Consider the following 144,179-nt stretch of genomic DNA (forward strand, 5'->3'; position numbering starts at 1 on the left):
AAGTAATGAGTTGATTAATTATACCAGTGCCATGTTAATAGAACTTCGATTAATCTCTTGAGAGTATATGACTCCATCACCTACAATGGCTCGTAGCATCTAAGCAGGACTTTTCAGAGCTCAGGCTCCTCCATTAAGACAAAATGTATGTCTTAAGAATCAAAGGGTTGGGTGGAATTTAGCTTACTATTTTCATTACACCTCTGTGTGGGGATCAACTTGTATAAAGCATCAGAAAAATGATGAGGCAAATCAAACAGCGACAGGGAGGAGATTTTAAAATATTTTACTGGTACTCACATAACCGCCACCCTCATACTTAGCCAGACTTGGTCATATTTATGTAACACCCAGGTCTCTAGTATGTGGGTGCATTCAGACTTTCTGAAACAGTGAGTTCAGTGCCTCACTCTCTGACAGTTATGTTGGTGAAAAGAAAACAATGCCACTCTCACAAAATGCAATGCACCTGGACACTCTGGAGACCCAACCCATCCCACGTGTGGAACACTCTAGTTCAGGAGCAGATTACTGGTTGGTCCATATTGCTTGGGCTCACCTAATGACTACTAGGTTATAACCCTGATGCACGTAAGCATCACTTGCAAAACTTTTACTGGCACCATGCCCACCGCAGACAAAATAGATCAGCAGCTCTGGTCTGGGCCCCAGGCATTGTTCTCTATCATTCTAATGTGCAGCCAGGGTTGAGAACCACTGCTGGAGACTAGAGTAGTTGAAGTCATTGTGCCAATTTTCAAAGTATTCATGCAGAGTATATTTTAATTCATAACATAAAGCAGTAATGAACTCTTTAGTTCTCTCAAGATTATTGCCAAGTATGGCAAAATTCCCTATTTCTCCAGTTTTTAGCTTTGGAGGTGACCACGTTGTGTGTGTATGTCTGTGAGACAATCCTGCTATTCTGCTTCCTACGTAGCTTTTGCATCTTTTACTTTGCCTCCCTGCTGCCACATCCTTAGTTCAAATCGTCGTCTCTCTAGTCTTGCTGCTCCCTCCCCACCCCTACCTGCACTGTTCCCATTATTTCTCTCAGACTCCAAACACATCTTTCTTCTTATAACCCTCTTCAATGGCTCCCTGCTGTCCAGACACTCAGTGTCTTCACCTGGGCATCCAAAGCCTCTCGTGAGTAGGCTGGGGGGATCATTACTTGAACCAAAGGGTCCCTCGCAAGTCCTGAATGAGCACTGTTGTCCCCAGCTTCTAAGCCCCTGCCTGGACAGCTTGGACCTCACCCATCCTGCCAGAAGTCCCCATTCAAGGCTCTTCTGAATAAAAGCTTCTCTGATCTTGCCACCTCCCACTCCCAGCTCCTAGGTCTTCACTGCCTATGTCAAAGCAACATCTGATTACGCCTCGTGTCTGGCAGATAGTGGGTGCTCCAAAAAAAAATAGTGAACAAATAAACTCCATTTACCACAGTATCAAAATTGTAAGTTTGTCTTTCCTATTAGATACTGAGCTTTCTCTGAGAACACTGGGTAACGTGGTGTATGTAGTAGAAAAAGCAAAGTCTTTGGAGACGAATTTATGTTGAAAGCTCTGCTCTATCACTTACTAGTGACAGGATCTTGGGCAAATTGAACTGCTTCCTCAGCTGCAAAATGAGGGTGATGACACCTTGAAGGGCTGTAAGGATTAGCCGTGACTTGTATGGTACCAGACACATAGTAGGTGCCCATATATTTCCTCCCCTTGCCTCCAACTGACACAACTTACCAGATACTCTGCAAAATTCATGGACAACACCCTGCTAGAAAGCTTCTGCTTTGTACCTTATGCTTCCAAATGACCAAATGACTCAATTCTATAAAAGTTAAATGTTTGTTAGAAGACCTGAGAACCATCTTCTCTCCCACCCTAGTCATCAGGGGTATATTATACCCATTACCCTATTTAATCCCCAACAGTCCTTTGAATTATTCCTGTTTTACACCTGAGAAAGCTGGAGCAAAGACAAGACAATGGATTCTCCTTTAGGAGCAGGGCTCTATACTTTATGTCATGTTGCTCTCACATTTGGTCTTGTGAATGCATGCTTTTAAGTGCAATCACTCATTATTCTGAAATTAGAACCAATATTCCAATAATGTCTGTTGAATGGGTAAAAGTTAAAGTAGCTATTTTATTATTATTAAAATATTATTATATTTTAAGGAGAGTCCTTTCAGCCCCACACTTTGGGACTGAATAGTGGCTGACTGCCACACCCTCTCAGACGGAGCCTCTTGCAGCCTTGGTTCCTTCATCCCTAACTTGAGAAGAATAATAGTACCTGCCTTATGGGAATACAAGGATTCAATGAGTTAACACATGAGCTTCTAACACACGTGGAGCGGGATGTGGCACATGGCAGGGCTCAGCATCGGCTATTAGCATCATCTCCACAAGGGCCATTTTGCTCAGAATTCTACCAGGTTGTCCTTTAATGTGCTCTATTATAGGAAAGAAGAACAAAAAGAGAACATTCACTCTTGCATAACTGAGAACTCAATTTAAAAAAGGCACTTTAAAGACAAATAAAAAGTAACTTTATTGACTGCTAATCTTACCATGAAATTCCTATAAGAATAATTACAAAATAATGCAGGTTTTTTTTCACACACTTTTGGTATCACCTTGATATGATGATCCTTTCACAGAAAGGATTATTTACAGTTTATGTAGATATAAAGTTCATTGTTGCAAATACAAATGTAGATGTATAGAGGCAATATATACCAAATTGGTATACTGACTAGCAATGGATATTAACAAATGCAGAATAAATAACAGCTTTATACTTCTCCTTTTTTATTTTTAAAACAATTTCCAAATACAAAAATGTAGATATTCAAAATGGATTTTCACATACATATATATAATTCTGCTGCAAACAGTGGATCAAAAAGCAAAAATGTCCTTAGCATGTTTCATTTTTGAAAACCCACAAGACTATTCATAAATGCAATTAGAAAGAGGGTGTGCAAAACCACCAACGATGCTGGAAAAACCCTAAAGACCTGATTCTGTTTGAAGTAGAGAGAAAATAAAGTATAAAGCACTATGTACTTAATTAAATATATTTTTTCTTAATGTTTAAACAAGAAACACTAGGAGCTAAGGAAATGTACCACATTATGAGCTGGGCTCTTTAGAGTCAAACTTCATCAGGATTTGTCTCTTAAGCATCTGTAAGAAATGGTGGATTATTTAATGACATAAGTAAAATAGTCATTAGATGATCCTTTCATACTTTCATCTTTTTATACAAAGACTGAGATACTTTTATACATTCTGATACCTGAAACTTTGGTTCTTTCAAACATTTCATAAAAGCAAAATCATTTCATGACTATAGAGTGTCATAGAGTTTTTTTCCTTTTAAAGTGTCAAGTTAAGCCAATTTGACCAGGCTTGTGTGAACACACTGCCCTGTCACGTCCACGGCGGGGGCACGCTAGGGACAGTACAGGTGGAGTTTGTTCTCGTTCTCCATGTGTTTATAATACTGACTCCCATCCATGGGGAACACTGCAGGTGCTGCCGTACCCTAAGTCTATTTCTTTGTTACCTGAAAACTTAATTTTGTATAAAAATATGACTGTTTCTTTAGAAAATAATATAGTTTTTTTTAATAAAACCTGGTAGATAGAAAAAATGGTATATCAAAATATGGTAAACAAATGTTGTAAAATATGAAATCATTAAAAACATCTCATAGAAAGACATTGTGCTAAAGTACTTTCCTGAAGTGTGAGCAACACTGTTACTGTACATCTAAAGGTTACTAAGTTCAGTCTCCTGACTTGGTTTCATTATATATCCTAACAGCAGTGGCAGTAACTGTCTTAAAAATGGTTCTTTCTCAAACACTAACATTTTCTGTATACTTCAAAATTCATGAAAAAGATATCCTCTGGATCGGTGGTTTTCAATCCTGTTACATACTAGCTCCATCTGGAAACTTTAAAAGAAAAGGCAATTCCACCTGGGTCTCACCACAAGAGACTGATTTAATTCATCCAAGGTGGGACCCAGACATTGTTATTTTTTTAAAGCTCCCCAGATAATTCTATGATGCAACCAGGGTTGAGAACTATGGCAAAAGACACATGAGAAAACAGTCGTTCTTAACTCTGTATCTATCAACTGATTGTCTGTAGGCATCATTCATTTGATGACATATCCTCTGTACCAAACAAGAAAGACCATGTATATGAGATAGTCATGGGAGCCAAAATGAAAAGTTAGTAAGCTTTAAATACATATAAACACACACAGTCTCATATATTTACATATGTATAACATGTACGTATAGTTAGGGTATTTTGGTTAAGCAGAAACCAGCATGACCATACTTTGCTCTTGATTTAAAAATAAAAAAAATCCACCAAGTACAGACATATTTTAAGACATTTCCATAGTTTTAACAGAAACTGGTTTTGGAAACTCCACAAAATTCATTATGGCATGAACACAACTGATCCGTTACTTGGACAAGGGGCTCAGCTGAGTCCTAGAGCTTTCTGGAAGAGCAGGAGTATGACGTGGCACTGACCAGGTGTGAAGGAGTCACAAGGCATCACAGCATGCATGGTCTTTTGGTTATTGCTTGACTCACATCTTCTTGGCCCTCGGCTGCCCTTCTGGTGCAGGCATCTTTGGCGTGCTGGATTTTGACTGCTTCGTTCGTGTTCACTTTGGTACAGCCCCAGTGGGGTGGCAATGGCTCTGAGTAGGTGACGGTCTCTCTACTAAAAAATGAGAGCCTCTTCTCTCTCTCTTCCCTCCAACCACCGGCATTTCATGACGGAGTGGTAAAAAAATGTACAAGCAAACAAAGGAACCCAACAACATCTTTCACATGATAAAAAAAAAAAGTGTTGTTACACGTAACTGAACTGGGAAACAAAACAATGAACAAACACACCACAGTTGGATATTCTGAAGGCTTGGTAACCAGTAAAGCACATTTCCTTCCAAAGGATCAGTGAACTTCTGGGCACTTGTCTTGTGTACATTCTCTGCAGTCCTTTTACTTCTGTGTAATACTTAAAGTGCAACTGTCCCTCAGCTTTTATTTCTGTCGCAAATATTATAAAGAAAGAGCTATGTCTGGGGTGAAGAAAATATGGCACAGTAATAGGTAAAGAAAGAACCCATGGCTTTCACAGCCTCTAGCGAACAGCAGGCTGTCTGTACAGCTGCACATAGACGTCCTTTATACAACAAACTCTGGAACTTCATCGTGGGTGAGATCCAGAGAAAAGTATTTGCTGGTTCTTTTGACTGGAAAAGCATCTTGGATGTTGACACACTGCTGAGCCAAGCAGCTGCTGCAATAGAGGCCTTCCTCATCTAGTTCATGGCCACACCCAAAGGTATAACTCTGAGCAGTGTCCTGACACAGCCCCGCAATGCGCAAAAAGTCTTTCTGATACAGTCTGATGTCATCGAGGCTCAAGCTATGTCGATCGGTGGAGGTCTTTGGCTTTCGACATATAGTCTACAAGACAAGAGAAGGTTGAAACAACTTTAAGAGCATAGACTAAAGTGAAAGTTTAGCACTATTTGCCTTGTACAGAGAGAAGCTGCAAAATCATAAAAGGTTAAGGAATCCTTATATGTTAGGAAGTGGTTTCCAGTCTGTGGTTTGTGGGCCCTGAGGCCCTGTGGAGCAAAACGTCACTACCACCACCACCAAATAATAGCAGCTAGCATTTACTGAGCCCTTATTGTGTGCTAGACCCCAGAATTCATTTAATCTTCCCATCAGTCTGTGAGCCACGTGCTATTATTCTCCCCCCTCTACAGATGAATAACCCAAGGCACAGGGAAGTCAGTGCAATGTGAATCCAACTGTCTCTAGCATCTCAGAAATCAAGCAGTTATCTTAAAATCAGGTTGCAGAGGTAAAGATACTGTTTCTCGGTTTTTCCATGAGGATATGGCAATTCAGCACGGCAACACTCTCATGCTGAGGTCTGTTATTCTTTTAATAAGAAATGGGAAAACAAACCAATTATTACTCAAGAAACACAGTTTAAAAAACTATTTTTTCAAAAGCCACAATTCTTGGGTAGAAAAATAACACGAAGTGCTCTTGGTATAGCAAATGTTGGGAGACGGCCCCAGGATAAAGAGGTGGGCTCCCGAACACTGCAAGAGGTCACACTCTGACAAATGCTCCACACAGCAGGTAGCAGACTTTTAGAACTCATTATCCCAAGAGGTGGTTCCAGCTGAAAATATAAGTAGGTTAAAAAATGGTTCCAATAATTACATGAATGGAAGATCCTTAATGGTTACTTAATGAAAAGAGGCATTATAGTTCTAATCTACTTTTGCGGCTGAAACCACAAAGGCCAGCCTTGTTAGAATAAGATATCATTTTTGCTGGAGGAAAAAGTAACAGGAAGAAAGAACAGAGCCTGAGCTCAACAACATTTTCTTGGAAGGGTCATGTCCGAGAGCCTCCTGAAGATGACGATCCTTGTATTGACGTCTTCTGAGGCTCCACCGAAATTTCACATAGAATTCATCAGGTCATCGCCACAAAGCATCAAGGCAGGCACACGAATGCTCTTCCCATCTGGTAGATGTGGAAGCTGATCCTTCGCTGTGCCCCACAAACGTTCATGTACAGTAAGAGCTAACGCTGACTGGCAGGGCTGGGGTGCAAACCCAGTTAGTTTGACCCTATAGCTTGTAGTCCTAATCATCATGCTACATGTGCTGCAATAAATATCACTCATTGGAGTTTCCAGAAGAATATTTAATAAAATGTCACGTTCACATTATGGTTACTTAAATGGAAAAGAAAAAAAGGACAAATGAGAAAAAAGGGAAGAAAGAGAGAAAAATATAGGAGGCAAAGATTGCCAGAATGCAAGAGAAAGAAAGAAAAGAGGAACACACGTAGAAGGAAAAAAACAAAAGAGACAGAGCACCCAAGTGCTTCCCTGGAGACAGAGGTGAATATCAGCAGTAGATTATATCTAAATGCTGCAATGGTGTATTTTAATTTATCTATATCTTCTGATAGTTTAATAGTTTAACCAGTGATCATGGGTTATCAAATGCTCTAGCTTAGCATAGTTTGATTCAATCTGAATGGAATAATTAGAGTGTGGAAACATTTCTACCGCAACACACCTGACGAGAAAATTACTCTCCCAGTTGTTGAGATCAACACACACACACATACACACACCAGAATTAACCTGAAGCCTGAAGACTAGAGGCTTCCCACCCACATAAAGTATGAAACAAAGTACATAGTTCATCCAAATAAAAACCCAACTCAAAGATAAACAGAACTAGAAAATAAATGGACATAAATTCAGACTAAAACTAGAATGTATGTATCTACTAGGAATCATTTCATTAAGGTTTTAAATTTCTGCTCATTTATGTAATTATAAATGTAAGTTCCTATTTAAAATTTTCTATACCTTCAGCTGCTGATTTAAAATTTCAATCCCTTCCATACCTGTGGGAGAGAATCAGTACTCTGGCCTCGAAGTTTGACCACCGTCTCTGAGGAGCTGGAGGTGGAAGAACCAATTTCTTTCACAATCAACCCTAAAGTGAAATGCAGAGGAAAACGAGTGAAGACTTCAAATTATTCATCCCTCTTGCCACTCATCTGACATATACTGCTACCAAGAAGGAAAGGGCAACTATTAACCACTGTCCACACATCTCACTGTGGCCCTTTGGTGGCAGATGACCAGGGGGGGATCACATTCTCTCCTTGTGCTGCAGTGAATAGGAGGAGTGGGATACATGTGGGGTTAGAGCACAGGACGGAGGTTAGAAACTGCATTTCCTAAAATAAACTTTTAATTAAGCTATTTATGATGCAGTTAGGAATGAACACAAAGGCTGAAGGTGCAAAGCAATCTCTTTACTGTATCTCCTAAAGCTCCCCCCACTCTCCACACAACACTGACTTTGAATTTAACCTGGACACAGCCTCTAGGTCTGGCTCTACTTAGACAAGCAGTGGGTAAGTGCAGGGCTCGGGCCTCCTCTGGAGTCACACAGATCTGGGTGGGAACTGGGTTCAGGTAAGTTAAGGAGCTGTGTGTCCTGGCCAGTGTCTGTGTGTCCTTGTGTCTGTCTACACCTCTTATAAATGGCGCTGAGCCTAGCACCCATCTGACTAAAGAGCAAACGCCCACAAAGGGCTAGGTCCAGGACCAGCATATGGAACACACTGTGTTCCGGAGGCTCCTCTTGGCCAGCGGGAACACCGTGGCACAGGCCTCCTGCAGCAGATGCCACCGGTGAGACACCAAAATGGGAGGCCATGGTGAGAAGTCAGTTCTGGGGCTCTGAGGTCAACAGAGCTCCTCATCACCCCAGTGCTCGGGGAAACTGATAATTCAGAAACAGAAATCCAGGGGCTGACACTTCCCTAAGTGACTGTGGCATGGGAAAAAAGCACCCAGGAAAAATGTTTCAGAAGGTAAAATTGTCAATGCGAACTGGAGATGTAAGTAAAAACCACTCATATTTTTCTTGCAAACAGATGGAGCAAGTGAATAGGTCAGGCCCCAGAGCCCTAAGGCTAAATGGCTTAAGTACATTTCTACCTGATAAAAAAAGAACCTTGAGTAAGTAATGTGATTGTTATTCAGCCACTGCTAGTAACCTACAGAAATGACTTTTTGTATTCTATCTCTTTAGAAGGGTCTCATAATAATTCAGTGTCTAGAATGTATTGTTTGATGATTAGTTCAATTAAAAAATGATATATGTACATTCTTGGTTTACATGTAGACAGTTTAAATTATTCTCAGATGACACTCATGTTTTGGGGGTTGGTACAAAGTGCTTGAGTAGAAGATCGTTCTCTAGAAAGCTCCTTACCTTCTAAAAAGCCTTAAACTTTTGAGTCAATCTTCATAGGAAGAAGATGTGGACTAGTGCACTGGTTGGCACTGGGTATGGTTCCTTTTGAATTTCCTTGTAAATGTGCCCTTTTCTGCCTATAAATAATTTGCTCCAAAACCCAGAACCAGCACTAGAAAACTCAGTATCAAGCCTGGTGCTCAGAACACTGAACAGACTCCTGCCAAACTTCCACAAGAATGAAGGACAGAGCAGTACACTACGTCACTACTCAATCTTAGCTCCATGTTTTTAAAACAATGGGCTCAAATTGTAGAGATTTTGGCAAACTGGGATGATGCAAAGAAGAAAATAAAAACATCCATAACCCCATCATCCAGAGAAAAGGCTATTAATAGTTTATGTATATTTTGTCACATACATGTAAACATTTTTATAATTTGAGATCGTACTATCTAAACAATTTGTACTGTTTTTCTTACCTAGGTTTCTTACATTATTAAGTATCCTCTGAACCCACTAGCTAAGGAGAGGACCTTCCCGAGGGAGCTCACCAGAGTGTCCATTCAGCTTCCGAGACAGGAGCATGTCCTCTGTGATGTAGATGCACATGTCTGGGCTGACTTCCAGGGACTCTTCATTCATCCTCTCCAGGTCCCTGGGGTCGTCAACCAACATCTCTATTTCTGACAAAGAAAGAAAAGACATTTAGTGACCTAAGGGGAAATGGCCACTGTAATTCATAGCCACACCTTGAGGGAGGTTATTTAATTATTCATATTTAAAAATAAATCTGCTAATGAGACTCCACAACAGGAAACTCTAGCGACAACTCTCAACTAGATGCTGCTTCTCTTCTCCACAGGACTGCTGTGTTACCTACAAGTCTGCTAATGCCATGATTTGACTGTCAACAAGGACAGAATGAGTAGTGCATGAAGCTCCCCATCACCCATGGCTGCCTTCTCTCAGAGCATTTAGCAACTTGATTTGATATCCACGTGAATTCTATAGTAAGCACACGTATGTTCTGCAGTTTCCCTTAATGGAATCAGTGTATCTTTTCCCCAAACCTGAATGCTACAGCAATTATTTGAAACAGAAAAATAAAAAAGATGCACACAAGTACTAAGTTTGGCTGATACAGGCTACAGGTCTGATCGTATCTTATGCCTTAACACAGGTTTAAGCAGCCAAATGCTGTTTCTTTCTTCTCTATTACTACATCAATTCTACAGAAACAATAATGCAAAAAAACTGGAAGAGAAAAAGCAGAGCATCCCAGACGACAGGTCAGCACTGTTAGCTCGGAGGGCCTGGGGGGCAGGTTACCATCGTCCTGCAAATCCTCCTCCAGCCGGTCCTTGCCGCCACTCTCCACCCCGGAGGTGTGGGAGCTGCCGTGGCTGGTCATGGAGCTGCAGGTTTTCAGCTTGCGGTGGATGGCGCTGCCGGGGTAGGCATCTTCGGGGCCCGCGTCCCGGACCTTGGTGTCAGCCTCGATGCCCGAGGTGTGAGAGCTGCTGTGGCTGGCGGTGGAGTGACGGGACAGGCGCTTATGCTTCATGCTGTCCGCGCTGCTCCCGCTGGCCCGGGACCGCTTCTCCAGCTGGTCCATGTCGAGGTCCAGGTTGTCGCTGATGTAAGATTCCCGGTACTGCTTCTTCTCTGTGTGGTGAGGAAGACAGCTCGTCATTATATTCAACCAAGGCAGAAGGAACAGCTGATTAGCGGGGGTCAAGCCAAGAACAAGTACAATTTCACATTCAGAAGTGAGTGAGTGGAAAGTGCTCATAATTCTGATAGGAGCTCAATTTAAGAAGACTGCAAAATGAACAAAAACCAGTACCATAGATATGAGGTGAGTATTTAACTACTCAAAGAGTTTTAAAGCTTCAAACACCATAGAAGAATGCTACTCAAAGTGTAAGATGGCAGATCACTTCTTGTCTGCAAACTGTTATTGGTCCACAGTGGAATAAGTTCAGGAATTGAGAATAAACATTTAGAAACTTTTAGAGTGATCTGACATTGCCAGGACATCCACGAATGTGATTTTGAGCTTTGCAAAAGTATCGGTCCACAGTGGATTAGAAGTTTTTAAAAATCTGGTCCTTCCCCACAGATAATTTCAAAAGAACTGCTACAGAAACAGTTCAATAAATCTACTTATGCTAATTGCCTTTCATTTGATTTGTTCATCTGTTCAATTTGGGCCATTGTTAGCTTAGCTCTAGCTGTTGAAGACAATTTAAAATAAAATTATTCTTCTGAGAATTCCTTTCAAAAAATTCTAGATTTTCATGGATGAAGATTGCTTTTCTCCATTTAGGCTGAATCAGTGAGGTTTTACCATCTATTAAGAACACAGAGTAATCACTACTGGTCTGATAATTTATACTCATGTAGCCTCTGATTGATAAAACTGTTCTTTGATTTAACATGTCAGTACACCTCTTTAACGTAGCAAAGACACAATATTGGAAAGTCCCTTTTATCGAATGCTAAACTAACCATTACATAAAGGCACAAAGTTACAACTGAGCTACAGGTGTACAACTGATAGAAACTGTGCTTCAAGTCAGAAATTTAAAACCAAGAAATAGTTAAACTGCCTTGTATCTTTAATACTGATGAGAAATAACACATTAGAACAATGTTAAAAATGGAGAGTGCATTTGGGGAATGTTAAATTGATATTATTTCAGAAACTGCTGACTACTAGACTAATTGGGTTCTCAAGGGCCTGTTAATGGATTTAATTGTATTGTGTCTTGGTTAAGTAAAAATACTTGCACTCTTGATGTTTGAATCCAGCTCTGAAGTATAATCACCACAGGCTTCCCCAGAGAGGGAATGAACATCAGCAGGAAGAGAAAATATGCATTCCAGGATGCAAAATGGAAAAAATGCTTGGAGAAGGCTGTGTGTACATTTCTGGGCTTCAGCCCTTTCATGTCAATTCTAAGGAATCGAGCTGAAACACACAAAGGTGAGTGTGTGTAGCCACACAGAGGCAGACTGGAACCAGACATCAGAGCCTAACACACACATCACTGCAACAAAAGTACATCCATCTAAAGCCCATTTTTTAGGGTTAGACTGGGTTCTAATGATTTCCTATTTTCTGAAGGCAACAGGAGTTAAGATGAAGATGAAGAACTAAAGGGGTTTGCAAAATTCTCATACTTTCTATTCACTGTAGTTTCAATACAATAGCCATGTTGCCCTTGGAAGGGTGGAAAGTGAAGAGAAAAAGTAAAAATAAAAAGTCCTATATGGTGTTCGAGTTCTAAGACAATTGAGAATTGTGGATCTAATAATTTAAAAGCTTTTCTGTCTCTTTACAAATAGCCCTTTTACTCCCAAATTTCTTGTAGATTTGGAATCAACTACAGTTATTCTATACTCATAAGCATAGTCACTAGAAGACAAGCACTTTGCCAACTTGTTTTCTATCTAATAGGAGCCTAGCATGAATTACTTCCTGTCAATGTGTCAGCGCAGCCTTGGTGTTCCATGTGCTGGCTTCTATTCCTGTCATCGTGCTTTATCTCTTAGACCCTCTGCAAACATTTAAGAAGCTTCATACCAATCGGTTACAAAATGAGGGAAACGCTGAAATAATTCTGAAATTTATTCTAAGAGATGCAAAATGCAACCTCTCACCCCCTAGTAATCACTGGTGTCAACAGGGCAAATCATCAATGTGTCAATGTTCTATTTATTCCCTCTACTGTAAAAGCCCACAGACCACCAAGTTTTTCATATGTTACTTTGTAATATAATGCAGTCAATGTGCCCTCTTGACACAGACCTAAGAATAAGCCCTAGCTATTGAATAAAGTTGAGGTGAAAAAAATTTTTAAAGACAGAAAGCATTTTTTATCCATCTGTTCTAAATACCGTAAGATTCTTGTGATCATTTTTACTATAAAATGAGAAAATAGTGTTTCAGACAAGGTGACTCTAGATGAAATTTAATTAAGAAAAATATAGATTCTTTTCATGCTGTGATTTTTGGCTAATGTTAATAGCTTTTTTTGTTTAAAATGATGGAGTCCTTAAGTGTGGGTGAGATAAATGGATTCAGGCCAAGGTAAGTCCAAAGAAACTGTTTCAGGTTTTCTTCAGATCTGGAGGGATTTCTAAGCAGAGAAAACTAAAGATGTAAAGGAAAAAAAGCCATCCCCGCAAAATCTATCTATATGTATCCACGTAAAAGATCCAATCTGCACCTTTATCATTCCCTCACTGCCCCTACTCACATAAGCTCCCAAATGCACTTGGTGCTATGCTTGATAACAGACAAAGCCCTCCCCTCTTAACTTGACATTCTATGTAATTTTGCTTTAGAATCTGTAGGCGACGTCCGTTCATTCTTTCAAGCTCTAAGGGGCTCCCGTTAAGGTCACCTAAACAAGAATTTACTAAAATGCTGCTGGCAGAGAGCTGCAGGAATAAGTGAATTTCACAAGGTGCCAAGTTGGCCATTTAGGAATGAAGCCAACTTGGCAAAATGATGGGCTCTGAACCTAAGTTACCTATTCTCACAAGCTTCCTTGGCGCTTCTGTCCTGTTTAAATTCCTAATCTTCATATCAGCGTCAGAGAGATATATGCATTTATTATACTGATGAGTCATCATGGGAAAGAACTGGCAGTCTAGCAGCAGGGGAAGCCAATACACTTGACAGTGAGACCAATTCTCTCCGAAGACAGATGCAGTTTGGTGGCAGACAGTGGAAAATGATTCACATTCCAACTGCTACTTAAATTACAATGGCTTCTCCAAACTGGGTCTCATTTAAATTGACAGACAGCTTTTGAGAGAAATCAATCAGATGCAAACCTCTATAAGGTTTTTGTTTGTTAAGAGAGAAAATGGTACAGATGAACCTGTCTGCAAGGCACAAAAAGAGACACAGATGTAGAGAAACATATGGACCCCAAGGGGGGTGGGATGAACTGGGAGATTAGGATTGACATATATACACTAATATGTATAAAACAGATAACTAATGAGAACCTGCTGTATAGCACAGGGAACTCTACTCAATGCTCTGTGGTGACCTAAACGGGAAATCCAAAAGAGGGGATATGTGTATACACATAGCTGATTCACTTCGCTGTACAGCAGAAACTAACACAACATTGTTAAGCAACTATACCCCAATTAGGAAAAAAAAGAGGACAGGGACTTGTCTCACTTCTTTAAGAAAAGTGAGGTCTGAGAGGTCGAAATCTGTTTCCGATATGGACCTAAGATATGAATCTGCATCCTAATATTCATGCAAATACCCCAAATAGAATCCAATCGAATTACCAAGAATTACTACAAAATGAGTTTGCAAAAAAGTCGAAGACATTAAAAAACCAAATATGCAAAGTAGCATTTTGGGGGATTAGAAGCTGGAGTGTGCCGAACAGGGTAACCACAGGAGATAAAGAGTTAACCACTAGGTTAATACTGTGAAGTTGAAGTCTGCTGCTAGAAGCCCCCATCCCCGTCTTCCTCTCTTCACCATGACTTGACCCCACTTTCAGGGCCTGGAACTCTGAAGCCCCAAAGGCACTGCTCTATTCTGTGTCTCAGCAAAGCTCCCACAGGACTGGCTGACAAGATCCTCAATTGTAAACTTCTCTCTCCTTTGTTTGTCTTTCTTGCTCAGCCAGACACGGGGCCTCCTAGCAGTCAACAAGAGGCTGGAGACATTCTGTGACCCACCTTTATTGTCACTCTAACCTAAGGAATAATCACACTGGAAGGAATTCCAGATAGCCTGTGGATAACAGCACCAAGGTGGATCAGTGTATAAACAAAGCTCTGAGATGCAGATAAAAGCTGATATGCACAGAAACCCTGGCCTGCACCTTCATGTGGTGGCTTTCTGCAAGAATTCTCAAGCCAAGTGTGGGGAAACCTTACAGAGACTGTTCTCGAAGGTAGCTAAATGGCAGGGATAATCTCGGATATGCTGACTAGCACTGTGGGCCTTCCGGGACAGTGCTGAGATGAAACAGGAATGCTGCTGGGGATCTGGAGACGCCGGTCCCCAGGTCCCACTCTTCACAAGACTAAAGCCCCAGTTCTTGGCAGCTGTAGGGTACGGGGCCCCGGGTGGCAAAAGCACCATCTGCTTCCCACCCGAGACCCTGCAGGACCTTCGTTTTCCTCCAGCTTCCGGATGTGGCGCAGGACAGGCTGCAGGTTCATGTAGAGGCGGTGGCTGTTACTCAGGAGCTGCAGAAGGTGTCTGGAGCGCATGGGGCACCCTGTGTAGTAGATGAGCTTCCTGGCTGAGGGCAAGCCATCTGGCAAAATCTCAAACTTCTTCCCCTGTGGGGGGAAGGCATGAATCAGATCAGGAAGAAAAGTATCCGATGTGCCAAGCTCCCCTTCATTTTCTAGTCAGTAAGGAAAACTACAGACTCAGAAATAAATGTATAAAGCTCCATCCAAAGTTCCCGGAGGATAAATGACTGTTTTCCCTTTGAAAAACGTCACAGGACAGAGGATTACCAAAAATTCAGGGAAGTGCCTAGCCAGGGTCTTCTGGTTCCATCTTTGGTTTCTCTGGCTGGCCAGGCCATTTACATAATGGAGAAGAGAAGGGCCCATCACAAAAGCATCCTTAAATGTAATCCCAACACCCTAACTCAGTAAACAAGACAACAAATTCTAGAAGGGTAATGCATTCAAATATCTGTTGAACACTTACAATGTACCAAACACTTTGCTAGGCCCTGAGAAAATAACAGCGCAGAGGACAAAGTCCCTACCCCTATGTCACTACATTCTGGTGGGAGAGATGGTAAATAAACACATAAAATAATTGCAGCTTATGATAAATTCTGGTAAGGAAATAAACAAGGAGTTATGATAGTGAACAATAAAGGATATCTATTTAGGGTTTAGAAAAAATGAAAAACTCTCTAGTTGGATAAAAGAGGGAGCTGGAAGCCGGAAGGACAGTTAGAGGGATGAGACAGGAAGGAGAAATAAGAGATGGAAGTAGAGTAAGTATCTTTCTGTCAGTAGAGGAATCTCATTCACTAGGTTTGGGATCATTCACATAAAGTTCTAAGTTGAGGGCAAGGGTTTGGAAAAGTTCCTTACAGTTATGAAATGTTACTGACTCCTTTAACTTTCCTGACAATGAATAGGGCAGCAGGACTACAGAAAGGAATATTCCAGGCACAGTGATTCTCAGCTGGAGAGGAGAGATAAAACAAAGAGGGAGGCATATTCTAACTACACACTTAAAGTCAGTGCAAAGCAGTATGGGTTTGTGTAACTCAGACATGGATGGAATTTACCTCTCGACTTCCCATTTTAAAAGGAACCAACATTGGATGTCAGTGCTAGAATGCTTATAACTTACACTTAATGAGCACTAAGCATGTATTAACTCACTTAATCCTCACAAGTCTATGGGGTGGGGGGCGGGGACAGTCAATTATCCCCATTTTGGAATGAAGAAACCAAGGCACAGAGGTGTTAAGTGATTTGCCCAGGGTCACACAACCAGGCAGGGCTGGGCTGGCTGCAAGAAGAATCATCTGGGAAGTTTGCCAAAATAGATTCCTGGTCTCCACCCCAGACCAACTGAATCAAAAACCTCTTAGGTGAGGATGATGAGGCCCAGAAATCTAAATAAGCTCCTCAGATGCGAGTGATGCACAACTAGATTCAGGAACCACTGGGTGCAGGACCCTTAAGGAATTCAATTTCTACAAATGTATTTTATTACTTCTTAATTGGGGACATGAAGGGGGCAAGTGGGGTAATAATTTGCTCATTTATAAATAGCTCCACTCCTTTCCCAAAGAGCTTGAACAGAAAGAGCCAGTGAGTAGGAGGCAGGTCAGGTCCCATTTAATGTATGAGTGAAGTGAAATCAGATTGGATTGTGCCCAATGTAAAGTCAGAAACAGGTCTTTTAACTCCCAGGGCAGTGTGGAGTCAGTGCCCAAATGCTATCTGGCAACAGAGCCCTTTATTTATATAGGCCATCTTCCTGATGGAAAGAAAGAAGCACATGTGTCCTCATCCTTATCTTCCTCCTTTCTTTGTGTATTTTTTCCAATAATTTCTGAACAAAGCGAAATTATGAATTTTAACGACCACTAGAAATGCATATAATTAACTGTAATTCTTTGAACCCTCGCCCAAATGGATACAGCTGACAAAACAGTGAAACAGCTGGGAAAAATCAAGAATTTGCTCCAACAAAAGAAAGTGTATCATTCTCAATAATCTAAAAGTAAAAGTACTTTTCCTGTTAAGAATTGCAGTCCTTTCTTTATAATGATGAGTTTCAACAGACAGATATTAATAGAAACATCTTTTTATATCACTCTTTATTCTTTGCTCAAGAGAAGTTAACTTCCACAAGAAATGGCCAACCCCCATGCTAAGAGTAATTTACCCTCTGATTACAGCTTTCTGTTTTCTAATCCCTCTGCTGTACATTTTTAAAAACAATTCTGTTTGATGAATTCATCTTGAACTTTTCCCCATCACATTTCTTCTGAAACTAGAATAACTTAGGGTAGAGTGGTGGGGACCATATACACAAATTAAAATTAGTAATTTCTTTTGCTATAAGACTCTGTGTTTTAGGTTCACTACTGAAAAGTGGCAAGGATTATAATTATACCACATGCATAAGAATATAAGACAGCTAACTATTTTCATCTTCAATTTTGAGAAAATATCAAGTTTTGTGCCTGAAACAATATTTTGTTTAAAAAAACAAAACAAAAAACAATACAAGTCCACAAAAACAAAAAACTGAGTATTTTAAGTCAGTTATTTTAAACTCACCACAAACACCAACTTTCCAACATTGGTCCAAGGGAAATCATAAAGTAATTGTTTCTCTTCATCTAAATTCTGTGGAAAGAATTATAAGAGTTACTTATAACTCTTACAAGTAATGCACAGAGAGTTACTGAGGAAACTGACAGATATTCTAAAATAGCTCTAACTTCTTTCCCAGAAAACTAAAATACAGTAATTAAAATCTGAAAGAGGTCCCCAACTCTCTTTGGAGATATGCAGACAGTAATTAAAAGAGGAGTGATACAATTCTGTCGCTTTTGGTTCCTGAGTGACTGTGTTAACCTGCCCTTTTAAGGCAATCTTTTCCCTTCTGGCCTATCCCTAAATTTAAATAAAAAGTCCAGAAGACTCAGGCATTCAAGAGATGAGATAAGGCACTCAGACTTTCATAACTGGATATTTTGCCTATATCGAAGATAAGGCATCCTTATATTCTCCCAGGTCTCACAGAGGGAGGCATCTCTCTCCCTTGTTTATGGCTGTAGCATAAAACCATCCCACTTGTAAAAGGATGATGGTAACTACTTACTCAAGGGACAGGTTTTATCAAAAAATTGTAATGGAAATTGAAATGTCTGGTCAGTCACTGTATTAAAAAGTCATTTTTCTTTCCACAGTTATAGATGCACCAGATGATAAAAAAGAATATTAAAAATTAATGACACACAAAGAAAAATGTCTGGATATTTATGATCTGTGAGTGATGAACTGTGGCCAATCTTTGGTTTGTTGTTTTCTGTTCTAGAGGACTTATTAGTGTCAAGGATCAGACTGCTTCACTTCGACTATCCCACCTTATCTACATCTGTGCTAGACAAATAGGAAGTAATGACCAATCAATGGCTGGAAATGGACCAGTGAACCTATCACAGGACCAGGCAGGCACACTGCCAGAGTAAGACATAGTGGATGCCATTTGACACTTTATTTCTCATTAACTAACCTGAAAAATCTGTATTCCCCGCATGGTCAATCCAAGGGTCAGAGAAGCTTCAATTTCCCTTTTATCCTATAGGAATAAAATTGTATGAAAAAGTATATTTTTCTTCTATAATGAACAATTCAGCACCAAAGAAAAGAACCAAAGATAAATTTCAGGATTAGAAAGCTTTTGACTTAAAATAACTTTGCTTGTCTTTCTGCATTCCTTGTTTTCTATAAGATTTAAGAAAATCATGGGCACATATTAAATCAGTAATGGTATTTTCTACTTTCTAAATCCCTGCGATTTCAAAGTTTTAGTGTTTTTACTATATTATATACACTTTCATATCTGACAATATTCTAAATATTTGTGTTACTGAGAACTCCAGTAAGACTATTTTGCTGCTTTTACATCATTTCTTTAATCTTCTCTCTTATGCTTAATCTTTTTTCAGAAGTTAGAATCTTGAATATAAGGTCGTAGTTATATTCTGAGATGTACTAGACTTTATATGTTTAAAACTGGTTAAATCTCCCAACTCTGAAAGCAAAGTCAGAGGCAAGCCTGAATAGTTAATGCCCTTTCATGAAGATAGCTAATAAAGTTATAAAAGCTTTACATTCAGTTAGTCTTGAAAGAAAATACTTATGTTTAAGAAGTTCAATTATCACTTGCCAATATGATATACATTCTACCAGCTAAACCATAAAAAAAAAAAACTACTACAACAAGTATGAGGGAAAAAATTGTACAATTAAGAATGTATTCTGCACTTGGCCACATCTTCTAAGTGCTCATCTGTAACAAGTGGATATAAGGTGTAAAGTTCAAACTAGAAAACAAAATTGCTGAGTAACTAAAATATTTTCATTATGAGATTTCTCAATAAAAACAATAAATGAGTACATGCAGATCTTTATTACATTTACTGCCAGTTTTTGCATGATCATGGAAAGGAATATTTTTAGAAAATGCATCCTTACCTGGCATAGTAAAGAGAAGCCACAGCCTATTTTCACTATTGGGGCTTTTTTTTCCCATTAATACTCTTTACATCAAGAAAGGCACACACAGTACAGGTTTAACAGGAGAAACAAATCCATCACTATGAGCTTAGGCCAATTTCCCTTTCAAGGCTGTTCTGATTGCTTCCTGAAATAAGATTGTGCTCATAAAAATGCTGGTAGTGCGTGTATGAGGTGCATATTACTGGGAAAGAGGCACAGAGGTTTTTGTTGTTGTTCTTGTTGTTTTAAGTTTCCTGTCTTCTGTCTCCATTTTATTAACAGGACTTAAATGAAGCAGTTTTAATGGCGGCCACGTGATTTCTTTAAAGAATGAAAATTCTGCCTATAAGGAAAACATATCTACTTCCCCACCTCATTCAGTTCACTAGTATTAGTTATCTTGTTTTAAGCAGACCAGAATGATTTTCTATGACACATAAAAGTAGTGCACTTTAAGCAAATTGAAAAATTAATTTTTACATGAAAGATAAACTGGAGATATCTACTTCACTAAAGGATTCCTAATAGGAACTTAATAGGATTCTTTAAAATACCAAAGCTTCCCTACAAAATAAAAAGCAACCAATATTTACTGAGCATTCACTAATGTGCCAGGCACTCCATCTGGTTATTTCAGATTCACCATCTTGTTGAATCTTCCCAACCTGTGATATGTATAGGATCATTCCCACTTAACAGATGCCCAGGATTGTAGCAACAGTTGCCTAGGATCCCAGCAAGAGTGAATGCTGATGGAGGGTTTATAAAGCCACAGTCTTTCTGATATATCATTCATACTTCTAATACATTTAAAAATATAAATTTATTGTCAAAAAATGTCATTTATTTGCATTTTCTCATAAATTGAGGTGTCACAATGAACTCCCTTAAAAGAAAAAAAAGAACTCAGTCTTCCAGGAATTTAGCTGAAGAGATCTTGTGGAACTCTATGCCTTTGAAAGATGACAGGGCATTAACAATGCATCTCTTGCGCATGAAAGAGAAAAAATAACATCCTTTGCTCTCTTTTTAAGTCTTCTGAACCAGCCAGGAAAATTACCCAGCAATATATCCAAACTACGGTCTAGTCTCCAATTGTCTAGTTACGTTAATCTTACCACAAAGGATGTAGGAGAGATAACAAACCTAATAATAACAATAATAATGGTAAAGGCAACACGTTTAATTTCATGCCTAACACGTGCTAGGTACTGTTTTTAAACACTTTTCACCCACTAATTCCTTTAGTCTTCAATAAACCTCAGAGTTTATTGGCTTTGTTACCATCCCCATTTATCTATGGGGAAACTAAAGCACAGAGAGGCTAAGTAACATGCCTAAGGTTACACAGTAAGGGGTGAAGCTGGGATTTAATCCCAGAAAGGTAGGCCCAACAGATCACACTCTGAACCACTTCATCCTATTTGGTTGGAGAATAAATATACCTTTGAATACTTAAATGGGAATTCAAGGGTTCTTGCCATGGAAGTGATACTTGTGAAATAGGGAGAGGAGTGGGAAGGAGAAGCAGGAGAGAAGACAGAACATATTGCCAGTGATTCCCTGCAGAGCCCACCCCAGTTATTATTTGGGTCTGTGACCTCTGACCCAGGATGGAAAAATGAGGCTAGAGACACAAGAACACAAAACACAAGGACACAGGAGAAAGGCAGTATCAAACTTTAGAGTGACAGCACAGAGTCAGTGGTTTAAGCACACAGGCTCTTGTCAAGTAGACCTGGGTTGAATCCTGGCTCTTACTAGTTTTGTGATCTTTGGTGTGTATCCTGGTCTGTAAAATGAAGATTACAGTCCTATCTTATAGTTATAAGGATTTTTAAAAGAGGATAAATATAAAGTGGCCCCATAAACACAATACTCCATAAACATTAGCTATTGTGGCGATGTTCTTATTACTAATGGATACATGCAGGTACGGCTTCACTTCAAGGAGTATTAAAAATTACTGATCGAACAAGTTGCAAATGTTACTCCCCAAGGCAGAAATGCGGATTTGGGAAGGAGAAAAATAACTATTTCATAATCGCTGAAAAGCCAGATGCACAATTTACAGCCACTTGTTATCTCAATACTAGGACCATTAAAAAGACTACATTCTGCTCCCAGGACTGAGGAAAAGCATCATTGACTCCAAGACTGACCAATGATGACAAACAGCGGTTGAAATGAAATTATTTTAAAAGCCCATTAAAAAAAATTAAAATGACAACTTTAAATAAAAACGTCTCCTGATCAAGGAGGTATGGCTGCAGACCTACTGCAGTTTTGTACCTTATACAATCTGTAGTAGTGAACAGCAACATCATCCAGTCGGACGGCCTCTTTGATATATTTAAGATGAGCCTCAGAAGCTGTCAGTGCGAACTGATCTTTGTGCATGTTTGGAATATGCTTCAGGATGTAGTCCTTCCCTCTCTTGGAAACAACCTGTTGGAATACAATGGGAGCGCAATGCAACATTTGTTGGAGGGATGCAAATACTACCCTCATCTCCCAAATGATGAGAACCGAAAACAGGCCATGTAAATTGGCTGATTTCCATTAGAAAATTCCCACGCTTATTCTTTTTTGATCATCTGTTATGTGACCTGGCTGAATCAGCTAATACTAGAAGCTACAGAGTCAATTTAGCTGTAGTACTCCATATCTAAGAAGAAAAATCACAAGAAATGGGAAAAATATGTTCTCTTGGCTTTAAAATCACCAACAAAGAAAAACCATGCAAACTTGCACAATTTTGTCCACCTCACTGCTTATACTTGTAGAATTATTGGTACCATGAAATGCAGCCACTGTCAGCACATCTTCAGGGTCCGGATCCTACTTAACTCTTCTAAAATTACAGCCACAGAGTGGGAGGTTCTAAATGTTAATCCGAAGAAAGCAGGGGACTGCGAGGAATTCTCAGAAACATTTCTGGTTTTTGCATAAGAGGCTGATATGAACACTCTACTCAAATGCTTATGAGAAAACAGTTTCACTCAAATATTCATTACAATTCACTGCGACTTCAGTTTTCAACAGACAGTAGTCAAAGCTTTTAGATATCAAAAATATATAGTATCCAGAAGCTGCAGGTTCAAAGAAAGGTGTTGATAAAAGTCTTAGCTGATTTCACGAAGATTATAAAATATGGAAAGAATTATGCAAAGTGAACAAAAAGCATTTTAGTGCTTAAAATGACCAGGATTTGAAAATTAGAGAATTTTTAGTTTTATTATTGTTTTTATAGTTACTGATGTTTTGTTTCTTCCTATGAATATTTTAAGGAGAATTAAACATGATGAGTTATTATTGGCCAATAATCAAGTTTTGCTGAGAACTCAAGTTACAGATTTTTCTTTCTAGGTTCCTTTTACATGGAGATCACCTAAATCAGTACTTGTCAACCTTTTTCAGGTCAAAGAACCCCTAGAAAATAATATCTGTAAGGGCAATGAAGTAGATGATTTTGGTGATCGCAAGGGTTGAGGAAGGTGGTATCTCAGCACCCTGGGTGCCATGGCACACTAATGGGAAGCTCTGCTTTAAAGACCAAGGGTCATTGAGTACCTGATGTTAACTAAGGGAATGTAAATACAGGTTAACTTTGGCCCAACAGACATTGCTATGTAATAGCCTGACATCTTTTGTGGGTTTTCTTGAACAACTGAAGCACTGTCAGCCAGTGAACAAAAGCTTATATTGAGCACCGTGATGTGAAATGCTGAAGGAACAGAAACGGTTAAGTTTATGCCTGTCCTTTAGAATATGCTAAGAAATACTTAGATCACTGGGTGCAAGAGACACACAGAGCATTTGAAAATAAAATACTTATGTTCAGGGTCTTATTGAGCCCAGAGGAGGGGCACTGGGCACCTAGACAGTCTGCCCAGGGAACCACACCTGAGCTGATGAGCAGGAGTAGCCAGGTGAAACAGGGAGGGGGCCTCACCAGCTAAAGGAGCTGCAGACAGAAAGGTCCAATGTGTGAAACACCACAGGAATTGCTGGGTGTTGCTAGAACACAACACACAAGGTACAGGACAACCAGAAAGGAAGCTGGAAAGGCTGGCAGGGACCCATGCTGGGAAGTTCCTAGGTCATGCTTGGGAGCCTGGGCTTCACTCCGAAGATGAAGGTTTAAATCAGAAGCAAAAACAACTCCTCTGCAAGCTGTGAGTAAAGCCTGAAGCAGGGACAACAGGGACAACTGCAGGAGTGCTGATGAGAGCTGAAGCCTGGGAAACATGAAGAACCACTACGGGGAGGACACGTGGTAATGTTTAGGAAGTTAAGAGCAACAAAAATACAAGCGAATCTTATTTCTTTTTTTTTTTTTTTTTTTTTTTGCGGTACACGGGCCTCCCAATGCCGTGGCCTCTCCCGTTGCGGAGCACAGGCTCCGGACGTGCAGGCTCAGTGGCCATGGCTCACGGGCCCAGCCGCTCCGCAGCATGTGGGATCTTCCCGGACTGGGGCACGAACCCGTGTCCCCTGCACCGGCAGGCAGACTCTCAACCACTGCGCCACCAGGGAAGCCCGCGAATCTTATTTCTTAAGCTGGGTGATGCGGAATCAAGGGTTTATGTTAGAGGATGTTCTCGTTGACTGGATGGGGCAGGGAGAAAGAAGGGTGATAAGAAAGAGCCCCGAGTGACTCAAGTTTCTAGGTGATCGGGTGGATGGCAGTGCCACTGGCTGAGGTTAGGAACACAGGGGTAGGAACGCAGAGAATTGAGGTGTGAAGAAGATGAATTTGATTTGGGACACTCTGAGTGTGAGGTGCCTATGGGTAAACAGCTGTCTTACAGACATAGGGGAGAGAAACAGATTCAGGAGGTGCCAGTACATAGGTGGTTGTAAAAAGCATTAATTTGGAGGAGATCTCCTGGGATGTGAGTGACTAAGTGTCAAATGCAGCAGAGAAATTCAGGAAAAGAAGTGAAAAGTGTCCACCGGATTTGGCAATTTAAAGGTCACTGCTGGCTTTAAGGACAGCACCATGAGTGGAGGGGGTGGTGAGGAAAGAAGGCAGATGGATGTGGGTTGAGGATTACACGTCGAAGTAAAGAAGCTAAAAAATCAAATATACATCGTCACGTTTTCAAGCAGCTTTACTGAGAAGGGAAGGCGAGATTGGCAGGTCTTCTTTCCCTCCCTCCTTTCTTCCCTGAGGATGGGGAAGTGTGAAGCAAACAAAGTATGTCCTGACTTAAGAAGAGTTAGTTGGGGTAGAGGCTGAAGATACGGGAGAGAGAGACGTCTGGGCAGAGACCTACAGGAAGAATGGGAAGCGATATCAACAGGGTGGGGATGGAGAAAGGACCTCTGAGACAGTCAGTGCTCAAATAACCTAAGTTTTCTTGTTGAAATAAGGGGGTTGCTCCTCTTTTGAGAGTGAAGGAGATGGTGGTCAGATCAAGCAGTTTACTTATATTTGTTTCCTCAACACAGGAGAAGCTGTGAATGATCTCACCTTTTAAAGAGTAATGTGTTTCTCCCTTCGAAGGGAAAAAAGGCTGCTTGAATTAAGAGGACATAAGACAGTCAAGGCCATGTAAATGCCAAAAGAAGGCTGGCAAATACCAAGTTCCACCATCTTTACGATGGATAGCAATCCTCTTCCTCATAACCCATAAGCAGATTGAGTCCATCGAGAGACTGTAGGTGCCACGCTCTCAAGTATGAAATGTGTATCTGGGCGTCATGGAGGGTGTACTGGCCATCAAACATCTGGGTTCCCAGTTCTTGTAGCAGCATGACTACCCACACAATGAACTAGAAATGTGCTAGAGAAAACACTTCAGAATTTGAAAACAGTGCCTACCCAAGATGGGAAGTAAGCCTCGGGCTCAAAGTATTTTCCATAGTGCTTATTCCTTTTGAAGTTCCCAAGATCAGCCTGCAGAGCGAAGGCTGCCAGCAGGAAGTAGGCCTCCTCTCGGAGCACACACTGGGAATGAAGAACTTGTTTTCTCAGGTGCCAGTAATAATAGTATCTTGCTGCTCTGTCACTAGGAAAATAAAACAGAACTCACATTTTGATGGAACAATCTAAAGGCATGTAAACAACCCCAATCCTGCTATCCATCTGGTGACAAGAGCTCTTCTGTTCCTGCTCCCTCCTCCCCCCTCCCTCCTCACTCACTGAAAAGGGGGAGGTTGTAGCTAATACCGGATTGCTGCCTAATTGCTGCTTCACCAAGGTCGCAGCGTGTCAGGACCCCAAGTCAGACTACCCGGACTGCAAAAATAACACTTCCTATGGCCAATAGCATTTGATTCATTCAGAGAATGGAAAACAGATCTGAATCATTCCACTCCAATGTGGGATATACTACATTGGACAAGTATTAGAAGCCTAGGCATCTGTTGTCTGTATTAAAATAATTTTGCTACAATAATGCTGCACACATGACACAAATAAGGACAAATCTGAGGAGACAATCCTGGCTTGAATGTTATGCTGTCCTTTTTTGTTTTGATTTTCATCTGAGCACATTACAAATACACTAAGGCCCTTTTCAAAATATTTCTGTTTATATGCCCTACTAGAAAAGAATTTGCCTAACTATGAAGAGTCTTTTTTTCCTCCAAGAATGAATAAGCTGAAAACTCTCCTTAAATCTTTTTTTTTTTAATTAAGTGGCTGTTACTTTATGGGTGTGATATTATAGGCACATGTTGTAAGAATCATGATAGTCGTCACAAATGGAAATACGAATAGTGCACTCATTACAATCCATTGAGGTCAGAAATAAATACAGTCCCCATTAAATACACTGAGTAAGAAGTGCTGATTGGGGAAAAATATGGTCAAGCTCCAAAAAATGTCACAGGCAAACAGGACGCCTCTGTGATCAAAGTAAAAATGCAAGAAAAAAAAGTGTGTGTGTGTGTGTGTGTGTGTGTGTGTGTGTATGTATTTAATGAGTATTTGTCTCCCTATTACTTTAGGTTGAATGTTCACCTGAGATTAATAGCTCATTAGTTGATGATAATAAAAACATACGGGTTTACTTTAACCAAGACTGTGTTTAAAAATGAAAAGTTTAAAATTTAAAAATAAAGCATTTATGTAATTTTTTTTCCCTTATGACTTTTCAGAGCACTTCTTTTCATAATGTTGAGTACACAATGATTGGACTAGCTCATCACTGGGGAAAAGGGCAGAAGCATGGAGATCAATTAAACATTCATTAGTCCCAGGGGGCTAATTAGTGGCTAAATAATATATTTTCCTTCTTTCCAGCACATTCCATTCCAATTAAGTAAACTTAGAAAAAGTTTTATATAAACTGAGAATAACTAGAAAAGTTTCTCTGCTTTAAAAACATTCTTTACGGGCTAATATTTTTTACTTTTTAATTTGCATGTGGCAGTAACATAAATATTAAGAGCAAATCTCAGATACAACTCATTAGCCACATGTATCTTTGTCCCTTTTACGTGGGGTTTCTCAAAATTTAAAAATAAATAAGTAAAACACAGAGTTCACATTTCTAGTATTTTCTATCAGACAACAAAATCACCTCTGAAAGTCTTCCAGCACTGAATCCTCCTATACAAATAATAAACTGAGCTTCTAAACTGGGGAATTCTGTATCATGAGCACAGTATTATTCAGGCACCTGCCTCCAGAAAAAGAATCAATTACCTGCCCTTGCCAAACTGCATCTAAGATTCTCACAGGATACCTCCACTGGGCGTAATCTTAGCTTTAAAGCTACTGCCAAGAACAGAAGCAAGACCCCAAAAGTGAAAAGAAAACCAGGCTATATAAACACCCATGCATTTTTATAGGAACGAGTTCCTGCTGCTGTTCCACTCCTCACATCACCACCAGAAAAGAATATAATCCATTAACCAACTGTCCACTTTACACGAGTGCTAGTTCTTTCTTATCTTTTTGGTGACTGATTTGTTATTGAAAATGTGGAGTAGAGAAAATGTGAGCTGATGAGATTGTTAACATTTTCACTGATAGTCTAACATTATCACTTATTCATTCAACAAATGTTTATTGAGTGTCTACTGTACCTCTGTTTTAGGGACTGAAGATACATGCGTGCGTAAAAAAAATATTTTTTTAATCCCTGCTCTTTTATATTCTAGCAGGTGGAGACAAACAATAAACACAAGTACTTTATCTGATATGTTAGAGGATGAGTACTGTAGAAAAATAATGGTTCAGAATTTCTCCCTGTCCTCATACCTGATCAATCGGCCATTTTCCACATAGTACTGCACGCGGAAGTGGATGATCATAGGGGGTCCAAACTGGTCAATACCCTAAACAAAAACATGTGTAAAAATCAGGCTGTTTTTAGTTACTTCAAAAGTGGGTTTCAAAAACAACAAATACCATTATTTACAAGTAACTTTTTAAACACTGAAAGGTTTGATCTACTTCTAATGAGTAGGAGCTTGCAGCGGGTAGACAGTTGTCTCAGTTGTCCCAGATGGATACGAAGTTTATGTGAAAACGGGAAGTTTTATAACTATATCTGATACTCATTCACTGTAATGCCAATGACAACATACGGGAAGATAAAAATAAATGCCAGTGGAAATTTCTAGCTGAGATCCAGCTCCTCTCTCAGCTCTGTCCCCTGTGGTGACCATTTGCTCCTCATTACAATGTTCTGTTCGTCTGACATTCCACATACCAAATGCTAACATGCTGTTTGTTTATTTAGACCTTCACGTTCCTTACTTTGTAGTTGGCTTTGAAGTAGCCTTCCAGTTTACTCCAAGAATTCTTAAATACAAATTGGAGGATTGAGGATTAGACACTGGGGATTATTACTGATTTGCGAGGGGCTGATCTTGAAAACACTAGGTAAATTCCCAGTGAATGCTCCCCTATGCAAATGGAAGGCACTGGTTCAATAAAGTAACAAAATATCAAATGTAAGGATAGTAAAAATGGATTTTAAAATGACTAATAATTTCTAGACCATCAGTTTTGACAACTAACGTGGCCAAAGAACAGGAACAAATACTTTTTCCATGCTTTTCATTTCAAAATATTATCCCAAGATTACTAAAAGGTTATTATCCAATATTATTTTAGCAGATATTCAAAATCTATTGCTACATGCTATACGCTATTAATACTTCACTAATGTGATATTTTAGAACTTATAATTCATTTCGCTTTCCCAATATTTACTGTATAAAGTGTTAAGATATTTTTCTAATGTATAATAATTAAAATAAACCTTTTAAAAAATCAAAAGAATTTTGCTCATAAATGTAATCTCACCCAAGTGACTTCGTATTGTCGTACCTTGCTGGCCTCTTTCTTCCATTCTTTTGGACAATACTTATAAAGCTTTTGTGACAACTCCATATACACATGTTCATTATCTGCACATTAAAAAAAAAAGGAGACAAGGTGATAAAGGATAGATTTTTTCAAAAGAAAAGAAATGGGTTTTTCAAAAAAGCCTCCAGATTTGTGAATGTACTCTGAATTCACATATTACCAAGAAAACTCAACAGGATATTAAAAGATAAAAGGTTCTGTGGGATAGACAGTAATGACAAGCTTTATGAATTATTTTGCTTTTGCAATACAGAACATGTCTCGTTAAAAATATATTAACATTTAGAAGAAATATTAGATTCCAACTCTTACTTAGTTTCTGGGGTCGTTATAACTTACAGTTTAACTTCCAACACTGTGGGTGTTACTCGGTTTTAGAAAAACATGCTCTTGTTCACAGAGGACTCATCTCATAAGTGCAAAGTAATGAAACAGGGCAGAAACACCGCCTTAATTGTTACGTAAGAAATTAGAAAACACTGATGAGAACCAACCCATTTCCAAGTGAGGAGCCTGACCCATGTGTTTTGTGAAGAATGGTCTTTAAGACCCATGTGCTTTGTGAAGAGAAGTCTTTTAGACTATTCCTTCTCTGTCTCCTCCACATAAAACAGCATGAAGAAATGATAAAGCATTACTCGCACTGCCTTTGGGATTGACCTTGTGGGAAGAGGAGAAGAATCTTATGCAAAACAAGAATGAATGCCAAAATATTTCTTCAAGGGAATGATGTTCTTAAGATGAACACAAAATAAGACTGCTAAAAAACCCATATAAAAATGATCTAAACATGTGAAAACAAGCTGGTAAAAAATGTAAAAATTTTCTGATTTCCCAAATGGACTCTTTTAAAGAGAGAGATATTTCATATGAAAAGCCTTCCTATCTTGTACAGTTTTCAATCTTTTTAAAAAAAGCTCCTTCTTTTTCCTCTAACCATCACTATGGGGGCATGCTCTTGGAAAGCCCTGGATACAAATGTACTCATTCTGGAAGAGAAGTGTGTCTCTTTGACTGCTTCAAGGATAACACACTTGACCACGCTGTCACTCATGACTGAATGTTGGAGTTTGACTGGAAAAGCGTCGTAAGAGAACAGGAAGGGTAAAGCTCTTTTGTCTATGAATGGCATATTAAGTCAACCAGTTTGGACGAAACGGGTAAGGAAGAGGTCCCCAAACCAAGAGGACGCTACTAAAATCCACTTATCACGTCAACTAAAATTATCTCCCATCTCTCTTATGTTACCAATTAAACATGAAATGGACAAGATCAGACAACCTTACTGTTGAATCTGATTTGTGTTTGGCTTGAGTTCCTGTCTGAAGAAGCAACATAATGAATAGAACAGACTGTTCCCCATAATGGCACATACATATTTTTTTAAACTATCACTGTGTCTCTACCATCTGACAGTTTGACCAGAGCTTTGTACTTCAGGAATTCTCAAGCACACATCAATCCTGAAAACAGGTGGAACAGGGATTTCCATTTGACCTGAGAGAAAGCTGAAATGGAGAGAAGGCAAGGGATATGTCTAAAGCCACATGGCTAGCTAGTGGTAGAACCAAAATCAGAACCAGGTCATCTGATTCCTGTTCCAATGTTTTTTTTTGCCATCCTGCAATCTCTCTTTTAAAAAGGACATCTGAAAAACTCTTATTCTGAAACCTAAGGAAGCTGTAAACTGGTTTTATGAGATTGACTTGTTCAACAACAAAGATCAACAGTCTGGCTGTAGCTGTAGTAAGAATTAACTCTGAGTACAAAATAAAAGTAAGGTTACTTAGAAGCTGTAGGGCATCTTATACCCCCAGACCCTTTCTTGAAAGAATGACTGAGGCGTGTACTAATACAAGGATAGAGCTGAGCATCTGTGTTTTTACTGCTTTCACCACCACAGGAAGAAGCTGAAGAGCAAATGGCTGGTTCCTCACTTCCTGCTCCATGCTCTCTGGCCTCTCCAGAGCTGTCTTTTTAGACAACTGAAAACTGCTCACTCACATTTTGGAGCTGAACTTGTTGATCAGTTGATCATGATATACTTTCCAACACGGCAAACCTAAGCACTTTATGGTACTAACCAGATCCTCAAGATATTATAAGCCTTTAAACTGAAACCAATTCCAATAGTATAAAATAATTCATATCCAAATATAAAATATAGATAAATTTCACAAAAAAAGGTCTCCTTGGAAAACTGAGCAAAGATTTGAAAGGTTTTTGGCATCTAGAAGACTAACTTAGAGAAATCTTAAAATATGATTTGAAAGAAGAACGTTTTAAGGAATGGCTGCACTTAAACCCTGGGAACTTAACTCTAACTAAGGTGTTATTGGCAGAGAAAGCTTATATGGAGCCCTTTGCTTGAAAATCTTCTCCACATAAAGTATACAGAAGAAACTGATCCCATTTCTCTAAGTCATGTGTTCTGACTGGAAAAAAGAGAAGGGGCAAGGAAGGAAAAACAGAAAATAAGAGTAAATTAATAGATCACTTTGTTATACTATATATTCAACAGCAAGAGAAGCTGAATAGAGGAAAGTCAGTTTTATTATGTCTAAATGTCTTTTAATGTTAAAAATTATAAAACAAATTAAATTACAAAAACATCCAATTTCCTACTAGCGCCAACTGCTCCCTGAGTGCAAAGAAACAAAAATCAATCTTAGTTCATTAAAACATAAAAGAGCAAACACATAAAACCCAGACTCCTAAAGAGGAACAAATTTTTAAGTTCAAACCATAATAAATTCATGACCTAAAATTCTAAACTTGTAAGAAATACAGAACAGTACTCATATTAAAATATGAGTACTAGATTAAAAATCATGATCAGTTTATGGGTATTTTGACAATCATAATTACATAACAATATGCTCAATTTAAGTTACAGCTATAAAATGTCAATTCCTCAGGGACAGTTGGCTAACTCCATCAGAGATGGGATTGAGACTTACTTTGTATAACACTGAGTCCAAAGAGGTGACAGTCCTTTAGCCTGAGTAGGTCACACACCTGGACCAGCAACTGGTGACACAGAATTTTAACCTATAGGAAAAAAGACAAAAACAAACACACATTTAAGATAACAATTCAGCCAAGTCCAGACAGTGAGCCACAATCAGGCAATGTAATGCATCCTAAATACATGCCTTGAAGGGACAAGCTGACACTAGCAAAACGACAGTTGGTTTACGGAAATCACTTTAATCTGCAGCTGTGTTTCAATAATAATGATCACAATTCAAATTTCTACAACCTGGTAATAAAGTACCACTGCAATCTTGTACAAGACTCATAAATCTTAGGATACATGGACAAGGCCTTACTCTATAGCCGTGGTGCATGATAAATATGTATTTCAGAAGGAACCCCAAATAGCCTAATCAGATTATCAAAATTATTAATTTGGCAAGTATCTTTACAAAGAAAGTTTTCCTCTTGATGGTCTAAACAAAATGCTCACATACTGCACAATGAGTGAATACCTAGCTTTTATTTACTTTAATAATTGACACATCTTGTAAGTACCTAAACCAGGTTCTTTTTCTGAGTCCTAGTATAATTCAAACATAATAAAACCATATTAATTTGGAACTCTGGGGTTAAGTTATTCTGAAAAGTCACATGTTGAACGATAACAGTCTTTAAAAGATACAGTTCTAATGACTTTTCAAATGTTTAATGAAGTGTTTTGGGATACAATAATTCTAATGAGTCTGCCTTGTTGAATTCAGAACCACTAAAGCTTATTAGTATTGGGATTGACACTAAGAGACCACGTGGGTCAATTTCTTCATCTGATAGAAGTAGAAAAGAAAAGCCAGACAGCTTGCAGTCATGTAGCTAGTAGTGGCAGAGGCAGCAACTCACACCTTTGCTCATTTTGTATTACAATATTTTTGTATATGTATATTAATAAAATATGTGCAACATGACAGTTTATCAGTCTAGGTACATATATTATGTGGCATTTCCCCTTGTACTTGTAATATTAACTTGCAACTTCTTTCTTCAACAATGATGACAGTTACAGTTTTAATGATTACAAATTCTAAATTAGTTAACTCTGAATTAATGACTTCTTATCATACCTTAATATGTAACTCAGACTCAGAAAATAAAAACATGTTGAGATCTCTTGACAATTGAAAGCCAAACAATTCAAAATGGTGACAATGTCAACTGCAGTAAGAAAAATAGGTTTACAGCTCTTTTCCACATTCACTGTTAAATGGCAAATAATCTGAAGCACCTTATCCACTAGAAAGTGCAAAAAGTATTTATGTAAGGCCAGAGAGTACCACTTAGGCTGTTTTAGAAGTTACAGGAACTCAGTGAAGCTGGGACAGTGTCTTATTTTATATTCAGGATATACAGCAGGCACTCAGTAAATGTCTGATGAACAAAAGCTAGGGATCTGATTTTCCTGTGGGCTCCTCACCTTCCTTCTGTTCCATGACTACAGACGACTCTCTGACCCACTGAGCAGATCATTTAGTAATGTGCCACGTAAAAATTTAGGGAAAATGTATCAATACGCATCCACCACCACCACTGGGGGAATACATTTGCCAATAGGAAATCAGTATCATCTTCGTTCACTAAAAAGACTTTGGATTTGAGTTCTATATTACTGTGATTCCACTTTACAAATAAGCTTAAATAAAGAAAATGATAAAGTAATGGAAAAAGTGTCTAATGTTAAATAAAATTGAATTAGATACTACAAATTTGAGACTTCAGATGTCATATAGTCTAGGACTTCTTTAATCTTTAGATTTGACTGTATTTTAAAATGTCATGGGACTTCCCTGGTGGCGCAGTGGTTAAGAATCTGCCTGCCAATGCAGAGGACATGGGTTTGAGCCCTGGTCTGGGAAGATCCCACATGCCGCAGAGCAACTAAGCCCGTGTGCCACAACTACTGAGCCTGCGCTCTAGAGGCCGTGAGCCACAACTACTGAGCCCACGTGCCACAACTACTGAAGCCTGCGTGCCTAGAGCCCGTGCTCCACAACAAGAGAAGCCACTGCAATGAGAAGCCCGCACACCACAATGAAGAGTAGCCCCCGCTCGAACTAGAAAAAGCCCGCACACAGCAACGAAGACCCAACACAGCCAAAAATAAATAAATAAATTTTAAAAATATAATAAAAAAATAAAATAAAATGTCATATACAAAGCACTCTGGGTAAAACGTGATAAAACGTTAAAAGAAAAATTCCAAACCACACGGTGTATGCAAAATGAACTATGTTGTAACTTTGTGTAACTGCTGTTCAAATAATGCTGTGCATTTTCCCCCCCACACCCTATATAATTATTATTGTTCCGCTAGTTTAAATCAAGTATTTGGAGCCTAACTGATAAAGCTCTTTAACAACTATTAAGGAAATAACAATGTTCTTGTTTAAAAACTGTAATTATGTAAGGTTTTGGCTCTGAAGTCTTACCTGCTGTGAAAACAAGCTTGAGTTTTTTGCATTTGCATATTATGAGTCTTTAAGGCTACATTTTAGCTGATTGTGAAATTTTTCAAGTTCTTTAATCTTCAGGAGCAATGGGAACATTAAGAAGTGCCATAGAGTATGAGGTATTAAGAATAAGAATGAAAGCATTATCTAAAAATATACTCTATATGGAACTTTCTAATAAAAACAGCATTTGATTCTCAATGTCAATGGTTTGATATTGAGCAACAATGTTTAAAATACGCTCCAGAAAAAGAACTGTTCACTCTCTTCTCAGTGAAGAGGTGTAACCTCTTACCCATAATTTATATCACTCAAAAATTTTGTGTCTCCTACATTTACCATCATTTGATTTCCAAAAATTTCCAAGTTCCCATATTTATTACCTGATGATTAAAATCATTTAGAACAGTCCCTATTAGTTCAACTCATAGAGAATTAAAAATGACCAAAACACTAAATTTACCCCACATGCAGAAAGGCAACATTCTATCAACTACATTTGTCAGGGAACAAACTTTCTTTGTTTAATAAAAATGTTTAGAAATGATTTAAAAAATGAGACCATTAATGAAATAGTTTTGTTACAGTTAATTTGTTCTACCACAACTCTACAAATATCAGCTGCTATTTTCCAAAGACAAAAATAACACTTTGTAGAACACGACAGGCCTTTGGCAGCCCTGAGTTGGCTTTCTAGCGAGGAGGGAACTCCATACTACTTAACCCAGTTCCTCCTCCCCGTCCTTTGGTCCAACAGCTTGCTTGCTAATGAGGAGTCGGGACATGGCAGGACCGTCTATGGACCCTGGAATAAGAACAGGTCTACGTGGGGGGGTCAGACTCCACAGCTGAGTTTCATTAACAGTGAGAACACAGCTCAAAGAAATGAAAACAAGTGCTACTCTATTAAGTGCTCATTCACTGAGCAATTCCCAGGTACCACGCACTGTAATAAGCATTTATTCATGTTATGTCTTTATATCCTCACAATGTCCCTGTGAGGAGAGTAAGATTATCTCCACTTTATAGAAGAGGAAACCGAAGCCAAAAAACTAACTTGCCCAAGGTTGCAGAGTAAATTGTGAAGTACAGATTTCCACCTACATCCCCCATCCTACCCTAGACTTACTAAATCAGCATCTCCAAGGAGTGGAGTCCAATAGTTTGGGTATTTAACAAGCTCTCCAGGTAATTCTGATGGACATCAAGTTGTAAAATCACTGATCTACAGGAACGAATGGACTGGCTATCTGCCAGTCTGTTCTCTGTAATTATCCTCCTCAGCTAAGATTTTAGTACAAATTAATTTCTTAGAAAATTATAGTCAGCTCCTAGTATTCCTCATGAAGTCAGATTAGTCTTCCTTCTAACTTACCTGAGATCAGTAAGGTTTTGCCCCATATCCTGTATATGTGCATACACACACATGAACACATGTATACACATTCCACCAGATGAAAAGACAGAAGAAGTGGAATGGAGAGAAGTTTCTTAAGTGCTTATGCTTATATTTATGTATATTTAAAAAATTTAATTGATCTTTTTATATAACTGTATAAAAGAACTCAAATAGCATATTCATGTATACATGTAAATTACATTTTGATATATTCTGACAGTGCCCATACTGACAAAGAATGATAATGTTGCCAAAAATAACAGCCTATCACTTCACAAAACCAAAACAACTTCAGGTACCCTGAGTAGAAATGTAGCTAATCAATAGAAATTCTGCCTAACGGATTGATAAAGTTCATTCAACAGGCAGGTCTGATGCTCAGACAATTCCTGTGAGCAAAAACAAGGTTACATTAGTAAATCTGTGAAGAAACTGTGGTGACTGACAGAATAAAACCAAAATAATTATGGTAATAAGCAGAACCTTTTCCTATTTAAATTTTTAATGGAGCTATTTAAATGTCATATAGCTTCATTATAACATTTAGAAATATTCTTTTATACAGCAATTGGGTTAAAAATATAGTTGCATATACCAAAGAAAACTAATTCAAGGCATGCACTAAGGCAATTTTTCCCTTAATTCCATCAGAATACAATCAGTGAAAGAATATGAAAGTTGATAATAGGGAGAGGGGTTGAAAAATGCTAGGCAGGATTGTGGTTACATAAAACTGTTCGGCAGTCTCTACCAAAGCTAAACATATGTGTACTTCATGATTCACAATCCACTGTCGGGTATAAGCTCAGAAATGTATACATATGTGCATATACATAAAATGTTCCAAATAGTTTCATTTGTAACAGCCCCAAACTTAAAATAACCCAATATCCATCAATAATAGTTGGAAAAGAAACTGGACATATTCATACAATGAAATATTATACAATAATGAAAACGGAATTACTGTCACATGTGATAGAATGGATGACTTTCACAGGCCAAATGTTGAGTACATAAAATATACCCAGATATAAAAGTGAGCATATCACATAATTTTAGCTGCATGAAGTTCAGAAACAAGAAAATTACTCCATGGTGATAGAGGTGGGAATAGTCATTACCCTTGGGTGGAGATTACTGACTAGGAGGGATCACAAAAGATCTTTCTGGGGTACTAGAAATCTACTATATCTCAAGCTGGATGATGGTTACATGGATGTATACACTTGTAAAAATTCACTGAGCTGCTCACTGAAGATTCCTATACTTCGCTGTAAGTAAATTATAAGCCAACTTTAAAAGTAAAAAATACAAAAAAGTATCATATTCCTCAATGTCCAGGTTAACTGAAAGAGTTAACTCTGACTCATGAACCATAAGCAACAGTTTAGTACTCAAATACACAGCCTATTCTTGAAATTGGCTAGACTTAGGCTACAGGTTACTATTAAAACAATGATCAAGAGCGTGTTAAAAAGCTAGCAATTATGTATTGCCATTTCACGTGTGTAGCTGACAACTCAAAAGTATTTGAAAAGCAAACTCAGATATCCATAAAAATTATATTTCAATAAAGGTTTAAAAATAGCAAAGTGTTCATGTTTCTATAATATAATAACCAAAATTCTCTTATTTTTACCAGACAAGAGAATGCTGAAAGCAGCTAAACTTAAGCCATAATTCAAAGTTTATACCTGTGTAGACCACTTTAATACCCCAATTCTCCCACATTATTAATGGTCTCATTCTGTAATGATTTCATCCTTAGCCAAGTCATAATTTGAATGTGGTCACTGGTGGGAACATCATCATTTAGACATTTCTAAAGTGGGATCTACTCACATTTATGATGATGTTCAGAGATTCATCGTTGGGAAGGAAAATACACACACTCCGGCGGTCTTGCATGACTCTGTTGTTATGGAAGTTCAATTTGTTCATTGTGTTGTGGGCTCTCTAGTGATCAGGGCTGGGCTCCGAGTCCTCGGCAATTCCTCTGGATCCGAGCACTCCAAAGCCAAACTCTGCTCCTCATCACACGCCCTACAGAAGAAGCATCACGACGTTCGACTACGTGGGTTTCATAGCTGTAAAAAAAAGCCCAAAAGGAGGCTGTGAATAAAGGCGGTAAGGTTGGTGAGGAGAGAGAGGAAGAGAGAGACGAGGAGAGGAGCAGCAGCACGACTGGTCTTGTTGGCACAGGTACAGCACGTCTCACAGTGAGGGCTCCCTCGCTTAATCAATGAGAATGCACAGAAACGTACTCTGTGCTTTGCCCGCTATCAAGTGTTTTAAAACTTTCAGGGACTTCCCTGGGGGTCCAGTGGTAAAGAATCCGCCTTCAAATGCACGGGACGCAGGTTCGATTCCTGGTCAGGAAACTAAGGTCCCAAACTAAGGAAACCAAGGTCCCATATGCCGCAGGGCAACTAAGTGCCACAACTACTGAGCTCACACACCTCAATGAGAGAGCCCGCGTACTGCAAACTACAGAGCCCACGCGCCCTGGAGCCGGCGTGCCTCAACTACAGAGCCCACGCACCCTGGAGCCGGCATGCCAGAGCTAGAGAGAGAAAACCCGCAGGACACAACTAGAGAGAAGGCTGAGCGCCATAATGAAAGACCCCAACTGTCTCAGTGAAGATCCCGTGCGCTGCAACAAAGACCCAACGCAACCAAAAAAAAAAAAATAAGGAAAATAAATAAATAAAATAACTATTAAAAAACAAACTTTCATTCAGTCATGAATTAAACATAAACCCTCTACATTTAAGGCAGTACTGTGTACTACAGGGCTCACAGAAGCAGAAGCCTGCCTTTGAGAAGTTTCCAGTCTCACATGGGAGAAAATGAAGGGTTCTGGAATAAACAAACAAAATGACAAAATTGCAACAACAACAAAATTATCAATCTCTTTCTTTTTTTCTTCCATTACAATCAAACTCAAATAAATGTCCTGGCTCTTAACATTATATTCCTTCTTCAATCACTGAGGTCTGGCTTCCACTTCCTTCTCTTCACCAGCATGGCTTTGCTACAGGAAGCCAGTGATCTCTAGACCATCAAGAGAATCCACAGGATTCATTTTGATTGATCTCTCTATGTACAACACTTACTGAGGTTGTTAAGCCCTCTTTACAACTTTTTTCTTCCTGAGTTTTTATGGTGCTGCTCTCTCTTCTGATTCTCTAACCTGACAATGCAAACTTAATTTTTCTATATGTTATTTCACCAACCAGTTAATACATAGAAATAACATGACTGTATAAACTATATTTGTATACCATGGATTTTGGATACCTCTCATATGTAATCAGTTTATTAAACCATGTCATTTTATTTTTTAACTTCTCTCAGATTTTCAGTGTATAGAATTTTGTTTGCAAGTAATGAAGACTTTATCTCCAATTTTCAATAATCACACTTTTATTTCTGTTTCATGTCTCATTGCATTGGCAAGACCTTGAAGAATAATTTTAAAACAATGGTGGATATTTTCTATATTTAATGAATGTGTCTAGTGTTTCATATATTACTGCTAATATAACACTATTCCACCAAGGTATGTTAAGACTATTTGTCTGTCAAACCATTAGTAATTATTTATATTGTTCCTTTCCAGCTACATTTGTAGGATATGTAGGAATTTCCAGGCAGAAAGTATAACCATACAGTTTTAATAGAAGAGCTATTATCACTGCTGACATAAATCAAAGCATACATGAGTCTTATTTGTTTAAGGTTCAATTTCCATCTGTTATCAGCAGGAAGATGGGACAGAATATATCTTAGATGGCACCATGAGTAAATATAAACTAGTATTTCTTTTTAAAGTATGAATGAAATACCATCCACAAGGGAGCTACTCAAACTAAGTAAAAACATATACAGTAAGTATTTCCTTATTAGGAAGGTGACCAAAAGCCCCTTAGGAGTATTCTGCTTCTCTTAAAGCATAATAGCAATTGTTTCACATTAGGTTGTAGCCAGTACATCACCCTACAGGGTCACCAGAGGTCAGTGCTATAGTTCTCTCCAGTATGAGATGGTTAGCCCACGTGTTCTATGACCACAAACTAACTGCACTCCAAATCCAATCGTCAATCTGCAGAACGCACACTTTTAGTTTAATAGTTCCAATGCACCGATTGGAGGACCAGTGTCGGCTGCATCAGAATCACCTAGGTGTTTGTGATAAATACAGAATCCTGAGCACAGTGACATTGCTACTGACTCATAATCTCCAGGGTCAGGGCCCAGGAATCTTAATCTTTTAAAAAAGCTCCCCAAGTATTTCTGATATGCAATCACATATGGAAACAACACTTTAGCTAAAAGAAAGAAGTTGCTGAGCAGAGGGGTGGATATAACACCTTCATAGAAGATACTGGGAAAATATCTTGAGGTACAGAATTAGGGATAAGCAACTATGTGAAATATAGCACACATCATCACTATAACTAAAAAAAAAAGTCCTCAACATTTTCAAAGGTATGAATTCCTAAATCAGGTCAAATTTGTGTACTCAGAATGTTCTCCTAAAAAATGTAACTAGGTGAGGAAACAAGATATCCTGTATAACCTCTGTTAGCAATTCAGAAAGCACTGAAGGCTCTGAGAAGTCCTACAGGCAACTTCTTAAATTTAACTTAATAATTCTCAAACTTACTTGGGCACAGAATATTTCCCCGCAAGAAAAATCTATTAAGGTCCTGTAGAATAATATTCTCAGGCATACCACCTGAGAAATACAGTTCTGAAACAATTTCATTGTCAAATATTATATTTCATGGCAAAATTTTTCCCTATGAATTGATATATTCCAACATTTAGGCCTCCTCTCTGACATTAAAATCTTTTCAAGAAATTATAAGCTATGATTAAATGTAACTTGTTTAAATTCAAACCCTTAAATGATATTAATCTCAGTATAATAATTCAAATCTATACTTCAAATTGAGTTACTCATATAATTTTCCATTTCTAATTAAACTAATTAAAGGGGGATAATTCTACTGATCTAATTTCTAGAATTTAAAAAATAAACTAGGGAAAAATATCTTCTGAGTTTTGGGATGTTTCCAGAGCCTCATTAAAATAATTTTAAAATTTCATGGATATGATTTTTATTTACTAGTTTATGGTTCAGATAGTGCAGTGTTAAAAAAAAAAAGACTAGAAGAGGATTATTGAAGAAAATTTTATAAAAGCAGAGTCTTTAAGAAGCGGTGCTGCTTCATTGCTCCTTTTTCTGCTTTGAGGATAGCAAACTAGAAAAGCCCTGAAAGAGAGATAGTATTAAGATTTTACTTTACCCAGGCCTGCATTAAAGCTGATTAAAAGGTTCCACTGAAATAGCAAAATACCCATATCTCTAATGTGCTTCGGTATAAGATTTAATCTTAAGTTGGAGAGTCCTGGGGGAAAGAATTCGACTAAATTTAAACTAATTTTAATCATAGAATTTAGCCTCTGAGCCATTGGCTACTTATTCTGTATCCTAAGCTAAATCCCAACTCAGTCCCAGGAGGGCACATTTCCTACTCCAGGGCAGCCCTTGTCTGTTCAACCATCTTGGGATAGATTATCTATGAAGAACAAACCATGTTATAGTACCATATTTCCCAGACAACAACAAAACAGCTTAGATACTGATCAAACCCCATCCTGCCATCTTTACAAACACCCAACTTACAAATAAAATGTTAAGCTATAAGATTTCCCCACTTGAATTTTAAACCCACATTATTGTAAATTCCTTACTTTCTGACAAGCCCCATTGGTTACAAAGTTACTTCATTTCTTTTAAGAATCAGGAAGCTACCACCTAGTATGGACATTCAATATTGATTTTCATTTTTTAGAAATTATTGGATGTAGGCTTTAAAACTGGGTCACCCTGGAATAAAAGTATGGGCTTTAATTCATTATAATGTATCAATGCTGGTTCATTACAAATGTTCCACACTCATGTAAGAGGTTAACAACAGGGAAAGTGGGTACCTGTGGGCTACAGAGGAACTCTGTGCTATCTTTGTAACTCCTGTATATCTAAACGTATTCTAAAGTTAAAGTTTATTAAAAAAAAACCCAGGTCACCAGAAACTTCCTACCCATACAATATGTATAGTCTCACTTTGAATGCAGGCAAAGGAGGATTCTCAATTCTGAGATTGTCGCCCTAAAAAAAGTGAACAGGTGGTTAATTTGATAAGAAAATTACTATAATGCAAGCAAGGCTAGTAGGCATATTTCCACAGTCAATAAGGTATCTCTATTACCTAACAAAACTAAGGCAAACATTATCTTGAAAAACTGGATTGCAGACAGCCCTATCTTTTAATTTAATTACTACACATTAATGAAACTCAAGTTATACACACAGCACTGTAGTATTTACTTGGTGAAAAGCAGAACACAAAAGCAATAGACGATGTGCCCCTATACCCATGAATTCACCATCTAGTTAGGGATATAACAGGACCAAGTGCTTAAGATGATGACGTTGTCCCTGCTTGCCAAGAGCACACAGACTCCAATGGGCATTTCTTATGAAAAGACATAACAGATGACAGCATTAGGTATATGAATAATGTAGCTAAGATCATTTTGGAAAAAAAGGACATGGTCTTTTAATGAATGGTATCCTAAAAGTGATACCAAAATGCCTTTGGTAAAGTTAGTTGGCTTGCTGTTGTTCACTTATTCATTAACTCATTCAGCATACATGCATTAAACACCTACTATGTGTCACGTGTTGTTGTGAGTGCTGAGTACACAGCAATGAACAAAACAAATATTCCACTCTAATGGAGACAGACAATATAACGTAGATGGTGACATGTACTATGAAGAAAAATAAACCCAGAGTAGGTGAGAGAGTTGATGAAGATAATGTGGTAGTGTGGACTGCTATGTCATACACGGTAACCAGGGGAAGCATCTCTGACAAGTTGATGTTTTAGCAGATACCAGAACTAAGAGAGGGATGTAATTTATTCCCTCCCTCCCTTCCTCCTTTCCTTCCTTATTTCCTTTCATTCATCCATCCATCCCAGGGAAGAGCTTTCCAAGTAGAGGGACAGTAAATGCCAAAGCTCACTTACTCTTCAGAAAAGGTAAAATAATAGCAATAATGATAGCTAACATTTACTATGTGCCAAGTGCTGATGGTTAGTACTTACGGTATATGAAAGAAAACTGAAAACTCTTTGCCATGCTTCCCATGGAGAGGCGAGATCTGTTTCTCCTTCTCTTGAACCTGAGCTGACCCTGGACTAGTTCATACTCCATCAAAGTTCTGCCTCATGGATGACTCAGTAACTTGTAGTTGTTATTCTTCTTGTCTATCTCCTCTATTCAGATCTTCTTAGAGCAGGGTCACTAGCTATGTGTGTATGTGTGTGTGAGAGTGTGTGTGTGTATTTTTAATCTCCAATGGCAGGCATATAGTACATGCTCATTAAAAGTGGGTTGTATGGCTTACTACACACATGTCTTTGGACAAGGAAGATTATACAGCAGGGTTTCTTAACCTTGGCACTATTGACATTATGGGGCCAAATACTCATTGTAGTGAGGGGCTGTCCTGTGCATTACAGGATGTTCAGCAGCATCTCTAGTCTCTACTCACTAAATGTAGGGAGAATCCCCCCACCCCCCCAGTTGTGATAACACAAAATATCACCAGACATTGCCAAATGTCAACTTGCGGGCAAAATCACCCATTGTTGAGAACCAATTGTTGAGAACAAGTTTCCTTATTGAGTCACTATGGGCTACTTTTACCATCCAGCTATTTTTTAAGTAGTAGTATAATTCTTACCAAATAAACATTTTCCAACTAAAGGTCAGCAACTAAGTTCCAAACTCAGAAATCTGGATTGAACCTTGAAGTCAAATTTTTCAACGTCTTGAATGTCTAATGGCCTCTAGCTTCAGAACCGCTTTGAAGTTTAGCCTTCTTGAAACTTCAATTTAATTTATTTTTATTTTTATTTTTTTTGCCGTACGCGGGCCTCTCACTGTTGCGGCCTCTCCCGTTGCAGAGCACAGGCTCCGGACACGCAGGCTCAGCGGCCATGGCTCACGGGCCCAGCTGCTACGCAGCACGTGGGATCCTCCCGGAACGGGGCACGAACTCGTGTCCCCTGCATCGGCAGGCGGACTCTCAACCACTGTGCCACCAGGGAAGCCCGAGTCCTATATTTTGATCCCAGTATCTAGAAATATAAAAACTGACCTGGAAACAAATGATACCTGATTTTCAATTTGTCTGTATGCTCTCTGTATTACGAGAATATTTTCTTTCTTAAGTACGAGTCATTTGCTTACAAGGGTCATTTTGGATCCACAGAATTATTTTCCTCATATAATTTTATGAGTAAGTAGGGCTTCCCTGGTGGCACAGTGGTTAAAAATCCGCCTGCCAATGCAGGGGACACGGGTTCGATCCCTGGCCCAGGAAAATCCCACATGCCGCAGAGCAACTAAGCCTGTGCATCACAACTACTGAGCTTGCACTCTAGAGCCCGTGAGCCACAACTACTGAGCCTGCATGCCACAACTACTGAATCCTGCACACCTAGAGCCTGTGCTCTGTAACAAGAGAAGCCACGACACTGATAATCCTGCACACCGCAACAAAGAGTGGCCCCCCACTCGCCGCAACTAGAGAAAGCCCGCACGCAGCAACTAACACCCAACACGGCCAAAAATAAATAAATTATTTTTTAAAAAAAAGAGTAAGTAAATTGTACATTTTATGGACTCTTTTGCAGTTACTGTTTTATCTAAAAAAGAAAGTAGCTGACATCTATCAGCTATCTGGAGCCAAACCCTCTGGAAAGAACATCAGACTCTTTTGTTGCTGTCTCTTTCCCACCTCTAACCATTGTTCTAGTAGATAAAGGAGGGACTGAAAAGCTGAAGATCACCTCCCATACGGTTGAACATCAGACGTTTAGAGACAATATGGACAGAATACTGATTAAGAAGACAGACTTAACCTCCCCAATCAGACAAACCTGAATCCTACCTAGATTCTACAATAAGAGCTGTATGAACTCGGGCAAGGAACCTAATCTGTGAGCCTGACTCTTCATCTGTAAAATACGTACTACTGGCCTACTAGGACATAAAGTACTAGATATCAGGTTGTTGGGGGGATGCTCATTAAGATAACCATCATGAGTTGCCAGCTCATGAGAAGACACATCTACAACTGATTGACAAAAACACGTATCACCTAGAGATCTAGAGCTTAGAGCCAGAGGCAGCATCAGGGCTAAACTTTGGGATGTCTATTTGGGGTGGGGAAGTTAAGTCTACTGTTGGTTGTAAGTGGGACAGTTGTATTATATAAGGTGGTAATTCCTCTGAAATTTTATGTATTGAAAAAGAGAAAGTACGTATGAATGTATAGGTTCAAATGTGTGTGCTTGTTGACTAAAGGATGGAATGTAAAAAAACATCTGTTTTCATCTGCTTGGTACCATCTCTCCACTGGGGAGTGTCCCTCTCCCATCCCAGATATTTCCAGTGGAGGTATCAATCACAGAGTATACTCTACTCTGGAAGGGTAGGGATGTGACTCAAGGCTGGCCAAACTGGGTACGTCATCTTCAGTCACAGTGCTTGGTCTAAAGGAAGAACATATAACTCAAGGCCAGAATTCCTCCATAAAAAAGTATACAAATGGAGAGGGCTGCTCCTCTCTTTGGATTGCTATTTGTGAGAATGATATGAGCCTGGAGCTGCTGGCAATCATCTTTACATGGTAAGAACTTTCCTGAAGAAGGAAGACATCACAGATGAAAGAGAAGCTCAGAAAGCATCCTCGTTACATCATTTGAGCTGCTACAACCAGCTGTGTCTGAAGCCAGAAACTACCCCTAGGAATTTCCATATGTGAGTGAATAAATTATTCGTTCTCTTCAGCTAATTCTGCCACTTGCAACTGAATGAGTCTTTTTGAATACAGCCCATCCAAACAAGCTGATATACTGCTTGATACATTCATTCATTAATTCACTGAATGCCTACTATCACTGGCTACCCACATCAATATTTACTTGAAAAAAACATTGCCCTAAGTTTTAAAGTTTTTCTCGATTCTAAAACAAAGGAGAATATTCTCTATGGTGAATATTCACCATTAGCAGAGAAGACCTGAGAGGCAGGAAAAAAATCTGAGTAGATGAAAAATTTAGGTGGTTGAGTTGCTGGTCAGATACCATCATTCTCTAAGATCATTACATACAGCAAGTGATTTATGGGTATAATGCATAAATTCATTCAAGGCAAACAAAGTATACAGAGCAATTAATTCATAACAGTAATTTTCAGCAACAAGAGAATATCTTATCTGGAATACTAATTTATGGGTGAATAATCCTCTCTTATTAAAGACCACTATGTGTTTTTACAGAATTGTGCTGAATATGCTTTTATTATGTTTTCCACTTATAATAAATTACAGTAGCTGCAAAAAATGCCTTTTCTGCAAACAAAATAGCTAGAAAGCATCGTTGATATATAATTTCGGAATTGGTCAGTTTATAGTATAGTTGTAGCAATTTTGCAAAAGTTGGTAAGGGGAAAATCATTAAGTTAATTACCACATGCAATCTAGTATGGACTATAACCTGACTGTAACATTATACACACTATGTAAGTGGCTGTGTATGTCACTTGAAATGCAGTTATTATAATATATAGTTATTGTATGAAAAGTTTGCAGATATGTAAATATATGTATTTATTTTAAATATGTAAGTATACGTATATATTTTTACATAAATAGCATATGTATATAAATATGTACATATAATACAAGTGATAAATACTATAATATATAGTTATTGTATGAGAAGTTTGCAGGTATGTAAATATATGTAGTTATTTTAAATATGTAAGAATACATATATATTTTTACATAAATAGCATATGTATGTAAATATGTACATATAATACAAGTGATAACTACACGTGAAATGTAGCTATTGAATCAATGGAAAGTTTAAGTCAGGAAAAAGGCAATATAATGTGCTGCTTAAGCTTGGACTCTGTATGTAGCCTGACTGCTCCGATTTGGATGCCAGCTCTGACACCTGCCACTTGGATGCCCTTGGGCAAGTCTCTTCACTTCCTTGTGTCCATTTTTTTCACCTCTGAAATGGAATTGTTGGGAAGATTATTAATTGGGTTACTCATTTACTACTAGGTAATGTTACTGACTTCCTATCATGGAAAGCAAGTGGAGGAATTGCTTTTTGGTAATATGTGTTGGTTCTAATCTATCTATTCTGTCATTAATCATATCTTGAGTTTTGCAAGACATAGTATTTTCCTCCTGTTAGTAGCTAATAAATTATTTCATTTTTGTATTTAACCAATGAGATTTGCTGCACCTTGAGGCTGGGAATGGAAAAGAACCTTCCAATTAAAGTGGACTTGAACTGGTGCCAAGTAATGCTTATCATACTCTAATGAATAAAATTATATGGCTAGTCCTTGGCTATAGACAAGGGAGAATATAATAAAGGTAGGCAAGGAAGCTTTGTATTGCAATAAGGAGAAAAATGAGTGAAATGGATGTACTCATAAGCTGTAGTTAGCATTGTAAATCACTGTGACCAACATGACTCTAGTAGGAAGCATAAAAATGTTCATACCTTTCGACCCAGTAAGCCAACCTTGGGAAATGTGTAAGAAGGAAATAATTCAAACAGAGCACCACACTTTTGATCAAAGGTACTTAAGGAACCATTATCCATCAGAGTAAAAACTGGAAAAGAAAATCTAAATAGTCTAACAACAGCAATGGATTAGTAAACTATTTTATGTCAAAAATAACATCAATAATAAAAAACACTGGGCTTCCCTGGTGGCGCAGTGGTTGAGAGTCCGCCTGCCGATGCAGGGGACACGGGTTCGTGCCCCGGTCCGGGAAGATCCCACATGCCGCGGAGCGGCTGGGCCCGTGAGCCACGGCCGCTGAGCCTGCGTGTCTGGAGCCTGTGCTCCGCAACGGGAGAGGCCACAACAGTGAGAGGCCCGCATGCCACAAAAAAAAACCCCCACCATTTACTGAGTACATTCCCCCCAAATCACAAATACCCACTACAGCCAAAAATTACCCTGTTTCACTGTATGTTTTTAGAACAGAACTTGCAGGAATAAAGAAGTAAAGAAAGCCTCTAAATCTAAGAGGTAGGGAGAAAAAAAAGAAAGAAAAAGATTGCAAGTATTCTGTTAGTCCATGAACAATCATAAGCCAACTGGCATTTGAGTCCTATAACACTGTTAAAGTTTACTACTTTTTGTCTCTCATACCATTTCTAAATTCTGGCCCTTAGAGACCTTATAATCTCTCTGAAGAGCTGAAATTAACAGTAGAAAGTAATACAGTTGTATTTTAAGTTAAATGCTAAACTGCACGGTAACATAATGGTTGCGGGATTTGAGAAAAGACTGAGACCTGAGCAGAGTGCAGCATTCAGGCCAATTTCATGGAGGGAAAGGAATGACTTGTATGCGGTTGGGAGAAGAAGGAAGAACTGCAAGGGTGGAAAGCAACACAGTTAAGGCCCCGGGAGGGGAGGCAGGAGAGAGGCCTGCCCACCCCCCTGCCCCAGCAAAGGCCAGATGGATGACGTCAGGACTTAGAGCTCCCCTGCATCTTAAGGCACTTTCTTCAGTACCCTGAGAGGCTTCTGGCTCATCAGGACATCATACAGTGGGTCGTTTTTTTCAAAGTTGTGTTCTAAGTTAATGCAACCAATCGCCTCCTCTAGCTCTGGCAATGGTTTTGCACACTGTGGTATTCTGACTCCCAGACCTTTGAATTTTCCCCTTCTTTGACATTATTTTCTATGACCATACTCACTTTATTCACTCAATTATAGAGGCAAAGCAAAGGGTAATGATAACAGTGATACCTGGGGAAATAAAACCACCACTTGAGATTAAAAACATATTTCTGCACAGCACCATTCTGGTATACTCTCCCTAAACAGAACAGTTATAAGCATAATTCTTTTAATCAACAATTACAGTGGCTTCCCTCCTGGAGTTCATAAAAGAAGTAATGGGAATCTTCAGAGTTATTTTAAATATTTCAAAAAGTCTAATAAAATTGGCATATGTACCCATGGTGATATCTCAAGGGAAGTTAAAAGCGCATTCACTTAAGTAACTTCAATATCATTTTTAAGTGCTTCTTTTCATAGCACAATTAGTTTTACCTGCCAGATTAAAAAAGTGAAAACAAATGACTTAAATGACTTAAATTTATCTTGATAGACAATTTTTCCAAATCTAAAGCCAAGGAAGGTGGGAGAGAAGGATAACAAGTGATCCTCAATGGCTGAAAGGTTGGGATAGATTTAGTTGCTATATATACATTTAAAAAATAACCTTAGTAAGGAAAAAAAAAACCCTTCCTTCTGTCTAGTCTATCATTCTAGTGGCTTTCTCCCCTGCCATACCTCCTCACTGTGTTCTCACTTGGATTTCTAAATGTTCTGTCTTGTCTCATTCTTTAAATCTACCACCCCCGCAATGCTGCCAGGGTGACCTCATTAAACTGTACATCCGATCTTGCATATCACACCCCAGCTCACATTCTTCAGGGCCACAGCACCTCCACAGGATCGCATCTGAACTGTGAGGCACAGCAAACTTTCACCATCAGGTCCCCTCCTTCCTCAGTGTGGCCATTCTCCAACTCACGTTTTATATTACTGAAATTCTTTTCCTTATGGTTCCCTGAACAAGTTTTGCTCTCATATTTCCATGCTTTTGACCATGGTGTTTCCTCTGCCTATAATATCCTCCCTTGCCTATTATTCCACCCACCTCCGAAAGAACAAAAGCAAAGAATATTCATTCTCTCTGGAAAACTCAAGACACTGGTCTGTGAAGCACGTCTCCACATCAGTAGGCAGCTGAGGAAAAAAGTTGCACTTTTATCACCTTTGTACTTGTTAGCAAGTCTGTCTCCCCAGATAGCACTGGAACCTCCTCAAGGATAGGCTCTGCCAGCATCTGTGTTTCTAATGCCTGGAGTAGTACTGGGTCTGTAACAGGCACCCAGTAAGGTATGTTGACTAAATTATTTAGAAAGTCACCAGAAATGTGAATGAATTCCCTAGCAATTAAGATTAAAATTAGGTTCTTTAAGAAGCACTCCCCTCACCCCAGCAATGGGAGTCAGTATTGGTCACAGCTTCCTGAATATCTTCTGTATGTTAATTATAGGTGAAAGAGGGCACCTTTTTTCTTGTCTTTAAATTTAGTGGACAAACGTAATGTCAATACTGTCAACAAAGTACAGTTTTTAGGAAAGTCTCCATGTGTATCAGGTTAAGCCAACTTTCTCCATGTGTATCAGGTTAAGCAAACATATATAAAGATACATTGGTTGGGATGCACTAAGTTGCAAGTACCCAAGATATCCAAATTGAACTTGGACTCTGAAGCCACATTGCCTGGGTTGGACTCTTTGACTATTTACTAGCTGTATGACCTTGGACAAGTCCCTTCACCTTGCTACATCTCAGCTTCCATATCTTTAGAATGGAAATAATAACTATCTACTTTAAAGGGAGTTAAAAGGCATATGGTAGACACTATATAAGTGTTAACTACTGATAGTTAAACTAGTTAAATCATATAAGGGGAATTTATAAAAATTAAAGTAACTGGAAGCCTAGAAGTAGGATGGGTAAGCTTGTGGCTGGTTTGATGTAGTAGTTTAACATGTCATCCAGGACCTAGTTTCTTCCTGGCACCTTGGAATCGCTCCACTTCAGGGCAGGCATCTCTCAGAGTAGCCAAATCAACCAGAATGTAGAGGCAAACAAGAGTACTGATACTCTGACTGGATGTCTTAGGATACAAGCCCCCTATCGCTGGGCAGGGGCATGGAATAGTTAGATTAGTTGAAGCCTCCCAGGGCCCACCTCCAGAGCTAGAGATGGGATCAACTTCCCCTGAAGTACATGGACATCAAAACAAAAACATGGGAAGTTGGGAGATGAAGGCAGATGCTAGATAAGCAACCAACAAGAAGAACAAAGGCAATGGTAAAAATTCATAAATTTTAAACCACTGAAACTTCACTTTTTCATAGCCATCTGTATTCAAAAGTCATATCGGTTTAGCAACTAGGGCAAAAATTCCTTTCAACCAAGATGAATTTCTAGCATGACATTGCCAACAAAAAGTGCTGTTCTCAGGGAAAATCCTCCAACTTAGAAGCATCTGCTTCTAATTTCCACAATGAAATCTCTGATTCCTTCATTCATGGTAGATGCATTCAATTCCCTCTGACACAGAACTGCAGCTTTCTAGATAATAATTTTGCTGTGAAATTCTCATTATCTGGTGGAAATATATGGAGCTCTTTAAAGATTGAATTAAGCATTTGAGAAGCTGCTAGCTTTCTTATAACATTGAAAAAGGATTTTACATGTCATGAAATGGTTCTTAATAACAAGAATGAAATAAACATGCAAACTGGAAATGCAAAAGTCCACTGGCAGTAGAATAGGTAAATAAAGTACGGTACATTAACACAATTCAGCACCGAACATTAATGAACTACAGCTACACATTAACAAGTATGAATCTCAAAAACAGTGTTGAACAAAAAAAGCCAAGTTGCAGAAGACTATATATGCTATGATTCTTTTCTATGAATAGCAAGTTCAAAAACGGGCAACCAAACGATGATTCATTTAGGGATACATACATATGTGGTGAGACTATAAAGAAAGGCAAATGAACAATTAACCTCAAAATTGTAATAATGGTACTGAGGGGTGGGGGAGGCTGAGGTAGGGAATGTCTTCAGGAAAGGGTCAGGAACTTCAAAGGTGCTACAGAAATAGTCTTTTTCTTAAGCTTCGTGGTAAATACAATGGTGTTCTTTTATAACTATTACTGTTTAAAATGCACATAGACATTATAAACACTCTCCTATGTGTGTATTTCGCAATTTAGAAAAGTTAAAGTCGGAGGTACTGGTGTTAAAATGCTGTGAATAATCACATACCACTGATTAAACTTTAAAAAGATATGTAACAACCAGTTATACAAGGGTTAAGTCAAAACCCACGTAGTCACTAACCAACAATGCAACTTGAAAGGAATTCAGGATGAAAAAACAGGATGAGGCATTCTGTGCTTTAGATAAACAAGCTCCTAGATAGTTAGATGCAAATCTCAGGAAGAATTTCAAAGACCCAGCTTCTTGCATCTTCCCATACATAGAAAAGCACTAGAATCATTAACTTGTGATATCTGTTCTTTGTGATTGTAGTAATCTTTTACCAAGATGTATGCTTGACTATCTGTATTTCCTAGCCCCAAAATTCATATACATACTGGCTCCTCACCTACCTCTTCAGAGCAGTTAACTCAGAGCTACTGAGTGGCTGTTTCCTGGGTTATATATAGTCCCCAGTGAGAATAAAACTTAACTGAATAAAACTTAAACTCACAACTCTCATGTAGTGTGTTTTCCTTTAAGTCGACAGTGGATTATGCATGGGTTTCTATCTACTACTAAGTGAAAAAGTAATGCAATAAAGTACAATCAAATGAAAACCTTACCACTGAATCAGATATTCAAGATGGTTCAGTCCAAACCCTTAATTTTACAGGTTAAGAAACTGACACTTAGAATGACTGGGCCAAGATGATACCAGGTAGTTTTAGGCAGCTGGTGTGTTTTCCTTCCAGAATTTTTCTTCTCTAAGTTCTATTCAAAACCTCCCATGGGTAGAAAACAATTTAGTTTAAACTAGTCTCTTTGCAAAGTTCATATTTCATATATTTAAATAGAAAGTTAAGAAACATGTTAAAATGATTCACTAAAGTAAACATACTCAAATGCTAGTAAAACCTGCCTCTTATCCTAATAGTTGTAGAATTATATGTAAAAAAAAAGAAGTTTATGAAGCCAGAAAAAGACTTTGAAATGCTAAGAATCCAATTTTTACACTTATACATAAAAATTATGGGCTGAAATTGTTTTAACCGGACACACCCAAATGAGCAGCATTACCTGGACACACCCTCACACACGCACACATACTGTGCATGTGTCAAACGTGCAGAATGGTGTGAAGTGAGACTCACAGGGCCAGGCACCCTCTACAGTAAAAGATCAAAAGCACAATCTACAGACTTTCAAGTACAAGATTCCTCTGGACATTCTAACACGGCTTTATAGTGCTACAAAAGTCTTATTTAACATTCCTTTAGGGGTTTTGCTGTGAATATGTAAGTTAGAAACAAAACTATCACATAAATATAAAAAGCATCTGAAAATATCAATTTAAAAAGAGAAAAACAATGATTATTTTAATCATTAAAAACCCTCCTTAGAACTCTGATTTACAGTTTGAAAAATCCTTAAGGGAAATGATAAATGTTTGTTTTATATATGGCTTCTTTTTTTTAAACTGAAGTACGTATAGTTGATTTACCATTGTGATAGTTGCAGGTGTACAGCAAAGCGATTCAGTTATTTTTATATATATATTCTTTTCCAGTATAGGTTATTATAAGATATTGAATATACTTCCCATTGCTATATAGTAAATCCTTGTTGTTTATCTATTTTATATATAGTAGTGTGTATCTATTAATCCCAAACTCCTAATTTATCCCTCCCCTTTCCCCTTCGGTAACCATGGTTTCGTTTTCTATGTCTGTGAATCTGTTTCTGTTTTGTAAATAAGTTATTTGTACCATATTTTTTAGATTCCACATATAATTGATATTAATGATATTTGTCTTTCTCTGTCGGACTTACTTCACTTAGTATGATAATCTCTAGGTCCATCCATGTTGCTGGAAAAGGCATTATCTCATTCTTTTTTATGGCTGAGTAATATTCCATTGTGTGTGTGTATACTACATCTTCTTTATCCATTCAACTGTCAATGGATTCTTATAGGTTGCTTCCATGGCTTGGCTATTGTAAATAGTGCTGCTATGAACATTGGGGTGCATGTATCTTTTTGAATTAGTTTTTGTCTTTTTTAGATATATGTATGACTTCTTTATTATAGCTTTACAAAATATTTACCATTGCTATTGTCATGCAGGGATACATCTCCAACACATTAAAAGACACTCATTCCTAACAAAGCTTTCAGTTACCATTAACCAGACACTAACAATTTAAACTTTAAAAACATCTCGCCACCCACTTCCACCACCACCACCACCCCCCATTCCTCTGGGGCATCATCAAATCATTAGCCAATCTACTCTAAGGAGAGAGAAGTGGCTTGTGTCATTCTGGAGAAACATGAATCCAAGACTGTTAAGATTGCTATGGGGAACTTCACTGGGAGCCAGGGCTGCGGCCTTAGGTTTTTCCCAAGGGAATCGTCAATCAGAAGCTGGCTCTCCTCTACCTGCCATCCAGTGTTTAATTCCCTTAGCTTCTGGAAGACAACTACCATGAATTTGCCAGTTCTATCAAGTATGAAATCTGATTTTCCAGTGGTACTTACCTATGTACTAACATTCTATTTCCCATATACCAATACACAGGCCTTATTTCTGGAACTCTTCTCAACTAGGGTTTTGAAATAAGATAAAAACCAAGGTCTACTCAATTATTACCCACATATTTCAAAGGGAATAGATATAAAAGCCACTTAACAGTGAACCTCTGGGCTCCTTGGTGTGTGAAGTCAACAAAACCCAATAGTAAGTCACTAAATAGCCCATTTGACCTACCTGTTCATTGGATTTTCTGGTTCTGTGCTGTGCATTCCCCCTGCACATTGCCAAAAGAGAGCATTCCTTCTTACAGTAATCATCCTCTAATGCTGTGAGAAAGACTTCAAGTATGGTTTTTAAAGGGTGTGGAGGAAGGAGACCAGAATTACACCTTGCCCTACACTAACAGGGTTAATCCTCCATGAAAAATGGAACCACAGCTCAGCCCTGAAGGTTAGAGTTAAAAACAAACAAGCAAACCAATCAAACAAACAAAAAACAGAAACCACCCTACCTCTGCTCAGGACTGAGTTTTTTATATGGCTCTAATCATGCTGGAATGGCAACTAGTTCTGAGGCTGACCTACAGACTTTTGTCCTGGAGAAACCAGATGAGCAGCTTATTCCAAGGTCTCAGCCATCACGCCTGACGAGACAGTTGTGTAAAACCAGCAGTGCATCACTGCCATTTTACTCCCTTAACCCTACCAAAAAAAGGCTGTATTTTGCCAACAATTGCCTTGGAATCATCTCATCTTAGATCCAGAGGCAAAACTATTCAAGTGTTCAAAAAGTCATTAGGAGAGAAGTGCCTCTTTCCCTTCATGACTTTCTCATTTGGAAGAGTGAATTAAGAAAACATGGTGTTGGTCCTAGTCATGGGCTTTCTATGGAAAGCTGGATGAGAATTCTTTTTCAGATATAAGATTTGGAAAGTTGTAAGTTATCTACTGGCTTTGCAACTTCAGTGAAAGTCTCAGGGAATTCAGGAGATAAAATCCAGGAGATAAATTCCCTCTAAAGAGTCTTTCGAAAACATCTTCCAATCGAATTAATCTGTCTACAATGTGGAAATTATTTGCTCCAAGAGTGTAAAAAGTCATGACAGTTTATGAAATGTCTACAGCTAATATTACACTTAATGGTGAAAGACTGAATGGTTTTCCCCTAATATTGGAAACAAGGCAAGGATGTCTGCTCTCACTACTCACATTCAAAGTTGGAGGACTTACTAGCTGACTGTCAGCCTTATTATAAGGCATACGAATAGTAATCAGAACAGTATAATATTGGCCTACAGACAGACATATAGATCAATGGAATAGGACAGATAGTCCAGAAATTGAGCCATACAAAAAAGTCATTTGATTTTTGACAAAGGCGCCAAGGCAATTCAGTGAGAGAATGAACTCTCAATAAGTGGTGCTGGAATAATTAGATATCCTTAAGGAAAAAAACGACCTCAACGCATATATAAAAATTACTTTGAAAGGATCACAGATCCAAATGTAAAAGCTAAAACTATAAAACAGAAACTTCTAGAAGAAGATCTCTGTGATCTTGGGTTTTTTAGGGCACAAAAAACCATGACACATTAAAATATAAATTGAACTTCTTTATAATTAAAAATTCTGCTTTGAAAATCACGTAAAAATGATAAGGCGACCCTCAGACTGAGAAAACTATTTTTAAAATACTTCTCTGATTAAAAACTTAAATCCAGAATACATAAGTAGCTCTTATAACTAACAGAAGACAACTCTCTTAAAAATATGGCTGAAAGATTTAAATAGTCACTTCTCCAAAGAAGATATACAAAGGGCAAATGAGCATTTGAAATGATACTCCACATTATTAGTCATTAGGAAAGTGTAAACAAAAACCATAGTGAGATACCACTACACACTCACAAGAATGGTTAAAATTAAAAAGACTGAATACCAAGTCTTGCTGAGAATTTGGAGCAACTAGAACTCTTAGACACCGCTGGTGGGAATGTTAAATGATACAGTCACCTTGGAAAACAGTCTGACAATTTCTCATAAAATTAAATTCATTTACCACGCAACTCAGGTATCTCATTCTTAGATATTTGCCCTAGAGAAATGAAAAGATAGTCACGAAAGACTTACACATGAATGTTCATAGTAACTTCATTCATAACAGGTCCAAACTGAAAACAATCCAAATATCCATTAATAACAGATGAATAAACGTATTGTAACAACTGAATAATACCCAACAATAAAAAGGAACTACTGATACATGCAACAAAATGGATGAATCCGAAAAGCATTTTGCTAAGTGAAAGAAGTCAGATATAAAGGCAAGGCAGAAAAAACTAGATGCCATATGATTCCATTTATATGAAATTATATAAAAGGCAAAACTAAAGATGAGTAGTTGTCAGGGATGGGGAGGTAAGGGGGAAAGGCAGAGAAGAAAGGAAGTGGTGGTGGGGGAGAGGCTAAAAGGTGGCTGTAAAAAACTTTTTGGCAGGACAAAAATGATCTTTATCTTGATTGTGACACTAGTAACATGATTATATACATTTGTCAAAAGTCATCAAATTATCTACTTAAAATTTGTGAAGTTTATTCTTATTGTATGTAATTCATATCATTAAAAAATGCTGATTTAAAAAAATTTTAATGAATCTACACGTTCATTAAAGTGCCTTACATGTTAAGTAATACATCACCTCAAACCCTTCACTGCATGACACAGAACATAAACAAAAGTGAAACAATACATTAGATAAACTGGCTAAATCCATGGCTTCAAAAAGTTTAAACCAGACCTTAGAATTAAAATGTAGGAAGTCACGGTGATTTGGAAATAGACTATAATTTTAAAGGATACTAAGTAAAAACAAAGGTTGGCCTTTTATGTTTATCAAAGGTTACCATCCAGCAAGAATTCTGGAGAGACAAAAGAAAATTTCTTGTTAAAAATTGCAATAGCAGAGTTTTTAATAGGTAGTATTTCACTTGTCACATGGTATAACTGTTCATTTGTTTGTCTCCCCTCATCAACCAGGCTCTAACTTCTAGAGGACAGGTCCATGCACTGTTCATCACTGAATTTCTAGCAAACTGCTTGGCACATAAATGATTGTTGAATGAAACAATGAACTGCAGATGTTCTCATGCTAAATTAGGTTTCTTCTCCAAAGTCCACATGTAAGTAAAACTTCCTGCAGGAGAGCATATGGTAGATGCACTTCCATAAAACATTAGCACTATTTTACTCAAGCTTCAGAGTGTTCTTTATTGCAATTTAAAAATTACGAAGTTCTAAAGAGAAATCAGGCAACCAATGTCTCACCTTTAAATATATGATGTGCAATCATTTCAAAAAATCTTTAATTTCCCTTTACTAGAACAGGTTCAAGATGGCAGAGTAGAAGGACGTGCCCTCACTTCCTCCTGCGAGAGCACTGGAATCACAACTAACTGCTGAACAATCATCAACAGGAAGACACTGGAACTCACCAAAAAAGATACCCCACATCCAAAGACAAAGGAGAAGCTGCAATGAGATGGCAGGAGGGGCACAATCACAAGAAGATTAAATCCCATAACTGGTGGGTGCATGACTCACAAACTGGAGAACAATTATACCACAGGAGTCCACCCACTGGAGTGAAAGTTCTGAGGCCCACATCAGGCTTCACAACCTGGAGGTCCGGTGAGGAAGAATTCCTAGAGAATCAGACTTTGAAGGGAAGCGGGATTTGACTGCAGGACTGACAGGACTGGGGGAAAAGAGACTCCACTCTTGGAGGGACACACAAAGTAGTGTGCGCATCGGAACTCAAGGGAAGGAGCAGTGACCCCTTAGGAGACTGAACCAGACGTACCTGCTAGTGTTGGAGGGTCTCCTGCACAGGTTGGGGGTGGCTCTGTCTCACCATGAGGACAAGGACAATGGCAGCAGAAGTTCTAGGAAGTACTCCTTGGCGTCAGCCCTCCCAGAGTCCGCCATTAGTCCCACCAAAGAGCTCCAGTAGGCTCCAGTGTTGGGTAGCCTCAGGCCAAACAACCAACAGGGAGGGAACCCAGCCCCACCCATCAGCAGACAAGGGGATTAAAGTTTTACTGACCTCTGCCCACCAGAGCAACAAACAGCCAGCTCTACCCACCACCAGTCCCTCCCATCAGGCAACTTGAACAAGCCTCTTAGATAGCCTCATCCACCACAGGGCAGACAGCAGAAGCAAGAAGAACTAGAATCCTACAGCCTGTGGATCAAAAATGACGTTCAGGGCTTCCCTGGTGGCACAGTGGTTGAGAGTCCGCCTGCCGATGCAGGGGACATGGGTTCGTGCCCAGGTCCGGGGAGATCCCACATGATGCAGAGTGGCTGGGCCCGTGAGCCATGGCCGCTGAGCCTGCGCGTCCGGAGCCTGAGCTCCACAACAGGAGAGGCCACAACAGTGAGAGGCCGGCGTACCGCAAAAAAAACAAAAACAAAAAACGACGTTCACAGAAAGACAAGATGAAAAGGCAGAGGGTTATGTACCAGATGGAGGAACAAGATAAAACCCCAGAAAAACAACTAAATGAAGTGGACATAGGCAACCTTCCAGAAAAAGAATTCAGAATAATGATAGTGAAGATGAGCCAGGACCTCGGAAAAAGAATGGAGGCAAAGATCGAGAAGATGCAAGAAATGTTTAACAAAGACCTAGAAGAATTAAAGAACAAACACCTTGAAGAATTAAAGAACAAACAGAGATGAACAATACAATAACTGAAATGAAAAATACACTAGAAGGAATCAATAGCAGAATAACTGAGGCAGAAGAATGGATAAGTGACCTGGAAGACAGAATGGTGGAATTCACTGTTGCGGAACTGAATAAAGAAAAAAGAATGAAAAGAACTGAAGACAGCCTAAGAGACCTATGGGACAACATTAAATGCAACAACATTCACATTATAGGAGTCCCAGAAGGAGAAGAGAGAAAGGAGTTGAGAAAGTATTTGAAGAGATTATAGTCGAAAACTTCCCTAACATGGGAAAGGAAATAGCCACCCAAGTCCAGGAAGCACAGAGAGTCCCAGGCAGGATAAACCCAAGGAGAAACACGCTGAGACACATAGCATTCAAATTGACAAAAATTAAAGACAAAGAAAAATTATCGAAAGCAAAAAGGGAAAAATGACAAATAACATACAAGGGAACTCCCATAAGGTTAACAACTGATTTCTCAGCAGAAACTCTACAAGCCAGAAGGGACTGTCATGACATATTTAAAGTAATGAAAGGGAAGAAGCTACAACCAAGATTACTCTACCCGGCAAGGATCTCATTCAGATTTGATGAAGAAGTCAAAGGCTTACAGACAAGCAAAAGCTAAGAGAATTCAGCACCACCAACCAGCTCTACAACAAATGCTAAAGGAACTTCTCTAAGTGGGAAACACAAGAGAAGAAAGGGACCTACAAAAACAAACCCAAAACAATTAAGAAAATGGTAATAGGAACATATTGATAATTACCTTAAACGTGAATGGATTAAATGCTCCAACCAAAAGACACATGCTTGCTGAATGGATACAAAAACAAGACCCATATAGATGCTGTCTACAAGAGACCCACTTCAGACCTAGGGACACATACAGACTGAAAGTGAAGGTATAGAAAAAGATATTCCATGCAAATAGAAATCAGAAGAAAGCTGGAGTAACAATACTCATATCAGATAAAATAGACTTTAAAATAAAGAATGTTACAAGAGACAAGGAAGAACATGACATAATGGCCAAGGGATCAATCCAAGAAGAAGATATAAAAATTATAAATATATATGCACCCAACATAGGAGCACCTCAATACATAAGGCAACTGCTAACAGCTACAAAAGGGGAAACTGACAGTAACACAAAAATAGTGGGCGACTGTAACAACTCACTTACACCAATGGACATATCATCCAAACAGAAAATTAATAAGGAAACACAAGCGTTAAATGACACAATAGACAAGATAGATTTCATTGATATTTACATGACATTCCATCCAAAAGCAGCACATTACACTTTCTTCTCAAGTGCGCACGGAACATTCTCCAGGATAGATCACATTTTGGGTCACAAATCAAGCCTCAGTAAATTTAAGAAAACTGAAATCATATCAAGCATCTTTTCTGACCACAATGCTATGAGATTAGAAAACAATTACAGGGAAAAAACCGTAAACAACATAAACATATGGAGGCTAAACTATATGATACTAAATAACCAAGAGATCACTGAAGAAATCACAAAGGAGATCAAAAAGTACCTAGGGACAAATGACAACGAAAACACGACGATCCAAAACCCATGGGATGCAGCAAAAGCAGTTCTAAGAGACAAGTTTATAGCAATACAAGCCTACCTCAAGAAACAAGAAAAATCTCAAATAAACAATCTAACCTTACACCTAAAGGAACTAGAGAAAGAAGAACAAACAAAACCCAAAGTTAGCAGAAGGAAAGAAATCATGAAGATCAGAGCAGAAATAAATGAAATAGAAACAAAGAAAACAATAGCAAAGATCAATAAAACTAAAAGCTGGTTCTTTGAGAAGATAAACAGAATTGATAAACCATTAGCCAGACTCATCAAAAAAAGAGGGAGAGGACTCAAATCAATAAAATTAGAGATGAAAGAGAAGTTACAACAGACACCGCAGAAATACAAAGCATCCTAAGAGACTACTACAAGCAACTCTATGCCAATAAAATGGACAACCTGGGAGAAATGGACACATTCTTAGAAAGGTAAAACCTTCCAAGGCTGAACCAGGAAGAAATAGAAAATATGAACAGACCAATCACAAGTAATGAAATTGAAACTGTGATTAAAAATCTTCCAACAGGGCTTCCCTGGTGGCGCAGTGGTTGACAGTCCGCCTGCCAATGCAGGGGACACGGGTTCATGCCCCAGTCCGGGAAGATCCCACATGCCGCAGAGCGGCTAGGCCTGTGAGCCATGGCCACTGAGCCTGCGCGTCTGGAGCCTGTGCTCCACAACGGGAGAGGCCACAACAGTGAGAGGCCCGCGTACCACAAAAAAAAAAAAAAAATCTTCCAACAAACAAAAGTCCAGGACCAGATGGCTTCACAGGTGAATTCTATCAAACATTTAGAAAAGAGCTAACACCCATCCTTCTCAAACTCTTTCAAAAAACTGCAGAGGAAGGAACACTCCCAAATTCATTCTATGAGGTCACCATCACCCTGATACCAAAACCAGACAAAGATACTACAAAAAAAGAAAATTACAGACCAACATCACTGATGAATATAGAGGCAAAAATCTTCAACAAAATACTAGTAAACAGAATCCAACAACACATTAAAAGGATCATATACCATGATCAAGTGGGATTTATCCCAGGGATGCAAGGATTCTTCAATATATGCAAATCAATCAAAGTGATACACTATATTAACAAATTGAGGTATAAAAACCATATGATCATCTCAATAGATGCAGAAAAAGCTCTTGACAAAATTCAACACACATTTATGATAAAACTCTCCAGAGAGTGGGCATAGAGGGAACCTACCTCAACATTATAAAGGCCATATACGACCAACCTACAGCAAACGTAATTCTCAATGGTGAAAAACTGAAAGCATTTCCTCTAAGATCAGGAACAAAACAAGGATGTCCACCCTCACTACTATTATTCAACATAGTTTTGGAAGTCCTAGCCACGGCAATCAGAGAAGAAAAAGAAGTAAAAGGAACACAAATTGGAAAAGAAGAAGTAAAACTGTCACTGTTTGCAGATGACATAATACTATACATAGAGAATCCTAAAGATGCCACCAGAAAACTACTAAAGCTAATCAATGAATCTGGTAAAGCTGCAGGATACAAAATTAATGCACAGAAATCTCTCGCATTCCTATACACCAATGATGAAAAATGTGAAAGAGAAATTAAGGAAACACTCCCATTTACCATTGCAACAAAAAGAACAAAATACCTAGGAATAAACCTACCTAGGGAGACAAAAGACCTGTATGCAGAAAATTATAAGACACTGATGAAAGAAATTAAAGACGATACAAACAGTTGGAGAGATATACCATGTTCTTGGATTAGAAGAATCAATACTGTGAAAATGACTATACTACCCAAAGCAATCTACAGATTCAATGCAATCCCTATCAAATTACCAATGGCATTTTTTACAGAACTAGAACAAAAAAATCTTAAAATCTGTATGGAGAAACAAAAGACCCCGAACAGCCAAAGCAGTCTTGGGGGAAAAAAAACGGAGCTGGAGGAATCAGACTCCCTGACTTCAGACTATACTACAAAGCTACGGTAATCAAGACAGTATGGTACTGGCACCCAAACAGATATACAGATCAATGCAACACAACAGAAAGTCCAGAGATAAACCCACACACCCATGGTCAACTATTCTATGACAAAGGAGGCAGGATATACAATGGAGAAAAGACAGTTTCTTCAATAAGCAGTGCTGGGAAAACTGGACAGCTATATGTAAAAGAATGAAATTAGAACACTCCCTATCACCATACACAAAAATAAACTCAAAATGAATTACAGACCTAAATGTAAGACTGGACACTATAAAACTCTTAGAGGAAAACATAGGAAGAACACTCTTCGACATAAATCAAGATCTTTTTTGATCCACCTCCTAGAGTAATTGAAATAAAAACAAAAATAAACAAATGGGACGTAATGAAACTTAAAAACTTTTGCAAAGCAAAGGAAACTACAAACAAGACAACCCTCAGAATGGGAGAAAATATTTGCAAACGAATCAATGGACAAAGGATGAATCTCCAAAATATATAAACAGTTCATGCAGCTCAAAATTTAAAAAACAAACAACTCAATCCAAAAATGGGCAGAAGACTTAAACAGACATTTCTCCAAAGAAGACATACAGATGGCCAAGAAGCACATGAAAAGCTGCTCAACATCACTAATTATTAGAGAAATGCAAATCAAAACTACAATGAGGTATCACCTCACACCAGTTAGAATGGGCATCATCAGAAAATCTACAAACAAGAAATGCTGGAGAGGGTGTGGAGAAAAGGGAACCCTCTTGCACTGTTGGTGGGAATGTAAATTGATACAGCCACTATGGAGAACAGTATGGAGGTTCCTTAAAAAACTAAAAATAGAATTACCATATGACCCAGCAATCCCACTACTGGGCATATACCCAGAGAAAACCATAATTCAAAAAGACACATGCACCCCAATGTTCACTGCAGCACTATTTACAACAGCCAGGGCATGGAAGCAACTTAAGTCCCCCTCGACAGACGAATGGATAAAGAAGATGTGGTACATATATACAATGGAATATTACTCAGCCATAAAAAGGAACGAAATTGGGTCATTTGTAGAAATGTGGATGGATCTAGAGACTGTCATACAGAGTGAAGTAAGTCAGAAAGAGAAAAACAAATATCATATATTAACGCATATATGTGGAACCTAGAAAAATGGTACAGATGAACTGGTTTGCAGGGCAGAAACAGAGACACGGATGTAGAGAAGAAACGGATGGACACCAAGGGGGGAAGCGGCGGGGGGTGGTGGTGGTGGTGGGATCACTTGGGAGATTGGGATTGACATGTATACACTAATATGTATAAAATGGATAACTAATAAGAACCTGCTGTATAAAAAATTAAATTAAATTAAAAAAAAAGAGTGAACACATCAAATAACCATCGGACAAAATAGTAAAAAAAAAAAAAAAATTTCTCTTTACTAACCAACCCTACAAATTAATAGAGATTTTTTCAAGGTAACAAAAGGATTGATAGTGTGAAATTTTATGCATATCTTGTTTTCTTCAGACAAAATCCAATGATCTGGAATTTTGTGTCAAGTTAAATGCATTATCATGGGAAGTAGAATGTTTGAAAAGATTATTCTATCTAGTTCAGAATGACACAAAAATTCTCTATGGCAAAATCAATGTAAGCTAATTAAGGGCCACACTTTTAGTATCTGGCAGAAACTAAATTCACTTAAATAGGTAGTTAAAAAAAAAAGAAAAAAGAAATCAAAATGTTGTACCATATTTTACAAACACTCTAGAAATGTTTTATCAACAGGGCAATTGTGACTGAGGTGGCAAGAAACAAGCACAGGTCCCAGAGTTAGAAGAAAAGTGTCATGTTCTGGTTTTGTCACAAATTGAATCAGGTAAAGGTGTCAAATTATACAAGTCATTTAACCTCCTTATCTGTAAAATGGAGAGACTATTACTTTGAGGACCAAATAAAGTAACCAAGTAAAGGTTCCATTTATCAGTAAAATAAAAAATGCCCTACAGATATATATTATTATGATGCTAGAAAATCTAGTTAAAGGAAATAAATGCTTACCTTCCATTAATTTTTTTTTTTTTGGCCATGCTGCGCTGCTTCTGGGATCACAGTTCCCTGACCAGGGATCGAACCCTGGGAGTGAAAGTGCTGAGTCCTAACCACTGGACCGCCAGGGAATTCCCACCTTCCTTTAATGTTTAAGTAAAAAATACCATACAGTATATGAATCATGGTTCTTATATAATCTGATAAATAGTATGCATCCTTGCCCTACAAATGTGCCCATGCACACATACAGGACATTTGTGTTTGATTTTAGAATTAGAGTCTCTCTCTCACGACCTACAGTCTAGGTTAAACACCCTGCTGTAGGCTGGCCCAGGTACACTATGATAATTTCTACACTCTTCTTTCTCCTACAGTATCAGTAGTAAATGACTATCCAGATAACTGTGATTAAGACTTCGAGGTGTGTCTATACAGTATATCATTTACAAAGCACTTTCAAATATATTATTTCATCTTAGTAGTATATTCCAGTTGCTAATATTTCTTTAAGATCCATGGCCTCACTCAAATATCAGATATAATTTAACTTTTGAACTGTAATTTATTATAATACCAAACTATAATGGTAGTCAGAATTCTTAATCATACTGTATGGCTCTATTTCTATCTACATTTAGGCAGAAAAATCTCACTAATTAAGGTGCATAAACATTTATGAAAATCTATTTTATTTTACATTTTAGCATCTCAGAGAAATGAAAAAACACCATTTGTAATTATTCTTATTATATATAATTATTCTCATAATCAAACATTTAAAATATATAATATTATTTTTTTAATTACCATAGGAACCTCATCAATGACATCTCAATTTCTTTGAGGAAAATGTTCTATTTTATAGCTACAATCTATTGGTAATCTTCAAAATTCAATCTTTATTTATAGTTTTTGAAAATTTAAACAAAATATTTTTCAATTCTACATTAAATTTAACTACATGTTACTTTTATTCATAGTTTACTCATATGTCAGAGTTGGAAGGTACATACTTGGCTTTCATAAATACATTTTTAAGTTTGCTTTATGGGTCAAACTGTTCCCCCTGGCTTGTGGAAGGTTTAAATTCATAAAAGTACTCACAAAGTAACTTTATTAATATACTCAGGGGGAAACACACACACACACACACACACACACACACAGAGTAAAATAAACTAGAAAGGGGTGGAATCTCTATACATGATTTTGGTTAATTTCTCATTATCCCAATATAAAACATACCATATGCAGAGATTTTGTTTTCTCTAAGAATAGAGAACACACAGGTGGACAGATGAAGCAGGAACAGAACATAGAAGAGGGATGAAGAACTAGAGGTCAGGGGAAGCTAAAACTCCTATTTCCAAGGAAGTCAAGGCAACAGCAGAGAAGATGGGTGGCCCAGCAACACAAAAGTTTTATATTAAATAATCCCAACATTTTGTGTTTTTTGTCCCTAATCTGAAAGAAAGGTAAGACCAATATAAACCCTCTAATAATAAAATATGACATCCATTATCATCTCATTCCTAGGCCACAGGGCCAAGCATATCAACCCAAATGGCCAGAGGTCCATGTCAAGTTAAGATTACCTCCTCATGGACAACTTGATCACCACAACATGAGTGGACACCACCATCTGTCCAGCCAAGGAGAAAAAACTGCAGGAATGGTCAAGTGGACGTTTTCAATGGATTAAGCTTATGCCTTGGCCAACCCCAGAAAAGCAGAGGAAATCTGTGTACACTCTACCTTCTGTATGCTCACAGAAAACTGATGGCATGAGGAAACAAGAATCCCTGTTCTTTCGCGGGCCAGGAAGAAACCCCAAATTAAGGCATTTCAAAAGAGACCTTGTTTTTCTGCATCGAGAAATCACAGATAATTTCTATCACTGCATTCTATTGTTAATGTTAAAAACCCAATCTTATGCTCTTTTGAAAGTTTAAGAAACAAAATTTGTATTTTCACAGGCTTTTGAAAATTTAAGCAACACAATGTATATTTTTGAATGCCAACATTAAATCTGAATACACATGACTGTTACGGGAAGAGTTATATTTTACTTATACGTCAGACTTGGGAAATAGGCATATGGGTTTTCATAAACACATTTCTGTTACTTTTTTTTTTTTTTTTGCGGTACGCGGGCCTCTCACTGCTGTGGCCTCTCCCGTTGCGGAGCACAGGCTCCAGATGCGCAGGCTCAGCAGCCATGGTTCACGGGCCCAGCCGCTCCGCGGCATGTGGGATCCTCCCGGACCGGGGCACGAACCCGTGTCCCCTGCATCGACAGGAGGACTCTCAACCACTGCGCCACCAGGGAAGCCCTCTGTTACTTTTTTTAATGTGTCAAATGCCTCCCTGACTTGCTGAAGGTTCAAATCTACATGATGGTTCTCTCACCTTATAGAGATCAGAAAGACTAAAGCTGTAATCCTGTTGGGCTTAAGTCAAGAGCCAGGACTTTTCTAGGAGTTATGGAAGAATTCAGGAGAGGGAGAAGTGCAGCATCTTGTCTGTCCTCAGACAGCTTACTGCCTACATGGAAGATGTGACTAACCTTAGTAATGCAGAAAATAACATCATACCAGAAAAAGATACACAAACAGGAGTCCCACTACAACATGTCTGGTCAGGATTCAAAGCACTAGAAAATGGAATTCAGATGACCACTAACCAGCCTACCCAAGCCCCCAAATAAAATTTTATATCCTTTCCCATCCCCTTGCCAATTGAGCATATATTTCAAAGTCTTCTCAGTAGAAAACAGATTATACATTAAAATGCATTAATTTAACTCCTCTATCTATAATATACTGATTACAAATTTCCTGAAAACGTATTGGTCAGAAACATGAGTCTAGTTCAAGAATCCATAAGTCAATTATTAAAGGAAGTTTTGTTCTGGGACTTCCCTGGTGGTTCAGTGGTTAAGAATCTGCCTTCCAATGCAAGGGACACAGGTTCAATCCCTGATCAGGGAACTCGATCCCACATGCATGCCACAACTAAGAGTTCGCATACCACAGCTAAGGAACCCGCAAGCCGCAATTAAGACCTAGCACAACCAAAAATAAATAAATAAAATAAAAAATAAATAAAGGCAGTTTCGTTCTATGTTATGAATAAAATAACTTCCATTAGCTTTTCCTGCTAGGTTTTATTCGACAACTAACATTTACAAAAATTTATCTTTACATTTCTCCAGGCACCAGTAACGGCAAATAATTTAGTAAATGACAAATTATCAGTTCAACATCCTTTCTACAGATTTAAAATGAATGTGGGCTCAATTAATGAATATTTGAAGTTAAAAAGATTGTAAACAGATTTATTTGGAATTTATTTTAAATTGTACATGACACTTGACATTTCTTAAAAAACTATGCCCTGATCTGATTTCCTTGCACTTCCTTAAGATCACATTTAAAAATCTTGGGTTTATTTGAACTAAACCTTCCTTAAGTATGGCGATTTTTCTGAATCTCCTTTTATAATTAGCAAGTGACATGAGTTTCTTAACAAAGATTTCAGAAGTGGCACCACTGCGGCTGACCTTTGTTTCAGTGTGACAATAAACCATGCAAAAAATTAACTTTACCACTATATTTAGATGGGTTAAGTATAAAATTCTATTTTCCTTAGGAAAAAACACTTAAAGCATGTCTGACTGTTGTGATAAAATATATGCAACCACACAAAATTCCACTCTATTTTTTGGCTCACACTTGTCACTAACTTTACTGCTGAGGTTTTTCACGACACCACATTACCTCACTCCAAGATCAGACTGATAAACTATTAATTTTTCTCAGTCATGGGCTTAGAAGTATAAAATTAAGGTACTATACACTGGTTACTCTTGAAGGAATAAATCAGTTTATTTTTTATATCCTATTTTTGAATGTCATAAGGAAAGTTCTTACTACAAATGCCTTTGAAATAATTACTTTCATAAAACAAAAGTTGTTTTGCAAGTTAGCCAGATCGGAAATTTCTAGCTCAATTTCCCTTTTTCCTTTTGTTTACTTAAACAGAGTTCAACTCAAGTATTAAACAAAGACTATAGGGCTATAAATTATAATTTTTATCATTAATGCAATGTCTACAGCCAATGGTAAATTCTTTGGAAAAATTTTTTTTTTAAGCTCTATTTTGTTACATAAATTACCCCTTAATTTATTTGTTTCTAAGGTTAAATTTTTACCTTCAGAATATTTTACAAACTGCTATGGAATTATGAGAAAGAAATTATGAGAAACTCTTTAGTTTAGAATTCAGTCGTGTTGTACGCCATACTGCAGCCCCTGCCCCCAGACCAGAGTGCTCTGTTATAAGGTCTCAGAACATGCCCTACTTCTTAATACTTATCAAAATTGAACAATTATATACTCAATTATTTAATATCTGCCTTTCCAGCTAAAAGTTTCTGAAGAGCAGGTACCATCATGCTTGTCAAGTTCACACATCTCCAGGGCCTTCCGTATAGTGTACCCACTATTTGTCAAATGAATGAGAAAATAAGCCATGTAAAACAATAATAGCCATTAGAAAGAAGCATATCTGAAATAAATAAAATGGTATGTTGTAATGTAATGTAATTTGGAAACTTCATTCATCTACCTAACAGAATCAGAGAATTGGCAATAAATGAGGTGTTTAGTGAATTAATACTCAATTAGATTACATAAATGTGATTACAAAGCTACAAAGGAATGGACATAGTAAATTAAAGTCCTATTTGAGGAAGCAGACTTTATACAAGATTTTGATACTTTCTAATCTTTTTACAGCATCATAATAATCATATATTACCATACACTGGAAGCTAAATCTAAATAATAGTTAATCTATTAAATCTAAAATAAATTTGATAGGCACTAGTAAATTCTAAGATACAGTTGTTGCCCTCAAGAAAATTCTAATACAGTTGAGAAGCTAGAAAATATATATAAAAGGATGACTTATACAATGTAGCATGTGCTCTGTTTCCATCAAGTGGTATAGGCAATAAACAGCTCAGTTCAGTGGAAGGGGTAGAGGAAGCATGACCCAGACTAACTGTGTATGTGTTTGACGGGACAAAGGGCAGAACAATTTGGCTAGACTTAAGGAGCTTCGAGATGACACTGGAAAATAAGTATTTACAACAGGAGGACAGCAAACTCACATGCCTACAGGGACAGTTAACATCGGAGTGAAGCCTGCAGGATGAAAAATGTCAACAGACACTTGGTCTCAATGTTGGAAGCAAGAGGATCTCTGTTGGGGACAACGGGGGATTGCAGAGCATACACCCGTATAAAAAGGGAAGCTGCTATGTTGCCCCAACAGATCATTGCCATGCCTTCTAGTTTTTTAAGAAAATGTGTAAAATTCATTTTTTTTTAATTTAAAGTTTCTCAATTTTTAAATGCTGGAAAATAGATGTTTTCAACACTGTGTTAAAACCAAAACATGTCTGTAGCCAATCTTGCTGGTGCGCCACAGGCTTGCAACTCTGGTTTGGCACGTCGAACTCCACGCTAAGAGATCTGGAGTTCATCCTGTAGTCAATGACTTAAGAGACTTAGCATTTATTTCATAATTTGCTTAGTTTTATACCTCTGCACGCTCCAGTATTTAACCATGTAAAACACTCAGCACTGCCAAATTATTTCACATTGGCCTTGTGTTAAGCATTTCACTGTTACAGGCCAATTTCATTCATTTAATTCACTGTAGAGTGACTTATAAGTTTCAACTGGAACAACATTCAAACTGATACTAATAAAACAGTGTTGACAGAGCAGTACCTCAGAGAATGCTGACATTATATGTGTATACCACAACCCACTAGAAACACACATATAATCACTGGATCTCCACTTCTCAAAAAACATGTGCCATAATCCACTACAAATGAAAAGTCCTTACCCTTTCCAGCATTTTCCCATAATCAGCAACTTTCTAAAGACTATTACTATACAGTACTTTCATTACCAAGCAGCACTCAAATATATGTAACAATGTTTTAATTCTACCTATCACTATAAGCTTTTAACTACCCAAAAGCAATATTTAAGCATTAAAGGCCTATGTTTTAGCATTTTAATAAGCTTAGAGAAAGAAAAGATAACTAGTATCAGAGACCTGTTGATTCTTTCTGATGATAGTATTACAGAAAGTTAGAATTATAATTCAAAGGTAATTCCCAGACGAGAAAATTCTTAGTGCATAATTATGATATAAAATACAGAACTATGAAAATTGCTTAATCACATGCCTTGAAATAATATTCACAATGAAAGTCATCAAAGCATAAAAGAAATATTAAACAAGCAAAGCTTCTATTACTCAGTTTGCTCTGGTCCCTGGGAACCCCTAACCTGAGCCATCCACTCCATGAATGAAGGTTTTCAGGCTGGTGGAGTACCATGATGTACATAGACTGGTCAGCTCAAACCTATCAGTGTTGCTGAAAAAGAAGCCAACTCAAAACACATGTCTCACTGGGGCTCTGTTTTATCCTTTTCATATGAAATGATTAATGGGTTGAATTAAAGAACATGTCGTCACTAGAAACAAAACAACACAATCCTACCATACACTCTACTAGTGGGAAACGCAAAGGCTCCCCATCCCTGTTGTAGACCCTCATGGCCCCCAGCATTCTGAAGTCCCACCCCACATTTTATCAGACATATTAAAATGTACTCACATACAATATTGAATAGTATAAGAAACTGAACTAAAAATAAGAATTATCTTTCAGAAGCTTTTCATTCTTGAGTCCACTCCAGCCAGGTTTTTGTCCCCACCTTGCCACTAATACAGCTCTTGTCAAGGTCACCAGTGACCTCAAGGTTGTTAAATCTAATGAGCAACTCTCAGTCTTCAAGCTACTTGACTTGACACGACACCAATGAATCACTCTCTCCTCCCTGAGATGCTTTCCTTACTGGATTTCAGGTATATGCTTTTAATTCCCCTCCTGTCCTCTGACTGCTCCTCAGTCTTCTCTACTGGTTCCTCCTTATCAACTCACTCTCTAGAGCCTGAAGTGCCTCAGGCTCAGCCCAAGCCCCTCATCACAGAAAAAGTAACTCATAGTTCCTTCTTCCCATGGTGTGGGTCACTAGAATTAATATCTACTAATAATAACACTGTTACTTAGGGAATGGAAACAATTAGGTCCACTATGTCAGAAATATGTGCATAATTCCTTTGGCTTAAGATACATTCTTATGAGACTTCTCTTTTCCACAAACTATAAATATGGATATGACCCAAGGCTTGGTCCATGGACTGCTTTCCCTGTCTACAGACATTCCCTATATGATTTCATCCAAAGCCTGCCGGCGACTTCCAAATTTCTATCTCTAGCCTGGACGTCTTCCTTAAACTCCAGATTCCTAAATCCAACAAGCTGCTCAACTTCTCCACTTGGAAGTTGAATATAACATGTCCAAAATGGCTCTTGGTTATCTTTCCCAAACCAGCTCCTCCATCAGATCCCCATCTCAGTTCATGGCAACTCCATAATTATGCAAAAAGCCTTGGTGTTATCCTTCCTCTGATCGCTATTTCTCATACTCCTCAAACCAAGAAATCTTATTGGTTCGACCTATAAAATACACCTCGGTCATTTCTCACCACCTCCTCCACGGCTACTGGCATCTCTCAACTGGATTATTGCCAACAGCGGCTAACTTGTATCCCTGCTTCCCGGGACTACCCTACTCCATTTTTCAATCTCAACACAGCCGCCAGTGATTCTATTAAAATGCAAGTCAAATCACCTTACTCTTAGGCTCAAAACTCTCCAGTGACTCCCCATTTCACTCAGAGTAAAAGCCAAAGTTCTTAAAATGGTCCACCAGGCAGACACTACGTGATAAGCTCCCCAAACCTCTATAACTTCATCTACTGCTACTTTGTGGCCTTCTCACTGGTCCTGGGACAGACCAGGCACACTTCTGCCCAAGGCCTTCGCTGGTCCCTCTGCTGGAACACTCTTCCCCCAGGTGTCTCTGTATGGCCAACTTCTTCCCTCATGTCATCTTCTCAATAAGTCCTACCTTGACCATATTATTTGAAATTGCCGAAGGCCCTGCTTCCCTCCTCCAGCGCTCCTAATGTCCCTTACCTTGCTCTGCTTTTTCTTTTTCCAAACGCACTACTTTCTAAAATACTATAGCTTTGTTATGTTTAGTGTTTGTCTCCTAATAGGATATAAGCTCCATGAAGGCCGGATTATTTTCTTTATTTTGTTCACTGACGTAGCTACGGGGCCTAGAACAGTGTCTAGCACACAGTAGGCATGTATATTATGTTGAATGAATGAATGAATTTAATTAAACATTTAATAGTTTCAATTTCATAATTTTCTTTTAATATTTGAGACTTTTACCAAATCCTGAACATGTCTGTTGCTCCTAGAAAAGGTCCTTTGTACTTGAGGAATACAAAGATCCCAGCCTGACCTCCTGACCCAACCCAAATCCAGCAGCCCCAGGGAAGCTAGGGCCATCCTACCTTTGGGCATCATTGGTTCTGCTCCAGGAGTCCACTTAGCACTTACTGGGAAATATCTAATACCTCTCTAAACACATATATTTTGTTCCCCCACCAAGACAAGAAACCCTTTGGCAGGACTTGCAGTAAGTATTCAACACAGTCCTGGATACTTCATACAGAAGCAAAACCTGTTTTTTGAGGGACCTGGTGAACATTTTTAAAGTATTAAGTTTATTAAGTTTAAGATATTATACAACACCTACCAGGGCACAGGGTTATCTGGGGTAGGCCCCCCTTTTAATGAACAGAGCAGAATGACACCCATGATTATTCTGGAACATCCTGTGCCTATTTTGACTGGATTTGTAATTATGCTATTTAGATGTAAATGTGTCTTTCTAATGTGCTTAAGTTTGTTTTTCTTAAAAACTCCTTTGAAACTTTCAGACTATTAATTTTCTTTGAATGAATGGTTTAAAAATCTTAAGTTTTGGGCCTAACAGAAAATCGTAAAGGGGTCTGGCCCACATTTTATAAACTGTTCCAATGGTGGGGCGTGGGGTTGGGAGGAATAAACAATTGCTTTATCCCAATAATAGTGGCTTTCTTAAAAAGGACTCACATGAAATGTGCAGAGTACAAGAGAAAAAGACATGGGCCACTGGTACTCTAAGTTTAAAAGTACTTTGTACAACATTATTCATCACAAAGAGAATTTTTTTATCTGTAAATTTACTTTTTGGCAGCTGGAAAGAAATAATTAGCAAGCAGGCAGAAGCTGCGGGAATGAGACTGCTGGAAATAGGAGAATTAGGAAAAATAACTCAATTAGTGATCAGTGGGACATGCCAGCTATTCTTAGTGCAGCAGTATAGATTGCCCAATATCTGTAACTTAGAAATACTATAATTTGTTGCCTACTTAATGCGATCAAAACACAAAATAAAATCTTGTGAACAACTACTTGTAAACAAAAGCTTAGGGATTGCCAAGGGCTAGAAATCTTTGTATACATCATTTCTTTTTGTCTTAAGTAATAAAAGCCAACTTTTCTTGACTGTTTACTATGTGTCACACACCATGGCACTTGCTTTACATGTGCTATTTCACTTAATCAAAACAACCCTATGAGATAGTTGCTATTATTATCTTCATTTTACAGATGAGGAAAAAGAGGTTCAGAGAGTTAAGTAACTTCCCCCAGGTTACACACTAGAAAACAGTGGAGCCTAGATTTGGACCCCAGAGAACTAATCTCAAAAATCTTGTTCTTAACGTTTATATTTTACTGCCTTTCTTCCATTTTGTCTTCAAAACTTATTACTCTTTTCTGTAGTAATTTCAGTGAGCAATTTGTCAGGCCCTATGGTGAGCACTCTTCCCCCAGGTATCTCTTACTTATCTCTTATTTGCTAAGATTATACATGCTAAATTTTTGCTGTTATAAGCTGTATCTCATTTGAGCAGGATATGTTACTTACTACCCATTTATGAAGCTTCAGGTTTTGCTCTCTTTTATTTGTTTGTTTTACCTTTTTTTCACCTTCCTAATGAGCCTAAGTTGAAATTCTGAGTCTTTTCTTGAACCACGAAAATGTCCTTTTTCTCTTTAGGGAAACATGAAAGAAAATATCTATACCAACAGTCTTCCTTCACAAGCACTTTGTTTTACCTATCAGATTTCTCATAATCCTATGTTTTATTACAATAAGTGCTTCCTGGGAGCGGAGCACTTATTACAATAAGTGCCACAGATTTCAGCATCAGAATTTCACTGTTGTTTTTGGTAGACAGAGACCAGAAACTGGATGTTTCCAGGGATATTTAAGAAAAGATAATTTAAAGGGGGTGGGGGGGGGCAGAATGGAGGAGAAAAGTGTATAGAAAGGGGGTGACATAATGTCAGGAAGAGGCAAAAAATATATATTTATATATATTCTTATTCTTAAGAATAAACTATTCTGAAAATATTTAGAGAGCAGTCCTTTGAAATTGGGGTCAATCCTAGATTGTTTATGGATGAATAAAACAATGAGCCAGGAGGGACCTCAAGATATCACCTACTTGGCGCTTATAACCCAAAGTCTCACTGGAGAGCCCTAGTAGAGAGAAGAGAAGGAGAAAGGGGTTAAACAGAAATTCCAAGGGCTCTGTACTGGGGGCAGAGGCAGAGCAGCCTTGAGGAAGTATAATTCTGCCTCACTGGGCCACAGCTCCATTTTCTCTGGGCAGGTCTTCTATCTGAACCGAGCCATAGGATATCTTTGTGTGGATCAGGAAAGGGCACCCCATGCTCCAGGCCAGTGGACTCACTGCTTGGACAACAGAGTAGTGAGCTGGGTTTCAGCCCTCAGATGGCACTAGTCTAGACCAGACTGGAAGTCAGAAGCAGCTTCTACTCTCGGCACTGTCATTAGCTGTGAGACTCTGAGTCACTCAATCTTTTGGATCTTTAGTCCCCTCACCTTTAAAAAATGAAGGGGCTGGGCTTCCCTGGTGGCACAGTGGTTGAGAGTCCGCCTGCCGATGCAGGGGACACGGGTTCGTGCCCCGGTCTGGGAGGATCCTACGTGCCGTGGAGCGGCTGGGCCCGTGAGCCATGGTCGCTGAGCCTGTGTGTCCGGAGCCTGTGCTCCGCAACGGGAGAGGCCACAACAGTGAGAGGCCCGCATACTGCAAAAAAAAAAAAAAAAAAAAGAAGGGGCTAGCTGTCACCTAAGGTCCTTTCCCTCTTCTCAATTCTCAAGTGAAATCCGGCAATATCCAGTTGGTATATTCCTAAATGTGTCCCTGAAACACGGATTCTGTGGACTGAGTTCAGCCTTTATTTTTGTGTGATATTGTATTTTTTTCTCTCACGTTTCTGATGTATTTTTTTCTTTTAACCTGAATATTACTCTTCTTTCAATTCCAAACTGCTTGATTTTTCTTGAGTCATCAAAAGGTCAAGCCCGACACTACCCAAATGTCTATCAACAGAATGAATAAACTAGGTATATTTATTCACAGAAATAAAAGAAAAAACAAGTACTGCTACCTGAATCAATTTGGACATGACACCACGTTGAGTTAAAAAAGACACGAAAAAGAACTTATACTTGATTGCATTCAAATGCAGCCCAAGAGGGGCTTCCCTGGTGGTGCAGTGGTTAAGAATCCACCTGCCAATTCAGGGGACACGGGTTTGAGCCCTGGTCCGGGAAAATCCCACATGCCTCGGAGCAACTAAGCCCGTGTGCCACAACTACTGACCCTGCGCTCTAGAGCCCGCGAGCCAAAACTACTGAAGCCCACGTGCCACAACTACTGAGCCCGCACACCTAGAGCCTGTGTTCTGCAACAAGAGAAGCCACTGCAATGAGAAGCCCACGAACCACAATGAAGAATAGCCCCCGCTCACCGCAACTAGAGAAAGCCCGTGCGCAGTAACTAAGACCCAACACAGCCAAAAATAAATAAGTAAAATAAATAAATAAATGCAACCCCCAAACAGGTTAAAACTATCCTACGGCAATAAAAGTCAGAATAGTGGTCCTCCTTGGGGCAGGGATTATGACTGCAAGAAACTTGGAGCTGGGGCGGGGTGGGGGGGGGAGGGGGGAGGGGGTGTGTGTGCCTGGTAAGGTTCTGTTTCTTGATTTGGATGCTGAGTGCCTAGGTATGATCACTTTGTGCTGTATACTTCTGATCTCTGCATTTTTCTGGTTGTATGTAATTATTCAGGAACAAGTTCAAAGAAATAAAGCCACAGGGACACCCACTCCCTCCAAACAAAAGCCATCTACTAAAACTGGACAGCATAAGTACTGCTACCTGTAGGGAGAAAATTAATTACATTTCGTTTAATGTGAATCAGACAAAGAACCACCTGAGAAGCTAAGTGAGAAATGACGTTAATTTCCTAAAATCTTCATCCAGAATCTCCTTGATTTTTATAATGATTTCCTCCCTCACATGAAACTGTGGCTATAAGGTAGTATAACATATTGCTTTTCCCTCTATCTTCATATACCAGTAAAACATTTCTGCTCAAAGTTCTATAACATATATGTACAAAGGCAGTTGTTAGAAAACATCTGAAAATATCCCAGGATAATCTAATTGGAATATGGAGGCTCAAAATAGATACTTTTGATCAGAATTATCCCAATTACCACATTAATGAAATGACTTGGTTAATGACCAAATCTCTACCTAGATTCTTGCTGTATAGATTAAACTCTGCTAGGTAAGGCCACATAGGTGGGGAAAGGCATTCCAGAAAACGCTGTGCTACAGATAACTCCAAGGAAGCTCCAGGAAACACTGCCTTCTCCTTTGCTCTGTGTCTGGTTCATCTGTGAATGTTTCGGCACCACACTTTCCTCCTTACGTTATACCAGCTGTCAGATCAGTGATTTCTTTCCCCTCCCCAATGTTCTAGGATCCCTCTTTGATCAATACGGTATACTGCATGACTGCTCCATTTGATACATATGAAAAGTGATATACACAAAGTTGCATCAGAAGTAATTACACCACTAAATCATATAAGGTAACTGGAAACACAGATTGCATGTTTTCACTCAAAACTTTATGATAACTTCAGCCAATACTGCTGTAGAGTCCCTCTGGTCCCACAGCATGGCGGGTGGGCATCAGCAGTTCTCCCAAATGCTGGAGGACTAATTTAATATTTCTCGTATCATTAGAACTTAGACAAAAAATGTTTCCAGCCTATGAAATGGGAAGTGGGGTGGGGGTATAAGGGGGCAAGGGGGAGCAGAGGACGGTAATAAGCATCCAGCCCCTGAATGCAATATTTAACACCAAGCTAGTGATTCAACACAAATGCAGGCAAAGTTTCCAGCATAAATATCACTCCGCAGCACTATTTCATGTTGTATACAGACCTTATAGGGCACTTTAATTCTAATCCTTTTTTTTTCTCAGCTAAAAAGATCTTCTTCTTTAATTTACTTTTAAATAGAAAGCTTTCCCTACTTCAGCCTTGTTCTCAATACTCATCCTTCTAAGTTTAGATTCTCCTTGCAGTTCAATGCCCAGTATTCTACTTCTTCCTTCCTCTCAAATTATCCCTTTAACTTGTTTCTACTTATTTTTATAGGCCCCCAAAGCCTCTTCCTCAGAAGAATGTGCAATTCAAATAGCCCTTGCAACTACTCCCTATATCAAAGTTTAACTACAGAGACCAACAATACCATTTTTCCTGTTTGGGTTTCAGGAAAGATACATTTTAACTAAAATTTCACCACTCATAAATTCCTTCACTAAATCTTTCCTTCCCCCCCTCCTACACTGGATTGTTTTATATACAATCACAATGTACTCAAACACCCAAAATGTATAATTATATAATCATACAAAGACTTCCTAAAAAATTATAATTTTAAATATATAACACACATCCTTTATAACTCTGGTGTTGGGAGTACAAGCTAAAAAAATACTGGAGTCTTCTTATTAGTTGTGTTTGCTGTTTCTTGTTGAGAAAGAATGGTAGAGGCTCATCATACAATTGCTATATCAGAGACCACAAACTGTTACAACAGGATTCTACTGAAGACTGTAAACACATTTAAAACTTTTTTCTTTAAAAGAAGAAAGTTGGAATTGCATAAACGAAAACCAAATCTTCTATGCTTTGCCCATAAGGATACACAATTCTTATAACTGGAGTTTTGTACCTCTTAATTAAAAAAAAAGAAGAAGAATACACAATACTGAATACCTCCAGTTTCCCCATAGGCTTCATCTACCAAACCAGGGCATTTAAAAGGTTAGTATTAATGAGTAGTATGAAAAATCCATCTCTCTATAAATGCAGAAAGCTTTCTATCCTTCAGAAAACTTGAAAAAATATTAAAATGACTTCAGAGAAGGCTGGTGAAATTTAGTTCTGAACTCAGAAAACCACCTAAGGGATAATTTGTGAATGCCATCTGGGATCCAGGCAGCCTCATCAACAAAAGGGAAAACTGGTTGAGATCATCCAAATCTAAAATTCACATACATTTTTACATCTGGACTGAATTAATCTTTTCTTGGTACCGGCTTTCATGTATTAAAATAATTGTTTGCAGGTTTTACTTTTTTTTAAAAAAAACCCCACAGACTCAGAAATCAAAATCTGCAACATTCAAGTTGAAAACTACAAAGAATTCCTTTATCAAAAAAGTTAGTTGTGAGACAGGACTCATTTACACTAAACTCTGAACTTGACAGCTCAGTCAAAAACAATTCTGTTTGAAACTTTCATTTCAAGCATCTGCAGCAAAAGGCTACATGGTCTATTATGTCATAAGTTCTGAAAGCCAAAAGCTTTGTTAAGTGTAGTTAAAAGTGGAAACAAAGTTCAGAAAAGCTCTACAACCCGTTTCCCCCCCGCACCCCCACCCCCCCACCCCCCCACCCCCCCCCCCCCGCTCAATTCAACTAGACCAGCTGAATGAGTTTCTAAAGAACTTGTAGCTAAAAATTATTACCTAGCACATTGACATTTCCCTTTCAAAAGCAGCCGTCTTCATCCTGGCCCATTCAGTTCTCCTGTAGAGCCAGGAGCATCTTAATTCTGCAAGTTCAAATTATGTGTTTGAAGCTGGTAGCTTACCCCTGTTGCCCCACCAAAAAGGAGGGGGTAGAAACAGAGAAAGATTTCCTGTCCCTTAAAATGTTTGGGGCCCTGCAAGAACTGCTGATTACTGTGGTCCATCAGTGTCAGATCTCAGGCACTCTTACAAGCAATTCAAAGGGGGATGGGGGGGAGAATTAGTTCATATTACAGGCTGTCTGCTTTCTGGAAAAGATATCCTGCAGATAACTTGATACTAGATATCCCCTGGGGGACCCTTCTCATCTAATAATCCCAGAAGTCCATTTTAATATGAAATGTAAATCCAATATGTTTACAAACATACTGAAAGAGCATTCAAATGTCAGCTGTCTCATACTGTGGAGTATTTTCATTTTTAACATAATACTTTTATTTCTCAAAACCACACCCAAGGAAAAATGATTAAGTGCTAGAAGTTTTATACGACAAAGGACAACAGCCCAGGCATCTGTTTTCCTGCCTCTCTCTTCTGGTCTTCTCCCCTCCCCCACTCTCTATCCTGCAGGCAGTTTGCAGGTCTTGGTGCCTGTCAAAATTACCTTCTACAATAGTTTCAGAATGCTGTAGATTCTGAAAAACTTCTGATACTTTAACACTGCTGAGCCTAAATTTATGCTCTGCTCTAAGAAGAGAAATCCAAAAGTCAAAAGCCTTTTTAATGACAGATGTATTACGGAAAATTTTCCCCACAAAGTTGTGATGCTGTGAAATATCAACTCCCTGAAATCACAGAAAGGAAATGACTTACATTCTTGCAAAATGAAGCCACTAGCAGTTTTATCCAACAGTATTCTCTAATCCCTAAACTACACCCTGTGGCAACGGGGAGTATTTCGTTCAAGGACTAAATTTAAATAGATGCTTATAAAACCAATAAACAAACATCGACGGGCCCCAGAGAAGAAGAGCCGGAATCCTACATGAGAAATCCAGCGAGATACTTTTTCTGCACACTCAAAAAGGCTGGAGAGCACAGGCAAGTTAAAAGCAACCCGAGAACGCTTGCTTAAGTTTTCCTTCCCCACTGCGGGCAATGCACAACTCCTAAGGGAAATACTGGCAAAACATATTTTTGCTAAGAAATCCAAACGAAAAGGGTGTCAAGGAGCTAATATTTCTTTGGACACTAGCTACACAACTGCACGGCCTGAAAATCCTCCAACTTTCATTTCAACTTTAAAATGGGCTTATTTTGACAGCTTTCCATTTTTTCCTGCCTTCAAGAAAACGCCCTCACCATTAGGTTATGCTGTCCCGGGACTGGAGGTGCTGCTATAATCCCTGTAGACCTCACCCGGTGGCTCCCAGCTGTCCATCCCTGACAGGTCCTGGCCCTCCCCGATCAGCAGCTGGGGGTCTCCTCTGCCCCGGGCCGGGCCTGCGCTCCGACAGCTCCTCCAGGAACCCAAATTCTGCAGGCCGCGCCCCCCACTCGCATCCCACCAAGGCCCCCTTCCGGCGTCGCCGAGCCCGAGCTCAGTCTCCGGCTCCCCCGGCTAAGGGACGATGAGGCAGACCTCGCGCCTCAGGTCCCCTCCCGCAGTCGGGCTGCCCGGGCCGGCGCGCGCACAACAGGCGGCACCCAGGAATTCGGGGCTCGGGGGCTGGCCCCGCCGCCGGGTCACAGAGACAGGGCGCGAAGGGTAGGCGCCCCCAGTCCAGGGCGCCGGCGACCACCGGGAAGCCGAGCGCGCGCACCGTGCCCGGGGGCGCAGCCCGCAGCCCCGGCCGGCCTCCCGCCCTCGCCGCAGACGCGGCCCCGGAGCTCCGCTCCTCCCCCGCCGCCCGGCTCAGCTGCCCCGGGGCCCCGTCCTCCCTTCCCGGCGTGGGCGAGCTCCGACTCGCGGAAAAGCGACCTTCCAGCCCGGTGCCCGACGCCCAGAGCCGAGGCAGCGACGAGAAGGCGAAGAAAGACGCAGAGAAGGGGACACCGCCTGGGCTGGGGCTCGCGACTTCCAGAAGCCCTCCTGAAGTCCCGTCCAGCCACCGCCACCCGGCCGGCAAGGGGCACAGTGAGCGGCCGGGGCGCGGTGGCCGGGCTCGGGGGGCGTCCTGGGGAGCCGGGTTCCTGGTCTTACCTCAGAGAAAGCTCGCAGCACCAGGCGTCGGACTCCCGTCAGCTCTCAGTGCCTTCCTGCGGCCGCCACGCCTGCCCCACTGCTCTCAGCCCCTTGGCCTGGGCAGCCGGACGAGCGCTCCGCGTCCGCCCCGCCCCTCGCCCACGCCTCCCGCCCCGCCCCCCTGAGACTCCACCCCCGTCGACCCAGAGGTGGTGGGGGCGGTGGCAGAGCCGCGGGAGCGGAGCTTGCAGCAGCACGTGGAGCGCCTGCAGGCCCCGCCCCGGGCCCAACCAAGCGTCCTGCGGAGGGGTGCCGCGAGTCAGGGGCGGGAGAAAGCCGAGGGCGCCACGCTTCCGGGGTTAGGGAGGGAGGCGAACCGCAGACGGATTCTGTGTTAGGACCGCGGCGATCTAGGCCTTTTCCCGCGTGACGGAGACGGAGGCGCGAGGGGACACTGTCATCTACCCCCCTTCTGGCCTAATGGCCCCTTCCGACGCGCGGACCCCCGCTCCCGGGATCGCTCCCTCCGGATCCCAGTTGGGCTGGCCGGGGGCGGCAATTTGGTCTGATCTTCGTCTTATTAATTCGGAGCGACTGTGGGGAGGCCACTGAGAGAGGAGGCGGCCCCAGCGGAGGAGGCTTTGTGATTCCTTGCTCCCTCCCGTCCTCCTGTCTCGAACCCACCTGCCCACCCACTGCTCAGGACGCCGCTCTTTCGCGGGTTTTATGCTGGATGGAGGGGGCGCCGCCGAGGAAGCCAAGCCTCCCCCGCTAACTCTGCCTCTCCACGTCTTCAGGTAGACAAGGCCTCTCTATCCGCTGTGGTTTTAGTGCCATTGACCTCTCAGAAATTATATTTGCCCGCTCTCGATGGTAGCCGAGGGTCAGCGCGTGATGCGAAGGGCCAGTGGAAGATATTTTTTATGGCACTAAGACTCAGGACAGGAGATGGAGATTTCTTTGCCACTTTTAGTTGTTGGTTCTAGGGAAGGGTGAGTTACGCTTCTCCAGTCAGCCTGCGCCAACTGGACCAGCTTCTGGGGACTGGAGACAAAGAGAGAACCAGCCTCCACCTGGCCCCCAGGCCCGCGACCCACAGAGCTCCAACACTCCCAGCCCTAGCCCCCCGGGCTTATACCCTCCTAGGTGTTCTGTTGCCTGCTGATCCGGTGAGCCCTGGCCAGGGGCGGCAGTAACGCCCCACAGGGCCCCTCACTAAAGGAGCAATGGGGTGGGTCTGGATGTGACAAGGAGACAAGGAAGCAGAGGACCTAAGAAAGGACACCACCCCAGATCAGACTGATGCTAACAGAAGCCAGCTTTAAAATTGTCCTGCTCTTTTGATCCAAACATAAATGTATAAAGCTAGCTGTTATTGGTTGAAAGTATGCCTGTGTGCCTTGTTTGCATGGCAAAAGAAATTCCGTTTTGTGTTCACAGCTGAAGGTTCCTTGGAATAGTTGTCTTATTCACAGCTTTTACATCTTGGGAACCATGACATTAGAACTGAATATTAGGAACGGTAATCTTTTTGTCTTTCCACAATTGAAAATACATTCGGAGCTCATTTCAGATAAAGCAGAACAGTTTCTAAGCCTATTGCACTCATGATTTAAAGTCATGACTCCCGTTACGGGAAGGAGGACAAGAACCATGTTCCAATGACTGCCTTTTAAATTATGTGTATTTAATTAACAGACTAAATTTAAATTTTTGTTTAGTAGTTGATTACAATGTTGGCATTTAAAAAGTGGAGGATTATACTTTTTCTCTCATTTTTGTCTTTAATATGCATTCAGAATAAGTGCATATTGAACAGTAGTTGTTAAGGTCTTAAATTAAGTTGATGTGAGACAAGTGAGGAATTTAATACTGTCTTGGAAAACAGTTCCTAAATCAGATTTTTTTTCAGGCTTCATGCATAAAAATCTAGCAGATAAAGAATAACATATTGTTAGATTGTAAAACATTGCTGCAATATGAAATGAATAGGTAACCCAAGGAGCAAAATATTTTAAATATGATATCACTTATATGTGGACTCTAAAAAAATCCCAAACTCATAGATATAGAGGACAGATTGGTCAGTTGCCAGAGGAAGGGGTAAGTGGGAGTGGTCAAAATGGATGAAGGTGTTCAAAAGGTACAGACTTTCAGCTATAAGGTAAATAAGTACTGAGGATGTAACATACAGCATGGTGACTAAAGTTTAAAACAACGTATTGTATATTTGAAAGTTGCTTAGAGGGTAGATCTTGAAAGTTAACACGCATGCACACACAGAATTTGTAACTATATGAGGTGATAGATGTTAACTTATATTGTGGTAATCATTTCACCATCTATAAGTATATCAAACCTTCATGCTGTATACCTGAAACAAATAAAATGTTATAAGTCAATTACATCTCAACAAACCTGGAAAAATGGTAAATTTTATGTTATATATCTTTTACCACAATAAAAAAATCATATTATCACTCCTACTAATAAAAAGAAGCTACAATTACATTGAAAACAGAAAGAAATCAATAAACCTCTCAGGATATATAAGGCAAAAAAATAAAAAATATAAACCCCTTTTTTAAAACATGCGTTTAAGCTTGGGTTTATCGTCTAGAATTTGATTATAGCAAAACTTACTGTATGAATTTTTTTAATCATAATGATCATGTTAACAGCATGAATACCATGATAAACATAGACTCTTAACATGATACACTTTGTAAACTAAGTACTTTATTTATTTATTTATTTAGACTGCGCCATGTGGCATGTGGGATCTTAGTTCCTGGACTAGGGATTGAACCCCTGCCCGCTGCGTTGGAAGCACGGAGTCTTAACCACTGGACCTCCAGGGAAGTCCCAACTAAGTACTTTAAAACTCTTAAAAATCAGTTTTATAAACCCCTGAAACATCATAAAATTCGGAAAGGATTGCTTTGGAAAACAACGCATAATCCACTCAAGATGGAAATGGAACTAAGAAAGGATGGGTTGTTTTAGATGTTTCTTATCAGAGGAAACATTTTTCTGTGCTTATTACAATAAAGAATGAAGTTTTGTAGGTAATCAAAGTTATATTTTATGATTCTTTTTGATGTTGAGATATAGATTTATTTTCATTGGTATGATGAGATGTTTTCCTAAATATGAGACATTGCCCATCAAGTGAAACATTATCCTAAAACACATCTTAAACTAATACCTTCTCCATAGCATATAAATATTAACATAACTGTATGTTTTTGCTTTACTTTTATTAGGAAGAAGTTATTCGTTCCATGAATTTATTTATTAAGTACGCCCTTACACTAAGCACAGGGTGAGACTCTGGGATTCAGACCTAAACATAGACTCTTGGAGTAGTTTGAGGGAACAGGTGAGCAGGTAAACAGATACAATATACTTTTTACTACTTGCTGTGGTAGAGATATGCAGGAGGAGTAATGGGAAGGCCTAGAACCTTCAGGGAGGGCTTCAGACATACCCTGTCAACTGAGATGGGAAGGATGAAGGACAGTTTGGGAACAAGTTGGCTGAGGTGGCGGTTCTCAAACTTGGCAGCATATTGCAACCACCTGGGGACTTTAAAAAGAACTCCTGATGCCTGTGTACCAGGCATGTGATTTAATTGGCCTGGGATGTGACCTGGGCTTGGGAGTGTTTTCAAAATGCCCAGATTATTCTAAGTGGAGACACATGTGGGAACCATGGGTTAGGGTATCTTAGGAAGAGAGCACAGAATGAGCAGGTGCAGGGAGACATGGTTTTAAAGGACAGTGGCCATAGCCTCATTTTGGAATTGAAGAGGCTTAAGCTTTGGTGGGTGATAGTTACACACTTTTATGGAAGAAACACAGTTATATAGAAAACTAAGAGATGTGAACTGCTATAATTTACATTCCTTTGTAAGTATTGATATTTTCCAAACACCAGAATAGTACGTTAAGAATTAAGATGAGTTCAGTATGTTAGAAGAAAAAAGCTTAGTTATTTTTCATCTTTTATACATAATTCAAGGGAATTTGGGACTTACCGTATGTTTTAATGCTGAAATATAAATTCTAGTCAAAGGGAGAAGCCAGTAATTTGACATATTAGCTTTTAAAGAATACTTTCCCTAAATTAAATACTGTTCATCCTTCTGGCTGAAGGTCATAATAAAGAAATTAGGTTCCTTTTTCTTTTTGGTAATTACTGAAGTTCATTGAAAAAGCAAAACAAAATGCATTTTAAAGCAAAATAAATTTAAGTAAGTCCTACTCTAAGGTCTTAAATGTCCCTTTAGCTAATGTATATCACTTTGAAAGAAAAAAAGAATCACTTGTGGAAACAAATAGTGCAGTGATGTAGTCCTGGTTTTCACTGACTAAAACTCAAAGTGCCCTTTTTATTATTCTCAGCTAGTATATAAATTGTGTTCTGTAAAATAAAAACACCAAAAGATATTTTAATTCTCAAGGAAAGGCAGGAGAATTGATTAACAGTCATTTAATCCAGCTGTCTCATTATTATGTACCAGGAATCCCTAACCAGGACTAGAAAAAATTACATTTGACCCCTGAACAGCACAAGTTCGAACTGCACAGATCCACTTAAATGTGGATTTTTTTTCAATAGTTAATACTACAGTACTACAGGATCCGCTATTGGTTGAATCTGCAGATATGGAACTGCAGATACAGAGAAACCACACACATGGAGGAACTGAGGGTATATGTGTATACATGGAGGGCCAACTATATACTTGGATCTTTACACAGAGGGCTGGTTCTCCTAAATCCCACCCCACACCCCTCGGTTGTTCAAGGGTCAATTGTATCTTGCAGAGACAGCACAGCATTGGGATTAATATTATGTACCTCTAATTCAGGAAGATTTACCTTTACCCAATTTAGAGATACAAACTTGAAGAACATCTGCATTCATTAAATTCTGTTCTCTTGGACATCAAATTTTGAGACACTATTTTTAAATAGGTTAACTTGATTATCCTGGGACAAAGTCTAGTTTTAATACAGTATATAAAAGTTTACAGGAGGTACATTTGAAGAACTTCTTTCTATTCTGTTATGGTTTTAGTTTCACCACAGACACCACATTCCAATTCCTTGAGGGCTTGAATTCTTGAATACTCCAGACAAAAGTTTCCAGAAGACCGGGACGGGCAGGCCAGGCCCTTTACTCCTGAGGAGAGGCCGTTCTAAGTGGTACAGCGGAGGTATTGGCTACACAAGGTAGGAGAGCCCAGCACAGAGAACTGCACTGAGATCTTGGAATTAAGTGTGAAAAGAGCACTGCTGCCTTATGCATGGGCTTCACATTCTAGGGAAGACTGAGGACAGGTAGAAGGGCCCTCATACCAAAAACTGTCTAGTAGAAGGGACAAGACAAGGGGTAGACTGCCTACAGTATAAAACCTGCTGATGTATGCCGCCTGTGTGTTTATATAATGGGCCTTTAAGGTCCCAGAGCAGTTTTTCAGTTCCGATTCCTTGATTACTCTCCGAAAAGCTGAAAGAAAACATTCCTACCCCCCAGAGATGGAAGGCAACGCCCTCCACTCCCCATTGGGGGAGACAGATGAGAAAGGATAAGAAGTAGGACTCTGGTGACAGACTGGTTACTCTTGAGTTATGCCTCGGGCACACTCTGATGATCTTTATCTGGGATAGTATTCTAGGTGGTGTCACTTTGAAACACAAATGATAACAGTACAGATGTCACTGAAATTCTCTTCCATATTTAAATGCCATCTTATCGATTTGTGCCTGAGACACATGAAACATACTGAACTAGAACGGGGGAGGTATGAACGTCCATCTTCCCAAACGAATACAGACTTACAGCCTGGCTGATTCTGGCTTTCTTGAGGGAAAGTCCATTTATGAAGAAGGTTTAAAATCTGTTCAGTCTGTTTTAATTTGGTTACCTTGAGTAGACTGTAGGCATAACAAACATGCTCTTAAACTTGATTTTAGTTGCTTAAAAAAGAATGATGGATAAAAGTGCAAATAAGATGTGCTTGCTCTGGAATTTCACAGGAGATTCATTGAGGCTAAAGGACTCTGTTGGTGGGGCCTCCAAGAGACAGCCCTACCCATCTGCAGTGGTTGGGATTTTGGTTATAACACAAGGTCCTGGCGTGCTGGTTATTATTAACTGGTAGGATAAAAGGGAAAAAGTATTTGTGAACACGCACATTAGATTGATGTTTCCCTTTCACCTGATCCTAGTTTAGAAACAAAACCTACATTCACTCTTTTTTGGCTTGCCTGTGGAATCTAATACCAAAAAAATCTTAAGAAATTCTTCTGCAGGCAAAGCAGTGGTTCCATTTTGCTTTTTCAAGGGGAGTCTAATATATCATTCTGTTAGCCTATACAGAATTCTTATGCTCTAGTTCTTTGAAGAAGGGACACTGGTAATTAGACTATGGAGTTGGAATTAGGAATCACGGATTTGAGATTGTTCTCAAAGGACCTCAGACCCTGAAGTTTAGTTTTGACAGGCCAGGAGAATAAAGTGCTGGTTGGTAGCACTCTTAACTAGATCTTGCTTTGAAGGTAAAACCATTTGGGGTTGGGGGGGAAGAGGCTTTCTTAAACTTGCTTTCTGTTAAAAAATTTTAATAAAGTATTTGTGATTCATATGTCATTAAGCCAAATATTCTATGTGATTTCTTGAGCAGAAAAACAGAATCAGCAAATTAATGACTTTCTCTTCTGCCTATAGTTCTATATTGGGTCATAATTTTTGTCACTTTCACCCCAATTTCTTAAATAATGGGGATATATACCTACTACATGATAATTTTATATATGTACAGACTTAACATACAAATGAATATAAAATATTTTATTATCACATCACTTATATTTTTGGTAGCATTTTCACAATCTGAAATTATTTATGAATATGTTCACTTGTTTGTCAACTATCTCTCCGTTTAGAATATAAGCTTCATGTAAGCACAGATCTAACCTCTCTGACTGCTGTGGCCCCAGCATCTAGAACAGTGTCTGGTACATATTTGTTAAATGACTGAATCCCATAAACTATGCGTAGGGAGGGTATGTATTTATGTATGTGTGTGTGTGTGTGTGTGTGTTTGTGTGCGTGCACGCGCACACACACAAGCGCACACGGCTGCTTTGAGAGTGAGGTGGAGAAAAGAGAGAAGGCACTGAGATGAGAATGGGAGAGGATTAACATTTGCTGAGATGGTTCTTGGACAGATATCCCAGGTAATGATGAGAAAGAATCAATCCCTTAAGAAGACTTTTGGTTGATTTGAATGGGACATCATACATCAGCCAGTCTACCTAATGTTTATATTTAAAGTATAAACATATGGTATAATTATCAATGTTCTGTCTCTACTGATATTCCTGGATGTGTACTTTATTTCTGTGTGAGCCTTCCCCCTGCCTTTAACTACTCACCTACAGCCCTTTGAGATAGCAAGAAGAACGTTAGAGGGATTTTACTAGAGCGGTTAATCAATTATTGAATTCCTTGCCAACAAAACATTTTGATGAGATACCCTTGGGAACACAGTGGTTTGAGTTGATCAAGAGGAAACGAAGTGGCCTTGCTTCCATTCCTTTCTGGATTCCCCCACCTCCATGTGAAGTTTAACTGGACCTTGTGTCATCTGGAGCTGCTCCATCTCTGAACACTGGAAACTGCTTTGTCCACCACATCCTGCCCTTCCACCTCTCCCACCAGAGCCGTTGTTTGACCTTGAGACTTTCAGTCACCAACCCGCACCCACCTCCCAGTTCCTTCAGTTTATTAGCTGTTTTGGGCTTCCCTTCTTAAGCTTTGAGTTTAATGCCTGGGCTTACCATTTTGAATATATCCTCCCCTTAGTCTCAACGTCCCATATCTCTTTGACCTTCTAATGCAGCTTTCTTAACAATCCCCAAATTCAGGTCAACTCAGTCATCAGTGTTCTTGCGTTTTGCTTTAAAGTCACTGAGGAAGATTAAGGAAAATCAAATAAATGAGTCAGTCACATCACCAAGACAACAGTTGTTGTCAGTGGAGTGCTCACAGATGTTTGGTCAACATTTTACTCATTCCTGGTTGGCTTCCTTTTCCTTTCACCACAGTGATCATTCAGATTTTTATGGCTCTTAAGTCCCTCATCCTTCTCTGAAACCCTGCCACTCTCAAGAGTCGATCTAGCTTGACCCTTGGCTGGTCATTGGTCTAAGAGGTTTATAAGTATTACCTCATTGAATCCTCATGACAGCCTTTTGACGGAGGAACTGTCATTATCCCTGGCTTACAGATGCCCAAGATCTTAAAGAAAACAAGTGGTTGTGCCAGGATCTGAACTCAGGAAATCTGACTCCAAGCTCATGCTTTCTCCCTAAATTGCCTTACTTCTGGTGCAGAGTTGATCAGGCATCTTCTCACTTGGGCTTTAGTCCTCTCCACTTCCAAGCTTCCATTATCATCCTCTTAGGCCATTCTCTCCTGACTCTTCTCAGTCAATTTCCTCCTACCAAAGCTCTGTATCTCAAGTCCCCCCAGCTGCTTGAGGGCCTTCTCCATCATTCGTTTATTCACTTAGCAAATTCTTATTAAGTACCTATTGCGTACCAGGTGTTGGGGACACAGAGGTAAACGACACCTAGTCTCCCATCCTGTAGTTAAATTTCAGTTATCCACTCTCCCTCTTAAATATCCAATATCTGACCCTCTCCTAGACCCTTCTTTCCACCTACAGAATGTTGACGTCACTGTATATTTCACACTACATCTAGCACCAATCCTGACAAGGCAGCACGTATGTGTTAGACAGGTAGATGAACAATTCCAGGTAAAGTCATCAAGGTTTAGAAGTTTGTTCTTAGTCCTCCTTCTGAAAAGTGGTCCACTTGAGGTGATCTGAGCAGACCTGGGAAGGTTCTGAAAACCAACCTTTTGTATGTATGTATGTACGTTATGTATGTATGTATGTATTTCTGTGGCTGTACCGCATGGCATGTGGGATCTTAGTTCCCTGACCAGGGATGGAACCTGTGCCCCCTGCGGTGGAAAATGCAGAGTCTTAACTACTGGACTGCCAGGGAAGTCCAACCTTTTGTCATTATTGACTGACTAGTTGCATTTTAGCTGAAAGTATTCCCACAAAGTTAACCTCAGACTGATATCTATATAAGAATAGGTACAAGTTTAAGCCTTGTATCTGCAATTGTGGGAAGAAAGATACAAGGTCTTATTACAGGAAGTTCAGCATTTTTAAGGGGGGAGATATATATTTTTGAGATAAGGCACTTTTCAACCCCCTATTTTGCCACTTCTAATCTGATGGTTCTCAATCAGTATGTGACTTTTGCCCCTCCAGAAATATTTGGCAGTGTCTGGAGACATGTTTAGTTGTCACAGTGCGGTGGGGGATGCATGGTGAGATGGGTGATACTACTGGTATTTAGTGGGTAGAGGCTAGGGATGCTGCTAAACATCCTACAGTGTAGGGTACCTCATGATAAAGCAGTATTGCCCCTAGTTGAGAACCGCTGATCTAAAGGGTGAACTTGACTGGTACATTTAGGTGCCCTGTGAGTTGGGATGAGGGGAGGTTCCCATCTAGGGATGCTGGCTGAGCCTACTGAAGGTCTGTTGAAAAGAGTGGAGGTGAGGGATCATTTGGGACCAACAGAGTGAGGTATTTAGGCTCGGTTTCTCCATCTACTCTTCTAACTTTACCTGGATCTCTTTCTCAGCCCCAAGACTTGATACACATTTTATGTCTTCCTGTATCACCTTTATAAGTATACAGTGATTTTTGAGAGGGAAAGAAAATAGGATAATCTTTTTATCTGACGAAAGCATTGTTTGCATTAGCATAATTTCTATCTCTGGCTATAAAATTTCTAAGGTGGTAGAACACATCCTCTTTGTCAGCCGAGGTATGGCAAGATTTATCTCAATTCATATTAAATGATAGTGATGTCAGAGAAGAAAAAAGTTGGAAACACTAAAGCTTTTCACTTCAGTGAAGAATCAACTTACTGAACTAAAATTAGTCTTAAGGAAAAGTTATATTAATAAAGTATAAACTTTATAATTTAACCAGACCTGACTAGTTATTAGTTCTCACAATGAATAATTGTAATTGCTTAAATAATTTGCTAAATTTTATTTTAAAATAGTGTGATAGAAATGCACTTAATAGATTAAATATTAAAAATTGTTTTGAACAAATAGCTATTGACAAATACTACATAGAAATGAACTTTGAAAGGATTATTAGGGCCATCAAAAATTATTTGCATAGGGGCTTCCCTGGTGGTGCAGTGGTTGAAAGTCCGCCTGCCGATGCAGGGGATACGGGTTCGTGCCCCGGTCTGGGAAGATCCCACATGCCGCGGAGCAGCTGGGCCCGTGAGCCATGGCCGCTGAGCCTGCGCGTCCGGAGCCTGTGCTCCGTAACGGGAGAGGCCACAACAGTGAGAGGCCTGCGTACCGTAAAAAAAAAAAAAAAAAAAAAAATTGCATAAATCATATTGATCACATTCATATTGACTACAGCCACTTCCTTATCTCTATATTTCCTTACATTATTCTTCATATCACTAGCATTTTAAAATAAAGAATATATATGTATGTACTCAAGTATATTCAAATTCTCATGAAAGCAAAACCCAAGAAAAATAGCTTTAAAAAGACATCAGTAAGTACCTTTTACAAATATTGCCCAATTTCCACTTAGACTTATTAGCTGATTTATTTTAAATAGTGCTTTCCAAACCCATAAGTGTATCAGAACCATTTAAGAACTAGTGACAGGGCTGGGAATCTCAAAAAAAGTAACAAACTCTCCAGATGATTCTGACACTCATTTGTGACCAGTTGCTCTGTTAATACCGATGCTAAAGTAAGATTTAAATGAAGAGGCCAGATTAAAGATACTTTTGAAATGTTTCATTTGAAAGCCCCAAAATACTTTAGGTACTGTTACTCCACTAATTCATTTTATCCAATGAATAAAAATGTGTGTTGGTGGGGAGGTAATGTGTTAAGATGTGTTAGTAATCTTTTTATCACAATAAGGACATTGATGTCAGTGCATCCAATTCAAATTCACAATGGGTTGCCTATTTTTAATTTTCTGTGATGTGACTGGAGTAACTAAAACTGTGATCATTAGTTTGGTCAATAGGAAGCTGCTGACCTTAAACAAATAGACTGCCAATTATTTCTCCAGCAAAAATGGGCTTACTCAGGACCAGCAAAGCATTGCCATTCGGGGTCTGCACCCATGGTGAGTCACTTGCAAGTCCCACACAACAGGGAGAGGAGATCTCTTTCATAAAGGGGAAAAGGAAGTTGGGAGGGTTATAGTAAACAGAGTCCATTGGAGCAACTGAGAGTTCAAAGTATAGTGGCTTTTCATTGGCTGAGTCTCTCATTGGCTGAGCTCTTGCCAGGCAAGAAGAGGAAGTCTTTCTTCTTCCTTTTGGGCTCTGCTATCGTTGTAGGGCATTTTAACCCAACTCTAGTTCAACTGAGGTTTCTGTTTATTAATTTTTACAAAGTCATTCAACTAAAGATAAAGCAATAGAGACTACCAGTCTTACTGAATAATGTGAATAACATGAATAACGCATCTCCGGAAACATCACAATAACATTAAGTCCCCAGAAACTTCCACATGAATCTAATAGCATGTCAATGAATCAGAGTCTTAACTAACATTTCTGTAAATATGCTGCAGGGCAGCTCTGAGAATATAGACTGAACAGAATATATAAGCATCCCAGTTTTTATTTCTTCCCATTTCATAGCTTTGCTCTTTTAATGCTGCCTGATAAACATCTATATATTTCATGCCCACTGCACTGGCCCACTCAGGGCTTTGGAAGGTGACCGACACCTCATGGATAAGTGCAAGCCTGCATGGATAGATACTGTTTTGTTTTATGAATGACGAGTGACTTCAAAAGAGTGGTTTCCAGGAATAAAATAAAATGACAGTTGATGGTTTATTATTTACTGTGTTGCAGGTACTGTGGCAAGGGTTTTAAATTTATTATCTCATTTAATCATAGCAGTCACCCCCTGAGATAGGTACCATCACAATTCCTACTTCACAAGTAAGGAAACCAGGGCACAGACAACATACCCAAATACAAAATGCCCCTTAGTATTAGAGTTTGTAAAAAAATTTTTTAAAGCAAAATGGAAAAGTCACATTTTGCATCTGCATTCAATACAATTTTTAAAACCTGATACTAGAGTGTCCACTTTTTAGCAAAGTGTTTGATTTTTCAGACAGCAAGCTATGGTATCAGAAAACTTTGAGAAATACCCAAGATCTGTGCCCACTCAAAGGTGTGCAAACCCAGATTTGAGACAGGAAGGGCTGGGGACAAAATTCTCAGCCCTGTTGCCAGTGGACAGATCTATTTTTAAATAATTATAAAGAATTAAATGAATTTATAAAGAATTATATATCATTTGACAAGAAGGTGTCAATAGGGCAGTGCCTGATGGCACCCCTTCCACCCTAACAGCTTAAGTTTGCCCGGGTTTTAAACTGATAAACTGAAGGAAGAATGACAAAGCTCTCAGGTAAGTTGCCATTGTCTCTGCATTCTATCTGCAGCCTGGCTTTTCCCCTTCGGGTTTCCAGTTACTTCATCTGAGCCACACACACACAACATAAAGGAGAGAGTTGGACAGTGCAGGGTCCATGCAGGGAACTGATGGCAGTCCCTGGAATCACCTTTGCCTTTCGTTCCTATGGTTTTGTTTATCATCGCTAGAGCCGAGCTGTAAAATGTAGCACGCGACAGGAGCCTCCTCTGTCAGCTGTGGCTCCCAGAGTGACCGTCAGCCCTGCCCCGACAGTCTCTAGGAGGAATGCGAACAATGCAGAACCACCCACAGCTGGAGGCTCCCAGTCTGAATGGGGTGGTAGGGACCGAATTACTGTTCCCACTGATGTTGAGGATAAGGATCGGGCACCATGCTATCCTATCTCACTCCAAACCCACGGAAAGAATTTGGCAAACGTTCCATTTCTTAAATCAGAGATTTCCCCATTACTCTTCGCCAACTTGGAGAACTAAAAGTCCTTGAGTTTCAGGAAAAGCCAGGCATTAAAACCTTTTGAGAGATTTGGGGAGAGATGAGTTAAATTGGAATGATTTTTTTAAATGGTTTTAGATGGATTTATGGATTACCTTCCCAAAGATATAAAGATATCAACTTGTCTTGTGAATTTAATCTTTAGCCGCAGTTTTTGATATTGCCCCCATTACTTGTAATTCCTACTTCAAACTAAAATCCCTCTAGCTTTGTGACTTATGCTAATTAACAAGGAAAAAATGTTTTCCCTGTTCTCCATTCCCTTGAAGCCTGTTTTTAGATACAGGGCACTGCAAGTGTGTGCGGTTGGGCAAAATGTTATTGCTAATTGTACTGTTCTGGCTGATTACATGCCATTTGCTTGATGTCAGTTTTTTCCCCCAGCAACTATTTCCAGCCAGTGGTATCACTCTTATGCATTATGCTTCCAAAAAAAAAATTGCAAAAATATGTTTCTAAAATAAAGGAATGACACATACATTTAACATCATTCATTAACATACGAAATGGGGGCACGTCAGTTGTAGAGTAAAACCAGATTTCAAAGGATTTTGATTTAATGGTTGTGAATTCAAATGTTCATTCTTTCCCTTAAATAGGAGACATATTCATATAAATTTCCTGTCAGTAATTTTAAAGAAAAACAAACATTTATTTTTTAAAATGTAAAATACAATTACTGTTTACTTAAAATGTTTATGAATGTGAGGAAATAGTTCAAAATGAATATGGCCTTTTCTTCCCTATGGTGTCTCCATCTTTTCATCCCCAGCCCTCTTGGGGAACAGGGTCTCTCCTCTTCCCCCTCAGGCCATCCCTCTCATTGTGCCAAATCAGGACAGAGAAACAACCACTCCAGGACCCACGGGACATGAGCACAGTCCCCTGTAATAATGAGAGACCTTCCAGAGGTCACATCCCACATTCTGGCCTTTTCCCTTTAGATTTTATCTTCAAATTGGACCTTACGTATAATAAGTGACAGCATTTTGAACAGCATTTTTGCAGCATTTAAACCACAGGCATTATCTCATGGGCCTTGCAAAACAGGACAGGGACTTCCTGAACCATCATTTTCAACGCAAGTCAGCATTTCACATGGCAACTTCTGTAGAGCTGCCCAGAATGGGCCAATAGCACACAGCTAGACAGATGGTTAACTTTAGGCAAATTTGATGACTTGACTAAAGTGATTTAGTTGGTTGCAGAGTGGAACAGAACTCTAGGGTAGGAGTGACCAGGAGCAGACAGGCTATGATCCCTGCCTGCCTTCCTCACTTATTCTGCAGATGTAAATGTAAGTAGCTCAGAGCAAAGGGGTAGGTACACACCAAATGAACTCTTTTATTGTGTTCTTTAGTAGGAAAAAACAGTTGTTTCCTAGATAAAGGATATTTGGAAAAGACCAATGGTAGCTGCTTTATTGAGTGATTACTACATGTCAGGCGTTCTCCTAAGTGCTTTGCAAGTATTGTTTTTCATTTAATTCTTATGCCTCCCACAAACCTGTGAAGTAGATAGCATTGTTTTTCTCTTTGTAATCACTTAAAAAAGATGAGGTAATTGAGTCATGGAGAAGACCCTTGTCCTAAGATCTTTTCTCCCCAGCTTTGAGATATAATGGACATATAACATTGTGTAAGTTTAAGGTGTACAGTGTGATGATTTGATACATGTATATATTGCGAAATGACTACCAAAATAAGATTAGGTAAGGCTAGGTAGCACATCTATCCTTGTCTAAGTTCTAAAGTTAGGATTCAGTCCTAAACAATCTGATTGCCGAGAGTAGTCCTTAACAGCTAAATGTACTGCCTTGTGATAAAATTTAAAATATTAAAGGAAATGAGAGCATTTTAAATTGTTTTCTGAATTTATTTGTTTGAAAATTGAAAAACCGAGAGCCTTTACTTATATGCCAATGACTTTGTTTGCCAGTACCTGGGCTCAAGTAATTCAGAATGGCTCTGGGTCCATACACTGGACCATGCCATCCTCTGCCTACTTAGTACTGGAAAAGACCTGAAGCTTCATACCAAGCACTGCTCAGGAGTCTCTGGGAGAAGAATCGGAAAATAGAATTTTAGAGCTGGAAGGAAACTTATAGATAGTTTAATCTCACCTTTTCATTTTATAAATGAGAATACTGAAGCTCAGAGAGATTACGTGACTTTACCAGGTTATACATTGCTAACTAGTAGCAGAGCCAGGATTTGAGCCTGGGCTTTTTGTCTGCATTCTTTCAGTTACACTAAGCTGCCTCCAAATCCGTGAGATAGGATTTTCCATTTCCTTTTCCAGCGTTTTAGGAAATGTCAAAAGCTAATATCCATTATTTAAATAAATTTATCTAAATTTATTTTTGCCTCGATTATATACATTGGTAAATGAAAATGTGTTTGAATTTCCCAAGAGTACTTGAATTTCATGAGTTTTACATTTCCTACAAAGGGGCCAGGCTCAGCAATTTAATTTTCATGGGCTAAGAGCTCTGATTAAAAGCCTTTACCTTGACAAATAATTGGTTTTGAGAGTAGGGGCTAGAGATAATTCAGAGACATGATGAGCACTCATTAATTTACTCAGACATGTATTGCATGCCTGTTATGTTTTAGGCACTGTGCTAGCTACAGGTCATACAAATATAATTACGACGTAACTTCTTCCCCTTTAGGAATCATTTTCCCCTTTCTTTCCTATTAGCAAAGGATCTGATATAATCTTGCTGCTCTTAAATTAGGTTGATGTTTCCCAAGGTGTATTAAGGGTACTCCTTGTGGTATGCCACATGATTTTAGATGGTAACAGACAAGCATTTAAAAAGAACAGTTATGAGTCCATTTCAATGTAATATTTTAGAAAAATGAAAACAGCTCACAAACCCATATTCAATGGATGTGATGGCTTAGAACATGGCTAATTATGCTGGTGACTACTTTCTGCAGACCGTATGCACCACAGCATGACACTCAGGCCCGTTATGTAAACCTTCTACCATAACATTTAGAAAGTATGACAATATGGCTTTTTGAAAGTACAGCTGATATGGTTTAATAGCATGGATTCTGCAGGTACTGAATTTCTGTGTTCATCGCTGTGTTCTTTTAAAAGATACATCAAAATGTCACCTCTGAAGGTTGACAGTCATTTAGCACGTGAAGTATAATATATAACTTTATTATGCTGACCACTCATAATGGCCGTTCTCTCTAAGGAAATTATTTTTAGGTAAATGTGTTAGAAATTGATTAGGGTTATTATTTATACTGCTTGCTTTAAAATGTTGTATTTGTAAAATACAATACTTTTTTATTATAACTTTATGGTTACCTTCTAATTATGGCAAATAATTATTCACTTTTTTATTTTTAATTCAAAGATGTGCCACTGTGTTCATATTACAAACAGTAAACACCAAAACTAATCAGTAAAAACAAGTCATGTTAAACTTGTTTAATGAGATGGTTGAGGTTTCAGTTAGCATCTGTAGCCTCACCCTATATATCTGGGTGATAGGCTTTCTCCTATATTCAAACTACCTTACACACCTACATCACTGCCAAGTACTGGGCTGTGAAGGATGGGGCAACATGCAAAGGCTATAACAGTCTGGAGGAAGCTAGCAACTCAGCTTTCCTAAAAAACCCTGATACTACATATGATTTAAAAAAAGAGAGTGAGAGAGAGGAGGAGGGAAACAACAGCAGACTTTCAGGCCCAATCTTCAGAGAGTTTCATTTAGTAGATCTGGAACTGATAAATCTTCATTTAAAAAAACACTGTCATCAAAAAATTCAAACTGACAGAAAACTATGGTAAAAAAAAATCCCCATATATCCCATTATTTAGATTGAACAGTTATTAATATTTTGCCATATTTGCTTCCTCTGTGTTTTGAAATTTTGTTTGTTTTTTGGCTGCCCCACATAGCTTGCAGGATCTTTGTTCCCTGACCAGGGACTGAAACCAAGCCCCTCGGCAGTGAACATGCGGAGTCCTAGCCACTGGACTGCCAGGGAATTCCCTGAATTATTTTAAAGCAAATCCTAAACATCATGATATTTCACACTAAACACTTGAGTGTATGTCCTTAGAAAACCAGATACAGTTATCTGGTTACACAGCTAATAATAATTCCTTAGCCTCCAAACTTTCCACTTATCCCCAAAATATCTTCTTATAGTTAGTTTGTTAGAATCCAGGTCCAAACAAGTTCCATGCACTGCATGTAGTTATTATTACACAAGTTAGTGTTGTTTGTTTGTTTGTTAGTTTTTGTTTTTTAATGAAGAATTCCCTTTTCACATGAGACCACCATTAATCAGTGTCTCAATCAGGCTGGCTCTCTAGGCTTTTAGAAGATAATTCAGATTTAGAAAGGGTCATAGATATCATTCCTCTTTCAACATCTTTCTATGCTCTATGGGTTTACCAATCTGGGTCCTGGTTGGAGATATTAGGCAGAAGATGGGTGAAACGGAGAGTTGCCTGGATATGTGAACTTTGGGTAGGACAAGAAAATATACTCCTAAAGCAATTGCAAATTTTCTGTGTCATCTTTCCCCAAAACGTTTCACGAAATGTTTCTGTGATTAAAAGTTTCTCTTTTCAAGCAGCTCAGAAAATCCCCCTGTAGCATCCTCCTCTTGAAAGCTGGTAATGCACATTTAATATATTAAAGTCTTTTTGGTGTTACACAAATTTCCCTCCGTGTTTCCCAAATGTATTTGATTATGGAGTTGGGGTTTTTTTTCCCCACCACAGATCACCTGTTAACATGTTTGAGAACGTAGTTCGGAAAGTGCATTGATCTATTGTACTATTATTACCACTTTTATTAGGTACACCAATAAACATTTGTTCTGGCAACGTACCTTGTAATCACTTTTGCTAGTTTTTCCCCTCACTCTGAGATCCTGTGGTGTAAACTGGTATTTTTATTCCCATTCAAAAATAAGAGCTATTAAGTATGTAATATGAGCTGAGTAACAAGTTTGCTGCCAGAGTCAGGATTTAATTTAAAGCCCTAAAATTTGAAGACTTAATTGGCAAAAATCCAAATTGTCCCCGAATACTAGAGTTTGTGTTGGTTGTTAGAGCAAAGGTAATTGCACAGAATATTACTCATATTCTCATCTCTCGTCCCCTGTCCCTCTTACCACATTCCCAACCTAAGCATGAACAACCCCTAACTTGATGCTCTAAGGACTAGAAGAACTAAAGGGAGGCAGTGCTATTTCCCCTGAAACTAGGCATCCTAAAGATGAGTTACCACTTTTTCTTTCATGATGACCATATAAACATTTATGGGGAAAAATGGAGTAAGAGACACGTAAATCAAATATTCCTAAAGACAGAGATTAAGGAGGCCTCCACTGTGGAATCTGTAAATGTGTTTCTTTGAGACAGCTCCTCCAAGTAACCTCTTCTAAATGCTCCACCCTATTTCTCTACTGCTATGACCGCCACCTCTCAGGGGTGCCAGGTGATGGTGGGTGGTGATGACATCAGCAAAGGTTCCGCTTACCCGAGGGAAGCAGAACTATTAGTCGAAAAATGTACCAGGTTAATTCTGGAACTTCTCAGTTTCTCACCCTGGGTGGTAAAAATGTCTCTGTGGTTTTTCTCTGCACTACCTGGGCAAGTGCTCAGAATGAACAATCTTTTTTCAGCTGGGAGAAAATCGAATAAGCAGGAATACCACTCCTCCCTGAAGCTTCGAGTTTGATTCCTAGTCCCCAGGGTTTGAACTTTGTATATGCATAGGCACCAAAGTGTGGAAATAATAGAAGCCCTGCACCACAAGCTAATTGTTGGCTGTATAATTTAGACCATTGTAAATCTCACTGTTATGTTTCCTCACTAGTTAACATTTACATGACCTTTTTTCTCCCTGTTTCTGAGAATTTTCCTCCCTTATTTATTTCTTCTCAGTTGGCATACTGAAATAAAATTGGCTCGAAACTACTTGACCTGGGCTTGAATCCCAGCTTTACTCGCTGTGTGACCTTACACAATCTACCTCACCTCTCTGAGCTTTCACTTCTTCACCCATGAAATAGTGATCATAAAATTATATCAAAGATTATGAAAATTTCATGATGTGAAAAATATGAAAATGCTTATCTCATTTCCAGTGTTGGGGCAGTTGACAAATGTTGAGTTCTCTGCTTTCTTTTCTTCTCCTCTGCTTGCATTATTTATCACCCAATCTCACCATTTGGGGAAGAAAATAAAGAATAAATTACTTCCCTGAATTTGTTTGTTTGCTTGTTTTCTTTGAAATAACACCATGGGCTATGAGAGGATTATCCTAAAGGGACCTGCTTCAATTTGCTGGAGCAGAGGAGGAGTTGTATAGGAGCAGCAGCTGGCCCACTGGCCCGGGGGAGAAGATAGTCAGTGCTGAACCTCCACCCCTGCCCACATAAAGTGCTAGGTGTGTGTGTATGCGTCTGAACTTATTCTACTTGTTTGGCCAAAACAAGAAATAGCAAATAAGCATTCCTTTTATGTTGGTACAGACATCAGAGGGCCTGTTTCAAGTCGGTAAATGACCTCTGGTCATTGTAGGATGCTTATGATCCTATTGAATGGGTATAATTAAAAAGACAGAAAATAGTAAGTGTTGATAAGGATGTGGAGAAACTGGAACCCTCTTACATTGCTGGTGGGAATGTAAAATGTATTTTTCACTTTGCAAAATCATTTGGCAGTTTCTTAAGAAGTTAAACCTCACCAGTAATTTTGCTCTTAGGAATCAACCCAAGAGAAATGAAAACATATATTTACACGAAGACATATATATGAATGTTCATAGCAGCATTATTTATAATAGCAAAAGATTGGAAACAATTCAAATGTCTATCAATTGTGCATGGACAATGGAATACTATTCAGCACTAAAAAGAAACAAACTACTGAAGCTTGCTACAAACAAGGATAACACTCAAAAACATTACACTAAGTGAAAGAAACCAGGTGCAAAGGACATACTGGATGCTTTCGTGCACATGCCTAGAAAAGGGAAATATATAGGGACATATTTGGTGGTCACCTAGTGTTAGGGGTGGAAATAAGGATTAATTGAAAACAAGCATAAGAGATCTTTTGGGGATGTTGGAACTGTTCTCAAACTGGATTGTGGTGATGATTACACAACTCTCTGAATTTATTAAAAAGTCATTACATTGTACACTTAAAATAGATGATATATCAATTATACTTCAATAAAGCTGTTTAAAAAGAATGCTTATTGTTATGCAATTCATGAAATGATCTCCTTATCAAAAGTAACATTCAGAGGTTGTGGAGAATATGATAATCGGGGTGTATTCTTAGAAATAGGGACACATCTGTCTTTCAGCTCACATATTCATTATTCTCTGATTCTAACAGTAAACAACCCCAGTGCTCCAACTTCCCAACTGGGTAAGCTGTGAGCAGAGGAGGGAAGCAGGATTGGGTGATGTCAGCCGCAGAAGAGAAGGTGCAGAGGGCAGATAAGCAGACCGGAATTACTTCTGTACATTGATGTCAGGAATGGAGGTGGCAGCACACACCTGCATGGCCTGACCTTTTGCAAACCAGCACCCAATACGCGCGTCCTGCCACTTCCTATCTTGGCCAGCAGTCTCTCTTTGCCCCACCCTATCCCACTCCTGCTTTTCGATTTCCAACTTCCTCTGAGCTGTGCTTCTTCATCTATTAGTCCCTCGGTCATCTGTGCACCAGGGTGTCCTATCTGGCTAGATCCTCTGAACTGTCTTAACCCCTGTATGTAACAGTCCAAACCAAGGAAAACCCTATCTTCTAATTATTATTTTTCAGTTACTTATCAAACTTCTTTCTAGGTCTCATCCACAAACATATACCTAAGAAGCTAAGATTATTAATTTGCAATTTACATTACTGAAGAAGTGAATGTGGGTGAGGATCTCAAAAAATAGTGAAGTTTGACTAGTTCAGGACTTGATAATTTAATAATTCTCCCTTTTACTTCATCCAGTTCCAGTATTTCACAGGAAAATGATCACGAGGGAGCAGTGTTTCGCAGATGAAAGTGATGCACTCCTAATCTTGATGGTTGTAATTCTACAGGCCTATGAAAAATAATCAGGCATATAAAAAACCTCTACAGGTATATAAAAGAAATCAGAAATTGTGTGAATTTCACACAGAAAATATGAGATAATTTGGCATACAGTACTTATTTAAAGTGGAAGCCTATTTAAATCTACTTAAAATTAAAAATGCCCTCCCAAACCTATCTGCCAATTGAAGAGTCTGGATTTTGAATTATATGGCTTTTTTTTCCCATAAGAAGCTTAGAGTACTCTGCAAATAACAGCTAATAATTATTGAGTTATTGTGATGTTCTACGCACCTTATTTAATCTTCATAATGACCCTACGAGATAGGAACAATAATTACCCCAAGTTTACAAATGAGGAAAGTAAGACATAAAGAGGTTCTCTGCTCTAAGTGGCCGTTGAGAGGTAGTACAACCAGGATTCAAGTCCAGGTCTTTCCGACCCCAAAGCCAGAGTCCTCAGTCACTACATTATACATCTAAGTAGACCTCATGATAATATCTTGTAAAAATTGTCACCCTCATTTTTACAAATGGAGACACCACAAGGGGCCAAGGACATATGACTCCCTCAAGAATAGGCATCTAGTCGGTTTCTATAGATTTCTGTCCTTGAGCCGCGCGGGCCTCCTCTTCAGTGTTTTATAAATTGTTCACCAGGTTGTAAGACTCTCCTGAACAGGACTCTCTTCTTTTAGGGTACTCACCTAAAAAGGACCATTTGTGTTCAGGTTACCAGGTCATTAGGACTAATTAAGTAGCAACTTTGGTTTACATTCAATGCAAACATTTTGGCATCCGTTCCACTGAGGAGAAGACAGGAGATTATGGGTCAAGAACATTATCTCACGGTGCATATATGCACATATTTTAAGTAATTAAAACTAGTCGCTTGACTAAAGGTAAATCATTGCATCTCAAATTCCTTGAAAATCTCCCTTTGGTGTGTTTCAGAATTGTTTATCTTCTTAATCTGACATCAGGCAAGAGTAGCAGAGAAGACTGACAAATCCTGAGAACAGAGTGAATGATTTGCAGAGGAATATGCTTTAAAACCTTTCATTGTGAAGATGTGACTCCTGCTGTATTCACTGCAGAAAACCCCAGTTCTGAACCTGATGCTGATAAGTAAAAAAAATATTCACACAGCCTGTAACATGCTGCAACCTTTTCCATTTTCCCTACAGATTTCTCTGATCATGAGTTCAAACAATATTACTCAATAATTTTTATTTTCCCTCGATAAGCGAAATCTCAAAACTCTTCCATCTGTTTGGCAAACGAATATAAAATAGAATCATTATTTTCCAGGTCTTGGTATATAACCAATAACAGCTTCCATTTATTGACAGCCTACTATATAGAAGGCACTGTACTTGGCATTTCACAGTATTTCTAATCCTGACAACTTGGCAAGTTAGGTCTTCTTATTCCTGTTTACAGGGGAAAAAAAGAAAAAAACAGAACCGAGGGAGATTAAAAAATTCTGTCTGACTCGAAGTTCATGTGCTTTCTTTCCATCATGCTTTCTCATTCTTCATCAAGCCTTGGAGTACCATTAAGGATTAGATGATTTTGGGGGCTGCTTGAACAACCATTTATAAGTTGCCTATTTAATGCCTAACAAGTGTAGGAAATGAGAATCCTCCAAAGTAAGACATGGACTTTGTTCTCCAGAAGCTCACAATTCAGTAAAGAGAGAAGAGAATGAAGTTCTATGAAGAATGATTCAGACAGTAAGTGCTAGCGGAGTTTAGACAGGGGTCCAGTTATGAGCTGATGAGAATAGCGGGGAGCCTCCTCAAATGACGTGAGGCCTCGCTGAACCTGATAGAAGACACAGTTTGGATGAGCAGAGAAGAGAGGGAAGAGCATCCTTGGAACTAGGAATGAGCATGCCGAATCCCAGAACAGTGAGGACACCTACCTGGTTGGTGTGATGGGGCTTGTGCTAGGGAGCAAAAAGACTCAAACGCTATAGTGATTTATCCTACGGCAGTTCATTATGACACTAAAGAAGTTACGTTCCAGTCCAGGTCCAGGGAATAGTTATCCAGCTACTGCTTCCTGTCATGGGTAGAGCTTTGTCTATTTTTTGCCATCATTCAGGGAAAAAAAAAAAAAAAGTATGGGGAATCCCAGAAAGGTCATGGGACAAATATGGGTTTAGAAATCAGAATTTCTGGGTTCTGTTTTCAGTTTCAGTCATTTCTTCTCTGAAAATGCAACAGTAGAAATTACTGAACTTCTTCTGAATTAGTTTCTGCTGAATGGGAAAAAATATATCACCACCTCTCCCAACACAGACAAATTCATCCCATTCTAATTATGCAGATTGTTGGAGGTATGATACCAAGTGTTTCAAGTACTGATTTTGGTAATGAAAGTGCCCCCAAACTGCCCTGCTTCACTTCCGTATCCCTATACCTATTTCACAGCTCATACTATGCTGGAGACACGGTGGGCAGTAAATGACGTGGTTTTAAAATTACAAACAATGTTGGACTCTTTTAGTGAAACAGGAGAAACAGCTTTAACTGTCTTTATAGTCTTCAAGCATAGTTTCTAGATACAATGTAATTATTGTCATTACGATTTTCCTACTACCTGGACAACTTGAACACTTTCCAATGTGTATAATTACACAGTTTTTAATTTGTGCAAGACTGGGGTGAGCAATTCTGTTAGTGAATTTTAACAAAGCAAGTTAGGCTTCCAGACAAATTTTCCCAAGCTCCCTTGGCTCTAATCTGGACCTTAAAAATTCATTTTACTAACTTGCTGAGCATAAAATATTTGGTGCTGATGTTTAGCTATCGCAGTGCTGCAGTTTAGAAGGGCAAGTGAAAAACATCCCTCGGGGCTCTTGAGGCTGGACAGAAGCAGCTTCGGACTCTGCTCGCATTCACTGGCTAAGCTGTGCCTAGCAGAGGCTGTTTTAAAAATACAGAGCAATGGGAGAGACATATATTCCATCGTGGGATAATACACCATACACACTCACCCTACAAATCCATCTTGCTTTTAGGAGGCCAACAATATTCAAAGCCAGGAAAGAGAGTCCAAGTTACCCTTTTATATATCACTCAAATTCTCCCAGATCATTGAAATTTTCTTTTATCCAAATCTGTGAATATTTTGCCCATACGGTGTTCCCAAAAAGGGCTACAGTCTCTTAAGTTGGGAAACATCAAAATAAGGTTCATAGGAAATTCTTTGAATCTATTTCCAGAGCCACTAAGTCACAGCTCATGCCTTATTAATGATCTACAATACCTTCTTGCTTTCATTCATTTGCTCATTTATTCAACATTTATTGACTGTCTACTACAACTATAGTAAACACAGTCCTTACACCCAGATTGCTCCTAGTGCAGTGGAGTAGACAGATAATAAATGCAGTGTAGAGCCCTATGATGTGATCAGGAGCTAGGTGCTAATGGTGATGGGTGGAGGGCAGCAGTGCTCAGGAAATCTTCCTGGAAACTGTGATAGCTAGGGAAACTCTGAAGGAAGGAGGAGTGGCCCAGATGGAGAAGTTGTAAAGAGGCATTCTAACTGGAAAAACAGCATGTCCAGAGGCATGAGAAAATGTGCATGACCTCTGCAAAAATATGAAAGATGACAGAGCTGGAAGAGGGCTAAGAGGTTTGCAGAATTATAGCTTTCAGAGTCACCAGCCAGCCTCTAGTTTTCACAGTCTAATCAATTTGAGTGTTTGGATCTGTGGAATTCAGGAGCCCAAAAGGACGTTTCCTTGATTGGCAGTCAGGAAACATGAGGGCAGACTGGTTCAAAATGCTTAACTCCTTGGGGCAAAGATTCTGCAATGTATCCAGTTGGTGATAGAACAAGAGTATCTCACTTCATTTCCTGCAGTATGATCAGGAAGTCCATCAAGATCATTTTTGTGTTGTTTTAACAATCACCTATTCTTTTCTCACACTCCATGCACCTAAGGTGTTGCTTTAACACATAGAGGTCAGCTGATTTTAAATTTTGATCTATTTTTTTCAAGGAGATGCTGGCATTATTTACTTTCATTGCACATCCAAGAAAACTGAGGATCTTATGAAAAATGGCAGAGCCACAAAATAAGTCAGTGCAGAGAAAGAATTAGATTGAAGGACTCCCAAAGCTCGGTTTGGGATGAATCTTTAGGGTACTGTGAATAGGAGCAAATACCCTGGAACAGGAACAGAGCTTATGTGAGCTGGGGGTTGGGCAGCAGCAGAAGCTGGGTCAGGGACTGACTCTGAGTGAAGCTCTAGGGCGGGAAATAACTCTACTAATGGGGACTATAAAAAAGACTTGAAGCTCACAAACATACGATAAATCATTTTCTTCTGTATTTCTTCCTATAACTAAGGATTAGGAGTCAAGACTACTGCTACCCCTTTTCTATCAGCTATGGCCCTCAGCTCCAGCTGGGAGATTGATTTTCTTCTCTTGAGCTGCCCTTAATGATCATTTTATCCTAATTTCATTAGTATAAACATGGTGAGGGTAAGAAATAGCCTGTTTGCACCCTGTGGGATGATGTTGATCCCTACTTCTCTCCCCAGACTGCCCCACCTAAGCAGGTGCCCTTAGCATAAGGTATGAAACCTGAGGCTTAAATAACTTGGGTGGAGGTGAAGGGGTGGAAAGGGGGATACTCTTGAAGAAAAAAATTATGTATTATGCAAAATTAAGTACAGAAATGAATAATGATTTAGGAAAGAAATCATAACAGGTAACCAAAGCCTTGGAGATCTGGGACGTTTCCTAAAATATCTTTAGGGGAGTTACCAGCATTGCTTCCATAGAGATGCTTCCAGATTGCGTCTGGCTTTCCCTTCACACCTGCAACACTACAGGCTCGGTCCACCCCCAGCACTCACAGGGACCAATGCAAGTGAGGGACTCGAAGCTTATGCTTCATTGGTCTCATGGTTCACCCAGATGCAGTACCACTGAAAAAGGCTGCTGGAGAATGACTTGGATGTACGTCCTGGTTTGCCAGAAAGTCCCAGGTTATGCCTGTTATTCTTGTTTACATTTTTTTCCAGTTTTATTGAGAAATAATTGGCATACATGGCTGTATAAGTTTAAGGCTTACAGCGTGATGGTTTGATTTACATAAATTGTGAAATAATTACCACAATAGGTTCAGCTAACATCCATCTTCTCTTCTAGCTACAATAAAGAGAAAAGGAGGAAGAAAACCATCAAGGAAAAAAAAATACGTCTCCTTGTGATGAGAACTCTTAGTATCTTCTTATAACAACTTTTCTATATAACAGGCAGCAGTGTTAGCTGTAGTCATCATGTTGCACATTACAGTTCTTAGAACTTGTTCATCTTATTAACTGGAACTTTGTATCTTTTGACCACCTTCCTCCAATTCCCCCTCCCCATGACCACAAGCCTGATCTCTTTTTCTCTGAGTTTGGTTTGTTGTTGCTGTTTTCAGGTTCCACATATAAGTGAGATCATACAGTATTTGTCTTTCTCTAACTTATTTCACTTAACATAATGCCTTCGAGGTCCTTCCACGTTGTCGCAAATATTAGGATTTCTTCAATTTTTGTAGCCGAATAACATTCCGTTGTGTATATATATACACCACAGCTTCTTTATCCATTCATACGTCGATGAACATCTAGGTTGTTTCTATGTCTTGGCTATTGTAAATAATGCTACTATGAACATAGGGGTGCAGATATCTTTTTGAGTTAGTGTTTTTGTTACCTTTAGATATATCCCCAGAAGGAGAATTACTGAATCATATATGGTAGTTCTGTTTTTAATTTTTTGAGGATCCTCCATGCTGTTTTCCATAGTGGCTACACCAATTTACATTGTGCACCTTGTACAATGTAAATTGTGCACAATTTACAACAGTGCACAAGGGTTTCCTTTTCTCCACATCCACACCAGCACTTGTATATCTTGTCTGTTTGATGATGGCCATTCTAACAGATGTGAGGTAATATCTCATTGTGGCTTTAATTTGCATTTCCCTGATGACTAGTGGTGTTGAGCACCTTTTCATGCACCTGTTGACTTTTCATAGATCTTCTTTGGAGAAATGTTTATTCAGGTCCTTTCCCTATTTTTAAATTGGGTTATTTGGGGTTTTGAGTTCTTTGTATGCTTTGGATATTAACCCCTTGTCGGATATATGGTTTGCAAATATTTTTTTGCATTTTTAGGTTGTCTTTTCATTTTGTTGATGGCTATGCAGAAGCTGTTTAGTTTGATGTAGCCCCCTTGTTTATTTTTTATTTTGTTGCTTGGGCTTCAGGTGTCAAATCCAAAAAATCCTTACCAAGACCCATGTCCAAGAGCTTTGTTCCAGTGTTTTCTTCCAGGAGTTCCATGGTTTCAGATCTTACATTTAAGCCTTTAAGTTAATTTTTGTGAGTGACGTAAGATATGGGTCCAGGTTTAAATTTTAATAATTTCCTTTTCATTCTGAAAAAACAGTCCTGGTTTGCCTTGTAAAGTGTATGGTCACCCTATTTATGTTGGGCACCTCTGTGACCACACAAGCTGGTCCCAGGTAGGAGCTTTCAGTTCTGACTTTAGCATCTTCATTGCCTTTCTGCCCCAAGTAGGTCTGGTAGAATCCCAGTTTCCCAGTCTTAAAGGCTTAATCACATGGACCTACTTATTGTGCGTTGCAAGGAAGGTTCCTGTTTTGTGTTTTTCTATCTTCTTAAGAGTCATCGTTTTGATATTATATAAATCCACACTTTAAAAAATTTGTCAGAGGTGTGTAAGGCCTCTTTCATTTTAGACATCCAAGAATCTGTAAGTAACACCATCTAATCCAGTAGCTTTAGTTCTCTCTGTTATGCTGTCATGAAGATCCACCCACCTTCTTGAACAGCCTACAGGGTGGAGCAGCAGGACATTCAGGCCTAGTTAAAAACATAGGTCGGTGCCTATCCTTTGGGTGAAACACTGCATCTGAATGTGCTGGTGGAGTTAAGGAAGCGTTATCCCGGCAATAGCTTGGCCTTGGTGGGTCACACTGTGTCAGTTCATCACTATTAGAGAAAGACAAGCAAGGCAGGAAATCTCTGCCCCCATGTGAAGCTGGTTTGCAGGCTGGACCAGTGAGAACGACAACACAGCTCCGTTGTGGGCAGGCTACCAGATCCAACACACCACTTCAGAGCCTTGGAGTCAGACGTCAAGCGCAAATAACCAGGCTTATTTTCCCTGCCAAAGTCACGTGCAATGTCGAGGTAACATCAAAAAGTTTCCTCTGAGTGATGATTTGGACACATAAACAGTGGCATGGTTAGATGCCACTTTGTGTTTAAAGTAATTATACTACAGTGCTGGAATGTGGCGATGTGAAAGCCCCATTGCAGCAAAGTTGATTCTATTCAGCAAACTGGCAAGTCAGCTGGCCCGGATCCTGCTTCTCCCTGAATTTACTACTTCCTGCTTGGGAACTCTCTCTGGGAAAGTCAGAACTTGAGGACAAGTGTGGGTGCACGGCCCAGCTCTCTAAGGCTGGTGCCAGCTTGCAACCAACAATATGTCTGGGGCACGGCTTGCAGACGTTGGCCCATAGCAGCTGTGGTCACTCACGTTCAGTGGGAGCCCTTGGAAAATTGCTGAGGCCGATGGGAGTGACAGTGGCCATGGCCTGGGTCTGTGTCTCACCCTGTCTTGCCAGATCTTGCTGGGGCTGGACAGTTACTCCTCAGCAAGCTGGAGAAATCCAGCTAGAGAAAGGCTGGTGGTGTGGGCAAGGCTTCCTGGGAAGGTGATTTCCCTAGAAGCGAAGATGATGTCTCAGCTGCTGGCTGCAGAAGCCCTGCCTTCATGGGCACAGGCCAATGTCTGACTGGTGAAGTCTAACTTCATCCTAAATACAGGGACACAGGGCCTCTTTTATCCCTTTCCACTTTGGAATCCTGCCTTTCTCAGGGAAAAAGACCTAGTAATTACCCCTCTACCCTATGTCCTGGCACCCAATCCCCAACCGTGTGCCAAATCAGTGGAACTTTTCTTGTGTCCGGGGTGAATCATTTCCCTTTATCCTCACAGAACTTCCTTCATAAGTTAGTGCTGGCAACTATATTCATGCTAATTAGCCGCCCTTGATGGATTTATTTCATCCAGTTGTAAATTTTAGAGGAGAAGTTCCCAGGCCAACTTAAAAGTAGAAGTCACAGGACAAGCTGAGTGGAAATCAGGTTTGGATGACCTCCACAGAGCAAGTTAAGCCAATTCCCATGGGGTTTAAACACAGTGTTCCCAGGGAGGCAAGTCAAAGTCGAAGGAAGACCTGGAAGAAACCTCATGGAGACCATTTAGTTCAGGCACTTTGCTTTACAATGAGCGACTTGGGGCTCATAAAGGTGAATTAACCTGCCCAATCACGCCGCTATTTACCAGTCACCACTGAAAGTGCAAAGGGCATGGGTGACACTATTGACTACAGGGGAAATATCTGTTTGTCTTCTGGGGCAAATTAAATACAGTTGTCACAAGCAACGGCCTTGACTATTTTTCTCAAGTTCGTCTTTCTTTTCACTTGTTTTCATGGAGTAATGTTATATCCCTAAAGAAAGCATGTGGAATCCAGCTGATGAGATATTTCAGACTTTCTGAAAAGTATATCAAGTTGCTGATGTAATTTTGGTAGGTACGGGGACCAGCTGTTGGAAAGTATGAACTCTCCAGACATCTGGACTGATCTGTGTCCTAGGCTCCAGTCATAAACTGTGCATTAGCTATAAACCTTTATGCTCTGAGTCTGGAATATTCTCTGACTCCCCATCTGTCTCTGGTGCTTTAAGAGTAGTTAGGGAAGGTAATGATGGTAGGGAGGTGTGTTTTATGGCGTATTTGGAAAGAAATCTTTCTTGTTATGTTTATGATAACCCTTCCAAATGGTATTTTTTCTTTATGTATTGGCAACAGATTCAAGTGAAAGTCAAGATTTTCTCTTATTTTTTCTTTCTCCTTTCTCTCCCTCCCCCTTCCCTCCTTGTCCTCCTTATTCTTCTTTGTTTTCTCTTCTTTCTCCTCCTTTTCCTGCTTGTACCTCAAAGCTCAACTGTACGATTTAATAAACAGTCACTCACAGTCACAGCTTGTGGAAGGGATACTGTATCAGTCGGTCACTTGTTGAGCCCTGGCCTCCTGTGCACATATGAAAGATAAGGGCTCCTTTATGTTGCCCAGCTTTCGTATAGATACTATGAATATTCATCTTCTAATATAAATATGAGAAGACTCTTCATTGTATAGATAATCAAGACCAGGAAGTTTTAGTACAGAACTTCTTGTCATGAGAAATTTCTGTTTTGTGCACAGAGCTGTAATCTTTAAGTTTAAATGATGCCAGAATGATGGTCAAGGGGGTACTAAACCACCAGATGACTGATCATACTTTTTGCCTCACAGCCAATTACTTGAGGTTCCTTAAACATAGGGAGTCCAAGAATCATCCAGATTTCCTTACTATTATAACTATATATCAGATGAAACTTTGTCAGTTTTTCATAAAATATACATCATAATTGTATTATAATTCTTTACTGATCGCAATGGATTACAATAATTTGCATTTCAATGAAATGATTTTGAACACAAATCACAAGTACTAATCATCTTCCCCACCGAATCTGTTCCTCCGACAGACTTCCTCATTTCCATGGGTGGCTGCACCATCTACCCAACACCTCAGGCTAGAAACCTGGGAGCCATTCTCGGCACCTCTCAGCCCTCTCACCCTTCACATTCGATCCATCACCAAGTCCTGCCAATTCACTTCCACAATATATTTCAACTCTGCCTAATTTGCTTCTCATCTCCATCTACTCCAGTCTTCCCAGGCCACCATCATTTCTTTGCCTTCCACCTGGTCTCTCTTCTTCCACCTTTGCGTCTCTCCAATCTGTTCTGCTCACAACAACCAGGGTGACCTTTTAGAGAAGTAAACAGGAGCAAGTTGTGCTTTTGTTCCAGATTCCTTAATGCAGGTCTAGATCTCTTGCCACTTTTCCCTTGGCTCCCTAAACCCTAACTGCCTTTACTCTTCTTTTGGTGTGTAAACTGATCTGGAACATTTCCTCCTCCTCCCCTCCACCGCCACCCCCATCTCTACTTTCTTTATCAGGCAGGTCTTAACTCAACATCAATCCTCAGCAAAGGTTTGTACCCAGACCAACATAGTTCCCATTGTAATGCTCAAACATAACAACTGGTTCTTCTCTTTCAGAACCCTCACCACAATTGTAAATTTTTATAATATAATACATATTATAATATAACATATACTATATTATATTATTCTATCATACATAATGTCTAGCTTCTCCTGCAGACTTTAAGCCCTATGTGGGCAGACACCATGCATGTCCTGGCTCAGTGCAGGCATATAATAAATGTTCAATAACTATTTGTGAATAAACAGATCGTCATTATAATGCATTTGTACACTGCATGTTTTATTTTACTTTAAAGTGCATGAGTATTCTAATTCCCTTACATTTATGTACCTATTGACCAGATGATTTTATCCCCCTTTTACAGATAGTAAAAAACAGGTTTCAAAAAGAAAAATAAGTTAGGAAAGGCGACTTAATGTCCTCAAGTTCAGAGCTGCCTAATACATAGAAAAAACATATTAACAACAGCAGTGATTACCATTTATTGTTGTCTTATGATGTTCCGGGAGTGCTCCAATAATATTAACTCATTTAATCCCTATAACAACCCTGTGAGGTAGGTAATATCTCTTTTATTTGAGAAAATGGAGGTTAGGTAACTTGCTCAGGGTCTTAAACATATATATATGTTCATCATGTTAAATGTTTTTTACATACGTATTCATGTTGGTTATCTCACTGACATTGAGCTCTACTCAGTCAGAGTTCTCATTAGTGAGGAATACTGCAGGTAGCATGATTTCTTTTCTTTTTTTTTCAACATCTTTATTGGAGTACAATTGCTTTACAATGTTCTGCTAGCTTCTGCTGTATAACAAAGTGAATCAGCTATATCTATACATATATCCCCATATCCCCTCCCTCTTGTGTCTCCCTCCCACCCTCCCTATCCCACCCCTCTAGGTGGTCACAAAGCACTGAGCTGATCTCCCTGTGCTATGTGGCTGCTTCCCACTAGCTATTGATTTTGCATGTGGTAGTGTATATATGTTATTGCTACTATCTCACTTTGCCCCAGCTTACCCTTTCCCCTCCCTGTGTCCTCAAGTCCATTCTCTATGTCTGCATCTTTATTCCTGTCCTGCCCCTAGGTTCATCAGAACCATGTTGTTGTTGTTTTTTTAAGATTCCACATATATGCGTTAGCATACGGTATTCTTTTTCTCTTTCTGACTTACTTCACTCTGTATGACAGACCCTAGGTCCATCCACCTCACCACAAACAACTCAATTTCTTTTTATGGCTGAGTAATATTCCATTGTATATTTATGTGCCACATCTTCTTTATCCGTTCATCTGTCGATGGACATAGGTTGCTTCCATGTCCTGGCTATTGTAAATAGTGCTGCAATGAATATTGTGGTACATGTCTCTTTTTGAACTATGGTTTTCTCAGGGTATATGCCCAGTAGTGGGGTTGCTGGGTCATATGGTAGTTCTAATTTTAGTTTTTTAAGGAACCTCTGTTCCTTAAATACTTAAATACTGTTCTCCATAGTGGCTGCGTCAATTTACATTCCCACCAACAGTGGAAGAGGGCTTCCTTTTCTCCACACCCTCTCCAGCATTTAGTGTTTGTAGATTTTTTGATGATGGCCATTCGGACTGGTGTGAGGTGATACCTCATTGTGGTTTTGATTTGGATTTCTCTAATGATTAGTGATGTTGAGCATCTTTTCATGTGTTGTTGGCAATCTGTATATCTTCTTTGGAGAAATGTCTATTTAGGTCTTCTGCCCATTTTTGGATTGGGTTGTTTGTTTTTTTGATATTGAGCTGCATGTATATTTTGAAGATTAATCCTTTGTCAGTTGCTTCCTTTGCAAATATCTTCTCCCATTCTGAGGGTTGTCTTTTTGTCTTGTTTATGGTTTCCTTTTCTGTGTAAAAGCTTTTAAGTTTCATTAGGTCCCATTTGTTTATTTTTGTTTTTATTTCCATTACTCTAGGAGGTGGATCAAAAAAGATCTTGCTGTGATTTATGTCATAGACTGTTCTGCCTGTGTTTTCATCTAAGAGTTTTATAGTGTCCAGTCTTAATCCATTAGGTCTTTAATCCATTTTGAGTTTATTTTTGTGTATGGTGTTAGGAAGTGTTCTAATTTCACTCTTCTACACGATAGCATGATTTCTGGTTCATCTTGAAATTTCTCTTTCTCTCTATGTCCCCTGCCACTGCTCTCCCTACACTCCCTCTTCCCTTCCCTTCTCCTGTTCCTGGCTTCCCCTCCTGCTGTTCAGTAGGAAAATCTCTGACAGAGCCACTTTTCTGCCAGGCTATTATATACATAGTCAGTGTTCCCACATTCCAAAGGTGGGTAAAAATGTGTGTGGAGAGCGGGGAATTCTGCCAGAACAATGACTCACTGTGCACATGCAAAATGGTTCAATAATAGGTCACTGCCTTAGCGAGAGCAATGCTGCCCGTCCCCAGGGGGAAAATGGGGGCTAGTAGACAGCCCTCCTGTGATCTGGGACAAGCCTTCTATGACAAATGGAAGAGCCATACGCACCATCACCGACATCCTGGTTTTTTATTTCATGGGCATGAGAGGTGATTTTCAAATAGGGATGGGCATGAAATGAGTTCCTGACATGAAGTGGCACACGTATTTATAGTAAGCGTGTACACTCACCTCTAGATTATTCAGCAATTAGTTATGTAAGTGCTGGAGTGTCCGGTTCCCTGGCTTTTCCCAGTGGGGTTGTTTACTTGGTGGTTTTTTTGGTCTAAATTCCTGCTGAGAAGAACTCCCACTAGTAGAAATATAGGATTATGGTGGAATTGGGCTGGGCTGCTTCCTGCCTCGATTTCTTCGAAGCCCAGCCTAAACTGCAGGAAATGACCTGACCCCTTTCTCATGCCTCTGTTCCCCGGAGCCTGTGTAAAGCCCACCTCGGGACCAGTCCCGCAGATAGCCTCCTTGGCTGACACAACACTGCCGCTGGGGGAAGAAATCAGCCCGTGTGTGGATTGGGGCTCTTATACAGGTACGATCTTAAGACTCACCTGGCTTTAAGATTGCCTCACAATTATTTTGCTTCTCCTCAGCTCCCTTGTCCAGACCTCAGCAGCTGTTCTAGACCTCTTCACTACTTTCCTCAGCCCCCTTACTCTAGTCTGAGCCGGGAGTTCTCAACTGTGGCAACCCATTAAAATCACCCCAGGACTTTTTAAAAAATCCCAGGGCCTAGGCTGCATCTCAGGCCAATTATATCAGATTCTCTGGCAGTGGATCCAAGCATCAGTTTTGGTTTATTTTTAAAGCTCCCCAGATGATTCCAGTGTACCGCTAAGGATTAGAACCATTGCCTTAAAGCAGAGAACTTTCCAACTTCATCAGAAAATGTGAGGCAGTAAACACCAACATCTCAAATTCCTATCTGCTCACAAGCTTTTCTACATGTGCCACCACCCTGTTGTCCTGATGATTCCAGTGTACCGCTAAGGATTAGAACCATTGCCTTAAAGCAGAGAACTTTCCAACTTCATCAGACAATGTGAGGCAGTAAACACCAACATCTCAAATTCCTATCTGCTCACAAGCTTTTCTACATGTGCCACCACCCTGTTGTCCTGCCCTCTGGTCTTACTGGTTGAGTCATCCCTCTATTTCAGGAAAAACTATGTCCTTTATACCCATATCTTCCAAGATCTTCCAGGACCTGCTTGTATCTCTAATCTCTTCCCCTCCACTGGATCTTTTCTTCTAGATTATAAGCAAGATTAAGTCCCCCTCATCTTTGAAAAGGTATCCATGGAGCTTGTCATCTGTTTCCAGCCTCATGCCCATCTACTCTCCACTTAGTTCTTTGTATGCTGGTAGTATTCTTCCTGAATACCAAGGTTTCTTAGCTGGACTCTTCCTCCTGTCTTTTTGTAGGAGGCTTGTTGAAATGAATTGCAAAACAATTTGCTATCTAGCTTTTTGGGCAGAATGATGTGGTCTAGCTGACTGTAGGTGAATTTCATTTAACCAGGCCCCCATGCTTTTTTCCCATGAATAACTATCATAGAAATGACCTAGGGCAATTATTGAGACATTCTTCTGGACTTCACAGTATGCTACAGAATAATGTCATATTCACTTGTTTAGGATGAATTTCTAAACAAATCCAGTATAGGAATCCTCTCCTCAGAATTTCCACACTTTCCAAGGCCACTGCCCAAACAGTAATGATCATGAGAAATCAGAAGAAGAATAAACAGTGTGGCTTGTACTTTAGACACAGTTTTAGAAATTAAAATTCATACCCTGACACAGTCACTTTATTTTAGAATCCAACACCATTTCTTTGCAGAGGCAGAGCTGATCCAGCTCTGCAAAGCAGCCGGAATAGGCTACGCCACCACTCTGAGCTCTCACCGGCAGCAGCTTACTGAAGTGTTTCTGTTTCCTTTTGTTTTCCTCTTAAACTCTCCTTCAAAAATACAGGTTACTTCTCAGTCATACTCCAAACGCTGAGCTCCCTCAAGAGAATAGCCAAATCCCTACCCTGCCTGATTAATTAGCTGAGTAAATCTAAGAAACTCCTTGGCCACACGGCCCTTCTTTCTGCCAAGTTTTGTAAAATTCATAGACTGTGTGTATTCATGAGCACAGGAAAACACCTGTGGGCAATTAACCAAATAACCTTGATTTAGCAGCCTCGGAAATATGCTGATGGCCCTCAGACCCCTGGCACGGGTCTGTAATTATGTGAGACCACAACCCAAACATCCCAACAGGCCAATTACAGGAAGGGTCATTCTTTCAAATACAGCATGATGCTTTCTCTAAAAATACTTCTGCCTGAGACTCAGAAAGAAGTCTCCATTATAACGGTGCTGCTTTAAAGCGACTACACATGGGAGTTTGGAAAAGGAGTGACGTCTCAGGCCATTTCTCTGCAATATGTCTATAACCACAGTAAGGGGAAAGGAAACCACCTAAACCAATTTTTTAAATTCACTGAATTAAAAAGTGTGTTTAAAACCTAGAAAGTGTTGCATTTAAAAGTGTGTTTAAAACCTAGAAAGTGTTGCATTTAACTCTTTGTTTCTGTCCAGCCTAGAAACAATATCCACAGAGTTAATAAATCAAGTCTGCAACCAATAGTATGTCCTGTGAGAATGTAAAAATCCAACTTTTAGAGTAGACAGTCCACTGCAGAATTTTAAAATAATAAGCTTTGTTTAATCCTTTCTTTTATGTGCAAGAATGAATTCTTATCACTCTGCACTGTACTGTACTTTATATTCTACATGACTAGAACATTTAAAATTAACCTCACAATATCGAAGAAAGCCATCTATTTTCAGAATCAGTCTCAAAAATCCCAAAGACCTGAAAAACAAGAGTTCTTAACCAAACATGGATATGCTTCAGGAGCTATGAGCATTCTTAGAAATTCCAGAAAAATTCTGTGTGTATGTATTTTTTTCCAAAGCAGGGGAGTGGGAGGTACTTGTAAATACACAGTCTAGTGCAATAGCCATTACTACATGGCTATTGAGTGCCTGATATATTATAGCCTCAATTGTAGTGTACTGTGTTAAAACCCCTACTGGATCTTGAAGACTTAGAGTGATAAAAAAAAATGCAAACTATCTCATTAATAATTATTTTACTGATTAATGTTGAAATGATAATATTTGTATGTATTTGACTAAATAAAAATATTATTAAACTTAATCTTACCTGATTATTTTTATTTTTTTAAACCTGGTTACTAGAAAAACCAAGACTACCTACTTAGCTCACATTATATTTCTGTTGGATGGTACTGTGTCCATAGCTTTCATCAGTATTTAAAGGGCTATTTTTCTTAGAGCAAAGAGAGACTTGCTGAGATGTAAATGCTCATCTCTCATCCTGCAGATTCTGTCTCAGTGGGCCTTGACAGAGCCTTGACAGAGCACCAGGGGGCTGTGATGCTGGTAAGGCTGTCCTTGGTCCACATTAGAAACAGGTCGCCTTGGAAACCCCTAACACTGCTGGTGTTTCCAGAGACAAACATTGATGCACCCATCACTTCACCACTGGCACACAGATCCTGTAACCTCTCTTCTTCCAGTCTTAGAGGCACACATATCCACGAATCTGCACTGTCTTCGTGGATTCTCCATCTAATGTATCCATAGTAGCACTTCTCACACCAACCTTGCCCTCCTGATTTTCTATATGGGTCACAGGCATCTTTGAATTCCTCTTCTCATTCCCTGCCCAAGCCAGCACATGCAAACAATCATTAAGGCCTATCAATCTTTCTAATACACCCTTTTGTGTTTCTCTGTTACCCCTGCCTGGATTATTGTCATAACCTCCCACCTGCCTCCCTTTTTCAAGATCATCTCCTCACCACTGTTAGAGTTTATTTTAAAATCACAAATCTGATTATATTACTCCCTAGTTCAAAGAGTATGTCATAAAGTCCTCATTGTAGCCAAAAAGGTGCTCCATAAACTGTCTCAATCCAGATTTCATCCTTATTTCCCAACCCCCCACCCCACCCATATACGCTCCAGCCACACCAGACACACAGTCTTCTTTCATGTCTCCAAGCCTTTGAACATGTGCTTTCCTCTGCCTGAATGCCTTTTCCTCCCCTTGCCTTTCAAGACCCACGTTATCACCATCTCTACTACATCCACTTTGAGACTCTCAAAGCACTTTGTATATGTCTCCATTACGGCACATATCATACTGTATTGAATTGTTTGACTGTGAGCTCCTCTTAGTTATTCACTTTTTGTCCTTGCTGCCTAGTACAGTGCTAAGAACTGTAAGAACTTATTTGACATCCAGAGCAATTCCAAGTAATCTTGTTTCTATAAATCTTCCAAAAGTAAAGCTCTCCAGCCCCACAAGTTAGAGTTTGAGGAACCTTAGAAATCTTCTAGTCTACTCTCTCATTTCCTGATGAGCAAATCAAGATGCTTAGATATGAGTCATCACTTATTGAGTGCCTGCTATCTCATTTCATCTTTATGATGTTCCATGAAGTAGGCATTTCTATTAATACCCATTTTACAAAAGGGAAAAATGAGGCCCCACTGCATTTAAGCAATGTGTCTAAGGTCACATAGCTAGCTAGTTACCTGGTGAGATTACTCAAGAATTTGTCCTGGTACTTGCCCTAGCCATCTTTCCCCTGTCTCATATGACTACTTACAATTTGAGGTGCTCCCTGAGTTATTCAACAGACATGAAGATGGTATTTTACACAGAGAAATAGAATGTTTTAGTGGGAAGAACCACATTATGACAATGATGCACTTTTTCTGTTTGACATATTTGTGAGCATATAACATTTTAATCTGGAATCATGTTTTCATTTTCCATTATGACATAAACATTCCTCCATTATTAGTATATAATCTTCATAAGCATAACTTTCCATGGCTGCATAGTAGTCCATCAACTACTTATACCATAATGCTCAGACTTGTTTGAGTCCTAACTGAGTGATATATAAAAGCATGAAATCCACATCTTGGTAGAATAATTCCTCAAAAGGACCTCAGAGATCTCTAGTCCATTGTTTCTCAAAGTCTTGGCCTCAGACCAGCAGCATCTGCATCACCTGGGAGCTTGTTAGCAAAGCAGACTCTTGAGCCCTACTCCAGACCTACTGAATTCAAATCTGCATTTTAACTAGAAACCCAGGTGATTTGTGTTCATGTAATATATAAGAGACAGTAACTAAAAACAGTAGTTCTCAACCTTGGTTGCACTTTAGAATCACTTGGAAAGATCTTCAAAATCCTGAGGTCCAGGTCACACTCATGACTAAATCAGAATCTCTAGGAGACAGACCTAAGCATCCATCTTTTTTAATGCCTCCCTGGTGATTCCAATATCCTGGAAAGCCACAGAAGAAGGCACTGAAACCGACCATAAATTGATGAGATGTTTAAGCAGTCCTCTCTCCCTAGTGCTGGAGTTCTTTTTACAGGTCATTCTATACATTTCTATGGGAAATTCTGGTAAAACTAGACAAAACAAAACAAAAGAGAACAACAACAATGGAAACAAAATAAGACCTCACAAAGCTTTTAAGAAAATTTAAATTTTAAAAGTTCTTAAAATTTCCCATTTGTGTTTTCCTTTCCGCCCCTCCCTATCCTCCTTCACGCTTTTTGCCCCTCTCCCAAGAGATTCCTGGCCATGACAGACTCTGGATATCCTGCTCAGAGACCACAAAAAGTGAGTTTCCTATACCACAGAGACAAGAAGCAGTAGAAAGACTACTCGATTTCTTCTTAATAATCTTATTTGTCCCGGCACCTTCTCCTACCTTCACGCCCCAAATCCAGTTTCTCCTATATGTCTGTATTTAGGCAAGCAGAGGATTTGGGGACTCCAATTCTCTCTACACAATGCCACAACCATAGGTTGATAGAAGTCAAGGTCACAGCCATGAATCATTTTCCTCAATTTTCTTTTCAATGACTTGACCACTTAAAAAACAAACACCTGTGTTAACTTGTAAGCCCTTGGCCTCCTAGTCCTGCAGTGTTGAACCATCTCGAACACTGGGACCAGGAGGAGGATGCACTTTTTCAAAACTAGGACTCAGCACTATTTCCCTTTTTACATAACTTAGGACCATAGCACATACTCCGAATATTTTGCCTTTTGTACAGAATGTTGTAGTGGAACTCTGAGCACATGGCATTATACTTGGTCAATGAAAAGTGATTTTTAAATGTTTTCATCTTTAATCCCAGTTTTAGGGATTTTAGCCATTCTGGTTCTAATTTATTTCAATGTTTAATCCCTATTTGATATTTGTTTTAAATTTAAACATGTATTTTAAAGGCTTAAATTTTAAACTTTTTACTCTAAGTAGTACAAAAATTTTTAAACAGATGTCTCATTAGTCATTGTCAACTGAGTACAAGCACTTCTTTTTCCTCCTGATAATCGCAGTACGTTAAAGACTTTGTTTTAAAAAAAAAAGTATAAAAAGAGAATGGGATAGGTTTATCAAATCATCAGCTTATGAGATATTTTGGAATTTTCTGGAAGAAAGTAAGTGATTGGAAGGACGGCGACCTGGAAAAAAGGAAGTTGGGGCATTTATGCATGGATACCCCTCTCCCCTAGGCCTCTAGGTCGGGAGCTGCCCTGGGACTGAGGCTTTGTATGGGTCCCCAGAGCTGCAACTGCCAACGTGAGGACATGTCTAAGCTTGCACAGAACCGCCCACCTCAATTGCCACTGCAACCCGAGGTGAGCTGCAAGGCTGCTGCCACCACACACAGCTGGAAATGGAAGAACCAGAACTCAATCCTATATCTGAACAGGACATTCCTGCTTAAAATTGTCAGGGGCTTCCCCGCTGCCTTAGCTGAGGAATGGGAATGGGTTTCAGATCCTTTAAGCCCTGAAACTTTATGTGTATGTGCATTTTGGGGGGTGAGAAGGCCTGTAATTTTCATCATATTTTCAAAAGGGTCCATGATAAGTGTTTAAGAACCAAAAAAAAAAAAAAGAAAAGAAAAGAAAAAGAAAGAAAGAAAGAAAAAAAAGCCCCTGAACATGACAGGCGAGACTTTGCACAGTTCAGACTCACCGTGTCCTCTCCCCATCCATCCTCCCCGACTCAGTGAACACCGGGTTCTGGTCAGAGAACGTCTCACCAGTCTCAAGGGCCATAAGTCCTTTAATACCTCTTTGATTTAATACATGCCTTTCTCTCTGCCAGGAATGCCATTCCCCCTTTGCTACTTCCTCGGTCCCTTCTCTGCCTGGTGAATTACTTCTTATCCTTTAAGACTCAACAATAAAATCATCTCTTCTGCTGTGGGCACCCCGCCAGCTGCCCCAGCCCAGTCTCTTCCTCAATGGCTTCCTAATCAATCCATATACTGATGAACATGGTGCTTACACCCTTGGTGTTATAACTCTTCACATGCTAGTTTCTTCCACTCAACAGTGAACTCTTGAAAGCACAGACCATGCCCGCACCACCCAAACCATAACCTGCAACGCCAGACAACAATAACATCGATGCAACGAATTCACTGGATTGAATGCATGAAGGAATGAATGACTGCATTTATCAGCTTGGTTCCTTGTCTCCCTGGATCTTACAGAGACCCTGACCTTGGGAGATTGGGATATTCATAACCAGGTTTCCTGCTCAGGTTGTTAGAATCTGTCCTGGTCCAAATACACATTTCTGGCTGACTCCTACTCACTTTTTAAGAACTACTATGAAAAAAGAATAATCAGGACAAGGAAGGAGACTTGGAAATTAAAAATGTAATTGATGATATAAAAAACTTCAGTAGGAGATTTGGAAGGGAGAGTTAGAGAAACTGTCAAAAATTGGAGAAGGCACCCAAGCCTGGTGTGCGTGTCCCTCCTTGAAGCAGCCTGGACACACCTTCCCACCAGAGCACGGATTTGTCACCCCACACTGTAATGGCCAGTTGATTGGCCTCTAACCCCCAATAGACTGGGCTTCCTTCAGAGCTGGGACTGTGTCTTTTTCTACCTCTGTCACCTCTCACAGTGCCTGGCACAGAGTAGGTGCTAATGCACACGTGTACTGAAAGAATGAACGATGAACGCGTGAGGGAGTGAAGATAAGCTGTAGCTGGGCTCAGGGTTGAGCGAGGCTCTGTAGTAACTAGCTCTGTGGGTTTTGGAAAAGCTGAGTGACGCAGATCCCAGGGGGCACCCCACCAGGGGAAGGGCCAGGCTGGGGCAGCAGGCAGGATTCTAGCTATTGTGAGCTTACCTGAACCGGGAAAGGGCGATGAGCTGGGCAGACGCAAGTGGATGGAACCACTGAGAAGATCTGGAAGAGAAGGAAGGGGAGGGGAGAGCTCAGCCAGCAGGCGATATTTCGTGAGAAATTACTACATGCCATACCCTGTGTTAAGGACTTTTCATGCATTCCCTCACTTACACTTCACGAAACCCCCTGTAATTTTTACTACATCCATTTTCTAGATGATAAGGATGAGATGTACAGATAAGTATCTAACCCAAGGTTCTAGAGCTAGTAAGTGATGGAAACGGGATCGGGGCGGGGGGGGGGAGTCTGATCACATCTGCGTGACTCTAATACTGGGCTAGTGTTCCTGGAAAAAGGTCCCATCTGCCAGGGGTTGGCCCTCCTGGGAGCCCAGAGTGCTCGCTGTGTATCACGGCTCTCCGACCTCGCTGAGGATGGCGGCCGATCCTTTTCCCAGATGACTGCAGTCTCCCTTTCCCAGAAAACAATGTGTGTGGGAGGGAGTAAATAGCTGGGTTTGGGGCATAATGGTTTTCTTCTGTTTTGTGTTACTGGATTTGATGCACAGAAAACTGCCCAGAACCTCAAATAATTACAGTAAGACGACTCTGCTTCCTTCACGTGGCCACAGCAGACAGGCAGGAGCCCAGAGACACTGCAAAGCGAGTGTTGTAACCATCAGATGGGAAAAGGCAGTAGCCCAGGATCGGGAACTTCAGACAGAACCGCAAGCACAGCGTGGCACTTGGCAGAAATGGGGAAAGCTCCCACCCCTTGAAGTTTATTAACTTGTTTGATAAAAAAAAATCACTTAATAAAAAGACCTTTAAGACATATAATTAAAGGGGGGAAAAGGCAAGTTATAAGACAATTTATGCAGTGGGTACCATTTGTGTCAGGAAAAAACTCCACCAGACATTCTACGGTCCGGATGACCATACGCTGCCCGCTAACACAGGCTGTCTTACAGGAGGGGGCCAGATGCCAGACAGATGTTGGCTTAACTCGTATTTCTGGAAGTTTTCACAATACTATGATAATCATGTATTATCGGGTAATGAAAAATAGAAAAATAAGTAAAGATAGGTAGGTTTACAAAAGAGAAAAAGAAAGTGAGAGATGACCCCTGTTGTCTCTTTGTCAGTCAGGATTAGAACCGGTGCTTCAGTGACACTGCCAATTCCTTCTTTGATCGTCATGAGAAGTGCCTCAGTTGCCCCACTCAATTTTAAACCGGATGCATAATACACCTCCTACCACAAGGTGCCTACTGGACATTGATAGTTGTAGAGTTTGTCTTGAGCCAGAGAGATGGAAGAGATCATCAGGGCCAACATTTTTATAGATGAAGGAAGGAAAAGCACTGCCTTCCTCTGCTCTCCTGGGTTTCCCTGTCTTCAGCCTTCAGCATTGGTTTCAGAGACTCAACCCTAGAGCTACCGGGATAGGGATAATTCACGGAGTGAGCCCAGGAGAGCCAGGGTCACTTGGACACTAGCTCAAGGTCAGTGTGTCATGAGGGCAGAGGTGGTGGGTGAGGGCTGTGGGTTAGAGATAGTTCTATGGAGAGGGCCTGCACAGTACCCAGCTGGTGTCTGCATACGTGCGCATCTGAGTGTTTATGTGTGTGTTCGTATGGGTGACTGTGTATATGTGTGAGTGTGTGTGGGTGCATTGCGTATTTGTGAATGTTTATGTATGTGTATTACTGAATGTGTGTGAGTCCGTGTGTGTATGTGTGAGCGTGAGTATGTGTGTGGAATCGAGGATCTTTCTTTCCCGGAGCCAGAAGCCCAAGGAGATGTTGCAAGGTGTTGAAGACCTCATAACACAGTCTTGATTCCTCTGCAGAGGACTTCCAGGTACCCCGCTGTGATTCAAGGATGTGGCCCAGGAGAGTCTTTACCTTACCCTGGAGGGAACGCACTTGCCCGAGCCTCTGGAAACTGACGCATCACGCTTCAGGCTATATTGTCAATATTCAATGAAGACACCACTTTCTCTGACCCTCTGGAGACAACGGTGTGGAAACTGGGTAATTTATAGTCACCCTGGAGTGGTTCAGATTATCCAGCTTCAGCAGTGGGAAGGACACAAGTTCCGGGACTCAGAGGGTCTAGCTCCTTCTGACAGGCCCACCTTAATCCCCTTTACAGATGAACAAACTATTTTGTGACTCTAGGTACCTTCCTTTTCAACAGGTTTCCGGATATATAATATAACTTACATTACATTACCAATGCTTGCAAGGTCCACATACCACCTCCAATCACAGAGGGGGCCCAGCTGATAGAAAGAGCCTCCTCCCAGATCCTGTGGAACATAAATAAATCCTACATAGTCTTGGTCTACTGGGTGCCTCTCCTGCAGATGGGGGTACGACACCTCACTGGGGTGCCTTTTACAACATGATATATATATTCTCTCTCTGCATCCTCAAGAGATGCAGAGAGAGAATATATATTTAAGAAGAACGTACATCTTTTGGAGTAAGACATGAGCAATATAATTATACAGACTCTAAATACTTCAGGCATGAACACATTAAGAGAGAATGATTTATGTCTCTTTGATGTAGCAAAGGCCTGCCTGACCCATCCTAAAATTAGAATAAATAACATAACGCAAATATATGTTAAAAAAAAAAACCTGCAGAGAAGTATACAGCATAGAAAAAATAATGACTGCGCAATGCACTATATGAGTGGCAAGGCAGGACAGGGAGAGACAGAGTGAACTTTATGAAAAAATGGTTGTTTTTGACAGGTTTTGCTTTGTTTTACCCCCAGGTATCTTGAGATTGCAGCTCACGTAGGCCATTGACGCTTCGAGGACAGAATCTCAAGGCCCGAGATTCACATGCCAGTGTTAACAGTAAGCGCCAGTCTAGGAGGCTGGGAATGTATGGCTATGGAGAGGGCCTGGGAGACAGTAAAAGTGGAAAGTGAGCTTTTCCCGGGAAAAGTTCAGTATTCCCTGGAAAACAAGAAGGACAAAGAGGATGAGAAGAACATGGCACACTGAAGAGTTCACAGTTGGTGTTATCCCACCCAAGGGTTGCTCCTTGATGTTTGCTGAAGTACAATGGGCCCTACCTAGAATCTTCTCTTCACCTTTTCCCATTCTCTTAAGCTCTTGGCATCTAGACCCCTAACTTATCTTTAGATGTTTTTAGTGACTCTTTTTATTCCTGGCCCAATCATTTCCTCAAAACAAGGTAATTGTAAGAATACTGTTGTAATAATCTTCATTCTTGCTAAGGCTTGAGTGTGCAAGCACTCCTTGGAATGCTATTTACTTGAACTAGAAAGTGTGGTAGACGCACAAGTGATCAAGTGCCCAAAATCTCTCCCCAGAGTCCCCTCTCTCGACCCACCGTGACGGACTGTAGCTTCCTCTGGAGTTGTGTTTTTTGCATCTCGGAATGCCTGGCACTTTCCTCCTAACAGACACTCCAAACCGTCGAGCTCAACTGTGAACCGTTGGAACAATTTTCCTCCAAGACCCACTCTGTCACACACATGCACACATTCTGCCCACGCCCACGCTCCCTCCCTGCAGCAATCTAGCTGTTCCCGACTGCTGCAGGTTGTAATGGAAGCTTCCTAACCAAAGGAAAAAAACAACCAATGGTTCTTCTGAACACTCCATTTCCCTCGTCCTCAGGAGAGCTGGCATTCTTGTGCCCTTGCTGCCCTCCTGCCCACGCCTCCCCTTCCCCTGCTACTTGATCCACACATCTCACTTTAGGGACTTGTCACAAAGACACTGCTGCAAAAGGCAGGACATCTTTATAGCAAATATTTATAGCAAATATTCTTTATACATCTTTATAGCAAATATTCTCCATAAAGTATGCTGGAAACTGGCAGCTTGCACAGGCTCCGGACGCGCAGGCTCAGCGGCCATGGCCCATGGGCCCAGCCGCTCCGCGGCATGTGGGATCCTCCCAGACCAGGGCGTGAACCCGTGTCCCCTGCATTGGCAGGCGGACTCTCAACCACTGCGCCACCGGGGAAGCCCCCAAACTGGCAGCTTTTTAATGCTGATGTGCCTGTCACTACATGAGTTGTTACTTGCTTTGAAAGCATTGTCTTATTGAATTTTTGAAAAAGCCCCAAGAGGATTTTTTTTCTACACTAGAGAAAAACCGAGGCTCAGAGAGAGTGAGCAGTTCACTCCAGATTACAGAACTAGTGACACACAGACTTGGTTTCTGAACCCCAGTGGGCGTTTGATGCCAAGGCCCTTGCTTCAATATCTCCCAGGAAAACTCAATTTTTTTCCCTTAGGGAAGGATGAAAAATACCTAATGTATTAATATCCTATTCTATTTTTCTATCCATCAGAGGGCAAAGAGTTTTTCATTACATATTTTTCTTCTTTATAAAAGTAACATTTGTTCACTGAAAATCGTGTAGGAAATACAGAGAAGCAAAAAGAAGAAAAAAAATCACTTGTAATCCCCCCACTTGGATATAACATGTCTACATTTTGGTACGGATCTTTGAAGATATTTTTCATTGGAACCTTTTTTATGGATTATGCTGTACAAAGAGTTAAGGTTGGACACATAGTTCTATGCCAATAAATGATTCTAGAACTTTCAATTGCGTAGATGTACCATACTTAAACCAATACCAAATGGTTAGCCATGAAAAGGAAGAAATATTGTTTGCTCACTTTACGAGCGATAAAAGGCTGCCACCCAAACACGTTAACGCTAAAAAGGAACCAAGCAGAAAACTTTATCTAAATCAAGAGCTGGCAGACTTTGCGTGTAAAGGGGCGGGTAGTAACTAGCTGAGCTTTGTAGGCCATACAGTCTGTCTGTTGTAACTGGTCAGCTCTGCGTTACTGCACAAAAGCAGTCACAGACCACACATAAATGAATCAGTGTGGCTGTGTGTCAACCAAATTATGTATAGACACTGAAATTGGAACTTTGTATGATTTGCCTGCGTCATAAAATAGTATTCTTCTTTTGATTTTAAAAAATTATTTAAAAATGTAAAAACAACCCTTGATCTGTGAGCCATACAAAAACAGGTGACAGGTAGCAGTTTGCCCACCCCTGCTCCAAATGAGCCACAGACCAAGCTACAGAATCAATGAGAATTCTCTTTCCAACCCTTCCTTCTCCTGGACATCCATTCTCTCTCTCAATCCCTCTCTCTCTCTCTCTCTCTCTCTCTCTCTCACACACACACACACACACACACACACACACACACGCACACATCTGGTTGCCCCAAAGTCCTTCCTTTATAGGCTGGCCACCTTCTCCCTGAGTCCCACAGGTTTAAAAATTACTTCCATTTTCCTCGATTCTCTTTCTGGGAGCATCTGATTATCTGACCGAAGTAGTTCACATTAAGAAGTGATTGGCAGGGACCAATCCTCCCCCTGGGAATTTTCATTTGAAAGAAAACATACAGATGTAGGTAACTGGATGTCAGGGAAGACATTTTTGAGTAGCAGGATATCCAGTTCTTTATTCAGGAAGTTGATTCTGGTGTTATGAGGCTGACCAAGAAGGCTAAGATGATGAGTCTACTGGGTACTTAGTATCTACAGAGGACCCTTGAGGAGCACAGGTTTGAACTGCGAGGGTCCACTTACACGCAGATTATTTTCCATAGTAAATAGTACAGTCCTACACAACCCACAGTTGGTTGAATCCGAGGATGGAACTGTGAATATGGAGAAACTGTGAATGTGGCACGTGGATGTGGAGGGCTGACTCTAAGGGTTGGCACCCCTGTACCACCCCTCCCCATTGTTCAAGGGTCAACTGTTATTGGGGAAGCTGGACAAAGAAAATTAAAAAGTCAAATCAGAGGCTATTAACTGTCAAGAGCTGATGAATAAATTCAATGGCTAAGCTCTGATGGAGACTATTAAAAACTGCCCAGTGGTATCAACCCCAGGCATTTGGGGACATTTCTCTGTATGCTCTGCATACTGGCAGACATAGGGCCTTACCCTTTGCCTTTTGTGGCTAATGGCTTCACGACATCCTCAGGGGCCCAAGGCTTTTATCCAGTTAAGAGTCCCTGCTTTATGGTTTTACCTGTGCTATTGTATTAGGCAGCAACACAAGGTCGGAGGCAGTTCTTGAGCCTTTTCTTAAACAGCCAGAGATGTGTGAAGGGCTGAACAAAATGCCTTCACAAGTGCTTTAGTGACTGGGCCAGGGAGTTTCACCACTAACTCTAAGGCAACCATTGGACAAGCAACGGGAAACGGCAACAGGTGTTGATGTGAAAACAACTCCTGCAAAGGTCTCCTCTTACCAAAGAGGCGGAGGAAGGTAGTCACAAGAACCTTCCTTCCTGAAAGACACATCCTAAACTCCAAGGCAGTGAAAGCCTCCTCAGAGGTATCACAGAAAGGGGGAGCAAAAAGGTGGCCTTGAGGAACAAAACCAAGCTTGGACCGAGGTGCTCTACACCAGGGGTTTCCCTTTGCAGCGATGTTTGCCTGCCATCTGCCCAACTTCAACGCCGGCCACAAGCTGGAATTCAGCTCTACCCCAGTTCCGGGAAGGCTGAGGCGGGGTCCGCCCAGGAAATGCCAGGAGAAGCCCCAGGGCTAGGAGAGGCAGCTTGAAGGTCAACATCTGGGTGTCAGACTGCTTCTGAAAGCAAAGGGTAAAAAAATACACCTTCCCTCTATGTTCTAAAAATCGCCCAGATATCCTTTTTTAAAAAAATCACCCAATTTTCACTTCAATGACAAGTGCTAATAGGTCATTAAAATGATATGCGTATTACTAACACAGGCTATTGGCAACTGGGGTCACTGCAAACCCTTGACATTGCCTTCCTGTATCTGACCGTGGTTCCACTTCATCTGGCTCCCTGCCTCTGGCAATGGCCAGGGTTTGAAGGTTTAGAGACATGCAAATTGCCTAGCTAATTAAACTCTGTACTTTTTTTGTTGTTTTTGCGGTATGTGGGCCTCTCACTGTTGTGGCCTCTCCCGTTGCGGAGCACAGGCTCCGGAAGCGCAGACCTAGCGGCCATGGCTCACGGGCCCAGCCGCTCCGCGGCATGTGGGATCTTCCCGGACTGGGGCACAAACCCATGTCCCCTGCATTGGCAGGCAGACTCTCAACCACTGCGCCACCAGGGAAGCCCTAAACTCTGTACTTTTTAAAAAAAATTTCTCTCATGCCAGGCAGAGTTAAATGGGTACAACTTTCTTTGAGAAAGCCAAAAATAAATTCTAGGCTTAGATATTGTAGATAAAATTGCTGTCTTAAATTCTAAATTGTAGGAAAATAAAGGCTTATCATGGAAACTGTTATTTAGCTGTAACTGTGGAGATGTAGGTATGATGCTATTATTAACCTGCTTTACAAATGGATGTGTCAGGAGCTGGGAAGAAAGACTCAGAGTTTGGTTGCCAAATTCCAGTGTGGATAAATACCCATGGTGAACTCTTCTCCCTTTGGTAATCGTAATGCTAGGTCTGTTTCTAGCCTTTCCCACCTTGGTTATAGCACTCGGCAAGAGTCAGATGGATTTCAGAGTCAACTACAAGGGAATAATCTAGAACCCTGTTGATAAATAAATTATGTTCCAATCACTGGTGCTCTTTTGAAATATGTTACTGAATGAAGCAAAAAATTAAGCCCCTGAGCTTTAGCATATCTTATTTTGCTATCCACCATAATAACTCTGTCTCTGTTCAAGTAACTCATTCCCTTTGGCAATTTAAAGGAGAGCTTGAGGTAAGAAAGTGAAAAAAACACAAAACAAATTGTCTTCTTATTTATACCTTTTCTGGAAAAAAAATGAGAGTGCTGTAATGAAAATTAGAACGGTAACAATGTCACCTTGTATTTATAAAATGTAGGGGGTTTCAGACTGGGGCTTTCAAGTCTTCTGACAGCTTTATTTTTCAGGTGAGAATAGTCGGGAATCTGTGTGACGGAGATCAGGTTGGCCACGGGAGCGGAAATGGAGACCAGAACTCCCAACTCCCTCCCTGAAGCCTGAGGACCTGGCAGTCACGCAGAGTGGAGACTAGACTCCAAAGGGAACCATGCCCAGTGAAGTAGGAGGGTCTCAGGGGCGTTTCTTTCAGCATTTAACATAGAGAATTTTACCTGGGAGATCATATATCATTTAAAACCTGACTCCCAAGCTTGGAGTAAAAAGGCCAAGGAGTGACTGAGGAAGCCCATGCTTGCCTTGGAAAGGCAATGAGCTACAACAACAAGGGACAGCAAGTGAGGGAGGGGAGAGAGCCTCCCACCCTGCACCCAACAACCTGCCTCAGTTACTCTTCGTGGGCTTCTGCCATGGACGTGAAGGGGGTGGATAGATGTTTGGCTCTTGGGGCCACTTTCTGTGTCCGTGAGTACAGATTATAACGATGATTTCTGTTTGTTTTGTTTTTTCGTTTTGGTTTGGTTGTTTTTCTTGTATTTTTTCTCCTCTCTGCAGCAAAGCTGTTTTCCTCTCACTCTCCTTTTTAAAAAAATCCTTTATTTGCCAAAGAAGACACAAAAGAAGAGCCAAAGGAAATTAAAATAGGGAATCTTCCACTGAGAGGGAAGGCTATGACCTAACAGGGCTTCTTTCCTTTTCTTTCAACTCCATATTAATATTAACAGCAAAAGTTAGGTGCAGCAGCCCTCTGTTTTCAGAGCCTTCCCTGTTCCCAGGTCTCTGTCTCTTCCCACACTGTTCTCCCAAACTGTCGCCAGGTTTAGTGGTGCAGTAGCCTTGGGAAGCTGGCCTCCTCCCTCAGGAGGCCACTCAAAACTCTTAGCGTGTTTGTGTGCTGGGTCCTTAGAATTAGAAGACCTTACAGCCACCTGGTCTTGAAATCTCTTTACCCCTCTTGTTGATAATAACTCAGATCTAACATTTTAACTCTATAACATTTACAGAACACTGTGTACCGAGGAATGTTCCAAGTATTTTCCATATATTAACTCATTTGTTTCTCACCTAGCCTCATCAAGGAGGTGCTATTATCATCCCCATCTTACAGATGAAGAAACTGGGCACAGAGAGGTTCAGTAACTTACCCAAGAAGGCCTTCTAGAAGGTGTCAGAGGTGCCTCTTTACACATTCTGGCCAAATTTGCTGTATGTGCCCTAGATCTTCTGTCTTCTGCCTGGAAATCTGCCCAGCTGCCACTCCCCCAAGCCAGGTATTGTCTAAATCCCACCTAACCCTCATGGTCCAGGGCTATCTCCTCCAAACAGCCTCTCCTAACTGCCTTCAGCTAGGGTCAGTCTCCTTATTCTGAAACAGCAAAGAACTGTAACTGTGCTGTGTGCCATGTGCCATGTTCTGCCCTTTATAAGCGCCTTTTATCTTTAAAATCATAAGGTAAGCACTCTAAGATCTGATGCATATCTGATTTATCTCTGTGCTCGCACATTTCGTAGCTTATGTTTTGAGCTCATACCTGTCGCAGTATTTATCACATATCAGAGAAAATGGCTGAATGAATATGTACACTATACATTATGTTACTTCATGAAACAATGCCCTCTTTTACATATTGCAATTAGTCTCACTGGATATATTAAATGCATACTCACAAGAGGAATATTTACAACATCTGTCAAATGCTATGCAATTTTTCCTGAAGGGGAAAGCATTTGTATAGTGTATAAACCTGAATCGACAGAGCAAGAAATCTGAGGACCCCCGTGTATACATGCAGGGCACTGTCTGCCCAGACGAACCAGGAGTCACATTGCTTCTCTGCATTCCCTTGTGTGAAAGAAAGCGTTTCTGTCTGGCCTCTACTCCACCACCGCCCTTTCTGGGCCCATGAACTTTTGAACCAGGGCAGTGGGGCTCCGCTCCAGGCGACTCTCTCATCTACCAATGTGTCCACACAGCGAGCTACGTTCACAGGCCACAGAAGCATCACTGCTTAACCGTGAGGCTTGGGGCTCAGCCACAGCTCAGGCCCCCACCCTCAGGGTGCAAAACAATTCCTCCCTTGTATAAAGTAGTACATTTAAAAAGTCATTCTTGACACTTTATACCTTCAGCCACAGGGGTAACCTATAAAGGAGTTTAGATCTCCAACTTTCGTGTAAGCAGCAGGAGAAACAACCAGACAGAGAGAGGAGCACACACAAAATATTTTGATCTGATCATTTGGCAGGATCTTACATTGTAAGTATCAGTTTAAAATAGAGGTTTAAATCAACTCCCAACCCCAGACTTAAACAGTTTGCAAATATTCACTGACGTCAATAAAGTGAGAGTTCTTGACTCTGGCTGTGCATCAGATTCCCTGTGGAATTTAAAACATACGTGCACACACACACAGACACACACACACACACACACACACACACTCACACACAGACACACACACACCAGTCAGGCTCTCCCCCTGGAAATACCACAATTTGAAAAAGCTGCATAGTTCAGTCTGATGTGAAGTCTGGGTTGAGAATTACTGTGACAAGAGAAGACATAAAAATAATGGGCAACTCTCAGTCCAATGCCTTGTCTCCTGCTGTTGCTGCTTTTTAATCAAAAGGGTGAGGAGGGAAAATCAGTAAGAACATTAATTCTGCAAGCAACAAGACATAATATTTCATAGTTACAGAAAACAGTAGGTGGCTATGATTTCAACACTAGTAGAAGTAAAACATTTTTCACAAGTATGAATCAAACCAAAATATAAACAAAACCCTGCAAAGTCTAAAAAAAACTGTAAACTCAAGATTGGGAACTTGTATTTCATTCACATCCAAATACCATTAATTAATATAATGTTCCTAGAAATGTACAATCTCCTGAGACTGAACCAGGAAAAGCCAGAAAATATGAATAGACAAATTACCTGTAATGAAATTGAATCAGTAACGTAAAAACTCCCAATAAACCAAAGTCCAGGACCAGATGGCTTCACAGGTGAATTCTACCAAAAATTTAGAGAAGAGTTAACACCTACTCTTATCAAACTATTCCAAAAATTACAGAGGAAGGAATGTTTCTGAAGTCTTTATTTGAGGCCAGCATCACTCTGGAACTAAAACCAAACAAAGATACCACACAAAAAAGAAAATTACAGGTCCAAATAATTGATAAACATAGATACAAAAATCCCCAACAAAATAATTGCAAACTGAATCCAACAATACATTAAGAGAATCATACACCATGATCAAGTGGAATTTATCCCAGGGATGCAAGGATGGTTCAATGTCTCAAAGTTAATCAATGTGTTATACCATATTAACAAACTGAAGAATAAAAATCACATCATCATCTCAAAAGTTGCTGAAAAAGCTTTTGACAAAATTCAACATCCATTCATGATAAAAACTCTCAATAAAGTGGGTGTAGAGGGAACATACCTCAACATAATAAAAGTCATATATGACACGCTCACAGCTAACATCATACTCAATGGTGAAAAGCTAAAAGCATTTCCTCTAAGATCAGGAACAAGACAAGGATGTTCACTCTTGCCACTTTTAGTCAACATAATATTGGAAGTCCTAGCCACATCAAATAAGAAAAAAAAATAAAAGGAATCCTAATTGGAAAGAAAGAAGTAAAACTGTCACTGTTTGCGGGTGACATGATACTACACATAGAAAATCCTAAAGACACCATCAAAAAACTGCTAAAACTCATCAATGAATTCAGTAAAGTTGCAGGACACAAAATTAATATACAGAAATCTGCTGCCTTTCTATACATTAACAATGAACTGTTAGAAAGAGAAAAAAGAAAGTAACCCCACTTATAATTCACATAAAAAAGAATAAAATAACTCGGAATAAATTGAAGGAGGTAAAGACCTGTACTTGGAAAATTATAAGACGCTGATGAAAGAAATTAAAGACAACATAGATGGAAAGATATACCATGTTCATGGACTAGAAGAATTAATATTGTTAAAATAACCATACTACCCAAGGCAATCTACAGATTCAGTGCAATCTCTATCAAAATACTGATGGGATTTTTTAATAGAACTAGAACAAATAATTCGAAAATCTGTATGGAAACACAAAAGACCCCAGATAGCTAAAACAATATTGAGAAAGAAGAACAAAGCTGGAGATACCACACACCCTGATTTCAAACTATACGACAAAGCTACAGTCATCAAAACTGTATGGTACTGGCACAAAAACAGGCACATAGATCAATGGAACAGAATAGAGAGCCCAGAAATGAACCCATATTTATGTGGGCAATTAATCTATGACAAAGGAGTTAAAAATACAGAACGGGGAAAAGACAGTCTCTTCAATAAATGGTGCTGGGAAAACTGGACAGCTATATGCAAAAGAATAAAACTGGACTACTCTCTCACACCATGCACAAAAATAAATTCAAAATGGATTAAAGACTTACATGTAAGAACTGTAACCTCAAAAATTCTAGAAGAAAACATAGGCAGTACACTCTTTGACATCAGTCTTAGTAATATTTTTTTTGGATGTGTCTCCTCAGGCAAGGAAAACGAAAGCAAAAGTAAACAAATGGGACTGCGTTAAACCAAAAAGCTTTTGCACAGGGAAGGAAACTATCAGAAAATGAAACGGCCACATACAGAATGGGAGAAGATATTTGCAAAGGATATATCCGATAAGGGGTTAATATCCAAAATAATACAAAAAACTAATACAACTCAACATCAGAAAAACAAACAACCCAATTAAAAAATGGGCAGAAGATCTGAACAGACATTTTCCCCAAGAGGACATAGAGATGGCCAAAATGTACATGAAAGGATGCTCAACAGCACTAATCATCAGGGAAATGCAAATCAAAACCACAATGAGATATCACCTCACACTTGTCAGAATGGCTATTATAAAAAAGACAACAGGTAACAAGTATTATCTTCAATTCATTCTGATCAATTGCCTTTTCCATAAAACAGCAGGATCAAACAACAGCCTTCTTTGATTTGACAGATAGAACTGGATTTGAAGTTGTCAGGGTTCAACCTTTGCTCTCCTCTCTAACATTATTTTTCTTTCTGACACTTCACTCCAGGGGCAAATCTTCACACTGTTAAATATACTTTCATACTTATGTTCACTCTGGAAGCAGGTTTTCTTCTCATTCTTTCTGATACAATCAAAATTTACCAGTCTCCTGTTCCATTATTCCAGAGTCCCTTTTTCTCCAGTGTCTGTTAAGGGAAAGTGCAAGTGTTTTATAAACTAATCTGGAGAAATGGCGTCTAACTATATACATTATGTTCCTAGGGAACAAATTTGAGTTCCAAAGGATCTTCTGGCAATAATTCCTGAGCCTAAAACTGGAACTCTAAAAGGTAAAATTTCAGGCCCTCAGAGTGAGGGGACTGATGTAGCTTTGGCAATTTAGGTCTTTCAGAAACTCTCAAAATCATATTTTATAAGCATCTATCTAGTCCATCTATTCAAAGAAGCTTGGTTCACTGGTCCACATAGGCTCCAGGGATATAATGGGGATGCAAAAACACCCGCATACTCCCTCTTTCCATTTCTGGCACAGTTCCAGACTCCCTCTTCTGTTGAGGCTGGATTATCCAGAGTTAACCCAATGGGGTATCACTCACCTATCTCTTCCATACAAGTTCTAGCAGTTAATCTGACGGCAACTTCTCCAATGGAAGGAATGAAAATTCAAAGCCGTTAACTTTGCTTTTGCTTACCAGCTCTGACCCAAGTCCTGCCACCTCTAAATAGCAGGGACCTTCCCCACCCTATTTCCCATATCCAGCTGTAATAGGGAGTTGGGTTCCTGCTGTGGAAGAGGGTTACAGTGTGTACTTACTTCCTGTTCTTATTAAGTCTCTGGAAGAGGTACAAGAAATGCCCTGAGTTCATCTAGGCTCCATCAATCATGCAGTCTGTTATTTCCACTTCACACACCCTGTTTTTCTGTCCCCAAAAGTACACCTGTGAATGCCAAGCTCTTTGGCCGTCTCTTCAGTTCAGAGAGTATGGGGATTCTATTCCTGGGAAGAAGGAATGGAAATTTCGCAGAGGTGGAGAGGTGGGCTTCATAAATGTATGTTAAACACATTTCAAATTGCCATCTTCAGTTTTGTACTTAAAATATCAAACAAGTGTCCTGGTATCCAGCAGTGGGAGTCCTGGTTAACCTAGATTATTGTCTTTGGGAATGAAACCCACAAGCTCTGGCAGGGCAGACAGAATCAACTGGATTTGCCATTGGAAAGCAGGAGTTCCCCCTGTCTGGTACATTTGTGTGCTGCCACCCAAGACTGAGGGCAGGGACCTGAAGAAAGAGCCTTGAGAGGCACTGGAATTTATGTGCAGCAGCCAACTGTCAGCTGGTACAGACACAACTCTACAAACAGTCATTTATTTCCAAATTGTGACAGGTAAAATTCAGTAAACCTGGGAGGAGACGGGTGTTTATTAAAAAGGCTGGGGGTGAGGAAAGCTAAAAATTCTAGATACAGTTTGAAATTAGAATTTGTCTGTGCTTTCACTTGTTCACATTCTTTAGGAAAAGGTGAATGATACAGTCTCAGATGGAAGATGGAGTTTCTTTGGCTGGGGTTAGAGGCTATACTACAAAAACCTCATTGTCAAAAGGGAAAATCTGGAGTGATTCGCTGGCAACACGTTAGAGCCCCTCTGGCTGCTCTCCTCTGCCCAATTCACCTCCTTCTGGAGGGGGCGGTGTAGTGACACAGGCCTCAGTGATGTCCCACTAAGTTGAGGGCAATGCGGTGAAATACAGTTTATCTATGGGAGACGAAAAGGTGTTTTAGGTAGAAACCACAATATGCACTGTGTAACCTGAGTGACAGAAATGGCATTATATACCTGCCACCTCTGTCTACATCCCTCAGCTCTTATGCCTGAGCCTGAACTAACTTGGAGAGTGAAATCTCAAAAAAAAAAGTCAGGTACTGTAACCAGGAAGGCACAAATTTTGTCTTCCATTGCACTTCATATATAAACAAAGGACATACGTTTAAAAAAATTATTTGTGTGATAGTTTGTTAGTTTTTAATGAACAATATTTAAGAAATAGAAATTCTGGTTTCCACAACAATCATAACTTTGCTTTTCTATGCATACATAGATTAAAAACTTAACCCCATTTGCTGTAATCCAAAGAAATGTGTCAAGACTCAGGCTGAATTAAAGTTACTATGGAAACCGAAACTGGAACCATCATGATTTAGAGTCCTCTAGATTCTCAACTATTATGTTATTTGAAGAAAAATTTAATTTTTAATTATATGAGCAGAACGCCTTGAGACTTTTTTTTTTTTGTACGCGGGCCTCTCACTGTTGTGGCCTCTCCCGTTGCGGAGCACAAGCTCTGGACGCGCAAGCTCAGTGGCCATGGCTCACAGGCCCAGCCGCTCCGCGGCATGTGGGATCTTCCCAGACCAGGGCACGAACCCGTGTCCCCTGCATTGGCAGGCCGACTCTCAACCACTGCGCCACCAGGGAAGCCCCCCTAGAGACTTTTATATGAAATTTCTTAACATGTATTTAACTATCATCTAATGTGTTCCTTGCTGCTTTTGGGGTAATTTTCCCCCAGCAATTGCTGGCAGGTTTTTGAGAGATGGGTTAGAAATATTATTGAGCACCTATTAGGTATCCAGAACACTGTTCAGGGCTCCAGGGAATAGGAAGGTAACACCTATATACACAGGAAATGTCTATTTTATTGAGATCATTAAAAATATCATAGACAATAACCCAAATACCTATATAGAATTAATCAGCAGCAAGGCACCTTATATTTTGATCAAACGGCCCTGAGCCAAGGGCAGAGAGGGCCAATCAAGGGTGCCTTATACTCCCAATGGAGCTGAATTTTAAACCAATTTTTTTGTTAATAATTTCTTCTCTGATTATAAAAGTAATCTGTGCTAATTTTAGAACAATTGGAAAATATTGAAAATTTCAGAGAAGAAAGTTAAAATCAGTTATAGTTCTAATACCAATGTTTACTTTTTGGTGCACTTTCATCTAGTCATTATTTTCTATGGAGATATAAGTACAGGCAATTGTCACTTTGCATGATAGTATATGACTGTAACAGTGACCATGCAAATTGAAACCATGCAAGGTCATTTTCATAATCAATGGAGAAAACTCAAGTGTTCTCTGACCTTTAGCATTTTTTGTCAAAACATTAAAAACTCTCTTACTGTTGGTTATACATGTACAGGGAAATAGAAATAGTAAAATCTGTATTTAGTACTCTGTAATTTAAAATATTAGAAACACAGAATTAAAGTGTTTTATTTCTTTGCAAAAGCAGTTTGAGTAGTGGTTGTCTATCTTTCATTATGTAACTTATGATATAGAGCAGTCATTTTTTCTATACCTTGGCAAATTGTCATACTCTTTTCTAGTTTAGATCAGCTTCCAACATTTTATCCTTTGCACTGTCAATAATGTGAAATATCTCTTAGAATTCCTTTAGTGTAAAGTTTTGTTATCTGGTTTTTTGGGGATTTTTTTGTCAGCATCACTTCCTCTGGGACATTTCCATCCTTTTTCTCCCTCTTGTACACTTCTGTCAGTTTCACCTTCCCTAAGTTCCTCTGGCTGGGGCCATATCTACAGTCTCTTAAACAGCATCAGTGTCAACATCCCATGGTTAAACATTTCTTCTATAACTCCAGTTACACTGATAGAAGTTTTATCCACTGTTACCACTTTTCATTTCTCTGCTGCACTTGCATCATTTTTAACCAGTTTCCTCTTCAATTTTTCACTTTTAAAAAATGCCATGTAAGTCTATCATTGGGAGATAAGGAAGCAACACAACCACACACTTTGCTGTCTGTACGTGAACTGAATAACAGATGTGCAGTGGCCAGTGATGGACAGACTTGGAAAGAATTGATATGATTGGTTTCTGATCTTGAAATATATGCATCATTTACACAGTGATTTGTGGAGACTAAATTGCTAGCTGTGAAGTTACACTTTATGCAATTACTCACAGATAATATGCTGAAGTAACTGAAATCTGAACTGGGTTGCTGAGAGACTGTTGTTATTTAACCAACCCATGGTAACTGAAATTCATGTATATTAAGCTTGTGTAAAGAATGGACTGCCTGGGTACATATTTTTTAAATTTTTTTAAAATAAAATTGAGGTCATGAATATACAACTTTGTACCTTGCTTTTTAAAATTTAGCATTATATCATGAGATATTAACTAGTCTCTAACAATACTGCAGAATAATATATGTGATTGGGAAAATACCAAGGGAATGGTGAAAGGACAGCTATGGATTCACAGAGTGACTTGCTTCCAGTAAGAATCAGCGTAGGGAGAGGTGCAGATTGGTCAATGTACATTGTTACATAGAGAAGAAGATTAATTTGTCTAGAATGTAGGATCTATGTTAGAATAAAAATGACAGTAATGTCTAAGAGTCCATTTTTCTCTTCTTTAAATAATAATAATAGTAATAGCATTTATTGAGTACTTACTATATTCTGGGTAATTTTCAAGCATGATCTCACTTAATCTTCAAATCTGAGATGCTGTCATCCCCATTCTTATACATGAGGACACTGGAGCTCAGAGAGGTCACTGAGTTTGCCCAGGTCACACAGCTTTTGTGGCAGAGCCAGCAATGAACCCAGATCCTTGTGGTCTTGCCCCTGAGTGCTCTATAACACTGTCCAATGAAAGCACTTTTCAGTTTACATAATTCTTTGGCATTTATGGATAAGAGATGTACAACTGGGCAGGTTGTACAGCACGGGGCTGAAATCTAGCCTATGCCACTAGCCAAGCCTGAGCCAGCAGGCTGCCTTACTTCCAGAGGGGATGCCTTCTAATTGGCACAAAGGTGTGGTATAGGCTAGTCTTGGTCCTGATCAACATGATTGATTCTCAACACAACCTCAGAATTGACAGCTGACAGAGCAGTTAGGTTTATTCCAATTTTATACTAAAAATAAAACCCTGAGGCTCACATTAGGTAGGTAATTTATCTAAGGTAAGAAATGAATTGGTGAGATAAAGATGTGGTTGAGGAAGGGATAAGATTCCGGGCTGAGCAAGTTTCATCTGAAGCAAAAGGCATAGGGGACTGTAGACATTTACAAACCAGGCTACACATTTGACTTCAAGGAAGTAAAAAGATAAGTCACAGACATCCACCTGGAATAGATTGCCCTGGGCAGCTCAATGCCTTCCACCAGGCTAAATCATTGCTTTTCCAGAATTTTGGTTCCTTCTTGCATTTGAATCAGGCCTTTGGAGACACCTCCATTTCCTCTGAGGGATAAATAATCACCAGGATTTAAAAACACTGAACCTGAAAGCAAATTTCCCTTCACCTCACTGCCTTTCATAATTGCACTTTACAGACCTCTGTTAATTAGCAAATTGTAATAACTGTTGTTACTATCTTGAGAGTATCCAGGTCTAAGATTTTTCTGAGTGTTTCGGAGCTACTGTCTATACCCTTACCTGACAGAGAAATGCTGATACCTAAACCCGTTCCTTCAGACATAAGGGATCAAATAGGCGTCTACCTTTCCTGAGTGAATTTAGCAATTCCTCTGGGATTTACAAACATTACAAGAATTCTTATAAGAAAAATGGCTGGGTAAGAACCAACTCATCCTGCTTCCAAAAATAGCCAAATGTTTAGTAGGCATTAAAAGATAAAACTGAGTCAAAAAATTTCCAGAGACTGGCCCTAAGAAATGCAATTCAAAAAAATAGGTTTCTGGTCAAATATTTGGAAAATTCTAGACACTGTACCTCTTCTTTGGAGTGTCACAATACTGTCTGAGAGTCCTTCCTCGTAGGTAAGAAACATTTTAAATTTTTTATTGTTTTCAGTACATTTTAGCTAAGGTGAGAGATTCAACACTGACAAAACGTTTTTATTTTTCTCAGTTATTATTTATTAATATCCCGACGAACAAGAGCTCTATGGAACATGTTTTGAGAAATGCTGGACCGCAGCCGTGGACAAATTTGGGTATGAACAGTTACTTCTCTATTTAAACTCAGAGCTATTTCCTGTCCCTGAGTCCGGGGCTAGAGGGGCAGTGACAGGAAATGGACTAGGAATGAGTGACCTCTCTCACTGAGAGAAGCAACAGCAGTTTTCCAACCTCTGTGGTGCTTTGTGTGTTTGAAACTAGGATTGTGAGTCTCAGCAGATGGTCTTCTGTTCTCCTTTATACTTCAACCCAAGCAGCTCTGCTTTTCTCTGCCTTAGAAATTGAGATTTCTTCTAAGTTTCGCTAGAAAAATTTAAAGAGGTTCCACTGGCGAAACAAAAACAAAAAACAGTTTTTAAACCAGCAAGACAAAAATACAAAAGACAAAACAAAATGGGTAGTAGTGTTTTAAAACCCAAACATGGAACAAAAATCTAGAAGTGATAAATACTGTTCTATGAACTTCTACAGTCCCTTAACCTCTCTGAGGCTTGGTACTGGGAACTGAATGTTTGTGTCCCCCTAAAATCCCAAACAAACAAAAAACCATACATGAAGCACTAATCACCAATGTGATGGTATTTGGAGGTGAGTCCCTTGGGAGGTAATTAGGTTTAGATGAGGTCCTGAGAATGGAGCCCCTTTTAAGAAGATAAAGAGGCCAGAGCTCTCTCTGCCTTGTGAGGATACAGCAAGAAGGTGGTCATCTATAAACCAAGAAGTGGGTTCTCACTAGACACTGGATCTTCTGGCACCTTGATCTTAGACTTGCCAGCCTCCAAAACTGTGAGAAATAAGTGCTCCTTGTTTAAGCCACCCAGTTTATGGCATTTTGTTATGGCAGTTCTAATTAAGATGCTTGGTCTTCCCATCTGTGAAATGGGAATAATAATGCTATAAAGATGAAAAAAAGATTTTTTGAAAAAAAAGTTTACCTTACTAAATTTAAGGTAGAATGGGAGCAGGCAGAGGAAGATGGAAGGGAAAGTGAACTTCATTTTTTGGCTGCCCATCATCTGAATCCCTTTCCTGTGTTTGGGGACATCACCACTGTGTATTTGGTGGGAGGCCAATTGGGCGTTCCCACTGGGCGCTTCGATACTGGAGTGAATGGCACAGAGAAGCCTGGGAAGTTTAGGGTTCCTTCTGTTCAGTGAATAGTACCAGCCAC

The 144,179-nt window shown here is 39.7% G+C and overlaps 1 protein-coding gene across 2 annotated transcripts; it reads right to left on the bottom strand.

Annotated features, from left to right (window-relative positions):
• Positions 1 to 2,621: 2,621 nt before the first annotated feature.
• FRMD6 (FERM domain containing 6) lies at positions 2,622 to 82,043 on the bottom strand. Of its 2 annotated transcripts, none has more exons than XM_082854072.1 (14): positions 81,968 to 82,043; positions 37,703 to 37,947; positions 31,939 to 32,029; positions 28,940 to 29,019; positions 27,863 to 27,939; positions 25,475 to 25,661; positions 21,937 to 22,092; positions 18,656 to 18,721; positions 17,695 to 17,763; positions 15,030 to 15,204; positions 10,198 to 10,533; positions 9,420 to 9,551; positions 7,499 to 7,590; positions 2,622 to 5,512 (listed from the first exon to the last, which is right to left on the bottom strand). In XM_082854072.1, the coding sequence occupies exons 2-14, from the start codon at positions 37,799 to 37,801 to the stop codon at positions 5,228 to 5,230; spliced, it is 1,845 nt and encodes a 614-aa protein (XP_082710198.1). In that variant the 5' UTR covers positions 37,802 to 37,947; positions 81,968 to 82,043; the 3' UTR covers positions 2,622 to 5,227. The 2 variants fall into 2 exon arrangements, with proteins under 2 accessions (XP_082710198.1, XP_082710197.1); XM_082854071.1 differs by having other exon boundaries at positions 28,916 to 29,019.
• Between the last annotated feature and the right edge of the window lie 62,136 nt (positions 82,044 to 144,179).

Source organism: Leucopleurus acutus (assembly GCF_964270905.1).
Source record: "Leucopleurus acutus genome assembly, chromosome: 1".
NCBI classification, from domain to species: domain Eukaryota; kingdom Metazoa; phylum Chordata; class Mammalia; order Artiodactyla; family Delphinidae; genus Leucopleurus; species Leucopleurus acutus.

Excerpts from the sequence above, each read along its gene's own strand:
- FRMD6 (XM_082854071.1), bottom strand. The coding sequence starts at position 37,801 with ATGAACAAATTGAACTTCCATAACAACAGAGTCATGCAAGACCGCCGG. Across the intron at positions 22,093-25,474 it reads AGGCTTACTTCCCATCTTGG|GTTGTTTCCAAGAGAGGGAA; the intron begins GTAGGCACTGTT and ends GTATTCCAACAG. Across the intron at positions 7,591-9,419 it reads GAAGCTGAATGGACACTCTG|GGTTGATTGTGAAAGAAATT; the intron begins GTGAGCTCCCTC and ends ATTTCACTTTAG.